The sequence below is a fragment of the Mytilus edulis genome, chromosome 1 (assembly GCF_963676685.1).
Source record: "Mytilus edulis chromosome 1, xbMytEdul2.2, whole genome shotgun sequence".
Classification (NCBI taxonomy): domain Eukaryota; kingdom Metazoa; phylum Mollusca; class Bivalvia; order Mytilida; family Mytilidae; genus Mytilus; species Mytilus edulis.
Genome location: NC_092344.1, coordinates 92,559,277 through 92,687,258, shown reverse-complemented (window position 1 = coordinate 92,687,258; position 127,982 = coordinate 92,559,277). Strand labels below are relative to the sequence as shown.

General features: G+C 31.0%; 6 protein-coding genes across 15 annotated transcripts in view; 5 read left to right on the top strand and 1 right to left on the bottom strand.

Moving 5' to 3' along the window:
- Nucleotides 1-1,418, top strand: part of LOC139520114 (universal stress protein YxiE-like) — a 3,788-nt gene extending 2,370 nt beyond the window's left edge. The window contains exons 3-4 of the mRNA XM_071312572.1: nucleotides 414-520; nucleotides 923-1,418. Coding sequence (XP_071168673.1) covers nucleotides 414-520; nucleotides 923-1,201 — 386 coding nt within the window. The 3' untranslated portion in view covers nucleotides 1,202-1,418. The remainder of the gene's footprint in view (nucleotides 1-413; nucleotides 521-922) is intronic.
- Nucleotides 1,419-5,769: 4,351 nt separating this feature from the next.
- On the top strand, nucleotides 5,770-8,818 carry LOC139490430 (toll-like receptor 5). The gene is made up of 2 exons (XM_071277249.1): nucleotides 5,770-5,960; nucleotides 7,107-8,818. The coding sequence occupies exon 2, from the start codon at nucleotides 7,727-7,729 to the stop codon at nucleotides 8,816-8,818; it is 1,092 nt and encodes a 363-aa protein (XP_071133350.1). The 5' UTR covers nucleotides 5,770-5,960; nucleotides 7,107-7,726.
- Nucleotides 8,819-13,267: 4,449 nt separating this feature from the next.
- LOC139495093 (toll-like receptor 3) lies at nucleotides 13,268-17,881 on the top strand. Its single transcript, XM_071283248.1, has 2 exons — nucleotides 13,268-13,396; nucleotides 14,527-17,881. Exon 2 carries the CDS (start codon nucleotides 14,555-14,557, stop codon nucleotides 16,862-16,864), a length of 2,310 nt encoding a protein of 769 aa, XP_071139349.1. The 5' UTR covers nucleotides 13,268-13,396; nucleotides 14,527-14,554; the 3' UTR covers nucleotides 16,865-17,881.
- Nucleotides 17,882-41,838: 23,957 nt separating this feature from the next.
- Nucleotides 41,839-47,548, top strand: LOC139495367 (toll-like receptor 13). The gene has a single exon (XM_071283677.1). It carries the CDS (start codon nucleotides 41,867-41,869, stop codon nucleotides 44,210-44,212), a length of 2,346 nt encoding a protein of 781 aa, XP_071139778.1. The 5' UTR covers nucleotides 41,839-41,866; the 3' UTR covers nucleotides 44,213-47,548.
- A 2,235-nt stretch (nucleotides 47,549-49,783) lies between these two features.
- On the top strand, nucleotides 49,784-61,902 carry LOC139495083 (zinc finger and BTB domain-containing protein 18.2-like). The gene is made up of 4 exons (XM_071283237.1): nucleotides 49,784-49,844; nucleotides 56,807-57,262; nucleotides 59,567-59,786; nucleotides 60,652-61,902. Exons 2-4 carry the CDS (start codon nucleotides 56,858-56,860, stop codon nucleotides 61,617-61,619), a joined length of 1,593 nt encoding a protein of 530 aa, XP_071139338.1. The 5' UTR covers nucleotides 49,784-49,844; nucleotides 56,807-56,857; the 3' UTR covers nucleotides 61,620-61,902.
- A 9,852-nt stretch (nucleotides 61,903-71,754) lies between these two features.
- On the bottom strand, nucleotides 71,755-121,400 carry LOC139495020 (voltage-dependent calcium channel subunit alpha-2/delta-2-like). 10 transcript variants are annotated; one of them, XM_071283167.1, is made up of 39 exons: nucleotides 121,274-121,400; nucleotides 116,735-116,828; nucleotides 116,202-116,318; nucleotides 115,041-115,100; nucleotides 112,948-113,083; nucleotides 112,355-112,486; nucleotides 111,689-111,749; nucleotides 111,249-111,299; nucleotides 110,870-110,969; nucleotides 107,177-107,245; nucleotides 106,482-106,571; nucleotides 105,837-105,956; nucleotides 105,505-105,589; nucleotides 105,173-105,222; nucleotides 104,261-104,344; nucleotides 102,396-102,470; nucleotides 99,421-99,486; nucleotides 98,791-98,868; nucleotides 97,027-97,101; nucleotides 96,758-96,826; nucleotides 95,903-95,923; nucleotides 93,380-93,451; nucleotides 92,956-93,017; nucleotides 90,639-90,706; nucleotides 86,820-86,877; nucleotides 86,435-86,529; nucleotides 85,829-85,916; nucleotides 85,098-85,154; nucleotides 84,481-84,590; nucleotides 83,024-83,265; nucleotides 82,369-82,439; nucleotides 81,744-81,819; nucleotides 80,849-80,910; nucleotides 80,173-80,199; nucleotides 79,578-79,606; nucleotides 78,575-78,689; nucleotides 77,644-77,783; nucleotides 76,957-77,033; nucleotides 71,755-75,777 (listed from the first exon to the last, which is right to left on the bottom strand). In XM_071283167.1, exons 1-39 carry the CDS (start codon nucleotides 121,378-121,380, stop codon nucleotides 75,679-75,681), a joined length of 3,288 nt encoding a protein of 1,095 aa, XP_071139268.1. In that variant the 5' UTR covers nucleotides 121,381-121,400; the 3' UTR covers nucleotides 71,755-75,678. The 10 variants fall into 10 exon arrangements, with proteins under 10 accessions (XP_071139268.1, XP_071139278.1, XP_071139285.1 ...); XM_071283177.1 differs by lacking the exon at nucleotides 95,903-95,923; XM_071283184.1 differs by lacking the exon at nucleotides 102,396-102,470.
- Nucleotides 121,401-127,982: the final 6,582 nt, after the last annotated feature.

The following is a 127,982-nucleotide window of genomic DNA, read 5'->3' as shown; positions in this document are numbered from 1 at the left end:
TAATTCCGTAAATTTCGTTATTTGAATTTGCGTATGAAAGGTTTCTACGTGAGTCGTATGTCGAAGGTTGTCAATATGATCATTGAAAAATACACGCCGGCTGAAGGACGCCTCCGGGTGCGGGAATTTCTCGCTACATTGAAGACCTGTTGGTGACCCTCTGCTGTTGTATTTCATTTGGTCAGGTTGTTGTCTCTTTGACACATTCCCCATTTCCATTCTCAATTTTACTCAAGTGGTATTCCGAAAGTTATTGTATAGAATGATTGGAGGAAAGTTATTTAGTTAGGATATGAAGTATAAAATTATAATTCTTGAATATATAATTATGTATATAATTTTTGTAAAAGTTTTTGAAATACCCCTATTTGAGTAATGAGATACTAATTATGTTATTTGTTTATCCATTTTAGTGCGTAGAAATTCCAGTACTGATGAAATACGAAAACAGCTTCAACAGGATATGGATATACATGCTGCATTGGAAGATCATCTTCAATTAAAGCTAACAAACGCTGGGGTAAATTATCTGTTCTTGTAATAACATCAGTCTCAATTCTTTAAAATATAAGTGAATCAAGTAATCAAGTTCAAATAAGAAAAGAATACATCTTCGGGATAACTTTTTTTTTTTTTCATTGGTTTAAATACAAACATAAACCCTAATAAGAAAAACAATACCCAAATCATGGATACTTGAATTCATAGATGAAAATAAGAATCGATTGATTGTTGGTTGCTTAACGTTCAGTGGCAAGTATCTCACTCATGTTCAGGACTATGAAATGAGGATGATCGAGTTAAGATGAAGATTCATTTTGAATAACAAAATGTTTTGTAAAAGCTAAAAATCAATGGCACTTATTTCCTTGTAAATTTAAAAACCAACAAAGATATGTTATATATGAATTTAATTTTTCAGATAAATGGGTCTGTATTTTCGTGTTATGGTAAACCCGGAGAGGCCATTATTAATGCAGCGAAAGAAAAACATGCTTCTGTGATTATTTGTGGATCTAGAGGCCATGGAAAATTACGACGAACAATAATGGGAAGCATCAGTAGTTATATTGTACACCATTCTGACATTCCGGTAATTGTTTGCAGACACAAAGACCACCATCACCATCACCAAGACCACCCCCACCATGTTCATATAGACTCGCCCTCTGACGTCAGTAATTTGTTGCATGGACATTGATGGCATTTTTATTTATAGTTGAGTTCACACATGTACATAATTATGTGATTATTATATATAGTTAGCAATATAATATGCATTTTAAACATGTTTACCTAATAATTGTACATTTGCAATATGTGTAAGTACGTTTTTATCTAAAATAATGACCGATATTGTACTACCCTCATTTTAGATACATTATGACAAACAAGTTGTAATAAAACATTTTCTACAATTTTTAATTTATCCTTCTATTTATTAACGTCTATTTAAGCAATCAAGTTCGTGCTTCGAAATTACTGTGAAACAACCTACTCAAGACGTACTGTGTAAGTACTAAAAATAAAAGATTGCAGTAGTATGAAAACTTTCTTCTCTTTGCACCATTATTCCTCATTCTTGTCAATTTCTTGAAGACAATTTGAATTTTGTGTTTCATACAAAAAGAATGGTCAACGTTGATACAATCAAATCATGTTTTAAGAAAGGATAAATCATACTTACTTAAAATCACTGATTCAAACAAAAAATACTATAAAACGGAAGGTGCATGATTTGTTTATTTCGATATTCCTATGCCAGTCTTTGACGATTTTTTTTCCTTATTTTCATGAGCCATACTTTATTCATGCGCTTTTCAGTAAGAATGAAAAAACAATACGGTAATACTTTAACTTCACGTCCGCTGTAAAGATGACGCTCTATTACTTAATAAAATTTGGTGACTATGCTGGTTCATCTATCTCATCGACCTTAAAATAAAAGATACCACGGATACAGTAAGTCTGTCTCATAACTTGGCTTACATATAGAAATTGGCATTTACAATAAGTTCGGTTGATTTAATCTTTACGAGAAAAAAAAACGATTTTAGCTTTCCAATTGGGTGTGACATGTCTGTCAGCGAAAGATATAGACCATAACTGTTTAGTGTCTTTAAATATCAGCTGTATTTGTACGAGGCTAGGAAACAAGGTGTATGCGAGCTTTTAGCGAGCTACTACACCTGTTTCGAGCCGAGTAAAAATACAGCTGATATTTAAAGACACTAAACAGTTATTGTCTTTATCCTGCAATTAATTCTGTATATTGCTTGTGTTTTGAAAGACACAAAAACTAACATATTTGGCATTTATTTTCGATTTGTAATCCCTTGAGGCCCGCGTAGTAATATCAAAATCACACATTACGCTGAAGATGGGTTCGCAAAAAAAGAATCTCGAATGGTCAACAATAATACATCGCTCAAGGTGAATAATTATCTAGTTTAACATAACAACTAATTTCAACAGTAAAAACAAATAACAAGACATTGTCAAATTTGAAACAGAATTGTACAAGTTGTCCTACGCTAAGACTTGACATTCACTAAACATGCATGACCCCCCCCCCCCCCCCCCCCCAATAAACACATTACACTAAAAAAATAAGTGGGCAAAACTGGTTTCAAAGACAATTAAAAAATATACTTACAAAAATACCAAACTTAGAGGAAAATACAAAAAGGAAAATCCCTAATCAAATGGCAAAATCAAAAGCCCAAACACACCAGTCGAATGAACAACAACTGTCATATTCCTGACTTGGTACAGGCATTTTCTTATATATAAAATGATGGATTAAACCTTAAAGCTAGACAAACCTCTCACTTGTATGACAGTCGCACCAAATTCCATTATATTGACAACGATGTGTGAACAAATAAAATAGACATAATTGGTAAAAATATCAAAATAGGGATACAGTAGTCAACATTGTCATGATTGTGTTTAAATCTTAATCACTTTAAAACAAGCAGATGTGTAACAAAGAAGCGCATAGGGCATAAAGACAAAGCGTATTGGCTAAAATTAAAGACAATGATACACATATTTACTACAGCACAATAACGGGATGTTTAAGTACAGAGCCACGTCATATATATACAAGAAACCCAAAACTTCATATAGACTAAGCACATTAGCTAATAATGAAAGACAAAATTACCAAAAAAAATCTACAATAGCACAATAACAGGATGTATAAGTACAGAGCTACGTCACATGTATAATAAAAACATAAAAAGGCATGTAGACAAAGCACATTATAAAAATGAAGACAAGAATATGAAAATCATCAAAGAACACAATGACGTGGTGGGAAATGGATAATTTCGAAATTGAAATCGTCTAGTTTGTCATGGATTCTGATACAGAGACGACTGTGTATGTCAAATTCGAGGTATACGTCCTAAAAAAAAAGGCAGAGGAAGCTGTGTCTGTTGATTCTTTAATTCAAGTTTACTTCTAGGGAATATATCAATGGAACCCAATCAGAAAATGTTATATTGTTAATGGAAAGAACATCATCAATATATCTGAATGTGAAATTAAATTGCTTGCCTTCTTTTGTCTTGTTTTTGACATGTCTGAAGGAACTCCGATTCATACAAAAATAAGAAGAGTTCGGCAAGGAAAAGAGCACAAGTCGTTCCCATGGTACTGCCGACAGTTTGTTGAAAAAGTCTACCTTTAAATTCAACAAATAGGTTGTCAATTAAATGCTTCAGCATACTGATCACTTATTTTTAATAAATTTATAGCGTATGCTACCGTTTGTATGTTTAAAATTATTGTGGATTATTTCTTAAAGACGATTTTCAATTTCACATGGGGAATGGTGGTATACAGGATTGAAAAATCAAAATTTTTGATAGAACTAATTTCAGATTGAGATTTTATTAACTTTTATTGACTTGATAAACTAAAAGCTGATGCCATATAAAAATCAAAGTTATAAATCTACTTAATATTGATGACAAACTTATTGGTAAAATTATAACATTAGTGGGAGCTCAGAACCTTTAGCTGTCAACTGATGTTACATAAAATCTAATATTTGACAGAGCAAAATTCAGTATACACACCGTAAGTCCAATTTGTCAACACGAACATGAAGATCGTCAAAAGTAAACCCTTTGAGAAAATAAGGTCTCAGTTCATCGACAAATTGAAATGATATCTTAAGAACATTATTAGTGAACTATTTCGTGAGAGTTACATCTTGATACAGTTTATTTTTCGATCTATGGGTTTGACTGTCTCTGTGATATCTTTCGTCTCTCTTTTATTTAATTTCACAAACTAGCATCTGTGGTAAAACGTATATAATTCTATATTTTGTTTCTGTTGACGTGTTTATTTTTTACATATTATAATGAGGAATTTGCACTTATACGTTGTCAATAACATAAAAGACATACAGGAAATAGATTGGTAGTATCATAAATGAGTTCCTCAATCATGTCAATAACACTCTATGCACTCATAACTAAAAAACTTTATCTTTGTTTTTAAACTAAACTGTTCCTTCATTTGTGGCAAATCCTGACATGACACAACTTCGGTTATGCTTTTTTTGTATATATTTAGTCATAATTTATTCATTGTATTGTTGTAAGTACATAGTAAGACGAAATTGGAAACCGAGAATCTTCTGACCATGTTTTGCCATGTGTTTCCTCAATTTAGCAAATATTATACTATAGGTCCTAATAATCCTGGGTCGTTCATTCGTTTCCAATGCCCGGACTACTGTAGCAACAAAGGACTACCACTGAATTACAGGCTCCTAACTTTAAACAGACACATACAAAATGTGCCGTTTGAAGGCGCCAAACCTCCCCTAACTTAGGACAGTGGTGTAACAGTACAACATAATAACAAATTATATTAATCAGTTCAAAAGGCTGAACTCATCAGATTGATACAAACAAGAATACACCTAACACATGTTTAAATTAGTACGATGCGCATTTAAATTTATATTTTAAATTAGAAATTGTTGCTTTTGGTAGGCGAACTAACTAATAGAAGAGCTGGTTGGTTTTTTTCTGAACCTTTCTGAATCGTTTAGAAACTTTCACAAGAGGGGCTAGTTCAGTGCTAGGGTGGAGAACGAAGAACAAGATACGGATCCGAATGATGCAATACTAGAAGTTCTTTAACGGAAAAATTAATAAAATAATCAAATCTCTTTCTTTAAATTAGTTTATTTTAAAGATAACAAAAACACGTATTATTTGGCGAAAGTCGCCATAACATTTTGTTTATTTTTTCATGACGAAACAGCGGAACATCATATATTGGTTGAGTGTTGTTTTTGGTTCGTCAACTACATTTCGTTTACGAACATTTTGTTTACGAGAACAACATATATTTATATCTTATATCTTATATATAGTATATATCTTAACAAATCTTATACGAATTCTTTGATCATTTATCTCTGTAGTGACAATAAAAACTATAGTATTTATTTATAGCTTAATGTAGTCTTTTCTTAATTTTCATAATATTTTTTTGGGGAGAGGTGCTGTGTTCATCATTCTTCTTTTATGCAGATTAGTTTAGGATACTGATATTTGTTTGGTTGGATTTCGAGAAATAAATAACTTTAACTTTAAAAAAATATTTAACGACGTGTTAACAGGTGAAACCAGCTCTTTTGTCCAGGTCAGTCATAAGCTTACTTTTACTGATCTATTTTGAAAATTGATTTAAATTCTGTATATAATCAGGAAGTTAACATACATACCTACGGGAAGTATTTGTAACGATATAGTCATTCTACTTTTATGCAGATTAGTTTAGGATACTCAGGTTTGTTTGGTTGGATTTCGAAGAATAAATAACTTTAACTTTTAAAAATATTTAACGACGTGTCAACAGTATTTGTATCGATATAGTTATTAGGGCAAGTCCGAAGTATTTATAAGATTACCAGTATCTCATTTTAGGTAAGGCATAACATAATTTACATCAATTATTGAATATAGTATAAGAGACTGGCAAACCAATTCAATAGAAATATATTCTTTTGAAATATCAATCGGTTCTATAATTCAATTTCACGTTAGCGCTATATTGGTCTCGTGATGGCATGCACCACCCGAGCGATGGGAGTCGCTCTAATATTGGTATTTGCTGGTCCACTAAGCACTGAGTCGTTAGGAGTAAGATTAAAGAATCGGAATAAAAAAAATTGTGTCCGGATAGAGAGAAATGTCTTCATGTTGTATGTTATTTGGTGAAGTTGTACTAAACAATAGGACTTTGCGTGTAAAAACATACTCATATTACATGTTCTCACGCTGCATATGCATTTGAAATTCCGTTGGACATTTGACATACCATACATCATCATTATCATTATTTTTCAATCTAGTTTCACATGTACAGACTTATTACTTGTAACTTTCTTTTATACTTCATTTTTTTCTTCATATTTTGATAAGAAATTTACCTTAAAAACAAATATTATACTACCAAGGAAGTAAAACACTTCTATACATATATTACAAATCAAATGGACGGTAGGTAGTGTTGCTATGGTTGATATTTCATTTTGGTTTTTGATAAACAACTGTGATGTTATATTATATTGTAAACAAAATGAATTGTTGATAGGGTATTGTAAGTATTATTTAAATACTTTCAGGTGAATTTCTCTTTTGAATGAATATATTTAGATTTCGCATAATTGCCTATCTCTTGTTTTATATGTATCTACCATAACTGAAACAATGCATGCACCAATAATTATACTAGATAATATTGAGACAAAGAACGACACTCTAAAACGTACCATTACGAATTGACATTGTGAAGCTAAATGCCCAAACACAAAGAATTGCATATCTTTAATGGTGAAAGCAGATTCATAGAATACAAAGAATTGAAACCGCCACTATTAGTTGATTACGTGCAGTCAATTCTCTATCTATTAACAGGAGACCATTATTATGGTCCTTGTAGCAAAATATCAACAGTGAAAGCACTATTTAAAAGGAAATATAATTGCACGTCTAAAAACTTTATTATTTATTGCTGTATAGGTGCTCTAAACAGGCTTTTCTAAATATTTTCTTATTTTACGTTTTCAGTTTTAGCCAGACATCGACTGATTGTAAAAATGATCATATTTTGGTGTTGTTGTTTGCTTTTGATATCAGATGTGATAGCCACCAATTTTACGACTTGTTATTCGGAAAATCAAAAAAATATATGCTCCTGCAATCATAATCAGATGAATTGTTCAAATCATGGTGACACACTTGATTTTATTCCAAAGGTTCCGAATAATATCGAAATGCTGATATACACGAACAATAACCTAAATCAAGTGACTGAAATTACTTTTCGAAATATGACCAGGAGTATGACATCACATCTTAGTCTGGCTGGGAATGATATACAGTACATCTCGAAGCATACATTTAGAGAATTTACCTCTCTTACTTTTCTGGATCTAAGTTGTAATGTAATTCCAGTAAATATAGAAATTGCCTTCAGTACTTTGCAATTTATAGCGAATGGTTCATTGATTTTAAATCATATGAACATTACAGAAACCAACATAAATGAACTGTTTCGTTATCTTGATACAAACGAAATCGAAACACTTTCTTTAGCCTACAATAATCTAGAGGACATCGATAGTTGCGATTGGAGGAATTTTCAATCTTTGAAAATTTGAAATATAACCGGGAATAAATTGACGAATATGACATTCAAATGTCATACGAAGATCGAAATTATACACGCAGACTCCAACAACTTAGTGTCTTTTCCAAATTTTAGTCTGGATTACGACAATTTAACTAATTATTGGCATGGTAAATTCAAAACAGCTGTCCCAAGTTTAAGAGTGTTATCTGTTTTCAGTAACAGAGTAATGAAAATGCCGTCAACTGCATTGAGATGTACGGACGAATTACGGGAATTAGTTATTACAAAGAATTCATTTCATGAGATTGATCTCCAAACTTTTTATAAATTAAATACTCTGAAGATGTCTAGTATTTTCAGATATTACCAAATTACTAAACCTCATTCACATTCAAAACTTTTAACGGCCTCTATCGAACATCTGATGTTGCAGAATTTATCGTTTGGAATGTTTCCCACAGATCTAGGAATGTTTGAAGGACTTCATCATCTAAAAAGTCTTGACCTGTCGTATTCCAATCTTCCGTTTAGCCCAATGGCATCTAAAAAGGTGTTTAAATCGTTGTCAAATTTGACAAAGTTGTCATTACAGTTTGTAGAAATAACCTATTTGAGTTGGAGTCGCTTTGGATATTTAAAATATCTCGAAGAAATTGACTTTAGTAACAATAGAATTTTTATATCTGGTAAATTATCCGTCCCGTCCGCAATTTTAAGTTTAAAATCTTTAGATATCTCAAACAATGCCTATTACTGTTCATGTGAAATTCTCTCATTTTTCGAAGAATTGTCATTTAATAATGTGACGATCAAACATTATCCAGAAGCATATATCTGTACAAGTCCGAGAAGCATGGCTGGCAAGTCGGTCGGCGATTGTGAATGCAAGCAACATTTGGAAACTATAGTTTATACAATTCTAATTACGGTTTTATTTGAATGTGCTTTTGCAATTATTGCATATAAGTCCAGATATCGCATTCGATATTTGATTCATATTTCAAGATCACGAAATTCTTGGAAAGTAAGAAAAAAGACTACACAACCACTTCTATTTGATGGATTTGTAATTTATAGCGAACCAGATAAGACCTGGTTGTATGAAATTTTTTTACCATTTCTAGAAAAACAGCATGGATATAAATAAAGGCAACAGTAGTATACCGCTGTTCAAAACTCATAAATCCATGGACAAAAAACAAAATCGGGATAACAAACTAAAACCGAGGGAAACGCATTAAATATAAGAGGAGAACAACGACATAACACTAAAATGTAACACATATAGACAAAATCCCACGAGAATAACAAATATAACATATATATATAACATCAAAACCAAATACATGAATTATGTATTCATGATAGAGACTTTCAATATGGAAGACTTATTGTAGACAATATTGTAGAAAATATGAAAAACAGTAGAAAAATAGTGCTAATCCTTTCAGAGAGTTTTGCAGAGAGTAAATGGTGCCAATTTGAAGTTCTTTTGGCCCACGAAAGATTTTTGGAACATGGTCCAGATTCTTTAATCAGTATTAAACTTGAAGAAATTACTACATTTCGAATGACAAACACATTAGAAACGCTGATCAAATTTGCAACGCATGCAGTTTGGTCAAATCAAAACAAGGAAGAATTTTCTGTGCGAATACTAGATTGCTTTAAAGTAAAAACGGATTATATTGATAGAAATAATTCAAATAGGAGCAAACATCGATGCTCACATAGTCATGCGCCGAAAATGAAAGTGGAAGAGAATAGAAATAAAATATTGAGTGATAAATTGTTCAATGAAATGTGTAGCCGTGTAGATCTTATGAGCGAAACGCTTTGTAGACGTATGGACTCCCTCGAAAAGACAGTAAAAAGTGATATTACCTTCCTGAAAAACAAAGTAGACAAATTAGAAACAAATCTCACTTCACTGCAAGATTCTATTATAGACTCTCAAAGTACTTATAAATAATGTAATTGAAAGGAATTTATATAAGTTGCAATAACTTGTTTCCCAATCTGCTATGGACAAATATGTTTAAACTAACAAACGGCTACCATGTCTGTCGTTGTTTTATGAAAAAAAAGGGGATACATCTTCTCAATGTGCTATTGGTCTAGTACTGATTTATTTATTGACATAAAAAAAAACTTCAAATACTATAATGTCATAAACATGAAGACTAATTTTTATAGTTTTAACATCCTTTTAAGTTTAAATAATCAGCCAAGAATTTCATCATTTTTTTTATCACATCATGGATAACTTTACAGTTCTTATTCCTCCTCTGTTCTTTATGGCATTTTCACAAAACTTTCACAAAAATATCTTTATATGTGACCATATATCATTGCATAGTTGAATCTTAAGTATGAATATTTTATGTCGATAATTTCCGTAGATAAAGATTTTTGTTTCATTTTCTTACATGTTTCAAGCGACGGTATGTATCACTAATCTCTGGTAATCAGACACAAATATGACTAGCTGTATTTGTTGAGTATTCCTAGCGCATGCTTCCATTGAAAAAAATCTCAGTTAACACGAGAGACTACCGAGAAATTATCCAAAATGTCTAAAAGGAGTAGGTCCGGTAAGACCCCTTTTTGGCCCCAAAATATAACAATTTTACAAAATTGTTAAAATGTAAATTTTTAGCTATTTATTGCACAGTTGAATGCTTCTGCCACATAAATATGGGCTGTTTATGACTATACAATGCACATATATCGGGTTGTAGCGCCATTAAGTCATGCTAAATTACTGAAATCTTCTAAATTCTAGCATTTTAGTTAAATTTTAGACGGTTTCCATGTAAAACGAAAGTGGCCGCATTCGTGTTCATCCTTAATATTGAAATGTAAGTTGTATTTTATGATAATACATAACATATACAAAGGTTGTGGATGAACACGGATGCAGCCTCTTTCATTTTTGACAAAAATCATCTGTAAAGTGACATTTTTCAGCATATTTGGTAGATTTTTCATATTTGAGCTGGAATCGGATCGTTTTTAATGACTAAATCAGTTAAAATCTTTCGCATAAACTAATTGAATCAAGTAAAATAGACACTTAAGTGTTTAAAAAAATCTTTCGTCAGATGAAACTGAAATTTGAGGGGCCAAAATGAGTCCTTACCGGACCTTCTCCTTTGAGCTTTTTTAAAATCCCCCCTTTTGACCTTTGACCGCAGTTTTCACAAATCTGCACCACTTTTGAACTCTACGACATGCCTTAATCAAAGGATATTATATTTATCTACAAAATAAAACCAAAATTTACCTTATTTGTCCCCGTACTATAAAAGCTGATGCCAAATAAAAATCAACGTTAAATCTATTTAATATTTTAGTTTAGTGGGAGCGCAGAACCTTTTGCTGTCAATTGATGTAACATAAACTCTTTTATCTTGCTTGTGGAACCCACACACTTCAACAAGACAGAGCAAAATTTATCAGTAGACACACCGTAAGTCCAATTTGTCAACACGAACATGAAGATCGTCAAATGTAAAGCCCTTGAACAAGTTAGGTCTCAGGTCATCGACAAATTGAAATAATATTTTAAGGACATTATTAGTGGACTATTTCATGAGAGTAACATCTTGCTACAGATTAATTTCGATATATGAGTTTGACTGTCCCTGTGGTATCTTTCGTCCCTCTTTTATTTAATTTTCACAAACTAGCATCTGTGGTAAAACGTATATAATTCTACATTTTGTTTCTGTTAATGTGGTTTTTTTTTATTGATTATCATGGGAAATTTGCACTTTGACGTTGTCAATAGCATAAAAGACCTACAGGAAATAGAATGATAGTATCATAAATGAGTTTCTCAATCATGTCAATAACACTCTATACACTCATAACTCAAAACTTTATCTTTGTTTTTAAACTTAACTGTTCGTTCACTTTTGACAAATCCTGACATGACACAACTTTGGGTATGTATATTTTTGTGTATTAGCCATTATTACTTATTGTATAGTCGTAAGTACATTGTTAGACAAAATACGAAACCGAGAATCTTCTGACAATGTTTTTGTCATATGTTTCCCAATTTAACAAAACTTGTTCTAAAGGTTCAAATAAGCATAGGTCGCTCATTTGACCACTTTTGGTTTGTCACCGAAAAAAAAACCTCGTCAATTATGCACGCCTTTATGAGGTCATTTACCAGATAAAGGGGTCGCCTGTATCCCTGCACTATTAACGTTCATCAAGCGTCCAAGTGATCGTCATTGTGCAGGATAAACTAGAAATAATATTTTTTCTATAGGTACTTAATCACAATTCCCATAATGACAGCAGTGTTGATTGTCAATTGTGAGAATTCAATTTGTCGAATAATTTATGCAATATAGCATCATAGTTTTCCAACATCTCTCTCAACATTGGAACGAACGTGACGATGCACCTAAACCCACAAATGATGTTCATTAAATCCAAAGTTTCTGACGGAATCGAAAGTTGTCTTTTGTTTCCCTGAAATACTGTGCATGGATTCATTCATTTTCTTGGTTTGTTTTTACTTCGTTAAACATGTAAATTTGAATTCATCTTTATTCACGAAATCCATAAAAGTAACTAACCAACAAATGATAATGAGTTCGCAGTACCGACTTGATATTGCCCTAATAAAAATGAGATGCAAAATGTATTTTTGGCCTTGAAAATCCTTTATTTGATAAATTTCTGCTTTAGGATCTTTTTTTAATTTAATTTATTATTATTTTGCTACAAGAAAAATTCAAAGAGTTTTCATCCAAGATGTAAACAAGACTGTAAGAGGATAAGTTGAAAATGGGATGCGTTAGATTTATTAAGGTGTTATTACAGACTTACTTTCCGAATTCTTCATATTTTTCCTATCATAACTTTAAACATTTCAACTGGGGAAAGAATTTAAGAAAGGAACAATATTGAAACTACTCTTTAACTGTTGTTTAAACCGTCTTTCAGGTCATAGGTTAGGTATAAAAAGCTAGAATTTTGCTGGTTTGTCCAGTCCTCTTTTGTGAAAATCGGAATATCATTTCGTTTTCTTGAATTTAAGAATAACATCGGAACATAAGATGTTGATTCTGGATTCCGTTCGTTAAATAGAAAAACAAAATTTCCATAAGAGTTGTTACATTAGTAATTCTAATATTATAATTATAATTACGAATTCGTTTATCATTTCCCTCTGAAGTAAGAGTGCTAGCATTGTGTTTTATTGAATATGATTTAGCCGCAGTCTTTTTTTCCATTATCAATTTTTGTTTGTTTGGTTTGGTGTTTTTTTTTTTTGTTTTTTTTTTATTGTTTTTTTTTCTTGGGGGGAGGGGGGTACTTTATTTTTTAAATTCAAAATTTTCGCAAAAGAGGACCGGACAAACCAGCAAAATTAGAAATGACGATCGCGTTGGTAAGTGCTGTCATCATTTCTTTATTTTTTAATGCAGATCTATTTAGGCTATTAAAGTTTGTTTGGTAGGATTTTAAAGTATAGATTAATTTAGATCATATTTAACGATGTGCGACAATGTGTGTTTAAACAAGCAAACCCGACTCTTTTGTCCAGGTAAATCAAACTTTACTAATCTTTATTTGAAAATGATTTAAATATTGTATAGCATCAGGAAGTAAACCAAATACGTACGAGAAGAATTTGTATCGATATAAATATAAGGGCAAGTCCGCAGTGTTTATAAGATTTACCAGTATCTCATATAAGGTAAGGCATAACATATTTTACAAAAAATTAGAGAATATAATATAAGAGACTGGCAAATCAATTCAATAGCAATATATTGTTTTGAAATATCAATCGGTTCGCCCATTCATTTTCAAGTAACTGCATCGTTATTCTCGTGATAGAATGTTCCCCTCAAGCGCAGGGAGTCGCCTTAATATTGTTATTTGCTTCTCCACTTAACATTGAGCCGTTAGGAGTAAGATCAAAGACTGGTCGACTCGGAATAAAAATATTGTGTCCGGATAAAGAGACATGTCTTCCTGTGGTATGTTATCTGGTCAACTGGTACTAAGGAATCCAGCTTAGCGCGTCTGTCTGTCACACACCTGGATCGATATCACATGTTCTCATCCTGCATATACATTTGAAATTACGTTGGACGTTAAGTATACAATACATCATCTCAATCTACTTTCACATACACAGTCTTATTACTTGTACCTCTCTTTTGTAATTCATTTTTTTTCTGATATAGATAAGAAATATACTTTAAAACAGATATTACACGACAGAGGAAGTTAAAACATTGACATACATGTATTACAAATCATATGGAAGGTGGGGAAAAAAGATGGGCGAAAGATACCAGAGGGACAGTCAAACTCATAAATCGAAAATAAACTGACAACGCCATGGCTAAAAATGAAAACGACAAACAGACAAACAAAAGTACACATGACACAACATAGAAAACTAAAGAATGAGCAACACGAATCCGACCAAAAACTGGGGTGATCTCATGAGCTCCGGAAGGGCAAGCAGCTCCTGCTTCACATGTGGCACCCGTCGTGTTGCTCATGTTATAACAAATCCGGTAAATTCCCAAATAGTGGGAATTGTTGGGTTGAAATTTTATTTAGATTTTTGATAAATAACTGTGATGTTATATTATATTAATTACAAAATGAACTTTTGGTAGGGAATTTGACATATTATTTTAATATTTTCTGTTAAATTTGGGAAAATAGGATTTAATTCGTGCTTAGCTATTGTGAATGAAATAATGAGATTTCGCATAAATGTTGTTTATATGTATCTGCCATAATTGATCAAAACTTATAACAAATACTATAGACTTTTCTAACTATTTTCTTATTTCTCGTTTTCAGATTGAACCAGAATCGACTGACTGCAAAAATGATCCTATTATGGTGTTCTTCTTTACTTTTACTATCAAATGTGATAGCTGTGAATTTTACAACTTGTTATTCGGAAAATCAAAAAATAATCTGCTCCTGCGACCATCACCAGATGATTTGTTCAGATCATGGTGAAAAACTTGATTTTATTCCAAAGGTTTCGAATAATATCAAAATGCTTATATTTACAAACAATAACCTTAATCAAGTGACTGAAACTACTTTTCGAAATATGACCAGGAGTATGACATCACATCTTAGTCTGGCTGGGAATGATATACGGTACATATCGAAGCATACATTTAGAGAATTTACCTCTCTTACTTTTCTGGATCTAAGTTATAATGTAATTCCAGTAAATGTTGAAATTGCCTTCAGTAATTTGCATTTTATAGCGAATGGTTCATTGATATTAAATCATATGAACATTTCAGAAACCAAAATAAATGAACTGTTTCGTTATCTTGATACAAACGGAATCGAAACACTTTCTTTAGCTTACAATAATCTAGAGGATATCGATAGTTGCGATTGGAGGAATTTTCAATCTTTGAAAACTCTAAATATAACCGGGAATAAATTGAAGAATATGACATTCAAATGTCATACGAAGATCGAAATCCTACACGCAGACTCCAACAACTTAGTGTCTTTTCCAAATTTTTGTCTGGATAACATCAATTTCAATTTAACTACTTACACATCTGTTCCGAGTTTAAGAGTGTTTTCTGCTATCAATAACATAATAGAGGAAATGCCTTCAACTGCATTGAGATGTACGGACGACTTACGTGAATTATTTATTACAAAGAATTCATTTCATGAGATTGATCTCCAAACTTTTTATAAATTAAATACTCTGAAGATGTCTAGTATTTTCAGATATTACCAAAGTATTAAACCCCATTCACATTCAAAACTTTTAACGGCCTCTATCGAACATCTGATGTTGCAGAATCTATCGTTTGGAATGTTTCCCACAGATCTAGGAATGTTTGAAGGACTTCATCATCTAAAAAGTCTTGACCTGTCGTATTCCAATCTTCCGTTTAGCCCTATTGCGTCCAAAATAGTGTTCAAATCTTTGTCAAATTTGACAAAGTTGACATTACAGTTTGTAGGATGGAAGAGTATGCCTCATAATATATTTCACTTGCTCCCAAACTTAAAAGCTCTAGATCTTAGCAATAACGAAATAACCTATTTAAGTTGGAGTCGATTTAGATATTTAAAATATCTCGAAGAAATTGACTTTAGTAACAATAGAATTTTTCTATCTGGTAGATTATCAGTTCCGTCCTCGATTTTAAGTTTGATATCTTTAGATATATCCAACAATACCTATTACTGTTCATGTGAAGTTCTCTCATATTTCGAAGAATTGTCATCTAATAATGTGACGATCAAATATTATCCTGAAGCATATAGCTGTACAAGTCCGAGAAGCATGGCTGACAAGTCGGTCGCCGATGTTGAATGCATGCAACATTTGGAAACTATAGTTTATACAATTATAATTACGGTTTTATTCGGATGTGTTTTTGCCATTATGGCATATAAGTCCAGATATCGCATTCGATATTTGATTCATATTTCAAGATCACGACATTCTTGGAAAGGTCGAAAAAAGTCTCCACAACCACTTTTATTTGATGGTTTTGTAATCTATAGCGAACCAGATAAGGACTGGGTGTATGATAATTTTCTACCATTTCTTGAAAAACAACATGGATATAAATTATGTATTCATGATAGAGACTTTCAATATGGAAGACTAATTGTAGACAATATTGTAGAAAACATGAAGAACAGTAGAAAAATAGTGCTTATCCTTTCAGAGAGTTTTGCAGAGAGTAAATGGTGCCAATTTGAAGTTCTCTTGGCCCACGAAAGATTTTTGGAACATGGTCCAGATTCTTTAATTAGTATTAAACTAGAAGAAATCACTACATTTAGAATGACAAACACATTAGAAACGCTAATCAAATTTGCAACGCATGCGGTTTGGTCAAATCAAAACAAGGAGGAATTTTCTGTGCGAATACTAGATTGCTTTCAGGTAAAAACGGATAATATTGATAGAAATAATTCAAATACGAGCAAACATCGATGCTCACATAGTCATGCGCAGAAAATGAAAGTGAAAGAGGATAGAAATAAAATATTCAGTGATAAATTCGAGCATATGTTCAATGAAATGTGTAGCCGTGTCGATCTTATGAGCGAAACGCTTTGTAAACGATTGGACTCCCTCGAAAAGACAGTAAAAAGTGATATTACCTTCCTGAAAAACAAAGTAGACAAATAAGAAACAAATCTCACTTCACTGCAAGATTCTATTATATATTCTCAAAGTACTTCTAAATAATGTAATTAATGTAATTTTGATAGTTTTATATTAGGACAAAACTAACAGCTCAAAAGGTAATGTCCGTAAAATGGCCAGTGTTTAACGAACTTGATTATATTTAGTTTGGACTATTTAGTTTCGCTTCAGGCCAATACGTCAAGCTTCGGGCCAACAATAAGGCCAGAACAGAAATGATAATGATATCATAGCATTTTCATAATCCATAATGAATTTATCACATCGCAGATTGTTAAATAATATTTTGATGTATATGTGACCAACAGTATTTTCTAACCAAAATAATACGTGCGACATACGTGTAATTGTTCAAAATTATTCGCATAATTGTATACGCGTAGTATCTCAGTCAATTTTGAATGTTTGTCAAGGTTTTTTAGTTCTTTGATTAAGAATTGAATACCTTTTATTGAGATTACAAAATTTTGACCTAACCATACTAAAAGTATGTACATGATCAACTCTTTTACAACCCTTCAAAATTATAAAGAGAAGAACTCAATTCTTTTTATTACAGTTTATGCTACAAACAAGGAATAAAGAGCTTTATCGCTATTTTGTGCATTTTTCCTTTGATCTTTTTTTGCGATAATTTTCATATCATGCTATGAGATGGAAAATTATTGCTAGAAACTAATGAGCCACGTGGCGTTGCTAAGGAAATTTACATGCAATTGACAACATCGTCATAGGTAAAAATGCGATAAACAAATGATCATTGGTCATCTCAACTCGATTGCCTTTCTCGCTTTTGCCGTAACCGACTCAAGCGAGAAAATCAATCTTGTTGAGATAACCAACGATAATCTATAAATATAAAGCTTTGTGGTCGTTTTTATCTGCATTGTTTTAACATTATCACGGATAGCACATGTAGTCATAGCTGTTAAATATTGTATATTGAAATGAAATATGATATTGAGATGTTTTGTTCAGCTCATAAACATTACAGATTCAGATGTTTCATATATGTAAAAGAGGGACGAAAGACACCAGAGGGACAGTCCAACTCATAAGTTGAAAATAAACTGACAACGCCTTGGCTAAAAATGAAAAAGACAAACAGACAAACAATAGTACACATGACACAACATAGAAAACTAAAAAATAAACAACACGAACCCCATCAAAAACTAGGGGTGATCTCAGGTGCTCCGGAAGGGTAAGCAGATCCTGCTCCACATGTGGCACGCGTCGTGTTGCTTATGTGATAACAAATCCGGTAAATAGTCTACTTGTAATTATTTTGTACAAATAACTAGTGTATCAATTTATTGATTGACGGGTGTCTCAATATGTATTGTTTGATATATATATATATATGTTCTTATGATAACTTAATTCTATTCGAATATAAAATGGAATTTGTATCACATTATGTGCATAACATATCTATTCTGTCAAAAAGTAAAGTATAGTATCGTCGTGTCTCTATAGTTAAAATATGTGTAAAATACGAACAAACATAAGGTTTCAAAATGTTAATCTTTAGGTTACTAAATAAGTAAAATTTAAACGTATATACTTTAAATTAAAATTATATTTGTATAATTATTATAAAATTAAGAATGGAAATGGGGAATATGTCAAAGAGACAACAACCTGACCGAAGAACAGACAAGATGAGAGTTAAAAAAATGCATTAGCTTTGAAATAAAAATAAACCATTTTCTCTCTTAATTGTCTATCTGGTAAACTCAAGATTATCTACCTTTGGTCTAAAACACTCATAGTTGAAGGTAACATTTAGTTAATAATCCCCCGATTTATAACACTTTTACCTATGTAAATTTTAAACTTTCAGGAGCCTGTAATTCAGTGGTTGTCGCTTTTAATTTTCCTCGGAGTTCTGTATTTTTGTGATTCTACCTTTTTATTGTATCATATTTGTTTTTCGTTCATTATGTTGTACGAAGATCAGGCCGTTAGTTTTCTCATTTGAATCGTTTTACATTTGTCCTTTCGGGCCGCTTTATAGCTGACTGTGATGTATGAGCTTTGCTTATACTTCAAGGTCGTACGATTACCTATAGTTGTTAACTTCTGTATTATTAAGTCCCGTGTGAAGAATTGTCTCATTGGAAATCATGTCGCATCTTCTTACTTTTATGTTTATTAAATTATATGTTGAGTAAAACGTGTGCAGCGACTGAAAAAAAGACTGCGTAAGATAATACTTCCAATTAAAAATAATTACGAAACTTTATATAGTAGGCAATAGAAAATATAAAACCTCAACATTTCTTAAACAACATCATTGGTGACTGGTACATAATTCATGTGTTATAGGTTGCACTTTTGATATGTAGAAAATGAAAGCAACACGTTATAAAAAAAGTAAAATCACAAAAATACTAAACTCAGAGGAAAATCAAATCGGAAAGTCCCTAATCACATTGCAAAATCAAATGACAAAACACATCAAAAACGAATGGACAACAACTGTCATATTCTTGACTTGGTACAGACATTTTCAAATGTAAAAAATGGTGGATTTAACCTGGTTTTGTAGCGCTAAACCTCTAATTAGAAATGTCCATGTGTGCGAAGCACTTTTATGGATTAACCCTCATCGGTAACGCTCAAAGTCGAATATTTGAAAGCCAAGAATGTAAAATAACATAAACAATGGATCAGCTATATAACCATTGAGGACCTGTCCATATAGACAATGACTTTCCCATATGAACCCCTATTACGTCTTAAACTGTGCCACTTTTTCTATGAAGCTGCGTAATTTAATATATATCCTAGGATGGAAAGTTCCTTTGCACTACTGTTTTGTTACAAAACGTCAAATCATAGGCGACGTAGACGAAACGCGCGTCTGCCGTACTAAATTATAATCCTGGTATCTTTGATAACTATCGGACTGTACGGCATATTTTCAACATTTGAATGTCTCGGACTTCTTAGAGTTCAAACTTATACTTAATTTCTGTTTAACCTTTCCCTCACTTTGGTCTTCTTCAGAAAACATGAGAGATTAGAATCGACAAAGGTAAAGAATCGAAAGGATTTAATAAGTACGCGGGGAGTACTCTCATGTATTTAACATTGAAGCTGTCCGTGTATATAATAATCCTATATAGTCTTACATTGAGAAGACCACGTTTCAGCTAGCATCCCAGTGTGCAAATACTGTAGCTGAAAGTAAGACTTACAAACATAGCAATAAAAACAGTTTACCGAAATCAAAACCCTTGTCCAGACAAGTGAAATCATGCTATTAAAGTAGATAAACATGGCGATTCGTGCACAACAAACATAAATATGCAAGACAGCATAGAAAATGAAGAGCGGTGGTCAAGAGATGGATTTGAAGAATTAAAAGAGGTCATACTCCAGGTAAGTGAAGTAATTGCTAACCCGGACAGAAGTGACTACAGAGTCGCAGAGTTATTTTTTTAAGGATCACGCAAAAAACCCTTGAAACGACTCTTTTATGGTCAGCAGGTGGCTTTATTTCTAACCCTATCTGATTTACCTGTGGCAGTTAAAGTCTCCCGCCACTCATCCTGGTCGATCCATGTTGCACCTATTACATTAGTTGTTCATGTGTTACCATCCTGAACATGCATGGACTATTTGCAACTGAAAATTAAGCAAACAACAATCAATCAATCAATGAAGCTAGCTCTCGTGTCCAGTTAAGCGCAACGTTATCCTTTATTAAACAATATTTATATTTGAAATTAATTTAAATATGTATAATCAGGAAGTATATAATCATTCCAACGGGAAGTATCTATTAAGCCATGTGGTCAGTATTTATAAGATTAACAGTATCTCATTAAAGGCCGGTAAGCCCCACCACCATTTTACATTTATTAATCAAAGGAAATCTTTCAGGAGACTGGCAGCACTGTTTTATAGCCATACAATCAAATGAAATGTCATAAACTACTTTTACATGTACAGTCGCATTTATTTTCTTCATTTCTTTCTCATTGGAGAATTTTCCCGGATATCATTAAAAAAATATGCAAATTCATGATCTTATAAAATACGGGAAACTAAATTATTTGTTCAATGCATACTGAAAGTAGTTTTTTTTTTTTTTTTTGAAAGATTTTAAATCGTACTTAGTCATTATGAGAACAATCACAAGGACAACATGAAATCATGATGTTTTGCATAATTGCCAATCTCTTGTTATATAATGTCTATGATCTAAGTGATTAAAAACTTCTAGATCGATGCTTTAAAGATTTTACAATAGGTTGACACCAGTCTAAAAACAGAGTTGGGAGATATTTCTGTAAAGTACTGATGCATGTTATAAAGTGTTAGTTTGTATCGCTGGTTTTATTATACACAGGCAAATTTCACTCACATCAATTTCACGTGAATTTAAATTCATGTGAATCTCACTTGAAATTCACATCAATTTCACCTCAAACGAGCTTATACGTGAAACTCACGTGAAAACAATTTTTTGTGAGTTTCATGTGATTCTTGTGTGAAACTCATGTGAATTTCACATGAAAATCACGTAAAATTTTTCATGTGAAATTGACATGAATTTTTAAAATAGAGTAATTCGAATAACATCTAAATTTTTAAATTCAATTAAAATCATGAAAAATATCAAATTTTTTTGTTGTAAATTTCACGTGAAATTCATGTGAAAAATTTCACATCAGATTCATGTGCATCTCAATTCACATGAAATTCACATGAAAATTTTCACGTGAGTTTCATGTATAAGCTCGATTGAGGTGAATCTTACGTGAAATTTTTCATGTGAATTTCACGTGAGATTGATGTGAAATTTATGTTAGCAAATTTTGCCTGTGTATCAGTAAATTTCGTGGGATGACTGACATGCTTTACATATCATTGATCATATAAACTGAATGTACGAATTGACGTCTTTAAAAATACTCAAACTATGTAAACTTAACACAAAGAATTGCATTATCCTAATGACGAAGGAAAATTCCAAGGCATACGAAGAACTGAAACAAGCACTATAGATACTACGAGGTTGAGCATGTATAGTCGATATTCTATCTTATAACATAAGACGGATTTATAAAAGTTTTTCGAAACTTGTTTTTAAATCCCATATTTTTATTTATGTAATATTGTACTACTTTACTGTTGTAATTTTTCATTAATGAATACTGTTTAAACTAAAAGCAGAAGTCCACCAGAAGGATCCTATTAAGGGACAACTGTTCATTGCACATTTGCAAATAATAAAAATGATAATACAATTGATAAAAAGGAAAACTTAACCACTGCAAATAAACAAACTTGGTTATTCAATGTGGTTGAGATATTCAGAGCAGGCTGTTCTTAATCTCTTAAAATCTAGACGAAAGAGTCTGTTTTAACTGCAATATTTTAGAGGATGAAAAACATGTACTTTTAAATTGTCCCTTGTATGAAGATCTAAGACATGCTCTTTTTATTGATATATTGTGTCATAATGATATGTTTTTAAACTTGTCTGATGAAGAAAAATTTACATATATGTTTAAAAATACCAATATTTGTAATATTGTTGCCAAAACCTGCAATAACATTTAAACAAGGAGAAACAGTATTTTATATCATTAACTACTGTATTTGTAGTATTTTATAAAATGAATAAGTATTATTTGTATTTTAATAGTCTCTCATAATTCTTTTAAGAATGGCACATACATGTATTTAATTGTTTTAACTGTGTTTACTGTATAATTAGTTTTATAATTGTAACTTGTTTTAATCATGTTGTATGTGGTGAGACTTTAATAAACTATTGAATCTTGATTCTTGAATCATAATATTTGTTTCTTTCTCGTTTTCAGATTGAATCAGACATCGACTGAATGTAAAATTTATCATATTCTGGTGTTGTTCCTTTCTTATGCTATCACATGCGACCACTGCTGATTTTTGTACTAGTACTATTTATTCTGAATATTCTTAAATAGTATGCTTCAGTGACCACTACCAGTTGATTTGTTCTAATCATTGAGACAAACCCCTGGTTCCGAATATCATCGAGCATCTAATGTTACAGAATAAACCGTTTAGATCAGATATAAGAATATTTAGAGGACTTCATCGACTAAGGAGTCTTGACCTATCATATTCCGATCAAAAGTTTAGACCTATGGCATCCATAATAATTTTCCAATTGTTGTCAAATATAACAAAGTCGACTTTACAGAATTAAGAATGGAAAAGTATGCCTCATCATATCTTTCACATGCTTCCGTACTTAGAAACTCGATCTATATCTAAGCAACAACGAAATGAACTATTTAAACTGGAGTCACTTTAGATATCCTAAGTATCTTAAAGATATCAACCTCAGCAACAATTTAATTTTTCTAGACGGTAAAATTAAATATTTCAAACAATAGCATATTCTGTACTTGTGATAGTCTTTCGGTTTTTTTAAGAACAAACATTTAATAATGTGACAATTAAAATTATCCTGAAGCATACACTATGTGTACAGATCCGAAAGGCATTGCTAATAATTCGGTTGATGATGTTGAATGCAAACAACAATTCGAAATTATAGCCTACACAATTATAATAACTATTTTATTTGGATATGTTTTTGCTTTTATTGCATATTAATCCATATACTGTATTCGATATTTGATTCGTATTTCGATATCCCTAAGTTTTTGTAAATTTAAAAAAAATACAGGACCACCACTTGTATTTGATGGTTATGTTATTTATAGCGAACCAGATAAGAACTGGTTGTATAATAGTCTTTCAGCGTTTCTTGAAAAACAACATGGATATAAATTATGTATGCATGATAGGGACTTTCAATATGGAGGAATAATGATAGACAATATTGTAGAAAATAGGAAGAACAGTTGAAAAATAGTACTTAACCTTTCAGAGAATTTTGCAGAGAGTAAGGGGTGCCAATTTGAAGTTCTCTTGGCCCACGAAAGACAATTTGAACACGGTCCGGATTCTTTTATCTGTATAAAACTAGAAAAAAATACTACATTTCAAATGACAAACACATTAGATATGCTGATCAAATTTCCACACATGCAGATTGGTCAGAGCACAACAAGGAAGAATTTTATGCACGAATACTAGATTTTTATCTAGAATAAAATGATCAAATTGACCGAAACAATTATAATATAGAAGATGAAAACTTCAAAACTCACCGATTCATGCAAAGAAAAGATTTATAATAATGTAATACAAATGTACTCAGTAAATGGACAGCAAAATGCATAAGAAGAAATTCGATATATATTATTTGAAATTAATAGACGTTTTAATCAAATGACTGAAACACTTTGTAGACGTATATACTCTCTCGAATAGGCAGTGAAAAGCATATTACCTTTTTGAAGCACAAAGTACACTATATGGAAAGGATTATTGCTTAACTGCAAGATAATATAGCAGACTCACTATAGGCTTTAACATATATGTTATTCAGTTCCCATTACTGAAAAGGACTGGATGTTTTACATATCTGATAAATAACTATCCTCAACCCTACCAAAGCGACTTGAGTTTTATTTGAAGCCTAAAATTCAGCTGTTACATACATTCCATGGGAACCAAAACATTTAAATAAAAATAGACAATTCATAAAGTAACGTACGTGAAGCATTTGATTCTACAAAAAAAAGCAATTATTTTTACACCATTTTCACCCAAAATAGTATCAAAATGGCATGCACTTTTGGTTACCCTAGAGTCCATACAATCTTTAAAAACAATATAAACAGTCATTTGGATTCCCTCCAGTTAAGAAATCGTCAATTGTGGCATATGTACTGTACATTTCTAATATCAAATGGTTGCTTTTACAATTTTTAAGGATGTTCGGTGTTCTAGTCGGTCATCGTAAATTTCCTAATTTTGACCTCCTCTTGGTTTCCTATAAACCCTGTATACAAAGTTCGGTGGTATATAAAAATCCATATGTCCGTCTGTCTGTCAGTCTGTCCATCCGTTTTGCTTCTTATCTACTTTTATACAGTAAAACTTAGGTTAACCATGCCTGGTATGCAGTTGCATCACAGACAGGGGTTAGTCATAAACCAATGTCAATTCACTCTGACCTTGACTAACCTTGGACCACTATAATGGTAAATATTTATCCAGTTCGTTTCCGGCTCATATCTTTTGGTTCACTTAACTTGGTATGAAGATGCATCATGGACATTGGATGTATCTTATATTAAATTCAGACCACTCTGACTTTTGGCCCCTATGTTTTTAAAACCTTGTCTTATTTGTGTTCATTGCATAACGTTTGTTTCATAGACATTATGTTGACCAAACTTAGTATGCAGATCTATGGAATGGTGATGTGTCATAATAAAGTCAGGTCAGTCTAACCTTGAATTTTACCGTTGATTCCTATAATAAGAAGACATTGTCTGATTTATGTGTGTTGTATTTTGTTTGTGTTTTTTTGTTTTATTTACAGCATTATCATTATCATGTTATCACTAATATCGATGAAACTGTGTCGGCTAAAGCATCAAACTGTCAATGGCCGTGACATTAATTTCGGAATTTAACGTATACAAACCCCAGACTTTGTTCCTTTGTCAGTTTATTTTTTTTCAGATTGATATATAAGTAACACCTTGTCAAACTAACACAGAGGCAATGAAATGAATGGCTGAAACGTATTAGACTGTGTAGACAGCTGTGGTGGCAGAAACCAGTTATTTTACAATAAATCTTAAGAATTTCATAGATTTATGATTTTATTTTCTTGAAAATTCATTCAAGCTTATATACAAATAAAATGTATGGTTTCAAGGAACTAAGATGTGTGCGTGCTTATGTTAATATATAGAAAACCTTTAAATTTGGGTGTCTGTCCAGCATGGAGATTTAAAAATTTATAAATGCATTGCAAATAAGGCAAAAAATGTGATGCTCTGATACCAATCTAATCCTCACCTGTAAAATCCTGCTAAAAACCGACAAGAATTTTAGCCAAAATTCAAGAGAGAAAGGATATTCAGTGAATTGGAGCCTTGTCCGAACCTATCCTTACCATCAAAATCTCAAGATATTTTTGTTTACATAAAACTGAATTTTTCCCTCACTTTGATTGGATGCCGTCAAGTGAGGAGACCACAATTTTGACATCAGATTGGACCTATATGTGAAAGAAATCCCCAACCTGTGTATGCAACTGCTTACCTCAATACTTAACTATAACAAAATTTCTGCGTGGGACACATGTTCTGGTACACCAAAACTGGTACCTGCCACCTTTAACCACTCATTGAAAACAATATATTTCCATTTTTTTAATCTGATTGAGTTCTATAGTCATTTACCATTAAAAATACATGCATTTTATATGGTTACAGCACAAAAGAAAACATTAATAGGCTTTGTAAGACCAAATTTATTAAAGCATTATTTGCGTCTTTTGCCGTCAAACTGCTTTCAATGCAAAAAAAATAGAAAAAAATGATTGTGTTCGTATTTAATAAATTTTATTGTGGGAGTTGTCTGGTACAGTGTATGAATTATCCAACAGTTTTTAAAACTACTTAAGTTTATTGTTTCATGCATGATATAAAACCACTTACAACTGATCTCAAGAAGTATTTTCCCATTGTTTGAGGTATTAAATAGTCTCAATTCTTGTCACTATCATTGTTCTGTTGACTGCAGTACTGAAAAAGGCTTAGTTATGAATAAACTATTATTTTTGGTACATATGTTTCCCTTTGTAGATCCATGATGCACTAAACTAAGTGTACATTTATTCGCAATCAGTCTCATATCTCTTCTCCACATGAGCTAGCTGTGTAGGCCGCATGTTGAAATTTTAGAATTGCCACACTATTGCTGATGAGAGAGACCAGTTTTCTTATTTCTATAGCCTGTCCTACAGTATCAACTATGTAGTAGACCTATAAAAAAAGAAGAATTCATATATTCATAGTTAAAAAAGTAAATAAATAAGAAAATGTCCATATCATATGAAATAAATCATTATAACAGGTAATATACAGTATAATCAGCTTTTTCTTGTACTATGCTGAGGCTTATTTTACTTTTTTCTCTCTTTGTAATTGCTATTTCTATATAATTTATGATATAAAATCATTGTTTGGTGGACATAATCATTTTAAAACTAATCAATTGAATCTCATTGTTTGTATTGGGATACAGAGTTATCTGTCTTGATATTTGATAATTCTTAAAATCCATGTAAAAACTATTTGATTGCAAACAGAACTATACATTGACTGTGAATAAAAGAAATATAATACCACACACCTGTAGAACTCTTAAAAAGGCACATTTTGTGATATGTTAAAGTCATGTTTAGGCTTAAGGTGGTAGAAACCAGTTATTTTACAATAAATCTTAAGAATTTCATAGATTTATGATTTTATTTTCTTGAAAATTCATTCAAGCTTATATACAAATAAAATGTATGGTTTCAAGGAACTAAGATGTGTGCGTGCTTATGTTAATATATAGAAAACCTTTAAATTTGGGTGTCTGTCCAGCATGGAGATTTAAAAATTTATAAATGCATTGCAAATAAGGCAAAAAATGTGATGCTCTGATACCAATCTAATCCTCACCTGTAAAATCCTGCTAAAAACCGACAAGAATTTTAGCCAAAATTCAAGAGAGAAAGGATATTCAGTGAATTGGAGCCTTGTCCGAACCTATCCTTACCATCAAAATCTCAAGATATTTTTGTTTACATAAAACTGAATTTTTCCCTCACTTTGATTGGATGCCGTCAAGTGAGGAGACCACAATTTTGACATCAGATTGGACCTATATGTGAAAGAAATCCCCAACCTGTGTATGCAACTGCTTACCTCAATACTTAACTATAACAAAATTTCTGCGTGGGACACATGTTCTGGTACACCAAAACTGGTACCTGCCACCTTTAACCACTCATTGAAAACAATATATTTCCATTTTTTTAATCTGATTGAGTTCTATAGTCATTTACCATTAAAAATACATGCATTTTATATGGTTACAGCACAAAAGAAAACATTAATAGGCTTTGTAAGACCAAATTTATTAAAGCATTATTTGCGTCTTTTGCCGTCAAACTGCTTTCAATGCAAAAAAAATAGAAAAAAATGATTGTGTTCGTATTTAATAAATTTTATTGTGGGAGTTGTCTGGTACAGTGTATGAATTATCCAACAGTTTTTAAAACTACTTAAGTTTATTGTTTCATGCATGATATAAAACCACTTACAACTGATCTCAAGAAGTATTTTCCCATTGTTTGAGGTATTAAATAGTCTCAATTCTTGTCACTATCATTGTTCTGTTGACTGCAGTACTGAAAAAGGCTTAGTTATGAATAAACTATTATTTTTGGTACATATGTTTCCCTTTGTAGATCCATGATGCACTAAACTAAGTGTACATTTATTCGCAATCAGTCTCATATCTCTTCTCCACATGAGCTAGCTGTGTAGGCCGCATGTTGAAATTTTAGAATTGCCACACTATTGCTGATGAGAGAGACCAGTTTTCTTATTTCTATAGCCTGTCCTACAGTATCAACTATGTAGTAGACCTATAAAAAAAGAAGAATTCATATATTCATAGTTAAAAAAGTAAATAAATAAGAAAATGTCCATATCATATGAAATAAATCATTATAACAGGTAATATACAGTATAATCAGCTTTTTCTTGTACTATGCTGAGGCTTATTTTACTTTTTTCTCTCTTTGTAATTGCTATTTCTATATAATTTATGATATAAAATCATTGTTTGGTGGACATAATCATTTTAAAACTAATCAATTGAATCTCATTGTTTGTATTGGGATACAGAGTTATCTGTCTTGATATTTGATAATTCTTAAAATCCATGTAAAAACTATTTGATTGCAAACAGAACTATACATTGACTGTGAATAAAAGAAATATAATACCACACACCTGTAGAACTCTTAAAAAGGCACATTTTGTGATATGTTAAAGTCATGTTTAGGCTTAAGGTGGTAGAAACCAGTTATTTTACAATAAATCTTAAGAATTTCATAGATTTATGATTTTATTTTCTTGAAAATTCATTCAAGCTTATATACAAATAAAATGTATGGTTTCAAGGAACTAAGATGTGTGCGTGCTTATGTTAATATATAGAAAACCTTTAAATTTGGGTGTCTGTCCAGCATGGAGATTTAAAAATTTATAAATGCATTGCAAATAAGGCAAAAAATGTGATGCTCTGATACCAATCTAATCCTCACCTGTAAAATCCTGCTAAAAACCGACAAGAATTTTAGCCAAAATTCAAGAGAGAAAGGATATTCAGTGAATTAGAGCCTTGTCCGAACCTATCCTTACCATCAAAATCTCAAGATATTTTTGTTTACATAAAACTGAATTTTTCCCTCACTTTGATTGAATGCCGTCAAGTGAAGAGACCCCAATTTTGACATAAGATTGGACCTATATGTGAAGGAAATCCCCAACCTGTGATCACCTGTGTATGCAACTACTTACTTGTGTAGTACAATAGCCTATAATTTACATTCATTTATTTTTTCAGTCCACATGATGCAATTATATACCTCAATACATAACTATAACAAAATTTCTGCGTGGGACACATGTTCTGGTACACCAAAACTGGTACCTGCCATCTGTAGTTTTTATCTAGTAAGTTATCATCACTTTTTTGTCAGTAACCGCTTGTCAATTTAACAGAGGAAATGATTATATGAAATGTATATTATTAGTTGCATAGTGCGCTAGTGACCTAATACGATATATATGTGGTCAGTAAATTCCATATGGGGTGAGAGCGAAGCTCGAATCCCCATATGGAATTTACTGACCCCATATATATATCGTATTAGGTCACTAGCACACTATGTAACAAGTTTATCTTACCGACTATCTGGACAGGTGATATTTAGTCTAGTGGCTTATAAAAGTAATAAAGTCTTCAATACTATTAGGACTATTAGTATTATAAACCAATTTCCATAGGTCTATTCAAAAACAAATGCCAACAATAACAACTTGATATTAAATGTGTTGTATAGAATTAATTTCAATCGTTCATTATCCATTTAATCGTCTGTTGAAACCTTTAAGATTTTTTTCTCACCGCCGTGTTGTTTGAATTTATATAAAGGGACACAACTCCACTACTAACCTAATATGGAACCTTACTAACCTAATATGGAATATCTCCACGAGGTTGCTCTTAACCAATCATATTCTTAGAAATGCATAGGAGGTAAGATAAATTAAATTATTAGTAATTGCGAGGAAAATCTAGTGTTTTAATATAATAACATAAAAAAAAAAATGTCCAATTATTACCACCTTTCCCTTTTTTGACTTTAGTTCATTGTTAACTTATTCGTTGATTAGGCATGTCTTTGGACCAATATAATTTAAATTTACAAAGATGCATGTAAGGTAAAAAGAATATATTTCTAGATTTTTCTTCCTGCTGGCGTGTTTTTGAAGATGAATAAGGTCATGGAAATGAAATTTTAGGTTATCAATATAAGAAAGACATAAGGAAATAGTATGCACGTATTTACTGGCTATGAGGAAAATAGCAAGTTTAGTTTCTCCCTAGACACCAACTAGTTCCAGACTCGAAGCTGTCGAGGGGGACAATATGCTTGCTATCGTGCAATTTCCAGTAAATAAATGTAATCACACAGAAAGGATCTGAAATCTATTTCTAGAAAAAGTATAATATATCTCTGTATACTACAACACTTACTACTGTTCCAATTGACAAATCTTGAGAATGTTAAAAAAAAATCTTTTTAATTTGAAGCAGAAGAAGTAAATTTCCGCGAAGCCATTGCTGTCATTAAATGTATACTTCGTTGAACATTTAAATTTAGATTCATTTATTATAAACAACAGTTGCTAACCAACAAATAATTTTGAATCCATAATACCCTCTTGATAAGCCTCCCCAAGTATATTGCCTTAGATGCAAAACTGATTTTTGGCCTGAAAATTTCGTTTGTTGGTTAAATTCTCCTTTTCGATCTGTTCTTATGTTATTTTTGTGCTTAAAGAAAATTTCAAACTTCTTTTTTCTCAGATGATTGACACAAACGTTAGACATTTTAGATAAGATAAAATATGATCAACATTGTCCGAGTTCTTCGTCCTATTTTTTCTTATCAGTATTATGAATATTTTAACTGTGGAAACATTTTTCTTGATCATTTATATTCACCTTTATTTAAATTTTCTCATTGCTGTCATTAGTTTTTTGTTGTTGTTGGTAAACAAATGATACCACATTTTCAACAGCAACAATTAACACACATCCAGTTAAAGTATTGTTAATTACTGTATAACAGTTCATTGCCAAGATTTCAAAGCTTGCAACTTTGCCAATCGTCCTGTTTTTCATGCAAAATATCGCCATAACATTTCAGTTTCTTATTTTTTAGAAAACACCAGAACATGAGAAGTTTGGTTAGTTCTGTTTTTGGTCCGTCTACAACATTTCTCTTTAAAAGGAGAACAAACTATATTAGCATAATGTTTGCTACATTAAAAGCTGGGATCGTACAAATTTTATGAATTCTTTTACCATTACTCTTTACAGTAGCAGTGAATAATGTTTCGTGAATTGTTTTAATCAGTCGTGAAGTAATTTTTTTTCTTTCGTTTTCAGTAGGTTTTTATCTATTCATGGGGGGGACGTTATTTTTTAATTCGATTATTTTAACTAATGCTGATAAATTATTTTCTCACTTATGCATGGCGATGATATATACAGTCATTATATACATTCACGGTGGGTATGGTTGTCCTGCGAGAGAACGTTCTGTGCTGGTGATTTGGTCCTGTCAGGTGCTGGTGGGTCCTGATTCTGTGCTGGTGGGTTTGTTTACATTGTATCAGAACGGCAATAAAACGACTGTTTTGTTGCTTAATTTTTCTCTGATGCGTCATAAGTACCATGCAAAGTATATTACAACAATATTATATTGCAAAAGTCGTGCAAGTTCGTTAAACGGAATTGTCCTGACGTTGTGCTGGTGATAAGAAAAACGGTCCTGGTTCTGTGCTCCTATGTCCTGGTTCTGTGCCTTTATATTTTGGTTAAAAGTGGCATATATTCAAGATAATTGATGCTGTACTGTTATTGACTAATTAACTGTTGTCAGCTTTCTTGAAATTGACATTGTTGTGAATCTGTTTACTGTTATTATGAGAGAAAAAAATACCCCTATTTTTTTTTTTTTTTTAAATTAACTGTAATCTTATTTATTGGCCTGTTAATGGAATCCTTCTTGCCCCCTTTTAAGATAAGAAAATATGTTTACGATTTTCGGGATTACGATCATTTTGCAAGATCACCAAAATACGTTGTAATTTATACAGACGTCGCGTACGGTGTTGGTGTTAGTTTTGGTAACGTTATTTTGACGTTGTTTTTCATGCATTGTATAAATAACGTCGTACTTTTTTTTATTTCGTGCAGCTCAATTATACAGCATAATTTATATGAGCGGTTTGCTTGACTTGCTACGCATAGAACCGAAATGCAAAAGCGGCACATATTTTTTTTTTAAGTACAGTTAAATTAAAACGGAAAAATAATATTCATTTACATTACTATCCCCTCGGAGCAAAGATATTTTCTCTTTCTTTTGATTGAAACAGGATATTTAAAACAAAAAGTTTAAACCACTGTCTTTTCTGCTGCTTTTTCTTTTAGTTTAAACATCTATAATACTAAAATTACGAGGTCCAATTTGTTAGCCGTCATCACGTAAAAACGACGAATCACAGAATTCAACTTTATATATAACTAATATAGTACAAAGGTGTAGATTAAAAATTACACCACTCCAGGCCCTTTTGTTTTCCACGTAATTAATATTGCCAATAATTAAGAAGTTCCGGGTCGAGTCCGCTACCGATACCAATAGTATAGTTACCTGTTACCTATTATTACCTTATCTGTACGTTCCGCATCTGACAGGCACACCACCAAACGTTGTATTCAGGATTAATATGCTATATACACGGGTCATAACCACAGGGTTCACACTACTAAATTGTCAAATTGTTACCTATTGTAGTATTTTAATCAGTAACACTTTCTAAGATAACAATACGAATACTAAAAATCTGGACTAAAAATAAGGCGTATAGGTACAGTTTTCAATTTGTTAGTGGGCATGACGTAAAACAGCGAAGCAAAGAATTCAACTTTATTTATAACTTATATAGGACAATGCTGTTGATTAAAAAATACTCCATTCCAGGACCTTTTGTTTTCCAAATAATTAATATCATTGTTTCAGTTCGACGGGTTCAAACAGAAAGACTTGAAAGCAGAGAAAAACTGTGTATCTTATAATCGGCATGACTTTATCAGATGACAATACTAATACTAAAATAAGGCTTGCGCATAGTTATATACTTTAATTCAGTCACGGACCCGTGATATCACGGGTGTGTTCTAGTATTTATTTATAATGGATTGGGAAACAAGTTATTACAACTTATTTTAATCCGTTTCCACTTTGGGGGTGCGAATGCTTCCTTGTAGCCTTAGCCTGCTCTTTTCGAAATCTAAAAGGGTGACTTTTATGTGCAAGAGATATTGCTCTTTCTTAATAAAACACGGGTCAGTAATTTATCGCCCCCTTCCGACGGACTATCATTGTTTCACAAGACCATCATACTCGCAAATGGTGCATGACAAGGGCTTATTCTTTTATCCGCTTTTGATAATTTCCGAAAATAAAATTTTTATTAGTTGAATCGTTTGTTTCATCGCCTGTATTAAATGGTAAAAGAATCAACAGTTGAAAGCAAATTCAAATTAACCACAATAAAATTAATTTAATAAAATTTGCCAATTTCATAAACAAAAAGAAATTTAATCTCAACTATGAACAAGAAAACAGATGGGCGCAGATAATTTTAGCGCAAAACTACTAGGGGGCATTTTAGCGCAGACATTAGAGCCCATTTTAGCGCAGGATTAATCCGTTCAGCTGTATTTTCGATAGCCCATTTTAGCGAAAACTTTCCTAGTTGAATAATACTAAAACCACGAGCATTAATTTATGCTGGTTTAATATTAAAGTTGTATGTATATTATATGTTCACTTTGGTTCATCATGGAAATAAAAGTAGTTCTATAGTTGTCACTCAGCTATTTACGTTTTTCTTGATACTACTTTGTATCATCAAATTGCAAACAACAACATATATAAAAATACAATGTATAGGCGAATGTGCACCACAATCTAGACAAGATAAAGAGAAAAATCAGTTCCTACTGCAACTTTATCAACAGTATTGTACTGATTGTGCATGGGTTTTCTCTTCCAGATCTCGCGCATGGGTCTTTGTTTTTTAATGAAAAGTGTGCAAACAAAATAAATATTGAAACAAATATATAAAGAAAAATGCAAGGATTAACTTAAGGATGTTTTATTAATCCATCGAAATTGATAAAGAAGCATGCCAGCATTTTTTTTATCCTTTCATGTTCCTATGTCCCTAGAAACACACTATCCATTCTTTCTGATTTGAAAATGTGCAATATAAATTGATCCTTTTTCTATTTTAATCGTTTGTTCTAAGACACCGGGTCCCATGTACTGAATAGAGAACATTCAAACTAGTCCCCCAAACTACCTCAAATAATAGATAAAAAGGGAGGGAGAGGATTTCAGAAACATTAAACCTGTTAAAAAAGTTTTGAATAAGCATTCAATGACATATTTGTCGCTGGACGTCAGATAAACAATGAATCAATACACACAAAAAAATGCGCCAATTTGGGTTACGCAATGTTTCAACCAATCTCATTATTATAATTAAATCATACTATTGGTAGAGAAATTCACAATTTGTTAAATCAAATTGACAATTTGTTATTTCTAATTGATAATTTGTTATATCAAATTGATAATCTGTTATCTCAAATTGATAATTTGTTATACCAAATTGATAATCTGTTATATCAAATTTATAATTTGTTATATCAAATTCATAATTTGTTATATCAAATTCATAATCTGTTATATCAAATTCATAATTCGTTATATCAAATTGGAAAAAGTTAATTAGCATGGCACGTAAAGGCTTCCGCAATTTTCGACGTTAGGCACTACATGTCAAGTTTTACAGAACGTAACGTCAAAACAAGTAAAAAAGCATGGTGTGACATTATGACTAGACAAAAGTAGTCGCTGACTGTGTCGTTAATACTTCCGACATGTGATCGAAAATGGGTTCAAAAAAATCCCTGAACAGTAGATTTTAATGTTTTATAGTATTTTTTGTGCTATTATAATTTCAAATTCCCCCTCCTCCAAAACTGTATAATACGACTTATCATACTTGTAACAAAAATGTAAAAAACGGCGTTTTGTGACATTTTGACTAGACAAAAACAAAAAGATCGCGTTTATTTTTTTTTCCAATATTTTCTCTTAAAACTTCGACACAATTTTTTTTCATACACTTAAAATAAAAGTTTTCACGTTTGAATAAAATTTCATATCGTAGAAAAGACAGCAACTGCCTATTACTTTTCATAAGACACTTTACAAATACGCCAAAACGTCAGAAAACTGCGAGTGTGACATTTCAACGGATTTAATAAAATGAACAATTCAGGACATAATTTAAACAATACTTACTAATTGAAGACATAAAAAGTTGTATATTTATTGTATAATTTTGACACAGGAAGGTTGGATATGTAAATTGTGGTTTGGATCTGCAGCATTCGTTTGAATTTTGAAGAGCTCCAAAAAATATGCAAGATTTGGGTTTTGTGACAGAAATACAAATTTCAAAAAATCATTAAAATTGCCACGATCTTTTGAAATGTTGTAACACAACTTTTTATTCTTTTTTCCTTATTATATACGGAATAAAAAGATATATCATTTTCGGAATAATCTATTTAAATTACCTTTAAAAATCACTCTTAACTTCACCCCTATCCATATTTTTTTTTTCAATTTTCGGCTTGACCACAAAACAAAGTGAACTTTTCGTCCTGGTCAGACGCGTCCAGTTAACGATGACGTCATAAATAAAACATACACCATTAACACCAAAGACTACTCTTGCTAGGAGTACAACTTTTTTTTAATAAGTTTAAAAATTGACAAGAATAACTTCAAAGCAACGCTGATCATATGTCGCGGTGTTACTTGTCTACACGCTCAAAATCAGTGTTATTGAGGATCATTCGAGTAACAAAATTAATAAAAGTATTGATTTTAAGGCATATTCCATTTCTACTTTTAATTACGCACATTTTGATATATACATTTATATAGTTATCAATTCCGAAACTTCTAACAAATGCAATAAAGGCGAACTGGAAAGCAAAACCCGTATTATCACCAACACCGTACGCGACGTCATAATACTTATATAAAGTAGATGATGTGGTATGTTTGTTGTCAATGGACAAATTTCCATAAGAAACCAAAGGCAGTATGTGTTAACAACCATACGTCATCGTACGACCTTCAACAATAACCCATAAAATAAAAATGTAAAAGGTTTTGCATAAAAATGGAGAGCAAAAATATAGAACAAAGGACTTTCTGAGCGTCTTTAGCAGCTTAGAACACATTTGTTTGTGAACAATTAAGTGCTGACTATAAGAATGACAATAGTATTGCGGGATTTTTGTTTGGTTTTTTTTTTTTTTGGGGGGGGATAAGTTAGAGCGAGGTTACAGTGAAAGTTTTAAGCTTGGAATAGTTTCCCGTAAGATTTAAAAGTTGTATTTTAAAAGAAAAATGTATCTTATAGCTATTTAAAAGAATCACTTGCTGTATCTTAAGATTTTTGCAACATAATTTTTTTGTCTGAACGGTTATCAGGTATTTTTTTTCGAAAGTTCGATAGAACACTAAAAAAAATCACTATTTTATGAAAGGGCAGACTAAAATATGTCAATTTCAAAAATTAAAATATCTCGTAGCTTCATACTACCAATTGAGTATAAAACAAGTATATAAGTTTAAAAAATAAATTCTTAGATTAAACACCTACATTTAACTATAAAATTTCATAACAGTTTAAAACAATACAAATCTACACACACAAAAAACTGGCCTAGTTTCAACTGGTTTTCAACCCGAATCGCTATAAGATCATATCTAAGCTCACCTGTGTCGAGGGGTCGTGTCAGGTTCATGTATTGTCTTGCCGTCCGCAATTACAAAAAGATCTTTTCTGAAATTACTTGACCAAATGTTACCAACTGATTTTTTCAAGAGTGAATCTAGGAAAAACAATATTCATCAACAAACATGACCACTGCCTGTTAAAATGTATTAGAGTTTTTAGTTACAGCCGATTCCATTGAGTATGTAGGCAAAGGTAATATTTTTGGTTAGCTTGCTTGTTAACTAAACCGTGAAGTCATTGTTAGGTAAGGTATACTACCCTCCTTTCGAAATAGCCTGGTCCTACAGACAGAAAGATGTGTCATTTATCAGACTAGTCTACTCTTAAAGTAGGGTAGTTTACATAATCTAACAATGACTTTTCTGTTCAGCAAGCAAGATAACAAAAGATATTCCCTTTGTCTACACACTCATTGAAATCGGCTTTAATATTGCAAAAGTTCAAGCAATTAGGGCAAAACTTACCGAGTAAAAAAAATCAAAAGGCCAATGTCTATCTACATTGCACATTTCAGAAAATTCAGAGTAGATAACGAAACTGGGTCCAGCAACATTTATAAGCAATTTAAGATTTTTACCCTCAAAGGTTCCATTCACCACAAATATTCTCGTTACAACGAATCATTTTAAATACAAAAATACCAGTTGCAGCCTTTTGTTTATCTATTAATATATGTATACGGATAAAGTTATGAAAGGCAGCAGGATCACCAGGGTGAGGAGTCCATGTCATCTGAAACAAATGCTAAGCATAGATTTAGAAAGCGACAGATAATCATGACATTAAAAAAACTCTCTTCTTTTCGACTTTTTTCGAACAAATTGACACATAAAATGGATTATATAGTATTGTGGAATTTTTAACTTGTGTTCAATTCATTGGTTACACCTTTTACTAGGATAACAATCCTGTCAAGTATGAGCTGGGTAAAATATTTCAGAAAAGAAGATCGAAATGTGAAAGTTTCCGTGCGTCAGGTGCAACAGCATACGAACAGCTAACATGCCTCGTCAGGGTGGAAGCTAAAAAGTCCTCGAAAATTTGATTTAAAACCTTTATTCGTTCCAACAAAGTTATTGAGATTTTGTTGAGGATTTAACCATCTACGACAACAAGAATTTTTTTTTTAGAATTTACAACTCTTCTATTAATATATGCAAAGCAAACCATTGATAAAATTGCTTCAATGATTGTTTGGATGTTTGTAAACGACAGGTAAGTAGTCTGTTTACTATATACTAGAATTTGTTTGGACAATAAACATTAACTTCAATTGCTGTCAGTTTGTATTTTTCCAATCAAATCCCAGTATGTATTGAAACTCCGCCTAGTACCTATTGTTTGAAAACATCCAAGCAAACATAGCAAGCGTCAATCAAAGTTTTTTTTTTTGCATGCTTTTATAGAAGAGCTGTACTATACAATGTGAAGAAGCGTTTAAGTCTTTCGCCAAAAAATACTATCAATTTCTTTTTGTCCTATGTAAACTTCCGTACCATGTCCTTCCATTCATGATCATTAAATTGAACTGTAAAATATTTCTTGGTACCTTCTTAATTCCTTTATAAGTCTTATGTAAACATAATAATGACAATAACTGTTGTGAGCACAAGATTCACTGAACACTTTTAAAGTTCTGCTTCATCAAACATTAAAATGTGAACTTAAGTTTTAAGACTTTTTTAATCGACACGATTAGGATTTTTGTATATGAGAACATGGTTTATCTATTAGTTGAAAATGCGGCTTTGAACTAGCTTTCAGTATCTGCGAGCATTCGTTGTTCAATAATGTGTGTCTTTGTGTTATTATTTTATGTGATAAATTGTTGTGTTGGTACACCACTGTAACAATGAAGGAGGAAATGGGGAGGGTTGGTTGGGTGGAAGTGGGGAGGGGTATGGGTGCTATAAACAGTTTCGTATAAAAAAACTAGGGGTTATTCCCCCAACTAAAAATAGACATGGAGGGAAGTCCCTTTTTATCAACATAATTGGTGAAAAAGTATCATGTTTTTTGTATTTGGTTGTAAAGATATGTTAATTAACTTCAATTAAAACAGGTTGAATGATTAAAATAATTTAAAAAATTAGATTAAATATTCATGTTTTGAGGGGAGACAACACTGTAAACAGTCTGTTATTTTGGCAGTGAAAATTCAAAACTTATTTGCAGCCACTGTAGCTCTTTTCGGAGCAGGCGAACGTAGCCTGAAGCATGAATTTTTTGAAAGACCAGGTAAAAATCTATGAAATTCATACAACTTTGATTATGAAAAATGTGCAGGTATCATGTCTTCAGGGGTGTGCACATGACCTGATTTCAGGTTTTTTAAGCTTAAATTAGGCAATGTTTTTCCCAGTTTCTCTGGATAAAACTTTTTTATACTATTAAAAGTACACTTTTTTTTTTATTCCATTATAAACTAGAGAACATTCTGATTCCAGTGATATCTAGTTTTATACAGGTATCTTTATTAATCAGTCCACCACTAAGGGTCACTTATTCATGGTCCCTTAAAATATGACGTCATAGAAAAAAACTGTTGATTGCACCCTATGCGGAGCGCTAACACACATGTCTATGCGGCATGGACTTTGATCATTGTTGAAGCATCAATGTAAGGGGCATTTAATATCTTAATAAAACTATTCTTATTTTTGATACTATATATTGTTATCTGATATTGGACGACAGATGTTGCCCTTTTATGTAACTATGTAATACAAGTTACAATCATTTGAAAACACACATTAAACAGTCAAATGGATGCACAAGAGCTAAACTAGGAGTCATAGATCCTATGGACAACAATAATCTGCCCAATGTTATTGATTTTGTAACATTTGTTTCAAATATGACCAACTTCTTATCCGAAATCACCAGCACCGTATCAGGACCCACCAGCACAATGACAGGACCCACCAGCACAGTATCAGGACATGAATAAATTGAGAAAATGCTAAATTTTAATAAATTGCAATGTTTTTTCACAAAATAGTTTTGTCGTGTGGATTGCGGTGTAGAAAGCGGACTCTATGAGCATTTTTGTTTTATTTTTTCAGTGCTAGATTTTCTGAAAATGCGCATTTTTGTGTTACGCTTACTGAAACAGTTTAAAGAGTCAACTTTTTAATGGTTTACATATGAACCCATAAGAAACAAAATTGAAAAATCTCAACTGTTTTCTTCCATTTTTTATGAGTGAAAACGTCAAAAATCATCATTTTCGTCTTTGTTTACATTTTTTCATTGATCACCAGCACCCGTCAGGACCGAATCACCAGCACAGAACGTTCTCTCGCAGGACAACCATACCCACCGTGACATTTGTAATGGAGACTCATTTATGGTATGCAGATGTGCTTCGTAAGATTTCAACGTATAAACGATTTAATGATTTTTTTAAAAACGTGCGACTATGTTAAAAAAGTGAAACCAGCTCTCTTCTCCATTTAAACGAAAAGCTAACCATTTACTGAACTAGATTTGAAATTGATTTAAATATTATGTATAATCAGGAAGTAGATAAACATTTAAACGGGAGGAATCAATTAAGGCAAGTGCTCGGTTTTTATAATATTACTCGTATCTCATTTAAGGTAAGACCAGAATATAATTCAGGAGACTGGCAGCTTCATTTAATGACCATATAATAATGTATCGAATATCATTCAACTATCATAAGTTTTCAAACTAATTTTACATGTACAGGCTTATTTCTACTCTACTTTTGTTTCTTTTTTCGGATATGGTTTAAAATATTCGAGAAAAACAAATATTAAGAAAGATTTTATGAAAAAGGAAGATAAAAAATTAACATCAAGATATCGGAAATTTAATGAAAAAGGGGGGGGTAGTGTTGTTATTGCTTACATTTATTTTTTTGCAGTGATTTCAGATAGTATAAATGTAATGGTATGAAACATGGAAAAAAAAAGTAAACTCTTGATAGGGCATTATTTAATTTTTTTTATGTTATTTTTTGGGTAAATAGGATTTCAATTCGTACTTAGATCTAATGAAAAAAATCACAAGGACCAAGTTTAATCACAAGGTTTTGCATAATTGACAGGCTCTTGCTCTATATGTCCTTGATCCGAGTGATTAAAAACTTATTGATCAAAACTATAGAACATTTCAGCATAGGTTGACACCAGTTTAAAAATAGTAGAGTATTTCGTTTGTAAATCACTGAAGCCTTTAACAGAATTTTGGTTTGTTTTGTTAATCAATGTATACATATATAATTGTACCAGTTAATTTCAAGAAAGGATTAATTGTTAAAACTTACCTTGATTATACGAATAGAAGATACAGTATGATGTGATTGAAAATACACAACCTAAACAAACTTTACACAAAGAGTTAATTATCTACAATGACGAAGGAAAATTCTTAACATATGAAAAACAAGCACTTTAAATACTATGAGGTTTAATACATTCAGTATTTTACACTATATGTACATATTATATCTGGGTTGTTTCATTGAAAATCGTTCTAATGTATATAACTTGAGTTATTAGTGCCTGGTCCATATCGAATTTTTCTGTCTCATTGTGGTTTAGTGGCGTTATCTTCTGCAAGTTAACTTATCTTTGGAAATTTCTATTTTGTTATTTGATAAGGGATTTTCCGTTTAGAATTTTCCTCGAAGTTCGGGTTTTTTTGTTTTTTGTTTTTTATTTTACTTTCCATTAACATTCAAGTAAATAATGTTCTTTTCTAAATATGTGTTTATTTATTTTTTTCAGGCTAAAACAGACATCTACTTAATGTAAAAATGATAATATTTTGGTGCTGTTCGTTGCTTTTGCTGTTAGATGTGATCGCTACAGATTTTAGAAATTGTTATTCTGAATATTCTAAATTAATATGTTCATGCGACCATCATCAAATGATTTGTTCGAATCATGGCGACAAACTTGATTTCATTCCGATGGTTCCGAAAAATATTAAAATGCTTACATTTACAAGCAATACCTTGAATAACGTGACTGAAAAGACTTTTCATAATATGACAAGAAGTAAGATAACGCATCTTATTCTTGCTGGGAATGACATACGGTACATCTCAAGGAATACTTTTAGAGAATTTACCTCTCTCGCCTATCTGGATCTGAGTTATAATGTAATTCCAGTAGATTTAGACATTGCCTTCAGTAATTTGCGTTTTGTGGAGAATGGTTCATTGATACTAAATCACATGAACATTACAGAAACGAAAATGAATGAACTATTTCGTTATCTTGATAAAAAACGAATACAAACACTGTCTATAGCCTTTAATAATCTAATGTACATCGATAGTTGCGATTGGGTGAATTTTCCGACTTTGAAAACTTTGAATATAACCGGGAATGAATTAAGAAATATCACATTCAAATGTCAAACGAAAGTCGAAATCATTCACGCAGACTTCAACAACTTAGTTACTTTCCCAAATTTTTGTCTTGATGGCGATAACTCCACTGATTTTAATAAAACATCTGTTCCCAATTTAATAAGTTTTTCAGCTACCAATAACATGTTAAAAGAAATACCACCAAATGTATTGAAATGTATGGCAGACTTGCGTGAATTGTTTATTACAAAAAACTCCTTTCACGAGATTGAACTCCAAAGTTTCTATCAATTGCATACTCTTGAGCTGTCTAGTATTTTCAGATATTACCAAATTATTAAACCTCGTTCACAGTCAAAAATCTTGACTGCATCTATCGAGCATCTAATGTTACAGAATCTATCGTTCAGAATAGTTCCCACAGATCTAGAAATCTTTAAGGGACTTCATCGGCTAAGAAGTCTTGACCTGTCATATTCCAATCTGCCGTTTAGTCCGATGGCATCTAAAATACTCTTCAAACCGTTGTCAAATTTAACAAAGTTGACATTACAAAATGTAGGATGGAAAAGTATGCCTTATAATATATTTCACATGCTTCCATATTTAGAAACTCTAGATCTAAGCAACAACAAAATAAACTATTTAAATTGGAGTCATTTTAGATATCCTAAGTATCTTAAAGAAATCAACTTCAGCAACAATAGAATTTTTCTAGACGGTAAAATTAAAGTCCCGTCTTCAGTTTTTTCTTTGAAATCTTTAGACATGTCAAACAATAGCATATTCTGTACTTGTGATAGTCTTTCGTTTTTTGAAGAACTAGTATCAAATAATGTGACGATCAAAAATTATCCTGGGGCATATATCTGTACAGGTCCGAGAAACATGGCTGGCAAGTCGGTCGCCGATGTTAAATGCAAACAACAATTGGAAACTATAGTCTTTACAGTTATAATTACTGTTCTATTCGGATTTACCTTTGCCGTTATTGCATATAAGTCCAGATATCGCATTCGATATTTAATTCATATTTCGAGGTCACGCCGTTCTTGGAAAAGTCGTAAAAAGACAAGTCAACCACGTGTATTTGATGGTTTTGTTATTTATAGCGAACCAGATAAGTACTGGTTGTTAAATAATCTTTTACCATTTCTTGAAAATCAGCACGGATATAGATTATGTATTCATGATAGAGACTTTCAATATGGAAGACCTATTGTAGACAATATTGTAGAAAATATGGATAACAGTAGAAAAATAGTTCTTATCCTCTCAAATAGTTTTGTAGAGAGTCCATGGTGCAAGTATGAGGTTCGTTTGGCCAATGAAAGATTTTTGGAATATGGTCCAGATTCTTTGATCAGTATTAAACTAGAAGACATTAATACATCTCTAATGGAAAACACATTAAAAATGCTGATCAAATTTACCACGTATGCAGTTTGGTCAGAGCACAACAAGGAGGAATTCTATGTGCGAATACTAGATTGCTTTCAAGAAAAAAATGACAATACCAATAGAAACAGTTTGGGCAGAGGCGAGACTGAAAACCCACCGAGTCATGCAAGGAATAAGAAAGAGGAAAAGAAAAGTAATAAAACTGACAAATTTGAACAAAATGAACTTCGATGTATGATCATTGAAATTCGAGGGCGTATAGACTCTCTTGAAAAGTCAGTAAAGCATGATATTACTTTTCTGCAAAACAAAGTTCACAACTTAGAAACGAATATTACTTTACTAAAAGGTAATCTTTCAGACTCACAAACTGCTTTTGAATAATTCAATATTCCGGTTTTTTTTTTAATCAGAAGAAAACTAACGCTATCATTCATCAAATAATAGTGGTATACCTACTTAATTTAGGCTATATATTATGCTTTATAAAATTGGGGTTTATTATCCTTAATATTTTCATAATTTACAATTGGACAATGGTTTGTATTTAAATCTTAATTAATAATGATATTCACATTTTACCTTAGCTACAGTCCTAACTTTTTCAGGTGCCGTTTTGTGGTCTTATTAGATCGTTGGTTTTCACGTTTAAATGGTTTTACTTTACGAACTTTTTGGGCCCTTTATAGCTTGCTGTTCGATATGAGCCAAGGCTCTGTGTTGAAGACCGTACCTTGACCTATAAAGGTTACTTTTATTAATTGTTATTTGAATGGACAGTTGTCTCATTGGCACTCATACCACATCTTCCTATATTCATATATTATCCTGTACACAATTCCCATCCTCTGTGTTTGTTAGGGAAGCCCATGGCTGTGTTTTATTGTAAAAAATGTAAAGGTTATACCTTAGGTTTACATTGTATTTAGCTGTATTTGGCAAAACGTTTAGAAATTTTGGTCCTCTTCAACTTCGTACTTTATTTGGCCTTTTAAACTTTTTTGGATTCGAGCGTCACTGATGAGTCTTTTGTAGACGAAACGCGCGGCTGGCGTATATATTAAATTTAGTCCTGGTATCTATGATGAGTTTATTTGTACCGTTACATATCTGACAATTTGATATTAGAACTAAGGTTTTTTTGTTAAGTGGACTTTTAGACATCTGACTACGAAATAGAAACGTAATATGTTGTATTCTGTAAAGAACTAATTACTGAATAGAAACGAAATACTCTTGTCATAGGATGTTATCTTTCAGGTCAACAAGCACACTGCGACATTTATTTTTTTTTATCTTTCTATGATGTTTTGTCAGATTTATTTTCCCGAATTTTTGTCATAAGAACACACTCCCTGTTTTTTATGTTGATACTATTCGTGACTGTTGTAGATTTTAAAAACAGAGGCAAATATGTATGTTTGGGATAAGGGGAAAGACAACTTGATTCATGCAAAGGTATTATGCTTATTTTTGAATAAACAGTCTTAAAGGCAATCAACATAACAATGTAGTAAGTTCTTTGAATATTGTCTCCATCTGTACTAACATCGACATTATGATTACCAGTTCAACAGTTACTTAACATTTATAATGTAAGACATCCAGTTATTTACACATATGATCCTACGACCCTTCGATACTTCTGTGTTATCATTACACAAGGTTTTGTTTTTCTCAGTCTGCTGATAACGTCTTAATTTTTGTCTGTGTTTACACTGTCAGTATCACACGCTCGATCAGCTCTTTATAAATTTCATATATCACTGCTTTGTGACGATAAAAAGTTTTTATCATGCAATAATTACAGGGCGCCGAATGGGACTCTTGTGGTTTTGTACAAAATTCAATTCTGTCATAACAAAATCATTTTTGTCTTACAAAACTATGTGCTACAGACTTGTTTTATGAGAACTTCAATTTTGTGATGACAAAATTCATTTGTGTAGACAAAATTCATTTTTGTCATGACAAAATTCATTTTTGTAGACAAAATTCATATTTGTCATGACAAAAGTCAATTTTGTCTAAAAGGTATGCAAATATAATCATATTTGCATACAAAATTGACTTTTGTTACCTGATATTGAAATTAAATCACAAAAGTCAATTGTGTGAGATAAGATTCAATTTTGTGAGACAAAATTTACTTTAGTGAGACAAAATTGACTTTTGTGAGACAAAATTGACTTTTGTGAGACAAAATTAACTTTTGTGAGACAAAATTAACTTTTGTGAGACAAAATTTGATTTGGTCAATTTTGTTGAGACAAAAGTCAATTTTGTTAATTTTGTTGAGACAAAAGTCAATTTTGTCAATTTTGTTGAGACAAAAATTAATTTTGTCAATTTTGTCAATTTTGTTGAGACAAAAATCAATTTTGTCAATTTTGTTGAGACAAAAGTCAATTTTGTCAATTTTGTTGAGACAAAAGTCAATTTTGTGACGACAAAATTCATTTTTGTGACGACAAAATTCAATTTTGTAAGAACAAAATTGACTTTTATGAGACAAAATTGACTTTCGTGAGACAAAAATCAATTTTGTTGAGACAAAATTCAATTTTGTCAATTTTGTCGAGACAAAATTCAATTTTGTCAATTTTGTTGAGACAAAAGTCAATTTTGTCAATTTTGTTGAGACAAAAGTCAATTTTGTTGGGACAAAAGTGAATTTTGTTTCACAAAAGTCAATTTTGTCTCACAAAAGTCAATTTTGTCTCACAAAAGTCAATTTTGTCTCACAAAAGTCACTTTTGTCTCACAAAAGTCAATTTTGTCTCACAAAAGTCAATTTTGTGTAACAAAAGTCGATTTTGTATGCAAATTAGGTCACAGAATCCAAACTAAACTAATTTGAATACAAAATTGACTTTTGTCGCCCAATTTTCAAATTAGGTAACAAAACTCAAGTCTGTGTAACAAAAATGAATTTTGTCATGACAAAAGTGACTTTTGTCCGCTGATAGATAATTTTGTATGACAAAATTTTAAATTTGTAGTATGATACAAATTTTGTTAAACTGAACTCATTTTTGTTGAACAAAAGTCACTTTTTCCGTACAAAATTGAATTTCGAGTACAAAACCACAAGAGTCCCATTCGGCGCCCCGTAATAATTCACAAATTTATCGTATTAATACAATCAAATAAATCGATTTTCAGATTTTCATCATATTCATATTGTAAAATATAAGCTGCTCAACACAAGATGAAGCCTTGTATAACTCGTTCGATGCGCTCACTAATGTCGTCGTATTTGCTACTGGCAAACATTTTTTGAATTTCTAGGATGAGTACAAATCACCAATGAGTAAAAATATATATATATCCAGGGTGAATATTTGAAAAAATTGGACTGCCACTGGAAACTGAGGGAATATTGGATAAGGACATAATTCATAATTGTTGCCTTCCAACATGCGCCTACGGACCGGCAAAACGTGGTCGCTTGTGTTATTAACGTTCAGAGAGCGTGAAACTGTCTCTACACGAAGCATTAGATTTAACGTCCCTTTTTGCTGGTCTTTGTTGCGTACTTATACATCCCGCCCAGTCAAACTTTGACAAGGGATTTGCTGCCGGTCGGAGGAAGATCAAAGTGACCATATTTATATTGTGCAACGTCTTTTAAAGAATTGTCTGTTAAAATATTGTATATGATAATATACCTCAATATGTTTCAATAACTGCAAGTACTCTTTTATAATATAAATTTGTACTTTTTGGTTGTTTTTGTTTGTTGTTTTCTGTTTAGTACCGATTAGCTGCGGAACCATAGCCCTTAAAGTGCATATGTGTGTTTTTCATAATTTGCGTTACATATAGGTTTTGAGCTAATGATTCAAACCGTTTTTAATTGTTTTTATCAAGCCACGCCTTATCTATGTCATCACATTCTTTTAACGAAGATGGTGCAGGATTCGGAATTGAAGACATAACTTAAAACTAATGATTTGTTTTGAAGCTTGCAGAGAGCAAACCGTTTAAACACTATTTCAATCATCTACAACCAAGTTATGGCATGCAATGTGCCCTTAAAGGAGTAGGTTCAGTAAGACCCCTTTTCGGTCCCAAAATATAACAGTTTTACAAAATTGTGAAAATGTAATCTTTTATCTATTTATTGGAAGGTAATGCTTCTGCTACACAAATATGGGCAGTTCTTGGCAATACAATGCAAATATATCGGGTACGAACATCATTAAGTCATGCTAAATTACTGAAATCTTCACAATTTTAGAATTTTAGTTAAATTTTAGACGGTTTCCGTCTTAAGTTCATTCATAATATTGAAATTTAAGTTGTATTTGATTAATTTAGTGGTATTGTTACTCATCATACGAGTATACCCAGTGTTCTGGTTTTTATTTTTCAGTCAATCGTTGAAGACTATATATTGCCTTTTAATAAAACATTTTTTCATATTGAATTTGTTACTTTGTATGAAGATGAGCAATGGGAAATTGTGAGTACTTTTTTACGATGTTGGTTTTTTTTCACGAATTATCCAATATAAAAATAAGAAGATGTGACTATTGATAATAGGACCACTCTCCACCAGAGACCAAATGACATAACAGTTAACAACTATAGCTCATTGTGCGGCCTTCAACAATAAAAAAACGCATACCGCATAGTCAGCTATAAAAGACCCCGGAATGACAAATGTAAAACAATTTAAAAGAGAAAACAAACAATCTGCTTTATGTAAAAACAAATGAACGAAGTACAAATATGATCAACAGAAACAAACGACAACCACAAAGTTGCATGCTCCTGACTTAGGGCTGGCACATACAGAATGTGGCATTGTTAAATATGTGAGCGGGTGCACCTACCCCAACCCCTACAGTTGTCCCAGGACAGTGGTGCAATAGTGCAACATATTAACACACTATATAAAAAACCAGTAGAAAAGGGCAGATCAATACAAAGTTGGAAATAACAAAAATACAGACCTGACGTGGCAGCAACACAACTAAAAAGTATTATAAAATCAACTTTATTGTGTAAAGTTTAACTAAACACTTTCAAGTAAGAATAATTTATATACCTGCGGGAGTTACACATTTTCATATTTTGAAAACATGAGTTATGATTCTTATTTTCAAATTAAAGAACTGAGGTCTTGAAGTATTGCCTCGGACAAGAAAGTTTTTATTCAAAGTGAATTTTTATTGTTCTCTCACTGTGTTACCGACACGAAGGTCTTAGTATGCCTTCCCTTCAAAATCATGTTTGGACAGTTACATTTTAACTACAAATCAAAATGTGTTATTCAAATTCCAAAAGAGACACGGTAAAGTTATATTAATGGAAGTTTTCATCAGAATGTTTTAGGAGCTTTTGTCGACAATAACTTGTCAGCTTGGATTCAAAATTTCCTCTGCTAAATTCCTACTGTTTCAAAATGAAGTGCAGTGGGCCAGATTGCCGGAACTAGTTTGAAGTAAAACACAAAAAAATAAAGTCGGCATAAATGGTACTGAATAAAATAAAAAAGGTTGCAAATAAAACGAAAGCGAATCATCATTGATATCGTGAGCACCTCCAGGGTCAATCATCGCTCAGCATGCGCCCATCATTTTTTTCAAGTTGGGGGGGGGGGGGGGGCAAGCAATCTGAAAAACATGAATACTGACACACTTTGTAGCATTCAGAATTATATTATATATCTCTGTTATAGCCAAATAGCATAAATAATTTTTTTTTTTTAAAGTATAGCAGCTATATATATAAAGAATCAGTCGTGAATGTATAACAACTTTTCAAAAGTCTGTAATTTCTATGGTGATTCAAATGAATTGTTTTTTCTCATTAAAAGAAATATTTTCAAAGAATCTATATATCGTACAGCTGATAATTTCTATTAAGCATTTAGTAGCTAGTTCTTTGAAAAAATAATCTGATTTTCTTATGTTAAATTCGTATGATATCGGGACCATCGGACATTTTTTTCTTTTCCAAACAAGGGAAGGGGCGACAACTCTAACCGGAAACAAACAGCTGTTGGGTGAGAACAGAAATTTTATAGTTCTCTTTTTTTTTTTTAAATATGCCCCTAAGAAAACTATTGTAATAAACTAATGTCGATAATATTCTTTGAAATAACTGGTAGACTTATGCACATTGCTCCAAAATAATGTTGTTACTGCAAGTTGAGAAGTTGCAAACAAAATGAAACACTTATTGTTATGTCCAGTATGGCAGTCATCAGTATTTGCTTATACTATTGTTATTCATCATAATTAAGCAGCATTTACTGCAAATTGTTGACTTTAAAGTGAATGCATATACAGTGTATTCAAGAATACTTGATCTAACATATGTATGTGTATGACTCGAAGTTTTGCACTCTAAGAAACTATATCCTTTCACTGCTGTGTTGATGTCCCTATAATGCATATATTTCTTATTTTCCATTTGCTTTTGTAATGATTTTGCTATAAACTATTTTTTATGGTTTTTTTTTTTGGCAATATATATAGAGACAGAAAGCAATGTCCATTCAAAACCAGAGATTTGCATACAATTTGTTTGTGCTCGATAATGCATTATAGAGACAGAAGAATTTGGTCTACAGTATAGAAACAACACCTTGGGAACAATCGGCCATATGAGGAATACATGTAGTTCATCAATGAAGGAATATTTATCATGCAATAACAATTGTTTTACATGTTTTAATACACATTTTATTCTTTAAATGACACCTTTAGACCTTGTCAGTATTTCACATTCTGTGACATATGGCTTCAAACATGTACATGTAAATGTTCCATTTTGCATTATTGTTGGGTTGTTCACTTTTTTTGTGATGTCAAAATTGAATTAGACTTGAAGTTAACTTGAACTACAATGTACATGTAGCTTTTAATTATGTCACCAAAAGTACAAAATTTTCATACATGTACATGTACGTATTGTATTTTATAATAGGCTGTACACTAGTCCAGCCCTGGCCTCAGTGACTCATTTTTTTTAAATTTTTTTTTGTTGTCACTGAGTCCAGCTCGCCCTCCATTACCTTCAATGGTGCAAGCTCCCGGGTAGATTACCCGGGGACGATAGAGACAATGCCAGAGCGCTCAAGTACGAAAATTGTATCACAAATGGTAAAACTTGATAAAATAAACAAGTTGCATACCTGAAATGCTTGTACACTATATGGAAACTCATCTTAACAGAAGGAAATCCCTTGCAGTCGGAGCTGTGGACATCTTGTTTACATCAATAACGCTATATTACGGAACGTGACGGTCAGGGTTGGCAAAGTATTACCCGCCCGGGTTTTACTGGGCGGGAAAACCCGGGTTTTCCCGGGCTGGGCAATACTCCCTGAAACGGAGAATACTGGGTAATACTGGGCAATATGATTTTTTAAGCTTATTTCAACACAAAATAGTAAAGACTTGTTGTAGTTTCATAGTATTGTAGCTAAGTATATACATTTTATACAGATAACCATTGAGAGTCATCAAAAATTCAATTTCATTCTCTTCTCCACATAAATTTTATGTAGGCAAAATACAATATTTGCACAATTTAGGATTCCTCATTAATTTCCAAGCATTGTTTCAATAATCTTAACACTTTATTGCAGTGTTTAAGTGAATTGTAAAGTAAATTGCTATACATGTATACACAATCATGATTGCTAAATAAACACCCTACAGGGTCTTGTCATTAACTCTTATAGAAATGAAAAGACTGATTATTGTTATATAAATATATCTGTGTTCTAATCTGAATAATTACTTATTAATTAGTTTTGTACATATATAAATTATTTCAAAGTAATTTTTCTTACATGTACATGTAATCCTTAAATTCTTTATACTAGTTATATATTTGAAAAAAATATTTTTTTATCAGAGTTGTTAGAATAATTCTTTCTCAGATGTATACACTTGTACTAAATTGTACATGTATGTATCATAAGACTCTCAAAAAAGTAAACTTATTTATAAATAAAAATAGGTTTACATATATCTTAAATGTATTGCATTTGTGTTTGATTACTGAATTTTCTTTGAAATTCAAGCCAGAAACGTATATTACCCAGTATTGCCCAGTATTACCCAGTAAAACCCAGTAAAACCCAGTAAAACCCAGTAAAACCCGGGTTTTCCCAGTATTTCCCACTGGGCTGGGCAATACTCATAAAACCCGGGTTTTTGCCAACCCTGGTGACGGTTCTACGCTATAACGTTAGACGAAACGAATTCAATGTATCGATAAAGATTTTCAACGTTTAAACTCGTAACACGATACCGAATGCCATATCTCCCGATTTTCTAAACTTTTTGGCACACTTGTATTTTGAATCGAGTTACATCAGTATAAGTCATTGTATGCATAAAAACTTGGGTCACTATTTTTGGTCTTGTAATTTTATAGGAAAACGTCAATTTTTGCGACAAATTCACATATTGCTTTTTATCCATCAACAGAATTTAAAAGGTTGGTTAATCCGGATCCAGTTCCAAATATCCACCACTTATCATAATATTATGGCTAAAGCTGTAGCAAGGTCTGCCAGTCGAGCTCTAAGTTTATTAATTGTTAAATGTAAAGAACATTGTGGTTAGTACTTTTAAACGTTATTTGATACTCTGGTCTGGTCAGTAATAAGCTACGGTGCATACATTTGGGGCACTCGTTCTTTTTCTTGTATCAATGCTGTCCAGAACAGAGCTATCATGTTTTTTTTTATAGGTGATGAAATTAACGGGGACATGGGCTGGAGACCTCCTAGTCATGCTAGTGTAAAACAATGGACATGTGTATTTAGGCATTGGGCAAGATGTAGTGCCATGACCAATGACAGACTAAATTATAAAGTTTTCAAATGGTCACATCAAAATGCTGTAAATAATAAGAAAAACTGGTGTAATAGAGTCATGAAAAAAACTTAAAGATTGTAACTTTGATTTGTATACTAGTATTGATAGTGTGCTGCATAAAGAAAATTGTTCTACAAATTGAAAATGTTTTATTTAATAATATATTGCAGAATGCAAACGAAAATTTTGTCACAGAGTAATGGTAACAAGCTTCGTACTTATAAGCAATATAAATCACAATATTGTACAGAGTTATATTTAAAACAAAATATATCTATTAAATTTAGAAGTGCTTATGCAAAATTTAGATGTGGCGTTGCGCCACTTAAAATAGAAACAGGACGATATGAGAAAAAGCCATTAAATGAAAGATGTTGTTTTATGTGTAAAAACGAAATTGAAGATGAGAAACATATAGTTACTTTATGTCCTTTATATGCAGACCTTCGAAATATATTGTATAATGAAGCAGTAAAACATAACGATCAATTTTATAACTTGTCTATTGACGAAAAAATTATAATTATAATTATATTTTTACTCAGTAATGAAGGACTATTAAACTAATTCCCTGAAAATTATTTCAACCCATAAATGTATAATATGTAAACAATAAACCGGTCAATATAAACAAAACAACGATACCAAGATCGACGCTCGTGACACTTTTACTTCCAATATTCTCTAGTGAAAAACAGATACCCGGAATAAATACACGGTGGAATGAAATTACGCTTACATATGCACCCTCTATATAAGTAAAACACTCCGCGCAAAAAATCCAGTTTGAAATCGTGCATGTACGACACGTAAGCCTGAGTCTGTATTCTGCGTGTTATTTTATATCATGTATCATAATCCAGCAACCTGTCATTTAAAAAAAAAAAAAAAAACTGACGATATACGCAGCTTTAGTACAAGCATACAAGCAGGTATACAATTTAAAAGACTGTCGTCCTAATAGATAAGCCGTATATATATGAAACCTATGTATACCCAGTGCAAATTGGATTGCCGAACGGTTAAAACAATATGATGGTGCTATTTTATTAGGAATGTGGTGACAATATTTGTATCAGTGAATATGCAGTGTAGTGAAATGGTAAACTGGTGTTATCAAATGTACCAATTTTAGCAAGCTATCATGTACGTCAGTTGGTCTTTGGTGGAAAATTGTTTCATTGTCAACTATACCACATCTCCTGATTTCATTATGGTTTGATTTTTCTCCAGAAGTTCAATTAGAAGTTTAACGACTTCAACAAATATGAACTAGGAAACTGAAAAATGTCTATGGTTTTGATGTCGTTAATTGCATAGCCATTGCTATCTTATTGTTTATCCCATATCTCCATTTATTCACACAAAGAAACACCAACACTAAAAAAAATCCAGAAACCATATCGGTTCTATATCGGATTTCTTCTGTACAGAACAATGAATTTCAGAGACTGTTTTTACTTGGAATACAGGGAAAGTTATTCAAACAATAACCATTTTTTTTTCTCATTCCATGGCTAACAAACTAATTTTTGTATGATCATGAGTTTCAACGTCTGCTTGTGTTTTGCTTTTTCCTAATTCAATCCGTATTCTTTCAGTCCAATAAATTTCGTTTTTTCTATTTTTCTATCGATGTTTTTTGTGATCATATTCAAACGGATGGGATTAACGAAATTGCATTAATAGGGTTACAATTCCCGGATTTTCATACATCAACCTGAGTTTCTATAAATTAAATTCCTACTTCCAAAACAGAATTTCATAGGGATACGGCGTGCATTATAAATGAGAAGTTTTTGCAAGAAAATAAATGAAAAGTTATTGCAAGAATAAAAAATAAAGTGTTAAAACTCAGTCCGTAATGCATAAGAAGATATATACATGTATATGTATATATATATTAATAGATAAATCTTGCAGATGCTTAGGTATCAATAGAATATTTAAAAATGATATTTTTGAAGGTCATCAACAATGAGCAGAATATTCCGGGGAAAACGATAAAGCAATCAATGTCAAATAACCGTTACGTTTTGCAACAAATCTGTCGGCACTCTGCATCTAGGGAAATTAACTGTTAAAAATGTCACATAGTTACCAAAACAAAAAGAATTTTTATTTTCTAATGATTTCATAATTTAAGAACTTGCTGCATTAACGGTCCATATGTTAATAGCAAGTATTTGTTTCTTTAATTTGAAAGAAGGAAAAATGTATTAAATTGCATTAAATTACAATGTTAAATTGAATACACTTATATATAAAAGACTTTAAGTGAAAAACAATTTCAGACTTATCATTCGCTGCTTAAGAAAAAAAAAGACTTACCGCGTTGAAGTATTAACAAGAACTTAAAAAAAAAATGAGAGAAAATGAAAATCGTCAGTATTAAAGTTGTTCTTCATTTTGTCATAAGTAACAATTAATTCACATTCAAAAAGGTTGATATATGTTATCGCAAGGAAATAGACAGAGCCGCCTGTTGGCCGTACGGCAACCCCAAATTAAATATTCGGCATTTTTCATGGAATTTCGGGATATAAAAATTGTTAAAAAAATAAAAGTGTGATGATAAATTAATGAAGAAATTTATTATAATAATTGTCCTGTCATTTATTGAAAGGAATCATGATATACGGAAAAATTAAAACTGATTAATTTGGTTTGAACTTTCTGTCACTTGCCGGGAACTGAAGAAAAAAACACAATCAGTAAACTTCATCTGAACAACAGAAGGTACACATATATAAACATGATTTAAAGTGTCATAATTTACCAGCAGCATTCAGTGCCCTAAGGTCCGCGTTTAAATAGTTTGAGGTGCAAAATAGTTGATTAGACGAGTTTAAACGTTGAAAATCTGTATCGATACATTGAATTCGTTTCGTCTAACGTTATAACGTAGAAACGTCACGTTCCGTAATATAGCGTTACTGATGTAAACAAGATGTCCACAGCTCTGACTGCAAGGGATTTCCTTCTGTTAAGATGAGTTTCCATATAGTGTACAAGCATTTCAGGTATGCAACTTGTTTATTTTATCAAGTTTTACCATTTGTGATACAATTTTCGTACTTGAGCGCTCTGGCATTGTCTCTATCGTCCCCGGGTAATCTACCCGGGAGCTTGCACCATTGAAGGTAATGGAGGGCGAGCTGGACTCAGTGACAACAACAACCAAAAAAAAAAAAAATGAGTCACTGAGGCCAGGGCTTGACTAGCTGTACACATGAAACATATAGAAAAGAGGAAATTGCTATGAATTAACTGTATTTACCATTCTACATGTGGCTAAAAAATCATGTACATATATGTAAAACTTCATAAACCCTTGTCCCAATGCCCTTTTGTTTCTAAAAAACTAATAAAATTGTAAAATTATTGAGTTGGTTAAAATAAAATGTGTGTATTTATTGATGTGCACTTCATCTGAGATGAATCAGTTAAACATCTTTATTCATAGATTCAAGTTATTCACAGTGCCTTAACATGTCTAAAATGTGGAGTGTCAATGTTTGTACATGCAATTTTTAATTTACCGGAAACAAATAATAATTATTATGTAAAAAATGTTTAATGTGTAATATTAAGTAGGGTTTTTATTTACCGATAACAAAATCAATTTTCATACCAATAAGAACACTATTCAAAGATTTGATTACAATATTGAATAGGTAACCTTTTAGAATAAGTTTATTTAAAGCATTGTAAAGTTTACCCAGATCATATCTTAATTTCCAGATTTGGTTTACAACATCACTGTAACATTTAGGATGTGTTATTCCATTTCTAAATAAGTTTTCTACAGGTACAGCCAAACTTGCAGACCAAATTTTTGTATCTATGATGGAAGTTAGTAAAGGTTTTAAATAATCTGTGGTAACAAAATCCCTGACTTAATAATTTACTAGTAATACATAGAATACACTCAATAAAATACAAAACATGACTACAGTCACCAGCATAGCCAACAAGTTGGGTTTATAAACACCATAAGGCGGTACTAAAGGAACATCACCATTCATCATAGGAACTTCACAGGTCATTCTTAAATGTATGTTGTGGTTCTCTAGTTGAGAGAAGTATATATAATATGTATCATTAAATCTTTTCTTGATTTTTGCAGGAACCACAGATGATGTAGCAGTGTTTCATCATTACAGAAGATCGAAAGAAGATGAATTCAGCTCCGTTATCAATGGTTTATAGATGTGATAAACAGACATCCAAACTTTCCCAACAGCTGAAACATTTCTATAGCTGTGGCGAATTCTGTGATGTTATATTATACTCCAAAAGTTCACAGATTCATGCCCATCGACTCATTTTAGCAGCATTTAGCCCTTATTTTTACCACTGTATTCACCGAAATACAGATAGGAGAAATGTAGCAGAAATTCAGCTGAGAAGTTATGATGATCGAATAGTAAAATCAATCGTAGATTTTTTCTACAATGGAGTAATAACTGTTGATTCTGATTCTGCAGAACAGATATTCTCTCTTGCCAATACTCTTCAGGTGAAAGAGGTAGAGAAGTTGTGCTTAACCTTTTTAAATGCACAGCAGTCTTTTGCTTCTGAGGTAAGAAAACGTGCTATTAAAGAACCTTGTAATTTTTATGGATGATTTTATTTTTTTTTAAAGTGGAATCAGTACAGTTTAAGGAAAAAAGATTTGGCAAGGGTTAAGTTTTAATGTTCCTTTGTTTCCAGATTGTTGGTGGTGACATGCACAATGCAATATTTATGTAGCAGGAGAATGTAATAAAGTAAGCATAAAAAAATGTTGAAATGAGCTCAGCGTAAAACTTGTGCTTTCATTTACTTGTAGGGACTTACATGTATCAAGACTAGTATTTGTATATACATTTCTAAGAACTCTTTCACATTCAATTTAAAATGTCACACCTAAATATTTAAAAAAAAAGTTTAAAACACAATAAGAAAATATATTGGACGTACAATGTATTGCTGCTGGATAACTCGGACTAAAACAGAATCGACCTATCACAGAATCGGACTGTAACAAAGTCAGACTATCACAAACTCCACCTACCATTATTGATATGCAGAAATCTATTGAACAAACTCGGACTACCATTAATAAATTGGCATGTTAACGGGTTTTTTTCTGACTTTAAAAAAAAAACTTTATATAAATTAAACAAATATACAAATTTACGAGATAATTATTATCAATGGTTTATAGATGTGATAAACAGACATCCAAACTTTCCCAACAGCTGAAACATTTCTATAGCTGTGGTGAATTCTGCGATGTTATATTATACTCTAAAAGTTCATAGATTCATGCCCATCGACTCATACATAGAAATACAGATAGGAGAAATGTAGCAGAAATTCAGCTGAGAAGTTACATTTGTATGATGATCGAATAGTAAAATCTATATAATTATTGATAACCATTGATGATATGATAAATATTTTTGAAAAAAATATATAGAAATTAAGAAATAATTCATGGAAGCCATAGATTGTTGGAAAGGAGTAAGTTCGGTAAGTGCCATATTTGGCCCCAATTATAAAGTTCATGGTTACAAGACAATAATTGTTTTAAGTTGCCTTAAAGACATGTGAGAAAGTTAAACAGAGCTGTTTTTGTCGAAGTTTAATTCTAACACGTTGATTTTTACATCCCAAAAAGGTCAAGATAAGGGATTTTGGTGAAATTTTACAAAATCAGCTGGATTTCAACCAAATAAAGGACCAGGAAACATAGAGCGCAGGCGTCGACAAGCTTAATATTCAAATAAGACATGTTAAATGTCTTCACAAACATTATTTTAAAAGATCTTTGTTGTCGACATATGCGCTCTACATTTCCTGTCAAATAATCTGTGGAAATTTACCCATTTTCATTGATTTTTTCGTGAAAAATCAATATGAGTACAACTTGTGACGTCATAATGAAACGCAGAAACGTAAAATTTTCAACAGAATGGCTTATATCCTATCTAGTCAATGTATTAGCTATAATTTATCGTGATATTGGTCAATAAATCCGAATTTGAAATTTATGCTAAAAAAGGAGGCCATTTTAGGACCTTATCGAACATACCCCTTTACACATGGCCTGGGCTGTGATATTCGAATTTTGAAAATCAAATCAGTGGTAGATTTTCATTATTTAAGAATGCATTCATTCTTACTTTTCTTTTTATACGTATCTGGTAAATGTAACTTGATTTATATTACTCACTTCTAAAATGTTCAAAATAAATTATAAATTTACTTTATTGTAAATCATTATTAATTTCAAATTAAGTACTGATAATTCCAATAAAGAAAACAGCATCAAACATCATACTTATATTCTTTTAGTAGTCTGAGTTTGGTATAGGCCGAGTTTGCTATAGTCCGATTTTGTTATAGGCAGAGATATCATGGATTACAATGTATTACCCTTGGACAAATGCATGTAAGAAACAATGTACATGTATGTGCTATAATATATGCAAGGGGAAAATAGAATGCTGTTCTGTTATTCATTTGGTATATATCATAATGTCTTTGATTATTAGCATCTTTACATACAATGTAGAAGCATTAAATCCGAAATCTAATTCTTACAGTCAGACTATAAAGAATTTTAGTAGGTTATTTGCATCATACACATGTTTCTTTCTCCCTTCAATAATTATATACCTGTAGCTATGTATATTAACCAGTATGTAAATGCTGAAAAGATGGTTGATTATTTATGGTAATGTTCAAATCAAAAAACATTTCAGTAAAAGGATTTTTCAGAAAACAAGGAAGTAATAAAATTTTTTTATATGCCTTCCATTATGCCATAAACGAAAAACCAGAGGTCAGTAAAATTAATATATATTCACAACTTTCAATGGACCATATATTTTTGCAGATTGAAGACAGAAAACCACATTTTGACACCGAGATTGGACGTTACAGCATTGTTGAGCCTTCCAAAGTCGAGAGTTCTAGTCGTTCAAGTCCAAGAACTAGTCCAAGTGTATCTACCTCAGGAAGACCATTGTCAGATTCTGGATCTGTAGAGACAGTGGACAGTGATGTTGTTAATATCAAAACTGAAGTGCAAGATTTCTCTTATGAAGCACTACAAGGTATACTGAATATATATTTTTAAACATAACCTACATGTCCAGACTACATGAACTATAGTAGGGGACATTATATTTTCTGGTCAGCATATCTTTGTCCTGCATTACAAATATTTGTTTAAGGAATATAGAGTTTACAATGAAGTTGTGGCCACATCAACATGAAACTTAGTTCACATGTTCACTATGATGAGAACTTTTTAAATTATACATCAAATTATGGTTTTGACTCCTATTCCACAGTTAACTGATCACAGAAATATAGTGTGTAACTTATTTTGTGGTTCAGGTGATGGGTGGTCCAGACCTGAGCATTGCTATCATCAGCAACCACTAAATATATCATTCAGAGTTTAGTGTGACATCCATTTTCCCTGAACAAGTCCACATTTTTGTTTAGGGGCGAGTTGAAATCCGCTTCAAGGTACGGAGTTTTCTCACTATGTTGAAATTTGAAAACAACTGGTGACCTTTGGCGATTTTCTGCTCTTTGGTCAAGGTGTTGTCTCTTTTACACATTCCCCTTTTCCATATTCTCAAATTAATTAAGGGTGATACATATGCATGTATGTGTTAGTTAAAGAAGTTACATATATACAAGTTTTTTCATTCATTTTCTAAAATAAAATGACCATTACTACTTACAAAAAATAGAAAGTCACAGAGCATCATCATGAACTTGAACAAGAAAACTTAAGTTTGCTTTTTAATCTAATTAGTAAAAGAACAAAATATGACAATTAATTCACATCAATATTATGCATCTATACAAGTATAATAAATATTCTATTCTTATTATTAATCAGAGCAATATCTTCAAATCATTTGTTTGTTCCTATATATAGTTAGTTTAACTTTGATTTTGTAGATGACTACAGAGAGTATTATAGAGAAGGAAGAAAGAAAGATAGTGAAGGAAAAATAAAACTAACAAAGACAGTTGTTGACATGTCACACATTCAACCAAAATTAACAGGTCAATCAGTTAACTATTCCCAACAATACATGTTTGTAAGACCCTCTCAACCACCACCACCACCCACCTTACAGATGATGGCACCTCAGAGAGATACAGAAAAGTCAAATGATGCAGAAATGTCCGAGCCAAACAATTCATCTAGCACCTCAGCTAAAAACCAGCAATATCAATCTAGTGAAGAGGGTAGCGCTGATGCCAGTCAGCAGGATTCAGATCTATTTCCAGGAACATTAGAAGCTATGTTTGAATGTCAGATTTGTAAACAAATGTTTGTTGCTAAGCATTTGTTAGAAATGCACATGATGGGTATACATGGTTTTTCTAATCTTCTGAATCATCAGCAGCAGAAGAAGCGACAACGTGTTTCACCTGGGGAGGTAAGCCCAGATTTTGTAGGAGGAATGCAGTGTGACACTTGTGGAAAGTATTTCAGAGATGCACAATCTTTGAAATTCCACAAGTACAACCACATACTTAGATTTTCCTGTAATGTATGTGGGAAAAGGTTCTCAAGAAGTTGGAATTTACATCGACACAGGAAAACTCATGTGCGTTACGGGGAAGTCATCTTGGATAGCGGGGAGGATGACAGTATGATGGAGAATATGTCCACAGAGTATGTGGATGAAATTAGCTCTGAAATGGTGGATCTGACCAGTAATGTAGAAGATGATGCAGATTCTTCTCTATCTTCTATGAATACATCCCAAGATATACCTAGTGAAAAAGGGGAAGAAGAGAAAAAAGATGAAGAGAAAGTGGAAGAAATTGAAGAATCTGCATTAGAAGAAAAAGAATTAGCATTGGAGGAAGTAGAAGAATCAGCATTGGAGGAAGTAGAAGAATCATCAAAATAAGCATCTTATTTTTTAATTAGAAAACTTGTATGTACTTATGAAAAGCTTTCTTAATATGTGCAAAAGAGTGTTATCATCATTTTCAACACCATATATGACTTACACAATGTATTTGTGTAAGTTTACAAAAGAGTGAAATTGATCAATATAGGAAACTTTCTATTTAGAGAACATTTTCTAACATCTGAATGATGTTTCATGAATAACTAATGGAAATTTATTAGGAAGTAGAAATTACCCGTTCCCATTCTCAATTTTATCTTATAGGAATTTAGCCAAAAAACAACTCTGCTATTTACAATTCTATCAGTTGATGCAGACATATTTTTTTCTGTCATACTTCAAACTATTTTATGCAAAAAGGTATGCCATTTCTTGTCAGATTTATTAGAGGTTTAAATTTTTTGAATTTTTTTTTACATTTTGGAAACAACAGACTTTTAAGACTTGTATATTTAGGGTCAAAAGAAAGTTTTAAGTAAATATGAATTGTTGCTTAAGTATGTTTATAGATGCACTGTTCATTGTTAGATTATAAGAGCTTTTATATTGAGCATAGACTAGTTGAAGGAGATACTTGAAACTTAAAAAAACAACCAATTACATTTCGTAAATGAGGAGATTTTCTATTAGCTAATAAAACTCTTTTGAAGCTTTTTTAAAACCAAATTAAATTCCAATTTATTCAAAACCTTTCATCAAAGTTATAAGTCATACAATGTCAGGATGTAACTACAATATATATTGATATTTCAAAAATGATTTTTAAGAATGATATCACGAAATTTACACTTATTATTGTAGGGAAGAGTTTTTACATCATTTTTAATTTTTCTTATCTTAAAGTTTTGTACTTAATGTTTTAATTCATTTCCTGTTGAAATGGAAAGAATAGGTTTCGAGCTTTAGAAATAAAATCAAATATTGCTTCATCATGCTTTGATGCTACATGTTCATGATTTTCACTCATCTTTTATTTTTTGTTATTTTGCACCAAAATGTTTTTTAATATCTTAGCATACATGTACTTAATGAATGTTCAACTAAATTTCAAACTCCAATGAAAAAGTGGGATAACACAAAAGTAAGTGTTTAATGCAGAGATGGGTCCGATTACTTTCAATGTAATTGATTAAATTACAATTACTTTGTCATTTGTACGATTAAATTAAATTAATGATTACATCATTTCTGAAAGTATCTGATTAAATTAATGATTACATTGACAAAGTAATCGTGATTACATCTGATTACAATGAATTTAAAAACAAAACATTTTTGAATGATGTGAATGAATAAACGTTAAATATAACTATAGCATTTTTGAGAAAGTATTTCATTTGGTTGACAGTTTAATTATAACTTTAAATTAAACTTCATTTATTTAAATAAACACCAAATTTCACTACATATATATACATTAAACTTTATCACCAATGATCTCTGAATTATTTTGAATTAAATTTAATAACGATATTTCATAATCAAGAGTTTTTTTGTTTTTCTTCTGACCTCTTTCATAATTTATATGTATTCCAAGTTGCAGTTTATGGAAGTTTAAATATGGATGAAATAAAGTTACCAGTTTAAACTATGTTAAATTTTAATAGAAATGTTTAATCAAATTGTAAACAATATGCAAGTACTAAAAATCATTGCATTTTATATGTCCTGTCCAAATACAAAAAAAAAATTTAATAACATATTTGTCCAACTTTTAATTAATGTGCTAATTAGATAAATTTTCATGTCTGATTCATCTTTTATCATATATGTTTCCCTACAGCTATACTCAATTGGTAATTGCAATAAAAACAAACATTAATTGGTCTCCTACCTGTCAATTCAAAGTTGACAAAAATCACAAAAATCAACAAAAGATTATAATTCAGGGTTAAAGAAAAGTATTACTTGAATATATAACAGTTATTATCAAAAATTAATATGAAGATCATTATAAAACAATGAATATACATGTATGTACAATATCTTTTACCAAAAAGATATATAATTGTATTATATGTCTCTGCTTAGGCTAATGATGACTTTTCAATACTGTAACTTTATTTTTTACTGAAGTAGACATGCTTGAAGTACCCAAACCATTTTAGTATGTTTAAAATTTATCATATATGAATAACAAAGAGGTTCATTTAATGACCAAAAACACAATTTTAGATTTTTTTCATTGTAATCAGAATGTAATCAAAAAGTAATCATGATTACAGGGTATTTTGAAAAGTAATTGATTAAATTAAATTACATGTAATCAGATTTTTGGCTGATTAATGATTACACTGATTACTTGAAAAATAGTAATCAATTACAGCTGATTAACGATTACAATTACAATTACCCCAAGTCTGGTTTAATGGTGATCATAGGCTAACCAGTTTTTGGACCTAATTCACAGATTTCATAACTCTATTGAGGAATACACAAATATCTAGTAATGATAAGGAAATACTTAAACATATTTTTCCAAGGTGGAAATTGAAATAGGTTTAACCTTTTTTTAATCATCTTTTTAATTTGTGGATTTATTTCAATAAGAATACAAATACAGTATGACCCTTATGATATGATAGGAATTTATTGTAGTTGTTGAACCAGTGGTTTATCATCGTGAAATACTGGTTTTGCTCATACAAGGTGATTGAACTGAATTGAAAATGAAAACTCTGAATAGAAATTATCTTTGAATTTTGTAATAATAACAATGCCACTGAGTGGCCAGGTTGTATAGCATTACCAACGTCCATCATTTGTTAACCAAACCACTGTTTTAATTTCATTATGCTTGTTATTATTGAGTTGGATTGTATTAAGGTGATAGTGATGAGTTACAGATTTACATTTAGTTTTACTTTCATTTCAAATGACCTACTTGTCACAGATTTACTGTGTCTTCTACAGGCTAGGGCATTTGTGTTCTTCTAACATGTGTACAATAGTCTGAATCTTTAGAAATTCCCACCTAAATCATCATTTGAAAATGTCCAATGGTGATATTTAATTGTTACATGATAACATATATGATATATATGCATTCATACAGTGTAGAATGAGCATTATTATATTTTTTAATGTGAAAGTTATTATTGCATTCTTAAGTTACAAATTTGAATAAATAACCTTATTATAGGAATACAAATGTGTGATTTTCAAACTGTTTGTATTTTAATGTGTGTGTTTTAAAATCATATTGATTTTATTCCCTCCTGTTATAACAAGTGCTTTCATGATACAAAGTTTAAAGTAGGTTTTATATATAAAAATAATATTTGGTCTAATTGATTTTTACATGTACAATATTTTTCATGAATTATGGTTATTTCATTTTTTTGCATGTATTTATAAAAAAATTCATGTGTAATATTGTTTAGCAATCCCTTTATTCAATATTTAAGATACCAAACAATGACCTCATTTAATATTTTAGAAGACCTGTCATTGTATTGAGATAAAAATTAATGTTTTAGAAAACCAGTTTATGGTACTGAACCCTGTACACACATCTATGTTGTGTTCAAGCATTCACACATGGGTAGAGTTCAAAACATTAACTAATTTAGATAACATTAATTAGCATCCTTCAAATGTAGAAAAAATCAGAAAATATTAAGATTGATAGAATTAGCAGTGATAAACACGTATTATGAAAGAGAAAAAATATTTCGAGAAACTTTCAAGATATAAAGAAGTCCAATGAACTATACAAACATAGAAATATATTGAATAAAAAGAAGAGCAAGAAATCAAATCTTAAGCAACGGAATTAGATTTCATCAAATAATTGAATCCACAATTAGTGTATGCCAAACTCTGTCTGACTGACAAAATGTCAGACAAAAAATCTTTCGGTCAGACAGAATTTTTAGGATTTTTTGGTTGAATATATTGTAGAAAATTCAAATTTCTTTTTCGATCGGTCAAACCCTCAAACTGTTTGGCACTGACTGCACCATAATCATGATAAGAAATTTGCAGCATCTTAGCCAGTACTAACCAAAGGATGGACATTTTATTATTAATCTCATTAAGTTTTGAATGATTTGTTTTGGTTGTATATTTATTTTCTCATGAGTTGTGTGTTCATTCATATCCATTTAAGACATTACAAAATGTAAACCTGATCAGAATGAATGTGTTTTAAGTAGAAAATAGCAATAAAGACCACATTTTGACATAGTGATTATTTTTGTGAATTTTTGTTGTTAGGTTGTAATTCTTAAACAATTACCCTGTTGTTTCCTTTCATTCCTACTTTTGGTATTACATGTATAAGTGGTTCAATATCCACAAATCTAGTTGTGATGTAGATATGAAAATATTGATATACAGGTGCTATTTTATTTCTTATGAAATTTAAGAGAACCCTAAGGATCAGCCTACTGGCCAATCTATTGTTATATTAAAAATCTACCTGATGTGCAACAGTACAAGGTAACATACCCATAACCAGTATTAGGGGGAAATCATCAGATTCTTAGAGGCTTTACTAAAGCTGTAAGACACACTTAGTACTAGGTTAAATGTTCACTCTTTCAATTCGTATCAAACTAGGTGTGATATATCTTAAACGCCATTTGGTGTATATTGTATATATTTAGATTCTTAGACTTATATCATGTGGAAAACGGTCAGGTTTACAGGTGTGTTGTACATAAATCATGATTTAATCATTTTATTTTTATTTTTATTTCCCCATTATGTACAGATTTGTATCTAGTCTATTCATTTTAATGCATGTTTATTTTGTATATTTTACTGGTGTGGGATAAGAGTAGTTGTGATAGACAAAATACACATTTATCATGAAAGGCATTTTACAAGTGAGTTGTTTGTAAAGTAATATATTTTATATAATAGTGTATATTACATATACTTGATATTGTACTTAAATGGTATGGGAATGAGTTGATTTATATAATAATGAATTATGTATAAACAAAATTCATAACAATAATCAGAAATAAACAATAATAATTACGGTGTCTCATTTTTCTCTGGCGATGATGGCATACACTTTTTAGCTCACCTGGCCTAAAAGGCCATGTGAGCTTTTCTCATCACTTGGCGTCCGTCGTCGTCGTCGTCGTCGTCGTCGTCGTTAACAATTTTTCAAACATCTTCTCCTCTGAAACTACTGAATGGATTTGAATGAAACTTCAAACGATTGTTCCTTAGATTATCCTGCACAAAGTGTGTGCTTCGATTTTTGATCCGTCAAAAAACATGGCCGCTGTTACTTAAAATAGAACATAGGGGTCAAATGCAGTTTTTGGCTTATATCTCAAAAACTAAAGCATTTAGAGCAAATCTGACAGGGGTAAAAATGTTCATTAGGTCAAGATCTATCAGCCCAGAAATTTTCAGATGAATCAAACAAACCATTGTTGGGTTGCTGCCACTTAATTGGTAATTTTAAGGAAATTTTGCAGTTTTTGGTCATTATCTTGAATATTATTATAGATGAAGATAAACTGTAAACAGCAAAAATGATCAGCAAAGTAAGATCTACAAATAGGTTAATATGACCAAAATTGTCAATTGACCCCTTAAGGGGTAAATGTCCTTTAATGACAATTTTTCACAATTTGTTCATCATATTTGCTAACTTTAAAAAATCTTCTCCTCTGAAACTACTGAATGGATTTGGATGAAACTTAGCATGATAGTTCCTTAGATTATCCTGCACAAAGTGTGTGCTTCGATTTTTGATCCGTCAAAAAACATGGCCGCCCTTACATTAAATAGAACATAGGGGTCAAATGCAGTTTTTTGCTTATATCTCAAAAACTAAAGCATTTAGAGCAAATCTGACAGGGGTAAAAATGTTCATTAGGTCAAGATCTATCAGCCCTGAAATTTTCAGACGAATCAAACAAACCATTGTTGGGTTGCTGCCACTTAATTGGTAATTTTAAGGAAATTTTGCAGTTTTTGGTCATTATCTTGGATATCATTATAGATAAAGATAAACTGTAAACAGCAAAAATGATCAGCAAAGTAAGATCTACAAATAGGTTAATATGACCAAAATTGTCAATTGACCCCTTAAGGGGTAAATGTCCTTTAATAACAATTTTTCACAATTTGTTCATCATATTTGCTAACTTTAAAAAATCTTCTCCTCTGAAACTACTGAATGGATTTGGATGAAACTTAGCATGATAGTTCCTTAGATTATCCTGCACAAAGTGTGTGCTTCGATTTTTGATCCGTCAAAAAACATGGCTGCCCTTACTTTAAATAGAACATAGGGGTCAAATGCAGTTTTTGGCTTATATCTCAAAAACGAAAGCATTTAGAGCAAATCTGACATGGAGTAAAAATGTTCATTAGGTCAAGATCTATCAGCCCTGAAATTTTCAGAGGAATCAAACATACCATTGTTGGGTTGCTGCCACTTAATTGGTAATTTTAAGGAAATTTTGCAGTTTTTGGGTATGATCTATATGTCGGTTACGCAGGTTTTATTTGAACTTGACCTCATTTTCACAGTCCATTGCTAAGTTTTAAGTGTTTGTGTTTTGGTCTCATTTTCTTTATTTATAAACAGTAAGTCATATATATATTTGTAATATTGAAGAATTGTTAGCTGTACATGTTTGCCTGGCATGGTTCAATATGTTCAATAAGGCATTGTTTACCAGGTGAGCGATTCAGGCTCTTGAGAGCCTCTTGTTATATATTTCCAAAGAATGACGACCTTGGTGCTTCATACCTTGTTTGCAGGTGTTTTGTGTTACAAAGTTTCTGTCTGTCATATGTCTATTGTCCTTGACCTCATTTTAATGGTTAAGCCACTGCTTTAATTTCTTGAATTTTTTTTGTCATGTGAATAACTCACTTTTAACAAGCATTCTGTGAGTATTGACATGCAGTAATAGTCCCCTATTGGTAAAAAATTCATTGTATTGGAACAAAATTGTAACTTGATCTATAAGTTGTCGTGGTGTAAACTATATACATGAAACAAATATCAAATCAATATCACCTAGCATGACGGTGAAAAAAAGCGGAAAACTGATTATTTCAGTGAATTTTCTAGTTCAAGAGCCATAACTCTGCACAAAATTATCAGACCAGAACAAAATTCAAACTTGAACTGTAACTTGTCATGATAAAACTTTATACCAATTATCAAATCAATTTCTTCAAGAATGACAATAAAAAGTGTAGAAAATTTACTGTTTTAGTGGATTTCTAATTCAAAGGACCATAACTCTGCACAAAATTATGAGACCAGAACAAAATTAGAACTTGATCTGTATTAAACCTGTCATGATAAAACAATATACCAAATATCAAATCAATATCTTCAAGCAGGAAGAAAAAAGTGTGGAAAACTGATTTGCTGTACTAACCTATGGACAGAGACGCAGAAAGAGTGCAAACCTAAAGTTTCATTGACTTCGTCATTAGGGGACTAATAAGTTATAGGATATGGGATCCTTGACAGGTGTTCATGCCTGTTAGACAGGATTCACCGGAACTTGATCTCATTTCATGGATCTGTGATCAAGGTTAAGTTTTAGAGGTCAATTCTGTATCACAGATACTATAAGCAAAAAGTTAACTATATTTAGTGTATGGAATAATTGACGATTGTTAATGGTAAGTTTATGTGACACTTGTAATCAACCCTTCAAATAACAAACTTTTTAAATAAATCCAACCACAATATGTAAGGCAGGCAAGTCATTTCAGTGTGCACTCTTTTTTTATACGACCCCAAAAAAATTTTGGGATCGTATAATGGTATGATGTCATCGTCCGAAGACACATTGGTTTCTGGATAATAACTTAAGTTGAAGTGAATAGATCTTCATGAAATTTTGTCAGTAGGTTCAATACCACAAAAGGAAGCTTGGGATTGATTTTGGGGACCAAGGTCCCAACCTATTAGGAATTAGGGGCCCAAAACAAGCATTTTTCTAGTTTCAGGATAATAACTTGTGTAGAAGTATTTCAATTGCTCTGAAATTATACCGCAATGTTTAAAACCACAAGTAGAAGGTTTGGATTCATTTTAGGGGTTTTGGGGCCAAAGTTTAGGAATTAAGGGCCAAAAAGGGGTCAAAACAAGCATTTTTTCTAGTTTCAAGACAATAACTTGTGTGTAATTGTATGGATCTCTCTGAAATTGTACCACAATGTACCATATAACAAAGGAGAGGCTGGGATTAAGTTAGATTTGTTAGATCTTTGACCACATTAATTTTGTGACAAAAACCTATATTATGTCAAAAATTTGATCACAATCCAAATTCAGACAGAATCAAGCTTCAATATTGTGATCAAATTTGCCCCAACTGTTCAGGGTTCAACCACTGGGGTTGTATAAAGCTGTGCCCTGCGGAGCACCTGGTTTTATTTAGTCTGAGGCATATTTTCTTGCCTTCAATGAATGTGCAATAATGTGAGACATAGTGATGCTTATCATGTAGTGGTGTTAACTTTTTGTATAAAAAAGCTTTATATTTTGGCTGAAAAATTTGATTCATAAACAGAAGTCTTAATAGAGCATATGTCCATTGTCCTTGTCTTCATGGTTCAGCAGTTCACATACTTTTGCTCCTGACAATTGCCAACATGGTTGCCATACCTTTAACATCTCCATGAATTTTCCTGGATCTTGGTTTCAAACCAAAATGCTGCAATCTTTTGTTAACTGTGTTGAAAAATTACTTTAGTACCCAAATGTTTAGTCCTTAAGGTTATCACTAGTCTAGGAGCTAGAAAAATTATATGTATTTTTCATAACTTTTTTATGCCCCACCTATGATAGTAGAGGGGCATTATGTTTTCTGGTCTGTGCGTCCTTCTGACCGTCCGTCTGTCCATCCGTTCGTCCCACTTCAGGTTAAAGTTTTTGGTCAAGGTAGTTTTTGATGAAGCGGAAGTCCAATCAACTTGAAACTTAAAATTGAGAATGGAAATGGGGAATGTGTCAAAGAGACAACAACCCGACCAAATAAAACACAACAGCAGAGGGTCACCAACAGGTCTTCAATGTAGTGAGAAATTCCCGCACCCGGAGGCGTCCTTCAACTGGCCCCTAAACAAATATATACTGCATCATGGTTGAGTGCTCACATAGAGCTCATCAGGTGCTGAATTCTATCCCTGTCATGCCAAACCATATTCTTGAAATTGGTTTAAACTACTTCTCTGTTAATCATGACACATGTTCCTTATGCTATGATCTTTCTTATTTTAAAACAAAATTAAACTTTTGACCCCATTTTCATGGTCCACTGAACATAGATATTAAAAGTGTGAGTCTCAGGTTAAAGTTTTTGGTCAAGTTAGTTTTTGATGAAGCTGAAGTCCAATCAACTTGAAACTTTGTACACATGTTTGCTTTTGGTTGATCTTTTTACTTTTCAGGTCAAATTAGATTTTTTACCCAATTTCACGGTCCATTGAACATGGAAAATGATAATGCGAGTGGGGCATCTGTGTACTTTGGACACATTCTTGTTTCTTCAAGTTTTTGAAAATACTTCCTGAAACAATTCCATACTAGAAAGTGTATAATCATTATGTGAAGTTTCAGGGATCTGGGTTAACTAAGGGTTGGTTACATAAATTAGAATTTCAAGTTTCCCTGCTTGCCCTTATGGTTTGAAATCTTTGGTTTTATACCTAAATTCTAATGACTGCATCATGGTTGAGTGCTCACCTAGAGCTCATGAGGTGCTGAATTCTATCCCTGTCATGCCAAACCATATTCTTGAAATTGGTTTAAACTACTTCTCTGCTAATCATGACACATAAGATTAAGAGCACGACTATTTTGCACAATCAGGGTAATATGTCTGAGAAGAGTCATGTCTTCCTCTGGACTGTTACCTTGTATTAGTAAAATATTCATAATTACATGTTCTCATCTGCATATGCATGTGAAATTTGCCACTAGACAAAAACACTCACTTTCACTCACAACCAATGAGACTTATGTTTAATAATAACTTTATTGCTTTGGGCAAGGTTGGTTGCTAAGAGAAATTTGGTACTTTGCATTGTTTCTAAACAAAACCACATTAAGTTGTGTGTGCTTTGTTGAAACCCCAAGTTGGAGATTTGTAATCTACTTTATAAAGATTAATAATAACAAAGTACAAAGGATATCTCATGGTTTTATTAATAAAAAGTAAACAAATGATATTGTCTTAAAGTTTTAAAAATCAACAACCCTACATTGACTAGAAATAAATAAGGATTCATATTAATACATCTAATGAGATTCAAGGAAAAATAATTCACAACACGTCTGGAGATTCACATACCAACAATATATATACACATATAAGTTTTAATTGTAATTAAACGTGCTGACAAGTCCAGAGGTACATTTTGAGAACATCTTCTTATATCAAATATGTAGAAAAATACTTTCGAGTCCAGAAAAATAAGGGCTTTTAAAAGAAATCTCCCCAAATAAGTTTATATCATATTCAAAATAGTTTAATTCTGTAAAAAAAAAAAATATGTAGGAAAGGGAAAAAATAAAATTTGGATTTCTACATTTTTAAGGTTTCAAAAAATAATATAGACTGTTAACATACCACATATATCCAACTTGTCAATAAGAAATAATCAAACTGATTGAGACACAATTAATGAAAAAGAATAATAACGAAATAAGAAACAAAAATTAGCTAAAGCACAATATCCACAAATGTAATTCTTATCTGACTGGAACCAAGGCTTTTCAGTGCAGAAGAAATAGAATTTGATAGTCTTTAGTCTTATACAGAATACATGTAAAGGTTGTCTGGATTTCTATTGATGCTTAAATATATGCACTGAACACAAATTATACTGAGAAAAGTATGTATCATTGATTGTACAGTATAAAATAAATTCAATAATATTGTTTATAAAATTAGAAACACCTGATATTATGCTGGATATATATTCAAAAACATATACGGTACAACTCAAAATGTGTAAACTAATAAAACACTTATAAAACAATCAATGAGGAAAATAAACAAAACATAAAGAAATATATAACTGGGACTACATGTTTTACAATGAAAGAAATATACCTGATCTTAAATATGATCAAAATCTTTACGTAGTCAAGAGAAATGATTAAATGAAATAAAAAATAAAACAGATTGATACTAAAACCTGTAGTTGTAGAAATATTGTCATGATTTACGCCAAGTACTTTTAAAAGTCAGTCAATTTCAAATACTTGCTGATTCATTCCATCAAGGGGAGTTTTATCAGATTTCAACTAGATGTATCAAAATTTGAACACTCCAAATTTAAAGCTTTTTTTTTTTAAACTTTAATTATAAAAAAGAAAGTATTGCACAATATGAGATGTAAAAGGCACATACAACAAGAAAGACAAGAAGGATTGTAGCAAAAAAATATTGTCTATACACAACAAGGTCACAACCAAACAAAAATATTTCCCCATGTTTAATTTAACAAGAGTTGACACACTAATAGCCTTACTTATTGCAATATCAAACCGGTATTTTTTTTCTTCAACAGAGTAATACATTCTCCAACTGGGGAAAACTTAAAATTCACTAATGCACAACAATCATTTAAGTATAAATGAATTCCAATACAAACAATCTCTAGAGCATCATGTATGATTTGGTCAAAGGTAAGAATAAAACTCTTACCTAAAAATTTAATAAGGAACATCACAACAATTACTGATGCACACATACAAGGGATAACTGTACTGTAGATTCATAATATTTTGTGGAATACCAATTTTGAAGGATTTCGTTTGCGAAGGAAAATTATAAATCAAAATGTTCAACGAAGTACATATTTTTATATGCAAGCTGGAGACTTTGGCACTTCTACGAAATCAAATATCTATGAAAATACAATTTATCTCAAATCCATAAAAATAAATGAATTCACAATAAATAACGGGTGAAGAAGATTATGTTTATTGCGAATAAAGGTTTAAATCCAAAGAATTTCATAACAGCAATAATAGTAGAAACTGCTTAAAAAAATATATTAGTTTTGGCTTGATGACACTATTTGACTTGAGCATCATAATAGTATTGTTATAACAGAAATTAGTCATATTAAAGCAAAAAAAAAACTAAATTCAGGGACAATTTAAATACATTTACATAATAAAGCATGTATATATGTTATTTATAATAATAACACTTTGGCAGCAAATGGATGAAAGCAAGATACTTTAATACCTTTTAGAATAAAGGTTGTGTATTTCTCACATTTTAAAGTATAACAAAACAAAGATTATTTGTACTTTTCCATCTTAATGAATTAACTGCTATTTCATGACTGATTGCTCCATAAAAATAAAACATTTTTACCCTAACCCAAACTGTTATGTTTTATCAAATATCAGATTCAAAATTTTAATAACATTTTAACAAGGAGAAACAGTATTTTATATCATTAACTACTGTATTTGTAGTATTTTATAAAATGAATAAGTAGTATATGTATTTTAAATCAGTTTTTAAGGGAATTTTCAAACATGTAAAAACTTTTAACTGTAAAAATCCCACCATAGCATCATGTAATGATTTCTTGTAAAACCACACAAAAGATAGAAACATACAATAAACATGTATAGCACTCTTATATACAATATTTGATTAATGTGCCATTATGGAAAGACAAATATGCAAAACTCAATTCAACCCTTTAATAACATTTTCATATTATATACATGTTAATAAACATGCTGTTCTTCGGCTTTGAGTTTTAAGTATTGTACACAATTACATACTAATATATCACACAACATTCGTTAATCACACATGAAACATTCCAAATAAAAAACAATATCTATAATACCTTATGTATAAATATCAGGGAATGTTATTTGGAATTGTTGTAGGGTCATAAATAATACACAAAAAATTTATACACCTTTACCATTCACTTCAAAATTAAGAGATTTTATTCTCCTATCTCAATCCTTAAGAAGTATATGTATAACAAATAAAATGTATTTGTATTACATTGTCAATGAAGCTGTTATATGATATATCAAATCATTTAAACATATAATCATTTTTAAGTTATTTTATTTTCTATATCTGAAACTTTTATCTTTTTTTTTAAATAGGATTTAAATCAATGAACATACAAAAGTTTGGCACAAAAAAATACTCAAAAGTTTGATAAATTAGCTTTATCAGTGGTCTCCCAACAAATTTCACATGGCATCCTGGTAAACAATGAACTTCGAAATACCCTCATGTTTCCAGAAATTATTGTATCACACCCTAGAAGACAATCTACAAGATTTAATGAAATTTCTTTTAAGATAGCATCACATTGAAGCAGTTATGCAAACTTATTTTCAGTATCATTTTTTTCAACATTGTATAATAAGGTAATTACTCATATGATATGATGCAAGCATGTCTGTTTTACACAAAACCATGAAGTATTTGTTATATTTTTTATCAACACAGTTATTAAACTATGCCAAGTTAGATATAAATTTGTATGTGACCTGTCTTACTTCAATACTGCTGTATGTAAGTATGAATGACCAAAAAGAAAGAGAAGTAATCTCATATGTTATATTTTGCATTGGATCAAGCGGCACTCTTGTCTCAAAATTGGTTGGAACAATTATCCTTTATTTCAATGTATAGAACATCTTATAATCTTCAAGAACACCATAACATGTACACTTTTTAATATGAAAAAAACATTTGATCCTTAATGAAGGAATTTCTAAAATGCTGTTCTCTTATAATTTGGTAAAAACTTATTTAATGCTTCTGCAAAGTATCCTAATTGAGGAACCACAATTTTCCTACAGCACTAGATTTATCATACAAAAACATACTGTATGAAAAAACAAAACAACATGGATAGATGATATAAAGTATAATGATCTTGGCAATTTTAAACACTATCAATGATATATGTACACATGACTACAGCGGTATTTTTTTCAGCACATTTCTGTCATTTTCTCTCTCGAATAATCCCCCATTAATTGCGGAATCTTATTTTAAGCGGCATTTACATGTATTTAATTGTTAATCAAGTCATGCTTCTATCATCTAATCCATGTGCACAAAACAGTTACAATTGTTGCTATGACAATGACTGCTACTGACACTGGCGTAGATAATGGTCCACTACAATCACTTTCTTCCTACAAAACAAAAATTACATACATTAACAGAAAATATTGACAGCTTACTCATTCTAAAATATAATTTTTTTCTTAATTTATGCATTTTAACCAATTTTGTATATGTAGTTTCAATATAATGTCATTTAAATCAATGATAGACTAATCTAAGATCATTGGTGCCAAATATTTCTTAATTCCTAAAACTGCACAAATAACTAAAAAAAAGAAGTGTTGGAATAATTTGTGCCAACTTTAAAAATTGTCCATATCAAAGGAGTAGGTCCGGTAAGGTCCGATTTTGGCCTCAAATTTCAGGTTCATCTGACCAAAGATTTTGACCACTTTTTAAACACTTAAGTGTCTATTTCATTTGAATCAATTAGGTTATGTGAAAGATTTTCACTGATTTAGTCATTAAAAACGATCCGATTCAAGCTCAAATATGAAAAACATACCAAATATGCCGAAAAATGTCACTTTTCAGATGGTTTTTGTCAAAAATGAAAGTGGCTGCAACCGTGTTCATTCTCAACCTTTATATATGTTATGTATTATCATAAAATACAACTTACATTTCAATATTAAGGATGAACACGAATGCGGCCACTTTCGTTTTACACGAAAATCGTCTAAAATTTAACTAAAATGGTAGAATTGTGAAGATTTCAGTAATTTAGCATGACAAAATGGTGCTAGTACCCGATATATATGCATTGTATCGTCAAAAAGGGCCCATATTTATGTAGCAGAAGCATTCTACTGTCCAATAAATAACTAAAAGTTTACATTTTTACAATTTTGTAAAACTGCTATATTTTGAGGCCAAAAAGGGGTCTTACTGGACCTACTCCTTTAACCTCTATCTTGTCACCAGTAACAACTTATCATAATTAGAAAAGAACTAGTTGAGAGGTTCATAAGTTGTTGAACAGAAATAATATAAAGAGCCATTTACTAATGAATCAATAATAGTCAATATCAAACTTGTCCTCTATCTTGTCATTATTAGCAACACACAAAAATTTTGAAAGCATTGTTTGAAAAGATCATAAATTTTTGCATGGAAACAATAGGATCTTCCCATTGGCCCACACAACTGCTTTTTAACCCAATCAACAACCTGATTTCAACTGGAAAACCCTATTGAAAAATTATCATCATTTTTTAAATATGTAGCTTTAATATGCATATACAAACCTTTTCATGATAATCATAACATGGCTCTGTCACCCTTCTGTATCTTGCCTGTTTATTACAAAAATGCTCACTTTCCTCTGTCAAAATAAAAGATCTGAATTGTCTAGATTGAATATGATACCTTGTTTATTTACAGTTATAATACAACACAACATAATATTTACACATTTTAATTTTTTAAAGTAACTTATTACAATTAATAATATTCTTGGAAATACCAATTGACCAAAATCTATTTCAACTTCAGGGGCAAAATATATTTTTTTAAAAAGCCTCTTAAATGATTTGTTTCATGTTAAATGTTATGATTATAGTAAAAGTGTGCAACAAAATACACTTTCATTAAGAACAAGAATATGTCCCAAGTACACAGATGCCCCATCCGCACTATCATTTTCTATGTTCAGTGGACTGTGAAAATGGGATAAAATCTCTAATTTGGCATTAACATTAGAAAGATCATATCATAGAGCACATGTTTACTAAGTTTTAAGTTGATTGGACTTCAACTTCATCAAAAACTACCTCTACCAAAAACTTTAACCAGAAGCAGTACAGAGGGACGGATGGACGCACAGACCAGAAAACATAATGCCCATAAATGGGGCATAAATACACACACAAAGATTATTTCCCTTACTATTGAAATGTTACAACAGATATAACCCATTATTGCTAGCCACTTACTTTCAAAAACTTTTGGTTCTTGTAGAAGATCTATGTCACCGCTCTTCTCTTCTAAACAACCATCACATTTGGCATCAACCATCACAAACATCAAGTTGCTCTTTAGTTTACTGTTGTTAAGTTTTATAGCTTTATAATTCCTAAAATAAATATGGAAAACAAACATAAAGATACTATTCAATAATGAGGAAAATCCAATCACAAACTATTGACAAATGATTAACAGTGAAATGTTGGAAGCACAGTTAGGACTGCAGAGTTCATTGCACCTCAAAACTTTTTTAATAGCTATCGTAAATCAAATTAACCAATGAACCTTGAAAATCATGTTAAGGTCAGATAAACCCTGCCAGACAGACATGCACTCCTTACAACCATTCCATACTTTAGATATCATTGCTTAAAGTATCTGAGAAACAGACTATACCATATTTTTTTTAACATTCACCAATGAACCAAGAAAATGAGGTCAAGGTCAGATATTACATGTCAGATGAACATTACACCTTACAATCATTCCATACGCCAAATAAGTTGACCTCCTAGTTATAGCATCTCAGAAAATATCTTATCAAAAAAACTTAATCATGAAATGAGGTCAAGGTTCATGAGTGAGAAAGTCACACAACTTTGTTAGGGGGTTGATTAAACATGGAAATAAGTTCAAGGATAATAGATATATGACAAATAAAAAAATTTGTATCATAAGGCATCTATATTCAAGGTATGAAGCATCCTGGTCCTCTACTTGATGAAATATTAAGCTTCAGTTTTTTGTCCATTTTGACATCAGATATCTGGTCAATACTATCAATGCATTAAAAACTTTACTTGTGTTATTAAGTTAACAGCTTAATTTTTATCATCATCTTTTTTTCATATTAACATTACTTGGAAAAGAGAAAAATAAAAAATCCATGTTATACTCTACCTTGTACAGTTAACATTAATACATTCAATTACACCCTCTATTTCACTGAAATCTGTAGGTATATAATACTGAGCTTGTCTTTTTATACAGTTTTTATTAACTTCTGGTGCATTGGCTGAAAGAAAGTAAAAAAATCCTTTCAACTTATCTACATAGCTCTTTTCTAACTTCAAGCAGAAAACATACCTAAATACATCATGATCTAGCGTATTTATTCTATTTAAAGCCCCCTTCTAATTAACGCCCCCCTACCGAAAATCGGGCGTTCAGAACTTTTGACTTTTAATAAACGCCCCCATTTTGTAGTTAAAAAAATAAAATTGAAACTTACACATTACAATATTGCAAAAACATCGACCCGGTCACTCAGAAACATGAAACGAAAAATCAATAATGCCCATGTTTTAATCCACTCCGATAATACAACACAGTGTATACAAGTTCCAAAAATAGATCTGTCAGTTACACAGTACGCTATTAAAGTTCAACGTTATAAACAGGCATGCATTTCTAAACTAATATTGAATAAATTTATACATCAAATGTTATTGTTATTGCACGCTTGTTCATTTGAAAAGTTTAACAAATTATTTGATGAGGTCACATTACCGATAAACGCTATTTATAGATTATGGAGACAATAAGAAGCACGTGTATGTTACTATAGTCTGTTTCAACAAAATTCAGGTAAAGGTCAATGAAGTAAGGTATGAAATTCATTTTTCTAATTGACGCCCTCCTTTTGAACCGGGCGTTTATTAGAATAAATATGGTATATAGATATTCAACTAACATTACAATGTTAAATGAATTACTGCCCTTAAATGAAAATTTAGATGATTGTCAGTCTTTGACAACATAAGATGAAATTGAGAAAATACTATGACTTTAATTAAGGAAAAAAAACTCTTCTTCCTCCAAAAAACGACCATGCGCCTTTTTTAGGGGTGAGTTTTATTATCAGGGAAAATACGGTAGTAAATAAGTATAGTGTTTAACTTACCTGTCTCTACAACTGGAGCATTCAACCAGCTGAAAAAGAAACATATTAACTAATGCATTATATGATATTTTTTTCCATAACAGATGTATAAGAGGAGGGTTGAGATCTCACAAAACATGTTTAACTTGCCACATTTTTGTGCCTGTCCCAAAGTCAGGAGCCTTTGGCCTTTGTTAGTTTTGTAAGCTTTTAAATTTTATTTCATTTATATGTTTTGCTGTTTAGTGTAACATCCATTTTTACTGAACTAGTTTCAAAATTTTATTTAGGGGCCAGCTGAGGACCACCTCTGGATGCGGGAATTTCTTGGTGTGTTGAAGACCCTTTGACAGTCTTCGGCTGTTGTCTGCTCTTTGGTTGGGTTGTTGTCTCTTTGACATATTCCCCATTTCTATTCTCAATTTAATCTTTATAGGTCAAAGTACGGCCTTCAACATAGAGCCTTGTCTCACAATATTCACATTTTTGGAGGTATTTCTGTAAAAGTGATCTTTGCAATTTCAAAAATTCATTAAAAACTACAATTAGCAAAAAAAAATAAAAAATTTAACCTATTTTTCAAAAATTTATTACAGACTGTATAACAGCAACATACCTGTAAAAACTCAAGTTTGACACCCACCTAAAACAGAAAGATGAAATCTGTTACAAGATTGCTATGCAGAGAAAAATGTTCCTGTCGCTTAGTAAATAAGGGATAACAATGTGTGTACAGTATAGAAAAAAATTTCCAACAAGTACATAAGATTCCCTTTTATACTACAGTGGTGAAGTCAAATTGCATTGTTGGTTTATACATTTGACAAAGAAGAAATTAATGGTTTTTACCGCAATATTTCATTTGAAACAGTTGTAAGTGTAGAAGATGGTTATTCTATGTGTAATAATATAAAAGGTTCCAAAGAGTTTTTCAAGCCACTTGTATATTTTGCTGTTATTCTTGTCATTTCAAGGTTTCCATTATAAAATTACCTGGAAATAAATTTCCACTCTCAAAAGCTGAACTCTTAAATATGCCAATACCTCAAAGAAAATATCGTATCAAACTAGGTGAAGTGGTAAATTAATAATTATTTGACTAAGTTCAACACTACTTTCTTCACATTTATACAATGTCATGGTACCCAGTTCCACTAGTATAGTCATGGTACCCAGTTCCACTAATATAGGAGTTTTTTTACTTGAATAATAAATCACAATTTTACAGAGGTTGAGCTGCAATTTTTTATGTACATTTAATATTTATTCAAATAATTTTGAAGAATATTTACCAAGTCCAAATAGATGACCACCAGTTGACTGTCAGTAACTCAAACAATATGTTTATGGATGGCTGTAAAATAATTATAAATTACTGTCATAATAAATCAAAAGCATCTGACTAAATTCATAATTAACTATTGAGATCTCAAAAAAATATGTTTAACCCTGCCACATGTTTGCCCCTGTCCCAAGTCAGGAGCCTCTGGCCTTTGTTAGTCTTGTATGTTTTTTTGGTTTTAGTTCATTTATATGTTTTGGAGTTTAGTATGACGTCAATTTTCACTGAACTAGTACACATTTTTATTTAGCCAGCTGAGGACCATCTTAGGGTGTAGAATTTTATGGTTGCATTGAAGACCTATTGATGCCTTCAGCTGTTATCTGCCCTTTGTTCTGGTTGTTGTCTCTTTGACATATTACCCATTTCCATTCTCAATCTTATACGCTCTAAAGCACTTGTGTCACTCGTCTAGGTCTACATCTTCTACAACTGAAACTCTGCCACATTGTAGACTACATTCATGACAAGAATCTCTTTTCTGTTCATCTTGTATTCCTGATCATATTTTTTGTTTTTAGTTTCTCTATATCTTCTTCAGTTTTAGCCCAAGACACAAAAGAGGTTTAACATATCCTAATTTATTTGGCCTTTTTAACTGTTTTTAATCAAGTGTCACTGATGATGCTTTTGTAGATGAAACACACTTTGGCTCAAATTCACATTTTCAATCTGTGTATCTGTGATGAGTTTATTTATCAAGGGCAATCACTCCTATTTTTAATCTACAAACTATTTTGTCAAAATTTATTATTATGGTATTCAAAACTCAGGTATTATAGGTTCCATAAACACATAAACAGTTCTCATCTGACAGTATTTTTTTTAACTTGACAAGTACTTACAATTCGTAGTCGAATAGCACTGCTTGTTATGCTGTCATTTAATGAGCATGTGGCCTGGTAATCAAAATCTTCTAACCTGTGGAAAAATTTATGAAGAGAAAATACAATACTTTTTGCTTACTTTTTCCGTTATAAAATCATCATAAAAATTCTACAACTAAACCATTAACATTGGAAATGTCATTTTTTATTTCTTTTTTCCTCATAAAAATGTACATCATTAAAAATTAGATTACGACTTTAGTTTATAATAAAATTTCAGAATACAACTTTAAGAAATAAAGACTTGATAGAATATGAATGCATATGATTTTTAATATTTACTGAGGGAAGTATTTTCTTTCAAAAAGCATGAGAACTTATTGCCTGATTAGAAAATCAAACTGTTCCTAACAATGTTACAATAACTGTGGATTCATTTATTTTCGTCGGTATCAATTTTAGTGGAAACGCTGAAAACTTTCATTTTTGTGGAAATTTGATTTCTTGGTTTTGACAATCTGTGTATACAAAGCTTATTGAAAATATGTTATTCGTTGAATGTTTGAATTCATGGTTTACCTGTACACACGAAACCCATGAAAATTGGTATCCAATGAATAATAATGAATCCACAATAACTAACCTTTGGTACACTGAAATATTGTACAGCTCGTGCATTAACAGAGGATCTACTTTCCCAAAAAATCTTCCAACCTGAAAAATTGTTAGATGTACATAATTTTTCATTATGATGTCAGTATAAAGTAACAATGCCAAAAAATAAGTCAATTTATCAATAAAATACAGAAAAACAAATTCCAACTTTTTCCTCAGATGGCTAATGCCTAAATCAAAATCCTAAAATTCTGGAAATAAAAGTCAGAAACTCTTTAAAAACAAGTGGGAGATTATTTCAGGATTTTTTCAAATCCTTTAACTCTTGAACAACACATTCAAACAACTTCTTACTTAATGTAAACTTATGTCTGCACTTACAACAATGTATAAACAATTTAACAATTCATATAAGCAAGCTTGCCCAAAAATAAAAATGCTGAACATGTACATATTGACAGAGTAATTGCTATCAAATAACTTCTGAAAGTCTGCAGGGCCTTCTTCTTTAAGTTTATAGCGATCCTTCAATTATTGAAGACTATTCTCCGGGCGTAGACTATAAAACTTATAATTTACACTGTAGCAAGAAAAAAAATCAAAAATAACAAAATCAAAAAATCAAAATAGATTATTTATAAGCTGCTAAATTTATAAGGAGTTTCAAATAAAAATAATAATACCTCATCAAAGTGTTCTTCCCTGTTACTAGAAATCAGGAAAGCCCCATCATCAAGTAAATAGCAATCAATACTGGAGTCTACTCCACAATTCTGATCCGTCTCTGTTCCTAATATCTCTACAATCTTCTCATGTTTGACAAATGATCCAATGACAGCAGGTTTGTAGTTATATGCTGTTACAGTCACACTTTTAGTTATCATTATATCAGGAATAGGTTCTGTATCATTCTCTGTTCTTTCCTCTGTAAAAGTGTATTAGTTTTAGTGCCAAAAGAGATTTTTAAGAATAAAATTTGGCATATGAAAATATTCATTCTACAAAGAACTTTTTTTTTAAAGATTACTTTGAATAGCTACTGGACAGCTTCTTGTTAACAGGAATATTATAGGATTAAACACATTTTTTATAGAGGTTATTGATGTGTAAACCGGGGCGATTAACTCACAAACTGAATAAAAGTCCAAAGGACTTTTATGTCAAGTTTGTGAGTAAGAGACCCGGTTTACACATCAATAACCTCTAGAAAAAATGTGTTTAATCCTTATAATTCTTCAGCCAAACATACGCCATTATTAATTTACATTATTTGTTTGATGGCTACTATATTTACCATGCATCAAAAGCACATTTGCATGTCGTAACTAAGGAGCACGCTGCCATCTTGACTTTCTAAAAACCATCAATGTCCGATAAATGCAACAAAATCTAAAATGAAATAGCACCTACCTCACAAACTTCATTTAAATTAGATATTATCCGAATTTGAAGCGTACACGTAACGAAATAATATGTCCCTTGAAAATTTTCATTCGTTTGACGTCGTGTTTTGCCCTGACGTAAATTCGCCAAATCCTTCATGAAATTTCGCGGAACTTTATTTAAATATTATTTTTATACATTTTCGAAGCTTTAGTGCATCTATTTTATTTCTTTGTTTTGTTATATATGCATTAGAATACAGACAACTGTTATGCAATTGTTTTATAATCTCAATTTGCTGAAAATCCCAGTATCCTGCAAGAACGTGTATCGCGCATGAATAGATTACGAAAGTAGTTTCGGAAACATGGTTTATCGAAGTGTAAACCAAGAGAAAAATTCTAATTGACCAATCCAATTCAAGTATTTATAGATATGCAAATGATATAAGAATTATTGTTAATTCAAAATCAAGTTGTTTATATCTTGATTAAATTGACCATTATAGAAAATAACTTCAGTGTACTTAACTAAATGTAATGACTCACAAGTGATGTCCTTTTCACAACATAAACTCCAAAACAACAATTGCCATTAGAATACAAGAAGGATTCTGCATAGGATCAGTACAGTTGGACTTAATTGATAAATACAATATAAGACTTTTATAGGGAAAATTATCTATGCTTTTCACTTTTCCATGGTTAAATAGGTTCTTTGTATAATCAATGAAAACTGCAACTTATTAAAAACTTACTGAGAGTATAAGGAGCACTGAATACAAGTCCATCATAATCTAGAGCCCTCTTAAAATATGATGCCTTCCATGTATCTCGGTCTTTTTCTATTTTTTCTTTGTATTTTGATCTACAAAAATACATTAACTAATGACTCATGTACCAATTTAAGGCATCAAACATGATTGCATTGCATATTTATTTCATTTAATTTAATATCCCTGTTCATATTTCATATACAAAACAAAATATATTCTCAGCTCTCTACTTGGGATCACTTTTTTGTTTTAACAGCTACAATAATGAGAAAGCAGCAGTGATATTTTCTAAATGATATGGAATACATATAAACAGTTAATAATTTATTGTTTTCCAAGAATAAAATATCAATATGGATGAACAAACATATGTTTCAACTTTAAACAATCATTTCTTTTCCAAATATTACAGAAAAAGATAGGGATTATTTTACTATAACACGCATAGGTCCTTCCCAAGGCAACTTATAAAGAAGACAAAGAAAATATCTTTTTAAATGAAAATACATGCCCATGGAACATATTCAATTTTCTATGACTACCCCTGTATACCATCTGTATAGAACATCAATAACTAAATTTTATTTGCACATACTCACCCAGTGGGAACAATTCTGGTCAGACCTCCATATGTGGCCACAAATATAGCCTCTGTCCTGCAAAATAAAGAACACAGAAGTTCACATAGCATAATTCATGAAAATTAGGAGCAAGTCTATATGACTTTTTATGTAAGAAAAAAATACAAGAGTTCACAAAAGTTGATATAGGTTTACGGGTTTTCCAAATGTCAGGCAATTGTCATTTAAAAGTATAGAATCATGCTATGGCATTGGTTTAACTCAACAGATTTGATATAAAGGTTAAACCTACTGTTGCCTATTGCATGTGTCTCTGTCAACTACTTTTCCCCAAGTAAAATTACAAAAAAATGCATTCAATTCTCAATTGAAAGTTGACATATCCTTCCTATGCTTACCAAACTGCACAATGGTCTTAAAGAATTCATTCACAAGGTAAAAGAAATCATATTTTTAAAAATTTTACCCCAAAATCAAGTTTTTCCCCCCTAACCTAAATCTTCTGTTTGGGGTTTTTTTCCAAGCCAGATTTCTTCTGCAAAAGCATTTGATTCTGATCCACAGGAATGAGAATGGATAGATTAGGTCACAAATGTATGCTGGAGAATTTTTAGTTAAGAAACTTATGAATGGAATGCTAAATATATGGTTTATAAATATACAGTAATTTTTTACAATTGAAGATTTTATCTAAACAAATGATTTTATTGTGCTGTCAAAGTCTTAAATATGTATATAAAGTATGTTACCTATTAAGCATAAACTGATTGAAAAATTCATGCATATGTTCAGTTTTTTCTAGATCCATGTGTAATGTTAATAACTTCTCATTGTCCCCTGGAGAAAAAAAAATACACAGTTATACATGCACATAACTAATAAAATGAAATTATATATTTATCTATTAAAAGGTGAAGAGAAATATGAAATACAAGTTTGTAAGAAATGTATACAAAAAAAAATTGCAGAAAACAAGTTGAACTGTGATTGCTCATTAATTATAACCCAGCAAAAAGTATTTGTTAAATAGAATGTTGATTAGCAATGAAAGTAAAAACAGTATCACATGCTCATATGAAGATTGATTCGTACTTCCTGTTGAGAAAAATATGACAAGAATTTCATACAAGTGCTCACATGAAGCTTGCTACCAAGTTTTAGTAGGCCCAAATTTGTTTTTCCTTGGTAAAATGTGAGAAAAATATCATGTGATGGTCCAAGATGAAAAGAAAAGGTTAACCAGAATACCTGTCCCAAACAATTTTATAGCCAGTCTAATCAAAATATTAATTTCAAAGGTAAAACATAATCTTTGTAGTTATAACGGGTCCATAATAAGATGACCATCTACTTACAGAAACCATCATCTTTGCCTGACTTCTCCCATTTCTTGTAAGAACTATAAATATCTGAAAGATTGCTGGCTAACGACCCATTCTTCACATACTTCCTGCAAATCAATGAAAATAAAAGGATACAAATCCAGTGATGGTTAAGAAATATGCTTGGAGTATTTTCCTAGATATCACCTATCTTGGTAATTCTGAAGGGAATTTACTAATAATATTGTTAAAATATATAGCATAAAATTCATTTGACATTCCAAATCGCCCTGTTTAATCTTTGATAGGACTTTAAATTATATATGATCAAAAACAAAGTAAATTGGATAATAAGAACTGACTCAATATATAATAAAATGTTTGTCTAATTGTAAGATTTGTCATGCTTAAGACTTACCAAGGAGCTACCAACACTATACTCTTATTATCTTCTATAAAAGGAGTCCCACTCTTAACTGAAAATTAAAGATAGTCATTAAATCCAATATGAAGTTGATCTTTGGCTCTGTAAACAAAACCATGTCCTATTTGCTAGGAAATTCTATAAAGTTCTTCCAAAAGTAAGTCTTTCAACATTTAACCAGGTGCTCCGCAGGGCGCAGCTTTATACGACCGCAGAGGTCGAACCCTGAACAGTTGGGGCAAGTATGGACAAAACATTCAAGCGTGATACAGCTCTGAATTTGGATTGTGATCAAATTTTTGACATTACATGGGTTTTTTTACACAAAACAAATGTCAAGATTTTACAAATCAATTAAAGATTTCTTCTTCAAACTTTTTAAATCTAAAATTAAATAGTTGATCATGACACAGCATAGGTTTCTGACACAGAACGAATGTGGTCTAATGAACTTAAAATTTTTTTTTTGCCTTTGAGCAATTCACTATGCTGTTGAATATTAATCCTCTCAAAAAAATGTTTGAAGAAATTTTCTTTTTATTTATGAAATCTGAAATGAGAAAAATTTAAACCCCCCCCCCCCTTTTTTTCACATCCCCGTTTCCCTTTTTCCAAAACTGATATCAATTCAAATTTCTAATGGAGTTTGCAACAATAACTACTCTTTTAAATACATCATAAAATATTAAAATGTAAAATAAAGTGCTTGTTATCACTGAATGGTAAAGATTGGTTGGTAGTAAAAGTGAATATACATTGTTTATTGTATAAAACAATAAAAAAAACTTCATCAGCAACATTTTTATATTGGCAAATTTCAATGAAGTTATTTACATAAAGTTATTGGCAAATAAAAATAGAAAATGACATCATAGTCATGTCTGGCAAATGTCCAACATACATTATCTAAAAACATTTTAGATAAGATAAGGAAATTAAATAGTTGACACAGCATAGGTTTCTGACACAGAATGAATGTGTTCTAATGAACTTAAAATTTTTGTTTTCTCTTAGAGCAATTCACTATGCTGTTGAATATTAATCCTCTCAAAAAAATGTTTGAAGAAATTTTCTTTTTTATTTATGAAATTTCAAATGAGAAAAATTGAACCCAATTTTTTTAATCACATCCCCCTTTCCCTTATTCCAAAACTAATCTCAATTAAAATTTCTAATGGAGTTTGCAAGAATAACTACTCATTTAAATACATCATAAAATATTAAGATGTAAAAAAACTGCTTGTTATCACTGAAAGGTAAAGATTATTTTAATTTATCAGTTGGTAGTAAAAAAGGAATATACATTGTATATTGTATATAACAAAGATTTAAGTTGATTCTGGACAAAGAAAGATAACCCCTATTTAAAAAAAAATCTTGCTATTGCACAATATTTTGCAATAAGATATTTCTTGCTTACTATTCTGGACAAAGAAAGATAACTCTAATTAAAAAAAAATTTGCTATTTCACAATATGGTGCAATTAGATATTTCTTGCCATTGCGCAATACTGTGCAATTGAAAAGACTTGCTATTGCACAATACTTAATATAATAATTTTAGATCCTGATTTGGACCAACTTGAAAACTGGGCCCATAATAAAAAATCTAAGTACATTTTTGGATTCAGCATATCAAAGAACCCCAAGATTTTAATTTTTGTTAAAATCAGACTAAGTTTAATTTTGGACCCTTTGGACTTAAGTGTAGACCAATTTGAAAACAGGACCAAAAATGAAGAATCTACATACACAGTTAGATTTGGTATATCAAAGAACCCCATTTATTCAATTTTTGATGAAATCAAACAAAGTTTAATTTGGACCCTTTGGGCCCCTTATTCTGTTGGGACCAAAACTCCCAAAATCAATACCAACCTTCCTTTTATGGTCATAAACCTTGTGTTTAAATTTCATAGATTTCTATTAACTTATACTAACGTTATGGTGCGAAAACCAAGAAAAATGCTTATTTGGGTCCCTTTTTGGCGCCTAATTCCTAAACTGTTGGGACCTAAACTCCCAAAATCAATACCAACCTTCCTTTTGTAGTCATTAACATTGTTTTTAAATTTCATTGATTTCTATTTACTTAAACTAAAGTTATTGTGCGAAAACCAAGAATAATGCTTATTTGGGCCCTTTTTTGGCCCCTAATTCCTAAACTGTTGAAACCAAAACTCCCAAAATCAATCCCAACCGTTCTTTTGTGGTCATAAACCTTGTGTCAAAATTTCATAGATTTCTATTAACTTAAACTAAAGTTATAGTGCGAAAACCAAGAAAATGCTTATTTGGGCCCTTTTTGGCCCCTAATTCCTAAAATGTTGGGACCAAAACTCCCGAAATCAATACCAACCTTCCTTTTGTGGTCATAAACCTTGTGTTAAAATTTCATAGATTTCCATTCACTTTTACTAAAGTTAGAGTGCGAAAACTAAAAGTATTCAGACGACGACGACGACGCCGACGACGCCAACGTGATAGCAATATACGACGAAAAAATTTTCAAATTTTGCGGTCGTATTAAAATCATGAAATCCTTGATTTTTAAGAATTATATTCGCTTCATCAAATTATAATGACAGCCTTTAGAACATGTCATAAATGTTTGTTTTGAAGTACAAAAGTTCAGAATTATCCAACTTATTCTTTCGTATCATAACTAGCTTATGCTTTGTGTAAAGACATAGACAAATATAATGCCTACCCATTATAAAAGAAGCATAAACTAAAGTATGACCTGAAAGAATTATTTCTTAATTAAATCTGATGGAAGACAATAATATATGTTATAACTATAACCAAATAAACAAGGAGAACTGTGTGCTATTGCTTACTAATGATACCCCTACGTTAAGAAAGTATGACTTAGGTTATACAAGGACAAATGAATGGGGAATTTGTCTAAAGGACACAGATGATGCCCGCTTGCATGTTATATGAAGTTATAAAGAGACATAACTGAAGAACAATAAAAGCGACCCTACCCAAATTTGTACTTGATCTGAGTTTTTGTAATTAGTATTGTGTATAAGTTTCAAAAAATTTGGTTAATGGAAACTTAAGTTAGAGAACAGAAACGAAAAATTCAGCATTTTTTTGTTTTTAAATGGGCATAACTCTAGAACGGTTAAAGTGACACCCCCAAATGGAAATTTGATCTGTATTTTGTGATAATAAGCATTGTGTATAAGTTTCATAGCATTTGGTTGAGGCAAAGTAAAGTAAGAGAATGGAAACAAAAAAATCAGCAATTTATTAATTTTTAAAGGGCCATAACTCTAGAATGATTTAAGTGACCCTGAAAATTCAAACTGGATCTGTATTTTATGGTAATCAGCATTGTGTATATGTTTAATGGCATTTGGTTGAGGCAAACTAAAGTAAGAGAATGGAAACGAAAAAATTCAGCAATTTTTTTGTTTGTAAAGGGGCATTACTCTTGAAAGGTTAGGGACGCCACCAAAAATTCAAATCTTGATCCGTGTTTTGTGGTAATAAGCAGTGTATAAGTTTCATAACATGGGGCGTACATACGTTAGTACAGATGGACAAGGGTAAAAATTAGTGCCCCCTCCGCTGTTGCGGGGGCATAAAAACCAGCAGTGCAATATACTGCTTGGAATTTGTTACCATTGGTCTTTCTTTGTTGAAATGTCTTAAAAAGTAACAATAAAATATCCACCTATGCAAAAAACATGTACAATGTAAACAATTAGAAGCAGTCAAACAATTCTCCTTTAAAATGAAGCTTAATCTATTGAGAAATTTAAGTGATGATAAGTTGATTTGAATGACAAATTTTATTACCTATATCCTTTGGTGTAGATGTAAAAACCATTGTATATTTCTGGTAAGATGGTATACTTAATCCAAGACTGAAAGGAAACACAAATATTAATTTTAAAATCAATAGATCAAAGTTATAAAAAAGATGTAGATTATTATGACATAAGTTCACTAGAGAGGAGCGATACAATGAGGTTTATATACTGTGAAAGTACTTTTATTCGTGGGGTACCAATTTTCGTGGTTTTCGTGGATGACTTTATCCACGAATTTAAGTGTCCAACGAAATAAAACAACCATTGTCTAGTCCAAATAATTATGACGTCTTGAAAGGCTATTATAATTTTTTTCTTTGACGCCTTACATCGACGTCATAACGCCAAACTCATATATTCAGTTGGACTTTGAGAAGGAATTTACTGCTTTATTAAAACGTTTAGCTGATTTCTCCTAAAGATGCTTCATTTTAGGTGTATAAAATATATTTTTTAACCAAACTTGGTACATTTTCACCGACCTGAATTTCCGGATAATGTAAAACAATGGTTCCGGAAATTCGGGTTTTACCGAGTTTGGTGTGAAAATTATTTTATAATCTTCTTAAAGGAAATCAGACAAATGTTTTAAAAAATGGTAATTTTTGAAATCTCAAGAATAATGTCTTTTATAAAACATAAGGATTTTCAACAGTAAACTGTTAAAAATCCTTGCCGACGAGAAACATGCGTTCTCTTGAACGCAAAAATTAAAACTAAAGCTAGTGTATGTTACACAGGTGAACTATGACGTAGGTGAGTACATCTCATGGATGTAATTTTTAATCACCTAGTTAATTGCGATGAGAACATGTTGTGAAAGCAAACATATTCTATATAATATAAATGTAATTTCATGGTAAGTATATTTAACCCTATAAATTCATATAAAATGCAGTCGACATGTTCCCGCCTCGGATGGAATTGTTCCTTATATTAATATTTCTGTAGGGATTAATTGGAAATATTTTGCACAAACAAACACATAAAAGGTAAGAATTTTTGTTTATGCATTTTGTTTTAGCCTTCAATGAAAATTTGATGGCTAAATTGGGTCTCAAAGTTGAGAGCAAAATATGCTCTCAAAGTCCAACCGAAAATGGCGGCTTCAGCATTATGACGTCGATGTAAGGCGTCAAAGAAAAAAATTATAATAGCCTTTCAAGACGTCATAATTATTTGGACTAAACCATTGTCCAAATCAAAAAAGATCCCCATCGGTAGGTTTGACCACTGATATGATCTAGAGAATATATTGAATAACGCCAAATCTGAGAATACATTAATAGCAGTCACAGAACTACAACCGCATGCAGAATTATACCCATTTAATCTTTAATAACCTAAACTGTACAACTTTTAATCTTTTTATTCTCATAAAACATATTGTTGATCGACGAAAGTCAGATTTCCGGTATTGATATGCTAGTATGATAAAGTGTTCATTTCATATCCTCATAGTTCTCCTACATGTGGGAAATAATAATTTCAAGCTGGGCTTGATTTTGATAAGAATTATTTGAGAATTATTTAATTCAAGATACGTTTAAACCATTTATTTACGTTACTGTTTTCTTTAGGTGACATGTTTATGGCCTAATCAACACCTTTGATGGTCTTTTATTAATCTGTTGATCACTTTATCATAGGTTAATTAGTGTTATCACTACGATTTACACGGTCAATGTTTACTTTGCAATTTCCTTCAATCAAGACTATTTGTAACCTTCTTTTCTAAAGGCTTTAATTTTTCAATTATTTTTTTTATATTAGAAAACTAAAATCCACGAATTCAAAAACCCACGAACATGTTAATATTACTCAAACCACGAAAATTGATACCCACGAATTAAAGTACTTTCACAGTAAGCAGACATTTCTTCTAATCAATTTTGCACATACTTCAATAATCTAAACTGAAAAGCTGGTCTTTTATATAACATGCAAGGTTGACAGTTATAAAACACTCTTTTCCCTCAGAATTCATTTAAACAAGTAAATCATGAAGTATCTTGTGACCTTTGATAACACTTTGTACTTGTACTTTAATTAAATATATCATTTCATGTCCTTTCAACCCACTGAAGTATATTATTGTTTCATACTTTTCATGTCAGGGCCTTTTAAAGCTGACATCACAGTATGGATTTTTCTCATTCTTGAAGGTCATAAGGTTGCCTTTAATTGCTTACATCCACTTCAATTGAACTTTGGTGGATAGTTGTCTCATTAGCAATCATAACACATCTTCTTATCTTCATGTTGAAGGTTGTCTGTGTTGCATAACCTATACAAATTCCTACCTGAATGAAGTGCTTTTAATGTTTCTGTAAAAATAATGTCTTCTTTCTTGATCTGTATGGTTCTATAAATAAAGAAAAACATTTTGGTGAATTAAATATTTGTTTCTTTCAAATCAATTCAATGTCAAACAAGACAACATATCTAAAAGGAAAAATATAGGGAAAAAGGCAGAGCATTTCAGGCTTAACTCACAAGTGAATGAAGAGCTAGAAAAATATCATTATTTGTTGGACAATAAACAATAATAGGAGATTTATTTTGCCTTTTTCAGGAAATGATGCATTTAAATGAAGTCATCAAAATTTATAATGTGGTTATTTTTTTAGTTGTTGCCAAAACCTAGCAAAATACAATTTTCTCAATAACAAAAACATTGCAAAAATGTTTCTAAATTTACAGTATGTAGCTTTTGTATCGACTTACATTGTCAGCAGAAATTACATAGGTAACCATGGAAGCATCACCAGTTATCCCATCGGTCATGTTTTTTCTCAGCTGCAAATAAAGTAAGAGTTTAATAAATAATTTTTCTTTCACATTTGAACAGCATTTTTTCAATTTTAATTTACACATGTTTGCTTCCTCACAGCTGATTAGACAATTTTACCCTTGAATTTAATTTATTAACAAAAGTTTACATTATCTTCCTTTATTTCAAAATAAATCATATTTACAAGTTTATCGATCCAAAAACTGTTAGTTCTCTATCAAACTTACTGATTTTAGAAAAGTCAAACCTATTCAATTTTTTTTCTGATAAAAATTTTAACTATATGTCCTTAATGTGGATATCTTCAATTTGTGAAGGTAACAATTTCCAAAGGATCTAACTACTTAGAAATCTAGACCACCTCTGGGTTCCAACCATGAAAACTACTCTTCTAATAATCTAAATTTTCTACATGTTCTGCTGGTTCCAAATATTTTCTAATGGGTAATTTTCAGCTATGAAATGGGTTGGCATTAAATGATGAGGTCAAATGGTAATGATCACTGATGTTAATGGATGGCTAAGAACAAAGCTGCTTGACCTAGTCTGACATAAAATAAAAGATTATCCTCTTCTAATTATCTCTAGTGATTTTCACATACAAATATAATATTTCAATACATGTACTGAACTCTCCATCTTTTCTCATGTGTGATACAAATGGTGATGTATATTTTGTCTTTATTAAAGCATATCATTCTGTTTTTCTATCAAGGATTATCCAGGTAGAAGCAGACATTTTACTTTTCTAACATGACTTGTGTGAAAACCGTTTTGTTTTTAGCACTATGAATATTATGTTTCTGATTTGGAGTAGTGAAATTTACTATCTTACTTCTTATTAATTTTTTTATAAATTTTCTATAAGAAAAGGCATGATAACAGCCATTACTAGATCCTTGAAACTGCAAAATAAGTGTGATTTTTTTAATCTTCATCAATTATTCAAATGATAATCTTAATTTGACCAAAAATGTCACAGTTTAAAAAAAAGAAATATTAGCAACAGAATTATCTTATCTCTTTGTAGGCAAACTGCAAATCATATCTAGAAATGTTTACCGATTCTTCAGTGTTTTTCCTTTGATAAAATAAATTTGATGGCCTAAAGATAATATGAAATCAACATTCAAATATTAATTACTTATTTTTCACAGACTTAGAACTAGTCAATAACTTTAAAATGTTGTTTTCGTATACAAGAGATCAGAAAGAGGCTTCATTAAACCTTCTCCATTACTTCAAACCACTTTTGTAAAATCCACAGAAATTTCAATTAAAAAGAAATTTCAGATTGATGTCATATAAAAATGAACATGCTTCATGTATGCAGATATTGCCATGCAGAAAAAATTATTAGCCGCTGTAAAAGTAGGTTAAAATAACATAAGATATTAATGATCGGATAATTTGATATAAAGTAACCAAAACAGTCACCTTCCAATATATGCTGTTCTAAAATAAATGTACGGTGGTAGCCATTCAATAATTTTGTCAACAAAATAATTGCATTTTCATTCAATATATAAAAGTTTCTGGATCTTATTTTTCTATCATAATGCACAATTGTAAGGTCTATTTCAATCCCACATAATGGTTCTGTTTTAACACTCGATTTGATGATGTTGTTTACCAGTTCTTTTGCTAGAACTAACACAGATATAATATGTTTGAATGATTGCAGTCGAATGGTGGAAAATCTTATAGTAAATGCAAAATTTATTATTTAAAAAAAAGAATTATGGAAATACAAACCAACTCAATTTTTTATCAAACTTTATTTGTGGGTCAAACTGAAACAACATTTTGGCCAGGAGAAAGCTAAATGACATGTTCTTATACAGACCTCTTAGCTTTTAGAAAATATATCTATCATTAATTTGAAACATGATATTTTAGCTCTGGCCCACTTTTCCCTAAATACGAAAATAAAATAAAAAGTTGGTTTATATTTTTTTCAACAAAATATTTCATCTAACACATGTATTTAGCAAAGTCGACAAAGATGAGATTGTGAAATGTGGAAGAGATGATGAAAGAAGTTTGAATGTGCATTTCAAAGTTTGAAGTCAGTGTTTGTTAGTCTTCAAATTAGAGCTTCTAAATTTCAGAAAGGTAGATCAGATATTTTATTAAAATCTGACACTGAACTCTTTCATGCTGTCTAAGGTATTTTCCCCTTCTGCCAATCCCTGACAGATTTTTATCTTATTGCCTTTATAATTAACTAAATTAAGTGATAAAAACATTCTAACGGGCTTGCGAATTGTTTGAGGCTAATATGGAACCCCACTATGAACATGTCTTGCTATTTTTTTATTTTTCACAAGCTCTAATTTGAGTGACTTTAGAGACATAGATTCTAAAACTCAGCTGAACATTTACTGAATATTTGTGCTCTGATTTCATTCATTTTCTTTTATGAAGATGTTCTATTGTTAAAATGCAAACTATACCTGGTTCCCAACTGATTTAGTCTTTAATACAAGACAAACTTTATAAATAATACATGTTAGATGTTAAAGTACAAAATGACCATGATTAATAAATGATTAATAAATGATTAATAAATGCACACAATCCTTTATCGAACTGTTCCTATTTTCCTATATTGGCCAATTAAATAAGCTTCATAAAGCATTCTATATTTAACCAATGAAATTATCAAGGTACAATACTGACTTATAGTTTTTAGACAACTATTCTTAAACATTGCAGTCCATCTATCTTTTAAAAAAGCTTTTTCTACTATGAAATAGATTTATTTTTTTTCTTAAAGGAATCTCAAAGATTGCTGCAGGTGCCTATGAATATTACCTGTTCATACTTAATTTCAAATATCTTAGAGCAAATATTATTTTTCACTGATCCTAAGGAGGTGGTAAAATTAGATATTGTTATGCATGCATTAAATATGCACAAATATATCTGTTTGTCATAGGGTACTAATACAATTTTCTTTGAAAACAAAAAGCTGTCAAAGAAATCTCAAATGACTGCATCTATTTACTTTAAAAAAAAAAAATTTAATCAAAAAGTGATTTTTATACATATTTTTCAAGGTCCTGTAATGTGACTTAATATTTTTTCAATGAACATTACGATAACTTATTTTCATATATGACAAAACAATAACGATCTTTCATCAGTCAAAATAGGGTTCATTAATCTTAGTTACCACACAGACCTCGGATTATAGTCTCAGTTAATACAGACTTGTAAAGTTTCAGTCACTATTTATTAGTAAAGCCTATATAAATATATTAACAAACTTTATTCTAATATTAGACAGTTGTAATAACAATTGTTACCTCTTCCTTCTCCTTATTTTCTACTTCAATGTCTAAGAAATCCATATTTGGTGGGTCTTTAAAATCATCCTATAAAAATACCATAAATATAATGTCACCAATCATTTAAATCATTAAATTAAACAAATAACAAATAAATCTTTTTTCAAATCAATTTGACAAAAAGACTGGCTAAACATTCCCTTCATACATTTTTTTTCTTCCTATATCATGGAATGCTGATGCTGTTCAATTTCTCATTTAACAAATAAAAGATACATGAAACTTACATGAACCCTTAACTTAGGATGAAACATCACATAACCATTGGCATTGATAGCAAAGCTGTATCCATTAGGACCAAGCTGAAATACAAATGAAAAATCTGACAAAACTATTTTAATAAAGCAAACTGTTAGCATCATTTTAACAGTATAGTAACGTTACTTGTGTAGGAAAATTATGATAATAAAGTTGATGCTGTCAGACAGTCAAAATCTGCTTAGTGTAAGAAATACATTCTAAAAACCTAATTTCCAAAGACTTAATCATTTCTTTAATCCACTTAGAGTATAAGAACTTTATCCATGGAATAACATAATTTGTCTATTTTTCTATAATAATTTTTTTACAAGTTGAATTTCAGAGCCCTGTCAAGGATTTCTCTAAGACAGCTTATTCAGACTCTTAATGCTTAGAATCTAAAATCCAATAAAATTATTAAACTGAATTTTCAAAATTAACATTTTTAAAAAGTAACGGAATACTTGGTAGGGTAGGGTATTTCACACAGTGTTCCAGCTAGGTTTTCAAAAGGGCAGGGTGCCAATCCTGAAAAAGGGCATTTAACGTGCGATATGATAATATGAAAAGGGCATATTTTAATAAAAGATGTTAATCAAACATTTGTGTTTATTCGTTGAATCACAGGTTATGCAGTATAATTGAAAGGAGATCTGTTTCATACTGTTTCTATGGTCTACCACATTTTACCAGTTTCACCTTTCTACCCCTGCTGTGCTTGATGGCAATACAGCACAAAACAGCTGTGCTCAGTAAATTCACAATTTTAGGATATAAAGCAACAGTGAAAAAATAGTATCAAAAATAAAGAATACAGAAAAAGATGACCAAGGCACCCTACCAAAACTGCTACTAAGACCCTCTTTAACTTTTCCCATAACTCAAAATAAATACCTAAACATATATATTCTTAAGCAAGAAGTATGGAGACACATTTTAGAATATGTAAATGGGTTACTCAATGCTAGGAAAAAAATCAGATTGAGTTATCTTTCTTTATTCGGGTGTGCTCCTTCTTTGGAGGATTATAAACAGTACGTAAATATGATGTCAATATGATCACAATATGGCAGCCGACTTTGTTATTTTCGTATCAAAAATGAAGGCAGTCAATGACAAATACGTCTGAATTTTCTGTTTATTTTACAGAAAACAAGTAAAACAAATGTCTTCAACGAGTTTATAATGGTTTTACAACTTTCTGTCATTACGTTTCTTCCATGAAACTACGGTAAACATCGCAAATTGTGCCCAAGTTGTTGTATGCACATTTCTTCAAAGATAATTGCCGACTGACCGATTCTATTTGAACGAATTAATGTTGATGATCATTAATGACCCATCCGATAAACGGATTACCTATAACAACAGATTATGACACCAGTTGTAACCATTGATTAGCTTGGGGTGGTAAACAAAGTCATAATCTTTTCCCCAGGTAAAATTTAGTAATTAGCGTATCATATCAATACGCAAATTAATATGCAATCGATCTTCAAAAAAGGCAGGGCGCCCTGGAAACTGTAAAAAGGGCACAGGGCGCCACTCGGAAAAGGGCGGGCGCCGCGCCCTCTGAAAACGGCTTAGCTGGAACACTGTCACATAATGCCATATTTCATTTTACTGCTTTCAAGTTTTAAGATAACCTACTAGACCCTAAACTGAGCTTGAATTGCTCACAAGACTTATAACTGCTAATATAATATTGACAACAAAATATCCATTAAAAGCATTGTAAAATACTTTCTTACCTTCCATACAGGAGTATACTTCTCCATCTGAGCAGTAGTCACATCAGTTCCCATCACTCCTAGTATGGTTTGATTGGCCTGTAAATACAAATATTCATCACATTAAATACTTGAATGTACTTGATATGCATTGTAACACTGTTAAACCTTTATTTGTTTAGTAATTAGTAATACTTTATTAACTTAAAAGAACACCAGTTTGCAAGCCAATTTAACTTCATTTCACTATTTTAAAGTGACTGCTTTATCTTAACGTTTTTATCTCAAGCTTTCCGGCATAAAAACCAAAGCAATATATCAATAGGATAGCTATAGTAGTCTCCTGCATCAATTATGATTTTAAATGTTGTAAACATCATAATTTTTTTTTCCTATTTTGTTGTGTTAGGTCTTTTCAGTGACTTTGCAGTCTATAAATCTATACAGTGAAAATCCTCAGCCATCAGAAGAAATCATAACCTTTCCTGTTATTCCGATGTCAGAGAGCATATGATAATACATGTTGGTATTATCTAGAACATTTAGCATACCAGTACTTGTTTGCTTTTAATTGTCCTAAATATAAAATATCACGCTCGTCTATACATTACCATTGGTCTTGGAAAATTTCAGTGAGAAATGTATTCATACCTGCCGATCAGCATTATCAGTCTTGTTGTAGACAGGTAACGTGACAGTTGTCATCATTCCTAAACCCTACAAGTCAAAACATATAAACCGTAAGAATGGGGTGTCATATGTGTCTTCAGTCATCATGACTTTATATAGCACAATTTTATGGGGTTTTTTTAGCATTTCAACAACTATAATTCAACTTAATAGCAATAACTTAAATGTTGACATAAAATATTTTTCAATATTTGAAAGTTTCAATATTACAAATTTCTTTAAATAAAGTGCATCTAAATTACAAGAAAATATATTTGATTAGAAATGTTTATTGTTTGCGACCAACAGGTACATAATTATAAAAGTTACAGAATTGCAATTATGCATATCAATAATTATCGAATCCTTTCAAAAATTCAATAAGTTATCAAATTATTACCGATACTTAATTATTAATGATAACATCTTATCTACAGATCTATGTATGCTGAATAGAATAATGATAGTTAAGTTAAATCAGTATAATCTTTCTGCTTTTAATTATCAACTTGAACAAAATATAAATTACAAAACCAAGTGTACAGTTGTCATTACTCCAATTACTTCATATTATTATCTTTATATTCTTCTTTATAATAAATCAATATCGGTTCTGCAAAAATATAATTAACATAAGTACATTTTTAACAACACAACAGAAAACAAATGTCAGTTTAACACAAATGCTGTCATGCAGAACTTTAATGCAAAATTAAATTTAGGAATTAAACAAACAAAATTAACATTAGATGTTAAGTTTGGATAAGGTTAAGAAAATTAGAAAATATCAGTGAAAAAGGTGTAAAATAAGATAAGTAGAAACGGGTGGCTGTGGTATGCCAAAGGGTGCAAAATGGGCACATAGGTTGTGTCAATATAGTTTTAAAAATTCACATACAACATTTATCTCTTTATACTGACAAAAGTAAGAAAAATATTACACTGACCATAATACCAACCAAACATTACATATGTAACTACTTGAGTATTTTTATCATTAATTTATCTTTCTAAAAGAGTTTGTCCAATGCTGTGTTGAAAGCTTTATTTTGCTTTAAGTTGTTTCAACTCACATTTTAAAAGTAACTTTTGAAAATGCTTTCTCATTTAAAAATAAATCATTTGCTAATTTAACAACTAAAATATTGAAAATATATTCCAGAAGACAGCATATGCATATAATATTAATTAAAGAATCTTTCCATTCAAAGGAAGCAACCTTGAAACAAATGGCTAAGATTTAAATACTCTGTTTGGCTGGTCAGTTGTAAACAACAGAAGATACAATTATGTCTACTTAATTTCTCAACAAAGAACTTATTCCATTCAACTGGATATACCAGTAAGTCAGAATAGATGTTGGACCATGTAAAAGTCTGGATATTCTGTATAGCCAAGGGTCTACTCAGGACTGGAACATATTCCTTCAAACAAGACCAGTTAGTCAAAGGTTATATAAATTCAGGTCATTTGTTATACACAAAAAAAGTGACAAAGACTGGGTTGCTGTCTATACAAACATTTATTTCAGCATGCCTTCAATCTGTTAATCTCTGGAATGTAATGTCTTTTACTATCAAATGTGGCCAATTAAACATTTTACATAAAAGACAATTTTTGCAAATTTTAAAAAAATGGAAGAACATGCCATTATTTAGGGAGTTCATTTTTGGGGTCAAACAAAATTTGCAAAATCCCATGCTTCTTTACCAAAGGGTCTACTCTACTACTCCATTGTAATTCTTGAACATAATGATATGCTTTTTCTTCTATAATAAGGGGCAAATATTCCTGTCGAAAAGTAATAAGTTTTGTTCAATATGATATAGTTGTAAATAAAATTTTAAAATGATTGTACATGTAACCTCTTATTGTATTATAAATCATAAAGATAGGCTAAGTAACAACTTAAAGAATGAAGTAAACGTTTGTTAGTTGAAAGATTTATTTTATAGTAGTAGATGTACCTTTCCCAATTTGAACTGATAGTAGGTGAGAGATTTGAACTCATTTGAACCTCAAAAGCAGTGTTCAGAGGGTGACTGTATTTCTGACATAAATGTTAACCAGATATCTATCTAATTGTACATCAAGTTAATAAAGTCTTACAAAAAAGTAAATAAGTAGGTTATTTAAAAAATCATTAATCAAATTTTGAATATAAAGAAACTAATGCTGGAAATTTGAAAACTAAAATGGTCCCTTTAATTCTGTATTAGATTTTCTTAATATAATATATTATAAAGAATAAATGTATCACATGGAACAATTAGTTAGTTTGACATCTATTTTTTACACAATATTTCTACATTTTGTGAATTTTTGTCCTATAAATAGCTATTATCATTAATTCTAGGAAAATCCTGTGTTGGCTACAGCTAAACCAAAATGATGCACAAGGCAAAAGAATGTTTCTTTCATTATACCAAAACATACTATGGACAAGAAATTTTTGTCAAAAGTTCCTTCCCCTTCTTTTCAATATAAATGAAGTATACTTTTTGGTGCAATTTTTTTATTTGTGTTTTCAATGAAATGAAGTGAATATGATGAATAAAATTGATAGACTTGTGAATAATAAAGGTCCCAGAGCCAATTGATATGCAGAAAATATACCAGATGAGACATAAAGCTGAAATAAGAAACATTCTTGTTAGCCCAACAGTGGGTCCCTAATTAACAAACAGTCAACTGACCTATCATGTCTGAATCAAAACTGCAAGGGTTTTTAAAATGGTTTGTGATAAATTTTTTGTTAGCTATTTAATAATCTAATAATTATTTTTTTATATAAATATATAGAAGATGAATTAAGTATATTTAATATATATATGATTATTGCCAAAGATAAAATTGCAGCATGTGTTAATGTTAATTGACTGTTTGGTTTGTACAATCCCAATAGTACATGGGGTTGAAGGTTAATGCCAGGTCCCATGTATGGGATGAAGTAATACCGTTTTATCTAGATATACTCTTGACCAGAGTGGACCATCTGGCTTAAAAGTTTTCGCAAGTACAAAAGTATACTCCTATGAAAAGTAAAGAAAACAACAATACAGAATGTTGTGTGCATGGATGTGAACCAAAACACAAACTATTTATTACCTTATAATAACTTTTATTATAAATTTATAATACATTTGTGCTTTTGTAAATATGCGTGTAGCATAGTAATTACAAAGATAAGCCATTAGCATAGCTAAAATGATTTAACATGGATTGATGTATCTGCTGTGCATTGTTCTTTAATATTCAGAATGTGAAGACTGGTTCATACTTAGAAAGTTTCAAACATTCTTTTGTCATTTCCATACAAATTGTGTCGTCAATATCAAGTCATAAATTTGCCTCAATCCTACTGAGTAGTTTTTTTTTTATTACTCCTCAGAATTTGTACAATTTCTAAACATTGGCTGTCTTCAAAGTATAAATGAGCCTTCAGGATCAACAATCTATAAGATATCAGCTATCACCAGAAATAAATAACTTCTGCATTATTTATCTGGATAACAGGGTGCATTAGTTTATTTTCATATTGTGTAACTCTATGCATTGTGTAAAAGTTTGGTTTTTTTTTTTTTTGCTTTGTTGTGTTTTTCTAATGAAAAAAAAGGAAATTCTGAAAAGAAACAATATTTCAAAATAATTCCAACAATAATTTTAGCTAAAATTACAAAAAAAAGAATTAATGAATACAAGATAAATTTCTCTACCCCAAAAATTTACAAGAAAACAAGAATATAAAGTGTTTAAACTTTATACCGTGCTTCATGCATAATTGAATTTTCAGTTTCCTTTAAATAGATAAAGCTTCAGTGAAATGCTGATTTTCTACAATGTCATTGCTAAGATATAAAAAAAAAATCTTCTAAAAAACTGCACATTAGTCAAAATCTTAGATGATCAAATGATCGACTCCATGAAAACCTATTAGACATAAATTATCTCCCTTCATTAGTAATATTCCCCAGCATTAGATAAAATTTTACATTTTGCAAACTCATAATTCATAATTCATAAACAAAAGTGCTCATAGGTCTATAGTTACTTTAACATGCAACTAACTGTTCCTTAGTGCATTATATAAAAGACTCACTGCATATTACCTGTCTTATGATGCAAAATTAATTGTCTCAAGTAGTCTGAAATTGGTGACTATTCAGTAGACCAGAACTTGATATTTAAAGGATTAAGCTTTTAGATATTTTTTTCAAAGTTATTTTAAAAGACTATATTTCACATCTTAGCTATGACATAAAAAGATTAATAAATATAGCATCAAACCTGTAAAAAATCTAAGTCAATCTACGCCTTACATGTAATATGTATTACAACTCTGTATATCCTTCACCAATTATGTGAATTATTAATTAAAGCAATCTAAAAGTGATTCCATATAAATTCATCCCATCATGATTCACAAATCATTATATTTCAATCATAAACTTCTGGTTTAACTTAATTTTCATTTTAATGCATATTTCTTTTGCCATTTTCTTTATAATGCCATCATTGTTTCCCTCCTCATAGGCATGACAGGAGTGACTAATTTTAGTTTAAAAACATTTAAACTCTTTAACCGCAAAAGATTAGTTATCTTTGTCTTTCTGAACGTTTCATTTAAGTATGCAAAATTTTTTTACAAAATTAAAACATTATAAAGTCAATTTGCATGCAAAAAGTATTGACTTGGGATATCAACATTCTCTAAGGGAAGACACATTTTATTTTTGGATAAAACCTTTATTAAGCCATGATGAAAATCAATAAATATGGAACCATCTTAATGTGATTACTTATTGAAAAAAAATATCTGTACCAGTCCATCACGGTACACGCTATTCCATTTCATATCATGCCGATTTGAAAGCACAACAGGGCGAGCTATTACGTCTACATATCCCTGTAATAATTGTTTTTATAAAGTTTTCACCTCTTGTTAGTTAAATAGTTTCATAACCTAACTTCTCAAGTATCTTTTATATTGATTGTCATACTGTTATAACACTTTCAAAAAGTTTGAAAAGTCGAATGAAAACAAAACAAATATGAACTAAAAGTCTAATTAACAGGGTTAATTTGTAAATTATTTGGTCATATAAAGTAAATAAACTGGTTCCAAGATTGTACAATGAAAAATATTAGAACTAATCTATATGTTTCAACTTTTTGTCAAGTTAAAGGTTTAATACTCGTTATTATGTACTTTATTAATAGATTAAAATCAAAATCTGTTGATGAATGTGAATTTTGGTTTAAAAATATTTGCATGCAAAAATATTTGAGAAGAGGAAGGAATCATTCTAAGGCAATAAAACAATGGATGTGATGCACATCCAATCATCCATCACAGGAAATACTCTTGTCATATTAAGTCTTCGTGATTGAAAAACCTGTGATATTTTTTTAAATCCTAAGATTCAAAACTGATTGTTAGTTATACTGAAATTTTCTTGTCTTCAAGTTGACCTTGTAGTTGCCGGTATGATGGAACCAGTTCATAAATTTTATATACCATAGAAACAAAATTTATATTCTAAATGATTAATACCACTTACATCAAAGTTTCTATAACCTTCTACAATAAGGGATAAGGTTACTGATCAATATTAATAAAAGAAAATATTCTTGAAAATTTATTATATCTATATACTAACTTAAATTAATATGTGTTTTTAGTCAAATTTTAAATGAATGTTTTAACTTTCTATCCTTAAATACTTATTCTTACCTGCACTCTTGCTCTGATTGCTCCCATAGCTGGAATTTCTGAAAATTTACCTGAAGTGGAAAAAAGATATCCTTTATCAGTGAAGCAGTATTAAAACAAGAATTATAGCTGCTATCTAATGATACTCCAGCAATAAGTATTCGGTAAACTTGAAATTGATGCTTATTATTATTTTAAATATACAGTTACAACCAACAGGGAGTACAAATGTATATTTTAAACTTACACAAGGTGTATGATATTTCGACATCCATGTATCAAATTAACTTTTGCATCATGAATCTGTATTTTTACAGCAGACAAAAATCTTTGCACAGTTAGGTGAATCTTACCTCTATTAGCACATGCCATCCATCTGATACCTCTATTTGGATTTGCTGTTTGTCCAACTGCATATGTAAATACCCTAACTTGATCCTGTAAAAAAATATCAATTTATTTAGCTGGCCCTTTCTTATATTCAATTATGATTTGATGATCTTTAAAGTTCTTTTTTTATTCATCATCCCCAGAGTGTGTTTCTTCAAAAATATTTATGTTAAATAGTTACCATTTTTTTAAGGTTTTTTTTTAATATGAAGACATGTTTGTAGCACATCACAACTTCATACAGAAAAATCATATCTCTTTTTTTTTGGCAGTTCACAATATATCTATAACCAACCTCATCTGGTCTTTTAAAGTTGCGTTCATTAAAGACCTTTTCTGCATCATCCGTTCCTCCATCAGTCAACAGCATGATCATTCTGTTACACTTAGCACCACTGTCACTTGAATTGTCAAACTACAAAAGATCATAAACTACCTGTAATTATTACCATTCAGCTTTCAAATCCATAACTATCAAGAATATGTGCAAGATCTCATGGTCATAAGGAAGATACGTTCCAAACTCCAACATATTATTTGGTCTCAAAGCACCATTCTTTGCTTCTACTCTTAACTGCTACATGCTTGGTAGAAAATGGGAAATATCCATTTTAAAGTCCTTTGTTTGACACAGTTGAGGATCATACTCAAAAGTAAAGTACTCAAATGAAACCGGAAACCAAATATCATGCCACTCTTGTTTGTAGTTCCTGATAAAATCATGACAATTTTCATGGAACAGACATCGCTACATTGAAGACCTGTTGGTGACCTTCTGCTGTTGTTTTTTCTATGGTTGGGTTGTTGTCTCTTTGACACATTCCCCTTTTCCATTCTCAATTTTATGGACAGATAAACGTACAAAGGTTAAATATTGTACCCCTCACTAGAAGTGGTAGTATAATAATCAAGATGAAGTATCTCTAAAATGTATATTTACCTTATCAAATTCATCAAATGCAAATGTTAAAGCGGACTCATAATTTGCCATATCTTTTGCTGTTAAAGCATCAACTCCTTCCTTTAAGATCTACAAACACAAAACATTAACTAAGCATGCATTGTTTCAAATAACTATGAAACACATTAACTGACCAGTGAATCCAAGGTCATATACAATACTGTAAAAGTATTAAAATTGTTCTTGCAATACAATGCAGATTTTGTGGCTCTCTTCAACTTAGGTGGGACAATTATGATATCATTTAGTCTGTAATATACTTATAAAAATTCACTAAAATATCCAAGAATCCCAAAGTGACTCATGTAGCTTTTACACTAAGATATGTGTACACCCATCAATAAAAATTCAAATACTTGTATCATAAATTTTCATTCTACATTTTTAGTTTTGATAATACTGTGTTGTTTGTAAAGAATATAATATATAAAATGTAGACTTTTAATAGTGCCTGTTCCAGTTGAGGGATCTGTAATACATTGGTTTTGTTGGTTCATGTTTGTCATGTATGATTTCATAAATTTGTTTTGCATATACACTTGGCCATTGAATTTCTAATTTGAATCGTTTCAATTTTTTTTTTATATATCAGAATATTTTAAATCATATTTGCAATCATACCACATCTTTAATTTTTATTTTAAACCAGCATAGAAGAGTTTTTCTTCACTTACCTTCTTATTTCTGTGGTTAGCCTGGACAAATGTTTCAAAACAGCTGACGAATGTCACACTTTTGGAAAACTAAAGATAGAATATTTGATTAAACTAAGATTTTATATTCATTAAGAAAACTGAGCAGTAAAACAAAATACGAACAATTTAATAACAGAGCCAGCAATGTGTATGTGTATTTAGTGTTGAGTTGATATTACATATATTTTGTGTATCAGATATAAATCTTCCTGGATGGGTATAGAAAATACTTGAAAAGCATTGTCAGTGTGTATCAAATCATACTTAAATCAAATGTAAAGTATGTCATAAAACTTTACATAATAATGCACAATAAACGTATTTACACTTTTGGTATTTAGCTGAATCTTGCCTCCGAATGACCTTAGATCTACTCCGAATCACATTTTGATGTCAAGCAACAATCACTTTTAAATTGTGACGTCAAATAATTTAAATTATGATGTCAAAGTTTACAGGAACCTGTGTGATTTTATGTAATGGCTGACAAATTTGCATACAAGTGTAAATACGTTTATTGTATACCGGCACTGTGGATTTATAAGTTAAATACCAATCTTTGTGAATATTGTGGGTACTGTAAAACAATGAACATAGATCTAGATGTTCAAGAAATAACACATTTTCCATGCAGAATTTGGAAAACCATGACATTAAATATCCATGAAAAGCCAAGTTTTCCTCATTCAACGAAAATAAAATGAATCCTTAGGATTACACAGTACAATACAGTAACCTAAAAAATACCAGTCAGCTATATCTAACATTCATTTCGAAATATACCAAAGTATTTTGTCTGTATATATATCACAGGAAAATTTTGCTCACATGAATTTCACATGAATCTCCTGTGAAATTCTCTTAAATTACATGAGAGAGATTCACCTTAAGGTGAAATACCACCAAGTCATGGTACGTCACATCCGGTTGTATACGAAAATAGGTTTAAAAAAATATTCCCTTGAATTTGACAGTTGTAGAAAATTAACCCTGAATTTCAATGCACTTAAATTTTTCTGAGTCATAAACATGTATGTTGGGTGTATGAAAGCATCATTCTTTTTTTATTTGATGGTCTTATAAAATATTTTGGAACGTTAAGGTTACATAGTTACCAAAGCTGGTAACCAGTAAATAACAGTGTAAAAATTTGGGTTGTTTACTTCCGGTGATGGTTACTTTCTTATATGCAATGGAATGTAGTGTGAAATTTTCACTGTAGCACTGGAAAGGATTAAACTTTATTCATGCAAGGTATTTCTTTAGTTGTAACAAAGGTAAATACTGCTAATTTTTTTTTTAAATGCCAATGTAACAAAGACAAATCGGGGAAAATCAATGGTGGTATTACACCTCAAATGAGCTTATACATGAAGACTCTGCATTGAAGACCTGTAGGTGACCTTCTGCTGTTGTCTGTTCTATGGTCGGGTTGTTGTCTCTATGACACATTCCCCATTTCCATTCTCAGTTTTATATTATACATGAAACTAAATTTTCATGAGAATTGAGATTCACATAAACCTCATGTGAACTTAACCAAAAACCAGATGCTCTGCAGGGTGCCGCTTTATTTTTTGCTATTGCACAATACTTAATATAATAATTTTGGACCCTGATTTGGACCAACTTGAAAACTGGGCCCATAATCAAAAATCTAAGTACATGTTTAGATTCAGCATATCAAAGAACCCCAAGAATTCAATTTTTGTTAAAATCAAGCTAAGTTTAATTTTGGACTCTTTGGACCTTAATGTAGACCAATTTGAAAACAGGACCAATAAACAGCTGCGCCATGAGCGCATGATACGCCCGACGTCTTATGTGGAAGTCTTATGCAATAATCATAAATAGTTTATGAGAAAGTTTTAAGCAATAACCATATATTGTTTTAGAGACACGGCGGGACATGTGAAACCCCCACCCTGTTTTTTTTTACAAAAAATAAATATTACCAAAATAAAATTTTGAATCAAAACCAAAAAGTATACAGATCTTTAGATTAATATATCAAAGAAGTGTGTAAAGTTTTAAGCAATAATCATAACTTATTTTTGAGATACGGCGCGACATGTAAAAAACCCTCCCCTGTTTTACAAAATACTCAATAACTCAAAAATAAAATTTTGAATAATCACCAAAAAGTATACAGATCTTTAGATTAATAGAACAAAGAAGTGTGTAAAGTTTTAAGCAATAATCATAAATCGTTTTTGAGATAAGGCACAACCTGTAAAAAAAAAACCTCCCCCTTTTTATTTACAAAATACTAATAACTCAAAAATGAAATTTTGAATCATCACCAAAAATTATACAGATATTGAGATTAATATAACAAAGACATGTGTAAAGTTTTAAGCAATAATCATAAACAGTTTTTGAGATATGGTGCGACATGTAAAAAAAACCTCCCCCTTTTTTACAAAATACTCAAAAACTCAAAAATAAATTTTGAATCATCACCAAAAAGTATACAGATATTGAGATTAATATAACTAAGAAGTGTTTAAAGTTTTAAGTCATAATCAAGAATCGTTTTTGAGATACAGTGCGACATGTGAAAAAAACACACCCCTGTTTTAGTTATAAAGTGCCGTAACTCAAAAAGTTTAAATCTTATTTTCACCAAAAAGTATACAGATCATTTGACCATCATAAGAAACAACCATATTAAGTTTCATGAATTTTGGATAAGTTGTTCTCAAGTTACGGTGCGACATGTTTACGCCTGACAGACGGACGGACAGACAGACAGACGGACGGACACCGGACATTTGTATACCATAATACGTCCCGTCAAAATTTTGACGGGCGTATAAAAATTAAGAATCTAAATACACGGTTAGATTTGACATATCAAAGAACCCCAATAATTAATTTTTTGATGAAATCAAACAAAGTTTAATTTGGGACCCTTTTGGCCCCTAATTCCTAAACTGTTGGGACCAAAAATCTCCCAAAATCAATCTAAACCTTGCTTTCGAGGTCATAAACCTTGTATTAAAGTTTTATAGATTTCTATTTACCTATACTAAAGTTATTGTGCAAAAACAAAGAAAAATGCTTATTTGGAACCTTTTTTGGGCCCCCAATTCCTAAACTGTTGGGACCAAAACTCCCAAAATCAATCCCAACCTTCCTTTTATGGTCATAAACCTCATGTTTAAATTTCATAGATTTCTATTTACCTATACTAAAGTTATAGTGTGAAAACCAAATGTCTTCACACGACGGCGACGACACCAACTTCATACCAATATACGACCGCAAAAATTGAACGGTCGTTTAAAAATGGGTAATATGCTCATGGGACACAGATGATGCTCCTGATAGCATATAATGCTATAAAGGGACATAATTGCATACTTGATCTGAGTTTGAGGCAAATTTAAGTTAGAGAAAGGAAACCGAAAATTCAGCAATTTTTTCATTTATTAGTAAAGGGTCAAAACTCTAGAAAGGTAAAATGTGACAATCCCAAAATTCAAACTTGATTAATGTTAATAAGCATTGTGTGTAAGTTTCATAACATTTGGTTCAGGCAATTTAAGTAAGAGAAGGGAAACAAATTTTGTGACATACACAGACAAGGGTAAAACTTAATGTCCCCTTAAAATCTAGAATAAAGTATGTTATGTTTTGCAGCTACTGTCAATAAGTTACAGTTCTTACATTTGCAATATTGACAAAATCATTCTCTCCAAGTGTGTCAAGAATGGATTTGACGGCCACTTTGATTAAACTTAAAGCTTGCCCATGTACACTTCCACTTCTGCAATCATAAAATAAACAACATATAACATTTTAATTTTGTCTATGTCATTTTTTTTAAATTCAACATATACATGTACATGCATATAAATCTAAAACTTAAAGCTTTTTTGCTACCAACTAATTTACTTAAGGTTGTTTTGGTGTTGGTGTTCTTCACTGGCTATATTATTCATACAAGTTTTCTTCACTGGCTATTGTGGTAGCACATCAAATATATAAATATATAGTTAGTTGGGATAGTTCCAAATCATATAGCATGGTAAGTTGATTTACTTACGTATCAATGAGGATTAACATATCTTTAGGTGAGCTAGAGCCTTGTGTATACCTGAAAAAATACATATAGCCTTACTCTATGTATATATGTATATAATTGCTATTCCTTAAATTGTATTCCTAGTTTTACAAATATTCTGTTCAAATATTGTTCATGAAACATGTAACACCCCTAAGAATATTTGTCTCATCTTGCTATTCATAAGTTTATCAAGATGATAAATAATGGTTATATTTATAATTGTAACAAAATACATAATTTGCAGTGTCATCTTGATACTTGAAGAATGAGTTTTTAAAATATTATTTACAAATTTAATCATTCTGTATGTACAGATTATTGTTTTTTTGCAAGACATATAAACTGAGTATATATTAAAAGTAAATTGAATTTATGTTGTAATATGTTTTTTATTTAAGTTTGGACATTAATTCACTAACCATGGTCTTCTTCTGACATCAAACAAATCAACATCATCATGTTTTATACTCCATTTACTTCCTGTCAAAATAGACACAGAAATATTAACTGTTGGTGTATTCACAATGACCCTTTAAAACAGTTTCATAGCCTGATTTTTATTTGGAGGTCAGTTATAAACCCAACTTTTAAAGAATCTTCAACATAAAGTAAACTATCCTAAATGCATCTAGTTTACTTTTTAACAGTGTTTTTGTTTAATTAATAATAAAAGAAGACTGAATTTAACCTTCTGATTAAACCAAACTAATGTTGCATATTGATGTTGAAATGATATTATTACTATAAATCAGCAAACTTTTCTCTTTTATAAATTACAGAAACATACCAGTAAATTTTCAAATAAATAGTACAATAAATTCACTTTGGCATAATGTTGTACTTAAAATTAGTAAAATGAAACCATAAACAATAAATTTGCAATGTTTACTTCACTCCACTTATAAAAGATTTTTTTTATTAAATTGAAGAAACATTAACAGAAAGCTAAGAAAGAAAAAGAGGCTGACAAAAAATACCAAAGATGACTGTCTTCTACCCAATATAATTTCATTTGTTAAAGAATCTCCTTTTAAATAACTCGTACAAGTGTATAACCCATATGAATATTAGGCAAGGCATTTTACCTGGAAATGTTCTCATAAAGCCTGTCTGACTACCAAAGTACTGCCACAGGATGTCAGGATCATTTTCGTAGTTCTTCATGAATGCCTGGTCTAAGTCATTGGACCACTTAAGACCATTTAATATGTCAATATCTATATAAAAAAAAAAAAAACACACATCAGATGTAAACACAACACTTTATTCATCTATAATTAATGTGAATTCAATAATATATGTTTCACCACTTTTACATGTAATCATAAAAAAAATCAGTAAAAATGTCCTGTTCACTGTCAAAAACTATATATATCCATTTGCCAGTAAAATATTGATTTTTTTTGTTTTATTGGGATCTTTTTTTTTTTCAGGTGCAATTTTTTAAGAACCTTATGTCCAAGTTTCACAATATTCCAAGTGTTTCAGTAGTAAATCAGACAACACAAAAAATTATGTGTTTCACTGTCCATGATAAAGAAATGCTGTTGCATATTTCCATTTGGTTTTTGTTGTGTCCGTGTGCGAAACAATTATGATTCTAAGCCTTTTTATAGAAAAAAACATGCTGACAGCTCTTGGGTGAAACAGCCCTTACTACAAGATATTGTAAACTTACTTCCATTGTAAATTTCTACAGGAATGTGGACAGTTGATACAGATTCATTAATAGATTGTAGGAATCTTTCATTGTATGAAAGTATATCATGAAGTTGACTGTGGTTCTTGGCATCCCAATATTGAACATCACCAATCTAAAATTAGAATTTTCAAATTAAACTAAAAAATTAGAATTCAAGTTACTAATATACTATTTGCTTAACTAAAACGTTACAATTTAAGTGACAAATATAATATTTATTAAATTGTAAGATTAAAAATATACCAATACCTGAACTAAAACATTAGAATTAAAGTTTCAAGTATACTACTAGTATTCAATAAACTAAAATTAATAATGAAGCCTGTCATCTTAAAATTTCAAAAAATTGGACACATCTTTCTGAGTCTCCGGATTCTCAAATGTGAAAGGCTTTTATCTGGGATATAGTATACCGGTACACCAAATTATAAGTAAGGATCCACTCCCACCCACTCCAACCACTTTCTTGATGAATTCATGTAAGGGAAGATCTAGATACAAGCTTGATATATATTTATTTTATTCTTCCGTTTATGGTAAAATCATGCCAATATTTCACTTGTTAAAATAATTAGTAGGCAAAATAAGGCAATACATTTTATGATGTAGCTTGTACATTTGTATTGTCAAAACATGCTTTACATATGGATTATTTTGCATTACTCTTATAAATTAATGAATGAGTTCAATTACTGTCAGTATCCAATCACCTTTGGGGTATTTAAATACCTATTGCCTGACCAGTTTAAAAAATTGTCAACACAATTTGTCCATTTAAATTGTACAATAGGTATTGTGAGAGCTCATCAACAGGTGGTCATTTTACTACCCAGTAAAAAATCTTCAATATTCCTAAAAGGTAAAATTTAAATGAATGATAGGTAGCTTGCTTTCCTCATGTATCATGACCAATGTCCTGAATAGACTATTCTATTTAGATATGGGACATTTTAAGCCATTTCTTTTTGTGTCTCTAAATAGTCAAGATGGGAATTTCAATCAGTGAATTTAGTTTGTAAAAAAGTAGATATATGTTTGCTTCATGGTGTTTTTAATGTGGGATGTATTTTAAGTTTCTGATTCCTGATATGGAATTAAGTGTTTGTGAAATGCATTTTTTTTGGATAGACCATCTAATTGTGAATAATTCTACAAGATGAATTATGTGTGGCTTGGTGTTCTCTAATGGGATATATTTTCATGTTATATTACGATTCCTGAAATGGAATAGTAGTGATGCTAAGTTTCATCTAATATTCCGGATCTACTTCAATTGGAATTACTGTTAAAAATTTATTTTCAATATATCAAAAAAAGTACAAATGGCTTTAAAGTGAAAAGAAATTTAAGTGCTTTATTCTTCATTATGAAAGTGGGATTTACCAGCAATGATTCATTTGTGATTGTAAGCAAAGTAAACATGGTAAATAAATTTACAATAAATATCTTTATAAGAAAAATAGTGAATTGAACTAAAATGTCCCATACCTAAATAGAATAGTCCATTCAGGACATTGGACATGAGGAAAGCAAGCTAGCTATCATTCATTTAAATTAGCTCTGTCAAAAACAAACCAGGTAAAATGACCACCTGTTGATAATAGCTCTCACAATACCTATTGTACAATTTAAATGGACAAATTGTATTGGCAATTTTTTAAACCTGTCAGGCAATAGGTAATTCACTATCTCAAAGGTCATTGGATAAGCACAGTAAATAATTTAACTTATAAAATGTTTTTGAGAAGATCAAAAACATTAATACACTAGTCAGTATATCTGTATATATTGTTTAAATGTTACTGATACAAAATTTCTACCTCTATTTCACATGTTTGCAGATATGGTGGTGTCCTTGTTTGGCTATAGGAAACCCCAAAAATTAATCATATCAAAATATTGAAACAGGAGCATTATGCAATTGAATGTAAGTAAAATGCCCATCGGATGTTTAGTAGGAAGTTTAAAAAGACACAAATTCCACAGGGATAAAACTGAAAAAACAATGACCTTTATAGCTAGTAGAGGTAAGTAATAACTGCAAAACATATGGCCTATCTTTTACTTACTCTCATATCCTCCCTCCATTTGTGATCTCTCACTGCTGTTTCAGCTGCATTAACTAAATCCTGTAAAGATATATATATTTAAAGGTTCATGTCACACTAAATTTTCCATCACAATAAATGAGGCCTCAAAACTTAAGAACATAATATCCTGTTCCATTTAAATTGTGTTTTGTCAAAGATGCAACTTGTTTAAATAACATACTGTAAATACAGAAATTATTGCGAGCTTTTAGTTGTACGACTAATGCATTGAGTGAGTATCTTGCAATCTGATAACTGAAACATTAACATGTATGAAATTTTTTTCAAAATTGCAACAATAAAACTCATTTTTTTCCAATCATGATCATGAAAAAGAGCAATAATAAATGCAATCATTAACTTCTTAATTTACATTTGAAATACATTATACAGTACCATTCAAACGGATCAATTTCCGTGTTTTTCAGAGCCACACAGAGTAGCGCGGATTTCACTCCTAAATTCCTCCAAAGATTCTCTCCCAACACCGCGTGGCTGATAATTGGTTTATTGCCCATCAGATGTACCAAAAATTAACATTGCGTGACAACAAAATCGGATTAGCCAGATAATTTACCTACGTACATTTAATCCATTGCACAGGTGTGCTTTAAAATCATGGTATTATAATTATTATCTTATAAGTTTTTATTCTATATTTGGTTATAGTTTTCAATGAAATAAATTTATTTGAGGTTTACTTAATGGAAGCTGAATAATTTTGATAGTACAAAGAAATAACATGTTGTTTGTATGAAAATACGAGATTCTAATCGTTACCTAAGAGATGGTGAATTTCGCGTCACTCTTAGCTGTAACCATGGGGACACCATAGGGATAGCTAAATTTTAGCAATCGCTATAGCTACAATAACAGTCATATAAAAACAAGAGCAGGAGACTTATTCAGGGTTCAAGTAGTCAATTTGGTTTTTCTTCTTGATTTCTTCATTTCCAAAATGTTTGCCTTTGCGGTAACTATCCTTTGCACTTTACTACTCCCAAGTATGACAGTATGCTTTGTAACACCACATGCTTCCATTTGTTTATATTTCTATTTTTATTTATTTTTTATTTTATTAGGTAATGACTTTTTGTTAACTCTGCCACCATCTTCAGAGTTTAAAACCATATTACAAACCTTCAGTGCTGCCATCTTCTTCCCAAGCATTTTTTCTAGTTGTGTGGCCATCTCTTTCACTAGTTCAACTCCATTATTCTTTTCAAACGTTATGTAACTTTCTGCCTTATTGTATTGCTATTTGGAACAAAATAAAGTTATGTTAAATTATTTATTCACAACATGATGTTAAACCAAGAATGTGTATCGATTAATAAAAGCAAAATCACTATATTGAACATGACAGGACAAAATATTTAATTGCATATTTCAACATAAAATCAACCATAGAGAATATATATGAATCATTGCATTAACTGATCTGAAAAAAATTGACCTACATGTACATGTAAATCTGAAAGGTTAGAGTAGAACAAGACTACTCTGAAAGGATGGTAGTACACCTAACTAATTAATGACTTTAGGGTCCAGCTAGCAAGCAAGCTAACCAAAGATATTACCTTTACCTACACTCTCAATGTATTTTTCTGTAAAGCATACAGCATGTACAACACTATTGTATGGAAATTATATCTAACAATACATGTACTTACAACTTCAATGAAATTTGAAAAACCCATTGATTCCCCCATGGAAGATGTATTCAACTTCATACTGATTTTCTCTGACCATTCTTTGGCTTGGCTCCTGGGAAAAAAAGAAAACAATAACTTAAAAGAGGGCGACAAATATTTTATTTGATTGAAGAGTTGACCTTTATAAATAAAACTTCAGAATATGAATTTATTGATGGTACATGTAATACCTTATCTACATATGTGAATAAATGGGGAATGTGTCCAGATGCCGTCTGCTCGCATATAGACATTTTAACGGGACAAAACTCAAGAACTGTAGAAGTGACCCAACATTAATTTGTACTTCATCAGTGTTTCGTGAAATTAAGCATTGTGTATAACAATGTATAAGTTTCATAACATTTGGTTGAGTCAAACTAAAGTCAGAGAACAGAAATCAATTTAGGGACTGACAGATGGACAGATGTACCATCACTACATTGAGTGCATAAGAATTACTAGGAGCAACTTTTGCATAAATCCTTATAAAAGTCATTTTAGGTAATAAACTGTACAGTCCTAGCTTACTATGCCATTACATTGCCAACCAGTGTTAACAATATTTATGGTTGCACCATGCATATCAAAAAGAGTAAGGGAGACGGATTTATACATGTACATGTACTCTACTCTACTTTCCTCATCATAATATTTTAATTACATTGTACTTGTATATTTCAAATAAATTTACTCTTGTAGCTATACACCACAAATTATTAAAATATATTTAAAGTGATGGCTTATACTAATCATTGATCTGAGAGTGTTTATGAAAGATTCTGTTGTACAATGTACATATATATTTCTATTTAGTTTGAGAGAAAAAAAACTGTCCAATCAGACATTGTAGCTAATTGTGTTGTCTCCAAATTTGTTTTTTACAAATGGAAAACCCCTAAATGGTTATCCCTGGGGATTACTGCCAGACTGAAGATTAAAACACACAGGTTACATTGTACATACATTTACCAATACCCCAGTCATCTACAGGGTAAAAATGTTTACCAATAAACATGATAAAGATCTGCCTGTTCTGGATTTTAGTAGTTACTGCATGAATGTTGATGGGTGGTGTATGATTAACATATTTACTCTACATATGTCTTTTTTTAATCTGGTATAAATGAAAACTTTTTAGATAACCTTCCTATTATACAATATTTGATGAGGTTTTTATCACATATAAAATCTCTACAGTTGGATGGATAATGAAATGCAATTGCATGTATTTATAAATAATTTAAAGCATTATAAAATAACAATAATTCCAATATTCAAGTTTTTCCTGTTAAACAAGTTCTCTGTATTTAAGGCCAAACAAAACAGTAATTGTGTTGTGGTTTCAACCAAATCAAACTAAGAGATTATGAAATATTTGTTCTCACTTTTACTAATTTTGTTCTTACTTGAAAATCGACAATATTATTCAAAATTTGAAATGTATTAACTAACAACATGTAAAAATAAAGACTGACAATAAATCTTTTTAACAGTTCATTACCATGACAAAAAAAATCTTTAAAGTTTAAACTGAGTACCTGATGACAATAAACCAGAAATACAAGCACTTTTCATTTCCTAATCGTAAGTCAACAAGGATTAAATTTCCACAATTTTAGTGTCTATGAATAAAATGTCATTTCATCTTTTTTTCCTACTGTCCTGAGGCTATTTTAGAATTACGTTTCTGCTTAGTATGCACTAATTTTGCCACCATGCTTTGACCAGCTCATCGACACGTCCCTCTGCATTAAAATACAATCGTCTGTACGTGTATATAACTTATTGATATGATTAAATGTAGGTAATGAAAAGTGACAAAACACAATAGTTGATTTCAAATATCATGAAACTTGGCAGTCATCATTTACAACCTCATTAATAATATATAGTGTTCCTGAATTCAGTTAAAAGACAGATCAATCCTGTAAGCGCAGCTCCAACAATACATTTTTTGTATCTAAGTTATGTTAATAAATTTGAAACGTTCTAGTCGTATTCTAGTAATAACTATGAAGTACAGATTTTCCACAATTCTCACATATTTATTTTGTGCGCAATATGAACTTCCAGTAAATATAAAGATATTCAACTCAAATGTTTCTTTATGAGTTTGACTTCTTTATGATGGAAAACAGGTTTTTCCATGAAAATAGCGCAAACCATCACACATGATTAGAAATAACTGGAGTTTCAAAAGACTTTTTTAAACAGTTACAATTTTTTTCCCCAATGAATTCAACCAGTCATGCCAGTATGGACTTTATAAGCATTTTTGGTTTTAAAAATTTTCAACACTTATTTTCTGTAGATTTATATTAAATTAATGTTTATATGTTAATCATCCATTACAATGTAAAATTATATTCATCATTCTGGATGGGTTAATGATTTAATTGATCATAGATAATGACGTCTTTGGCCAATCACTTATTTCTAGCTTGTGATGCCAGGATAAAAGACATGGTTATTTAATTAAATTTAATTAATTGCCCATTACATGTATGTTTTTGTTCTAACATTGCTCTGTTAGGTAAAGGTTGTTATTAACCAGATAACCACGAGAAACAACACTAATTCAAAGAAATTAATTTTTCTGTGAGGTTAAAGACAAAAAAAAAGTTTACACATACTATTTGGTTGGAATAAACTAGTCTGCTAGTTTTGCCAATGGGCTGTTGTAAATTTACATGCGATGTGAAGAAAGGAGAAGTGAAACAAGAAAGGAGAAGTGAAACGTATTAATATTATTGAAAAGATAAACTTCATGGTACATGTACATGATGAAAGTTGGTTTTCTCGTTCAAATGGTTTTACACTAGTAATTTTGGGGCCCTTTAATTTTTATAGCTTGCTGTTTAGTGTGAGCTAAGGCTCTGTGTTGGAGGCCATACAAATGTACCTTGACCTATAATGGTTTACATTTATAAATTGTTACTTGGATGGAGAGTTGTCTCATTGGCACTCATAACACCAGTTGATTACTTGGTGGTCAACAGGTTATGGGTACATGTAGGAACTAAATGTTATATAATCATTTTTCTTAAAATTTTATTGCCAAGTGCTAAGACTCATATACATGTACATGTAGTACATGATGTACAGAACTCTATCAAGTTACATGTTCATGTATATATGTATAGTCGCCGTCAGCTGAAATTTCGTAGCGGTTATCGGTAAAAATAATCTAAACTATCAATCACGTTCACTCGAGATATAGTTTTTAACATTCCATTCATAAATCGCAAAAAGAAAAACCACTACTGACCTACATTTTAAGTGATCGCACTGTAATAATCCTGACCTTCACATTTTCATAGACGATTTTGAATGGTGGAATCCGCCATTGTTTTAACCGGAAGTGTTTCCGTGGAGTTCAATTTCATAAAATTTGAATAAAGCGCGGGAAACCTTATCACATCCATTACATGTATGAGATAATTTTAACATCAATGAAAAGAACATTTCAGGAAACTGCGTAAATGACGAATGTCACATGTAAACAAATGATCCTCATAGAAACGAAGATGGTGGAATTACAATGGAAAACATTCTGGAAAATGTGAAGGTCAGGATTATTACAGTGCGATCACTTAAAATGCAGGTCAGTAGTGGTTTTTCTTTTTGCGATTTATGAATGGAATGTGAAAAAACTATATCTTGAGTGGACACGATTGATAGTTTAGATTATTTTTACCGATAACCGCTACGAATTCCAGCTGATGGCGACTATAGTTGTAGCCATTAACACAAGAACATGTATGTGAAATTGTGAATCAACAAATTTTAAAGAATATATTGATTCCTCATATCTACAGGAATATTAACACAGGCACTTGTTTCTATCCATGGGAAGGTTGACTATACGTATAAAAAGAATTCTTCCATGGATAGACAGGGGTTTCATTATCTTTCATGTTGACTGGTACTTTCCACGTTTCTAGGTGGTACTTTTCAATTTATTCCATGAATATCTTATATAAAAATTCCTACATTTAGGCGGTACTTGTCAATAGCATAGGAGGGTAAAAGTACCGGGTACCGCCTCCTAATGAATGACCTGGATAGAAACAAGTGTCTGTGGGTATTAATCGCCTTATAAAGGAATCTAAGGTCAAGAGAGATTTTGCTGTCTTTTTAGAAAACCACTTGACTCAGTATCTATAAAGCGTACATATTATTATGTGATCAGTGTGCATGCTCTTCTATCATATACTGCCCACATCATACATGTACATGTTGAATATTACATGTATACGAAACTGAGATAATTTTAATCAGTCAGAGGCTAATGTTATTATGTTTTGAAAAAGCGAGGTTAGGAAGTTTAATATGAAAGCTTTTCAACTGAAGACATATAAATAAAAGAAGATTGTATTTCTAAACTCATAGATTAATGGGAGAGTGTAGTTCCACTCCCCCCTTTTTTGTTGGCTGCTGATGCTGAGTGTCGAAAATTTTGTGTTTTAAATCAATATTATTGGTGCTTTAAAGGCGACTTTTGCAATGACTTACATTTTAACATTTTGAAGTTGAAAACTGGATCCTACTTCGATTACTAATATACAGAAAAGCACAATTGTAATTCCGATGCGGGCACCTGAATCTCCCATGTCCGCCATTGATCTCTGTATACAAACCTCGTTTTGGATTTTATTTACCTATTTTCGCGTAAAATGTCAAATAAGGAATACACAGATCGTTATCGCTAATTTACTAATTAGGTTACTAATTAAGGCGACGGAAACAGTTTGATTGCATTATTTCGAAATTTATTGGTCAATTTTATCCTCAAAGATTTTTACTAGACTGGACATGAGTATTAATTTAACAGATTAATATTATCATTGACATAAAATATGTCTACTCCGTTTTTATCAAACGATCCGAAATGCTTCTCTGTCTTTAACTGAGAAATATTTCCCTTCTCGTTTTGACCTTATCTTCTGTAATGTCATATGTTTGATTAACTAAAAGCGTAGAAACTTATATACTTTTGATTTACTGTAAAATAATCCCGAGTAAATTTCATGAAAGGATTTGCACACTGACTTTAGAAAAGTTTTTATTTGTATTTGAGACAATATCTGAAAAAGTCTAGTTTTTGGCAATAAGAATAAACCAAAAAAATTTCTTTAGACCCGGTATTTTAATAGCACAAATCGAAGAACACACATTGGGGATCTAGGAACTGTTGTCTGTAATTCAAATAATTGTTTAATAAGGAAACAATGGCAATTTAAAAATGGTACAAAAAAAATACAGTTCTTTCCTGTTACCAAAGTGAATCAATTTTTAAAAGTTTCTAATGGGAATAAGGAATAAGTTTAAGACACTATTTGTGGTTTACTAGTATATCCTGCAATAGTTTATCAAATGCCAATTATTGATTTTAGCATTTGCAATACAAAAGGTTTACAAATATACTTAAATATAGTCAGATATGTCGGTAACATGAAAGAATCTTGAGTAACAGGACAACGGTAACAGGACAGAGTTGGTAACAGAAAGGATTTTTCTGCTTTATTTTAAAGTTTAAGAAAAATGAATCATTTTAGATTGGTCACAATTGGAAGATAACAGCAAACAATGTCATTTATCCTTTGAAACTGTATTTGCAAGATGAAAAATCTGCCTAGGTAATGAAAAATTCTAAAATAAATTCCTTTCTGTTACTATCTACTATACTAGAATTGCACAATGTTCTCTGCTGTTATCAAAAGCAAAAAACCTATTTTTTTATTCAATATACTGTATATTATTTTGAAATTTATTTGATATGGTGGTGATAACTTATATTAAATGAAATGGTTGGCATATAGTAGATTAACTGTTCGATTCTTCAGTGAAATTGTCTTGAACATCCTTCCTGTTACTGATGATGGTTATGCTGTTACTTTTGATCAGGTAACATGACAGAACGTAACAGAAAGGAATTACGCGATAGTTTTTGTCCTTTTTATCACATTAAATGTAAGTGTATTTCCTGTGACATATAACTTTTAAAAAGATGATATAAAAACACACTTAATGTTGTGGTGCACACTTAAAAATATTCTCAGAAAGTGTAAAAAAAGGCTATAACAGGATAGAACACCAATAAGTATTTTTCTATAAATTCTTACCTTGGATGGGCTTGAATTTTCAAACCTGGCCGCCTTTCCAACTATTTCTTTGTACTAATACATTCAGGGAATGATGCTCTTCACAATACATAATGGGAAAATAACTCTTGCTCTTGTAAACGTTTCCACAGGTAAAAAAAACCCAGTGGTAACAGGAGGGAAATCACCCCTGGGGACAATTTTTTTTTCTCTTAAAATTTGCAAAATTTTATTACATGCTATAGTTATAATATAAAAAGACAAATTAGGGGCAAGTTGATTACATAATATATCATATATGTGAGAATCGGACGCCTTTTTAATTAATTTGGATATTATTTGAATGATTTAGTTTTCAAAAAAACACAGGGGACAACATGATTTTAGGGGGGGTTGAACATTTAAATCACAATATTTTATTGGAAGAAATAAAAGAATGAGTGTTTAATTGGCAGGCCATGGTGCATTATAGAATTTAGTTTATACTAAAACTTAAAATTTTCGAAAAAGATGGTTGAATAAAAAAATAATTGCTGGTGAAGTGAGGGACATGGAAATTAGACTTTTTCAGATATTGTCTCATTTCATAATTACAACAGAGTTCTCTTTTTCACAGTAAAAATCTGTCATGAGTTCTTTGTATTTATAATCGTATATAGTGTTTTGTTATGATTACTTGCTAAACATTATATGTTATACATGTAATATAAATGTTTTTAATGTGTGTTTACTTTTACAGTTTCTCATTACTCATCTTAACATAGCTCTTTTATAAAATGATCTGTTAATATTATATTGTATTTTACAAACAAACAAATGAAATGCTTTATTAGCGTTTCACCTCCTTAAATCATTTGATACAAATGAAATGCTTTATTAGCGTTTCACCTCCTTAAATCATTTGATATAATATCAAATGATTTAAGGAGGTGAAACGCTAATAAAGCATTTCATTTGTTTGTTTGTAAAGTATAGTACCAGTGTCTTACTAAAGAACAAATATATAACTTGTATTAGATGTCTCTGGTCTAACTATATGAAGTGCTAACTATATTTGAATCTGTTCGTCAAGTTTCTCCAACAAGACATTATTTATTTGTAGTCATAAAAAAAATTGGCGAAACCTTGACACACCATCTCGGGTTCTCTGGAAGAATAAGACAATCCTGTTCCATACACGAACGCATTGATCATGGTACTGAATACGAATCTTTGCGATTTCACAATTGAGAACAAATGAGGACGGAGTTGTGGCTACGACAATTGGAACCGATGAACTTCGTGGTCGTCTGTGATACAGATATGCACAATGGTCAACCTAATCCTGATGAAGTTAGTTAAAATTCAACATTCGAAATGATTTAACAACTCAGTGGAACTATAGGTTCAATGGGATCCTTGTTATCAGCAACTCTCTTTTCATGATAAAGAAATCGTGGTGTGAAAGGAAAACGAAGACATATACTCCATATGCATGCGATGCTGCAATTCTGCTACATAGAAATGGAGAGCTCAAATAAACATTTCTGTGGTAAACTTTTGTGTTTAAACGTCTTTCATCGTTAATTATAAGTTACGATGAAGACCAAAGTTGACTGCATGTATCCGGCTCAAGTTTCTCTTACTTCAAGTTCGATGGCTTATATAGATGCGTCGAATATACTTTCTAAACTTTAAATTAATCAGTGAGAGAACATCATATATACGACGGAACGTGAAGTTAAACGATAGTGCTACCTTCTTTACATTCTTCTCGAAAAGTTTCAATTTTATTAAAGTGTTGAATATGAAAATAAGGATATTTGGTATTATTGCCAGCTATCCATCTGAGTTCGGAATAAATAGGATGAAAGCAATTTTAGGCAACCGTACGACCTTCAACGATGAGAAAAACACATACCGTATAATCGACTATAATGGTCCCTACATGAAAAATGGCCGGAATCAATTAACGGCCTAATTTCTAACAGAATAATTTACGAAAAACAATATAACAGATATGAACCAACGACAACCACAGGCACTTCATTAACTTGGACAGGCACATCAAGAATCATACGGTGGCGGGGTTAGATATGTTCGTGGGAGCACAATCATATCCTGCCACATTCTGGTTGTGTCTGTCACAAGTCAGGAGCCTGCATTTACATCAGTTAATCAGTGGTTTTCATTTGTTTTTGGATATCATACTTGTTTTTCGTTCATTATTTTGTACATAAACCAGGTCGTCAACTTTCTCGTTTGATTCATTTCGGGGATTTCTATAGCTGACTGGGGTAATTTGTGAGACAAAATTGACTTTTGTGAGACAAAATTGACAAAATTGAATTTTGTCACACAAAAGTCAATTTCAATTTTGTCTCACAAATGTCAATTTTGTCTCACAAAAGTCAATTTTGTCTCACAAAAGTCAATTTTGTCTCACAAATGTCAATTTTGTCGTCACAAAATTGAATATCGTCGTCACAAAATTGAATTTCGTGTCACAATATTGACTTTTGTGAGACAAAATTTACTTTTGTGAGACAAATTGACATTTGTGAGACAAAAATTACTTTTCTGAGACAAAAATTACTTTTGTCTCACAAATGTCAATTTTGTCTCACAAAAGTCAATTTGTCTCACAAAAGTCAATTTTGTGTCACAAAAGTAGATTTTGTATGCAAATTAGTTCACAGAAATCCAAACTAAACAAATTTGCATGCAGAATTGACTTTTGTCGCCCAATTTTTAAATTAGGTAACAAAAGTAAAGTCTGTTTTACAAAAATGAATTTTGTCATGACAAAAGTAACTTTTGTCCACTGAAAGATAATTTTGTATGACAAAATTTTAAATTTGTAGTAGGCTTCAAATTTTGTTTAACTTAACTCTTTTTTGTTGAACAAAACTCACTTTTGTCCGTACAAAGTTGAATTTCGAGTACAAAATCACAAGAGTCCCATTCGGCGCCCCGTACGGACTGCCTCATATGAATAAACGACCTGCAGTCGACAAGAACAGATGAACATAGGAATGTAAATGACTCTTAAAACACATATTTATAAACGTACTAAATAATTATGGTTTCAATAAAAAAAAAAAAAAAATCAAACGTTTAATTATATGTCAGTTTCATATATTATTTTCAGAAAAAGAAATTGAAAAAAGACATATGGAACTTTGACCAAAATACTTTCTATTAATTTATAAAATAGATTTCAATAGGCAGATCGATAAATACATATAATTACTTTTTTCTGTGGTCACTTACTTCGGTTTATTTAGAGTTTTATGTTGGATACTTATTTGACCCGAAAAGTTTTCGTTTTAAAGGTTATCATGGTTGATCATTGTATATATTTATGATTCCTTTACTTTGATTATTATTCCGACTGTATATCGATCTAATCATTCAAAAGTTACATGTTTTACGCTCAGTTTATGACGATGATTCTTTCATTGACATCAGTCCGTCTTTATACTCAACTATTGCGCAACACACAGAATATAGATATTTTGCACAAAGGGATTGATACTGCCGAAATCGAGTATATTGACAAACTGTAATAAAGACACATTGTTACTGAAACTCTTATCCCCGCAGCGCTGTTGACAAAGGGAAAATTAGGTACTTTATATTTAGAATACTAGTACTTCAAATCTTATTCAGACTTTGTATTTGTATTTCAGTAATGGTTTATACGGGTGTATATAAAATATCTCATAAACATGTTTAACCCCGCCGCATTTTTGCGCCTGTCCCAAGTCAAGAGCCTCTGGCCTTTGTTAGTCTTGTATTCAACGGTCTTTAATTTTAGTTTCTTGTGTACAATTTGGAGTTTAGTATGGCGTTCATTATCACTGAACTAATATATATATTTGTTTAGGGGCCAGCTGAAGGATGCCTCCGGGTGCAGGAATTTCTCGCTGCATTGAAGACCTGTTGGTGACCTTCTGCTGTTGTCTGTTCTCAGGTTCTATGGTCGGGTTGTTGTCTCTTTGACACATTCTCCATTTCCATTCTCAATTTTACACTTAGATTGTAGCTAAACTTAACGTATGCAGCGCAAGTCGCATAACAGAAGACGTCTTTCAAACTGTATATCTTTAACAAATTATAACTTGTAGTTGTCACAGTTGTCTATATAACTGTTAACATGCCTTTTATTCACAAGTCAATGAGAAGGTTCTCTACAGGAACATCGCCAATAACAACGGCGCTCTTCTCCACTGTGCGTACCGTGTATACAAGACCTAATAAGATTCAAACGAGACAAAAAACAAAAACAAAATAAAAAGAGGCTCAACAGACTACTGAGTCTCCGCTGATTGTTTCTACAAACACACAAAAACGAATGATTATGTATTGTTGCCCATTGAATAAGCATATGCACTTACCTTAGATAGATGCTATACATGGTATGGGTGTCTTTCTCTATCTTTGATTGTAAAAACAGAGAATCTAAGGTCAAATTTTTCAATCAAATTAGCAAAATTTGATGCAGAAATGCAGATAACTAACGTAAATTTGCATTTAAAAGAACAAATTTTTAAGATAAGAACTTACAAATAATTAATTTTACAACTTTAGGTTATTTTAGCTTAAATTTTAATGATCTTTAATGTTTCAAGTTGAATGGACATTTTAAGGGGAGATAACTCTAAAATAGTGCATTTGCATTTTAGCCGGAAAAATTGAGATATCTCTTCTCGTATTTTATTTTACAATTCTATCAGTTTGGTTTAAGTTCTAAGGACTTCTATTCACATAATGATGTTTGTTTCCTGTATAATCCATACAAAATGTGTCATTTTATCACAAACTGTAGCTTGATAAAACGCACGGCGATCTATCATTTTTATTTGTATTATATGTCTCTGGTATTAATCATTTGATAGCCATATCTGTATCTGTTAGTGTATAAGGAATTCCCTCCTTTAAAGGAGCACTTCTTTTCAGAATCGGTTTAAAAGTTCACAATATATATTTACAGGACTATATTTACAGGGGTCTTCGGTATTCAAGAAAAGCAAAAATCTACGCTCGTGGGGTGAATGTTGGCTACATTCAATGGCCCTTTCGTTTGTTTGACGGTAGAGCTTTCAAAAGTTCATTTCTTTTGGTATGTAAAGCATAGC

What these genes read in the sequence shown, in the direction of transcription:
- LOC139495367 (XM_071283677.1), top strand. Translation starts at nt 41,867, where the DNA reads ATGATAATATTTTGGTGCTGTTCGTTGCTTTTGCTGTTAGATGTGATC.
- LOC139495020 (XM_071283167.1), bottom strand. Translation starts at nt 121,380, where the DNA reads ATGGCGGACATGGGAGATTCAGGTGCCCGCATCGGAATTACAATTGTG. An exon ending in GAGTATATCTAGATAAAACG is followed by an intron (nt 99,487 to 102,395) that starts GTATTACTTCAT and finishes TTTGACTTGTAG; the next exon opens with GGTTTAGGAATGATGACAAC. An exon ending in GTGCTATTCGACTACGAATT is followed by an intron (nt 80,911 to 81,743) that starts GTAAGTACTTGT and finishes ATTATTTTACAG; the next exon opens with CCATCCATAAACATATTGTT.
- LOC139490430 (XM_071277249.1), top strand. Translation starts at nt 7,727, where the DNA reads ATGACATTCAAATGTCATACGAAGATCGAAATTATACACGCAGACTCC.
- LOC139495083 (XM_071283237.1), top strand. Translation starts at nt 56,858, where the DNA reads ATGAATTCAGCTCCGTTATCAATGGTTTATAGATGTGATAAACAGACA. An exon ending in AGCAGTCTTTTGCTTCTGAG is followed by an intron (nt 57,263 to 59,566) that starts GTAAGAAAACGT and finishes ATATTTTTGCAG; the next exon opens with ATTGAAGACAGAAAACCACA. An exon ending in CTCTTATGAAGCACTACAAG is followed by an intron (nt 59,787 to 60,651) that starts GTATACTGAATA and finishes TTGATTTTGTAG; the next exon opens with ATGACTACAGAGAGTATTAT.
- LOC139495093 (XM_071283248.1), top strand. Translation starts at nt 14,555, where the DNA reads ATGATCCTATTATGGTGTTCTTCTTTACTTTTACTATCAAATGTGATA.